At 45.6% G+C, this 144179-nt stretch overlaps 1 protein-coding gene and 1 long non-coding RNA gene across 4 annotated transcripts; both read right to left on the minus strand.

Moving 5' to 3' along the window:
* Positions 1–4042: 4042 nt before the first annotated feature.
* Positions 4043–16866, minus strand: NR2F2 (nuclear receptor subfamily 2 group F member 2). 3 transcript variants are annotated; one of them, XM_066240212.1, is made up of 4 exons: positions 10141–11496; positions 8690–8859; positions 7927–8454; positions 4043–5178 (listed from the first exon to the last, which is right to left on the minus strand). In XM_066240212.1, exons 3-4 carry the CDS (start codon positions 8435–8437, stop codon positions 4904–4906), a joined length of 786 nt encoding a protein of 261 aa, XP_066096309.1. In that variant the 5' UTR covers positions 8438–8454; positions 8690–8859; positions 10141–11496; the 3' UTR covers positions 4043–4903. The 3 variants fall into 3 exon arrangements, with proteins under 3 accessions (XP_066096309.1, XP_066096311.1, XP_066096310.1); XM_066240214.1 differs by lacking the exons at positions 8690–8859; positions 10141–11496 and adding an exon at positions 16423–16866; XM_066240213.1 differs by lacking the exon at positions 8690–8859 and having other exon boundaries at positions 10141–10728.
* A 25988-nt stretch (positions 16867–42854) lies between these two features.
* On the minus strand, positions 42855–105509 carry LOC136311060 (uncharacterized). The gene is made up of 5 exons (XR_010726677.1): positions 105171–105509; positions 104873–104957; positions 86535–86611; positions 43841–43943; positions 42855–43210 (listed from the first exon to the last, which is right to left on the minus strand). It is a non-coding gene; the product is annotated as an uncharacterized lncRNA (long non-coding RNA).
* Positions 105510–144179: the final 38670 nt, after the last annotated feature.

Below are 144179 nucleotides of genomic sequence, written 5' to 3' on the forward strand. Positions count from 1 at the left end.
ATCATCTGAAGCACGTTTTTAAAACCCAACTTCAATAAATCTTGACGAGGCCCGGAATTCAGGGAGTACCCTCGCTCCCCTCCCCAGGAGGCTTGAGAGGGTCTCCAGCTCCGGGCTGGGGCTGGAATTGGACAGAAGGGCCGACCTGTCCCATCCACTGAGAGCATGCGACCCCGGGCCTATCTACTGTCTCTGCAGAGGGCCTTGGAAGACCCTCTTTGGGAGGCCAGATCTGCCCCACGGCCGGCCTCGCCCGCTCTCAAAGCGATTACAGAAAGGGGGCCCTCGCTGCAGGCGCGCTCCTGCCAGGGGCGCTGTCCACGCGGGTCCACACATTTCTAAGGCCTGCGATCCCCCCCCCCCCAGCCCAGAACCGGTCCCTCACCTCCTGCACGCCCCCCGTCGGCTCTCCTCCGCGAAGCCACCTTTCCTATAACTTGGACCTGCAAGCAGCAAGTTCTGCCCACGTCCCGCGAGTTCCGCAGGCTGGCCCCCACCCTACCCCCCACCCCCAGCCCGGCCGGCTCAGAGCCCCGCGCAGCCTCGGCATTAATGAGCGCGATAACCGGCCGAGGTCTGCGCACACCCCTCCCCCCTATACCATTAAAACATTTAAAGATCGTTTGAGGATCCAGACTTTTGCTTCCCTTAAATTGATGCTCGAAAGGGAGGGGAGACATAAAATAAACTCTCCTGATGGCTGAGGCGGGGGGCGGCGTGGGGGGATGTGGAGGGCGAGAGGAGAAGGGGTCCTGCGTTACCAGCGTTACCACGATTTCCCCTTACGAATCCTGCTGCTTTAATTACAGATCATCGCGTACCGAGCGCACTCCCCGGCCAGGCAGAGTTGAAAAGAGGGTTTTCTGCCTGCAGATGGAATGGCCTTTGGCCGTCCCCCCCCCCCCCGCCACAACCGCCACTACCACCACCACCACCCCCTTTTGGGGTGGGGGGGGACCAATGTGTTTCCTATTACCCGGCCCTGCGGTGCCTGGCAGCCCGGCGCTCGCGGAGCCATGGGAGACGCCATGTTGGCTCAGCTCGGAGGACCAAGTCAAAAGCGATCTCGGAGGCAAGAGTTTCACACGCTCGGGGGTCCCCCCGCCCCCGCCCCACGCGCCCGCCCCCCCCCGCCCCCAGCCGCTCGGGGGCACGGCCACGGCGCGCAGCTCCGCTCGCCCGGCACCCGGGACGTTCCCGGGGGCGCGCGGGCGGAATTCCGCGGCGCGTAAGTGGGGGGCGGGGTGGGGGGCCGGCACTTCGCCGCGGCTGCTGCCAACTCCAGGCCCCGGATCCCCCGCCGCCGGGCCGGATGCTGCCCCTGCCGGCTCTGCGGACCGGCCCAGTCCCGGACGCCGCCCGCTAACTTGGAGCCCGCAGCCCCTGGCGTCCCGGAGACGAGCCCGGGGTGCAAGGCCGAGGCTGGCGACCGCGCGCCCTGCAATCTGGCCGGGACCCCCCCCCCCCTCCCCGGCCCCAGCTCAGTCTTCCCCCAGGTTTGTCTGCAAGTGGCGAGAAGCAACGATCGTCTCTCTCTCTCTCTCTCTCTCTCTCTCGCTCTCGCTCTCTTTCTCTCTCCCCCTCGGACTATTGTTGCATTTCGTCTAACTGGGTTCTCTCACACCCCCGAGCGCCGAGAGGAGGAGGGGGAACAGGGCTGGGAGAAGAAATAAAGCGAGCTCAGATCAGATGGAAAAAAAAACAAAAACCCAGCAAGGAAAAAGAGACACTTAAAGGGAAAGAGTCGCCATGTTTAGCAGCTTTTTTTTTTTTTTTTTAAAGATCTCGTCAATTTCACACAGAACGCACTCGCTGGGTCCCAGCCCTCGTCTTTTGTCCAATTCAGTCGCAGCAAAGATCTTTTGTTCTAACTCAGCGTGAAAAGAAAAACTTTCTTTAAATGCAATAAACTTAAACCAAGCTCAAGACTCTAAACAGATCCTCCTCCGGTCACTCTAAACATATACAAGAGGTTTTGTTTTAACCGTTTGGAAAATTTTGGGTCTTGGTTTCTTTTTCCCTTTTTTTTTTTTCCCCTCTGCCTGGCAGACCCCAAACTGGCTGCTGAAACTTAAGAGAGAATGAGTGAGATTCCCCAATGTCTAGAACACATGCTTGAAGCATAATAAAACAGGGACTGTCTTTTGCTTTGAAAATCATAAATTATAATTTAATGCCAATAATAATTTACAACAAATGGCTGTTTACAATAAACTAACACAAAACAAATAAGGAAAAGGGCCTGTGTTTTACTTATTAGGAAAACTTCACACACTCACATGGATAACACTTGCAAGAGGAGAAAATAAACAGCAACCTACAAAACCTGGATCTAAAGGTCAGCGATATTCTGCATAAGGACAGACACATTTATAAGTATGGGATATATCTACAGAAAGAAGCGGAGGCTCAGCTGGAGGGCTCTGCTCAAATGTACAAATCAGACAGATATTTCTGGTCTACACGGATGGACTGGAACTGGGTATCAAAATGACCCCTTTTCTTTCACCTCCCCTGCCCACCCATTTTAAAATAAAACCACAACATAGGAACCTGGAGGGGGGGGGGGCGGGCGTGATGCTGGAAACACTCTAGAAGAACTAAGTTGCAAGCTCTCACCAACTGAGCCTTCTCCAAACCAGGAAAAGAGGGGGGTGGGGGGTGGGAAGACTCCAAAACAATATTCCTACTTCCAAATCAGCACATCCTGTAAAGTTCCCTTCCTTCTTTCTCTCTCTCTCTCTTCTTTTTTTTTTTCTTAACTTGGTGTCCCAGGACAAAGGATCCCAAGAGCAGTGCAGATTGTATCTACACCATCTGAAATGTCAAAATGTCGATGTTTCTTTCTTTCTTTCTTTTTTATGTACATAACTCCAGTGCACAAAATTCCCTTGACCTGTGGTCATGCTCTCACAGAAAGAACATAAAGGGGGAGGGGACAGGCAGACCAACTGTAAGTTATCATATATACATTAAAAGCAGACCTCTCAGCACTACAAGCCGAGCCGTATCACTGAATCTGAAATCCTCAACAACCACGCCTGATGACAACCACAGAATATTATTTAAAAAAAAACACACACACACACCAAAAAAACCACACCTACTTCAGGACAAACTCATTGCAAACAACTGCTCTCTATTCACAACACTGTGATTCGCTTGCTTGAATGGCCCTCTGCAGAACTGTCAGAAATGTACAAAACACTACTTTTTTTTCCTGATCATAAAATAGATACTGATCTCAAGATTTCTAATACTTCTCACAATACCTTCCCTAAGCAGGCACTTAAGTGTGACAAATATAAGGGCCTTTTATTATTATTATTTTTTCTCCTGGAAAAGCTATTTTTAATTAAAAAGAGGATTAGGTGAATGGGGTGAATTGGGTTTACTATATCAGTATGGCACTTCCTAAACCATAGATAACCCATTAACTTCAGCTCCCCCCCAACACCCCCCCAAAGTTAAGCAGGCAAAATACACTAGTCCACTTTTGAACGAACTGAGGGGTGTAAACAATTGGATCTCCCAGCCCCACTCAGCCAGAGCTCACAAGGGCTCTTTTCGATGGAAGACAGTGAGTGGGGACAGCCAAACAGGTTTCAGATATCAAATAATATTTTAATTTCTGAATACTTTCAAATTTTCCTTGGAATATAACACACAAAGACTCGACCAAACAGTTCAGTTATTATAACTTTTACAGTATACAGAAATGTTGCACTTAAAAAAAAAAAAAACCTTCAGTTTTTTTTTAAAACACAAACTGTAAACTCTAAGATACTGAATCAATCACATTACCTATAAGTGCCAACAGCGTTATTTTGTCATGCTGATTTCAATGGTATTTTTTTAAAAAGGGGATATCAACAATTATAATACAAAGGGGTTTGCAAATATACAAACAGATAGAGGATTTTCATAACAATTCAAGAACTAAGCGGGACCCAATTCAAATTACAAAAGTTCATTTTTTTATTCAAAACCTCAGCATGTGTCTTGGACACATTCCTTGGCTACCAATAAATTCCACAGTTCATTCTCTTTCTTAAAATATTTTTAAAAAGCTAGGTTTGTCTTGGTGTCTTTTGGGTGGGGGGCTGGGTTGGGGAAGTTAAGTGTTGTATGTGGTTCCGGCAGTTCTCAAATTAGAGCTCACCTTTAGCTAAAATTTTTGGTCACCACCTATGATAAGTGCGTTTCCATGATCTTTGAGTTGCCTTTTAAAGTTTTATGTCTTCCTATGATATTTTCATGGACTCAGTTTTAATTCTTGCAGAACATATATTTTAAGGATACACAGTTTTTTAAGAAGCCAAGATTATATCAAAACTTATTATAGAACCACAGAATAAACTGGTTTGGAACCAGGAAAGTACAAAAAAAAAAAAAAAACCAGCTAGAGGTACATAGACACAGGACAATTAATAATTTGGAAAAAAAAAAGACTTACTTTCTCCATTCTGCTAATTTTCTCCCAATCTCCTTAAATGCACTTTTAGCAATAGTTTGCAAAAATTTACCAAAAAAAAAAAAAAAGAAAAGAAAAAGACTAATTTCCTTTTTATACAAAAAAAAAAAAAAAAAAAAAAAAAGATAAGTAGCAAGTTGTTCTGACCAACACAGGAGCTTTCTTTCTTTCTTTCTTTTAATGCATTCTGTAAAAGTTCTTTTGACAGTCTTTTTATTTTTTTTTTTTGGAAATTCACAGTCCATTAAATTCTTCCCCTCTCTTCTTTTAGCAAACTTGTAACATCCTTTTATATCCTTTCTTAACAGAAGGAATTTAAGCAAACAAACCAGTCTTTTTGCCTTTTCTTTCTCTCTGCTTTCACTCCCCCTTCTCATTAAAAAAAAAAAAAAAAAGAAAAGAAAAAGAAAAAAAAAATTTTTTTTTTTTTTATTGGATTGCCATATACGGCCAGTTAAAACTGCTGCCGGACAGTAACATATCCCGGATCAGGGTTTCGATGGGGGTTTTACCTACCAAACGGACGAAAAACAATTGCTCTATGACTGAGGAGGAGACGGTGCGCAGGGAAGGAAGCCGCAGCAAAAGCTTCCCGAATCGCGTGGGCTGGTTGGGGTACTGGCTCCGAACGTATTCTTCCAAAGCACACTGGGACTTTTCCTGTAGGCTTTCCACGTGGGCTACGTCAGAGAGACCACAGGCATCTGCAAGAAAGTTAAAAAGAAGAAGAAGAAGAAGAAGAATTCTGTCATCAGATTAACAGGTTAGAAATGGGTCACCGGAGGGGTGTGTGGGGACAGCTGTGTCAAACTGCCCCAACCAAGGAGTTGGGAGGAAATTGCCTTCTAGAACTGAAAACTTTGCAGGGAGGAGGGGGTGGGGGGAGGTGTCAGGATGAGGGGAGCTCGAAGGAGATGGTCCTGGGGTATTTGCTTCAAAATAAAACCCAGCTCGGTGACACTACAGGCTTCTCTCTCCCTGCCTCAGTCTGTGCTCAAGCTCCGTCCCTGGGAGGCCCAACCTGAAGTGCACTGGTTGAAATCTGGCTCGAGTCAGTCGACAGAAAGACAAACAGAAGAAAACCCAAAGTGCCCGGCTGCCCCCCCCCCCATAAAGAGTGAGGCTTAGAATGATCGAGTGGGAAGGGGCACAACCTGGCCCAGGACCCAGGAATGGCGCCCACGACCCAGCCTCAGATTGTCCCCAAAGAGGGCGACTCATTTTTCTCCAGTCTTTGAAACTGATTTAAGTGGCCCTTTAAAACTGATCTTGTCAGTTTAGCCTATTGAAAGGCAGCCATGCAAACTGTGATCTCTCTGTTCATTTGAGCTGTTTCTTTCCCCCCTTTCTTCTCTCTCCCCTTTTTCTCCTACCCGCCTTTATTTATATATTTATTTATTGACTAAAAAAATCAAAACAACAAAAACAAAAACCCCCCACCAAAACCCAGGACCCTCCAAAAAAAAAAAAAAAAAGACCCTCCCCTTCTTATCATCAGGAAAAACACTTTTCTCTTTCTGATATGTAAAAATACAATAAGCGCCTTTGAAAGGAGAGGCTTCTCAGAGAAGGCGGTGCAGGTTGTGACCTGACCTTTCGGGGGCTCCCCAGACAAGACTGAGGCGAACACATACACATTGTGAATCTTAAAACAGGTCTTGGAGAACAGCCACCACTACCTCCACGCCACCCCCACCCTCCCCAGAACCGGGACACATAGGCCATCCTCTCTTTTAGTCTCCAGAACTGTATGGATGTCTGTGGTCGGGCATGAAAAGATCTGTTTGTACTAGACTCCTTCCCTGAGCATCAGCCCTGCGTGCCTTCCTCTGAATCAGATAACAGGGGACCTCGATCCCTTTGTGGGGTGATCTGCAGCCCCCATCAGGCCTCCACATTTTCCAAATCATAATCCATTAGGCTGGGACGGACAGTGTCAGGGTGTTGCCTTCCCTTGCAAGACCAAGGGGAAGGCTAAGAGCTAACAATGATATTGAGAAATTAACAGCCGCCCCCTACGGTCAGGGAGCTCGGGGTGGGTGTACGGGAGTGGGGCAGTGTGGGGCTGTCCGACTTGCACGTTGGCATCAGGCAAACATTCCAGTTATGACAGGTTCCCCCAAGGAAAGTAATCCAGATTCCAGCCTCTGCATACAGCCCCTCCTTGCCCAGATGCTGCCCTTTAATTGATCACCTAAGGACTTTTGAGGGCACTGGTGAGGGGGTTTTATGATAAAAAGCAGCAACGTAGGAAAGACATAGAACCTGCAACAGAGTCAGCTCATGCCTGGAGTCCCCAAACAGCCTTCAAACAATAAGGAAGGGACTGTGGACCTTTGTGTCTGCCACAGGAACTACTCAGCTCTCTCCCAGTGTCCTGATTTCAAGCTGAAAATAAAACCCCAGTAGGTGACTAGGTTCCAAGCCCTCGTACCCACGTCCACATGGCTGGGAGGCTGAACTGGGAAACCCTTTTTCCCTCTCGGCCTTGACGAAGGGGTCAGCTGACAACTAAGAAAGAAGAGGGGGTTCCACCTGCCAGGGCCAGGCTGAGCTCAGCCTGGAGGCAGCCAGAACGCTCAGGCGTGGTCCCGAATGCCAAGCCAGGCACCTTCGAAAATCATTTGGCCTCCAGAGTTAATTAATATTAGATCTATTACTCACACAGGTTAAACTACACGCAAACTAATTAGGTTTCATAATGCAGTCAATGACGGTTTTATATCTCCGGCAACATTCATATCCAGCTCAAGTTGGCAGACACTTTGGGTTGTTTGAAAATTGCCTTAAGTGTTTGCCTAGGCAGGGGAAGCAGGAGCCCAGAGTCTTCCGACCTCTGCAGACACCCTGAAGAGTTATGATGGCCCCTTTCTGCCTCCTGTCCCTCCCTTCCGTGTGGCTCTCTCTCCCCTGTCTTGGCAGCCTGCATTGTTTTCAGTAAGAGTATGATTTTCCAAATGGGTGCCCTCCGGTTGGCTTGGCCTCGAGCTCCAACTCCTACTGAGTTTACAGGCAAACTTTCCCCTGCATCCTGACTCCAGGACAGCCCCAATGCCCAGGGGGCATCTTCCTAGAAGTTAAGGCAAGGGGACAGGGAGAAGTGTGGGGCAGACAAGATTCCACAGGCTCAGCTGGCCCAGAGGGCCAGGGCCACGGGAGGTGAGCAGAAGCTGCACACCCCAGCCTGGCTGAGGGCAACAGGCCCAACAGGCTTCCCTTTGGCCCCCTCTGAGAGTCTGTGTTTCGAAGCATCCTTCCTGCAACCCAGCCTTCCTCTGCACTCCGGGACCTGCCTGTGTGGCCCAGCAGCTATTCCAAGTTCCCATCCAAGTTGCACTCAACAGTTGGGCTTTTCAAGGGGGAAGGCTGGACCCTCGTCTGGGGATGCCTGAGGTGTCTGGGCCCTAACTCCAAGCTAGGAGCCCTTAGGAGAAGGCGAGGTTCCTTCCTACCTGAGGTGAACAGGACTATAGCCTTGAGGCAGCTGTACTCGGCGGAGTCAACGTGCAGGGCCTTGAGCTTCTCCACTTGTTCTTGGAAGATCCGTATGTGGTCCATAAAGGCGACCACCCGGTCGGCGGACATGGGCGAGGCGTGGAGGCCGGCGGCGGCCAGGAGTGGGGCGACGTGGAGGGGCATGGAGCACTGCGCTGCGTTCAGCACGAACAGCTCGCTCCAGGTGAGGCGAAGCAGGGCCACCTGGTCGGTGATCTGCAGGTCAGGGAAGAAGGGGATGTTCCGGGCCCACTCCACGGCGCTGAAGAGCATCCTCGCGGCCAGTTCGCAAATGTTCTCGATGCCCATGATGTTGTTGGGCTGCATGCACTGGCTGCCGAAGCGCGACGTGGGGTAGGGCTCCGCGCGCAGCAACAGAGAAATATATCCGGACAGGTACGAGTGGCAGTTGAGGGGGTCCCCGTTGGTCAGCGCGAACTGCCCGTGGGTCGGCTGGGTGGGCGGCATCCTGCCTCTCTGCACCGCTGTGGGGAGGAAAGAAGACACTCCTTGGTTAACGGACCAGCCTGGGTCCCCAGCGCCCCTGGCAGGGCCTGCCCCAGCGCGACCCCCGCCTGACCCAGACTCCCGCGCACGAACAGGCGGGCCTGCTCCTCCACCCAGGGCCCCTGGGCCAGAGTCCTGGGCGGCGCGGAGGCGGCAGCGATCCTCTCCAACCTCCACCCAGGCCGGCTCTGGAGGCCGCCGCGGCACACTTGCCTCCCAGGCCCGCTCGGGGCTGGGCCGCCGAGCACCCAGAATTGGCCACTTTGTCTCGGGGTCCCCGGCGCGGTGGGCGGGAGGTAGCATTCGGGGGGCATCTTTCTTCTTTACTGCTAAACAGCTGATATTTCTTATTGATTGGAGGAGAGGGAGCGGGAGGGGCGAGTCTAGGGGTGGGGTGGGGAGGGAAAGACGTTTTTTCAAAAAAAAGACACAAGGGCTCACCCAAGACGGCCTGTGGCCACCCCGGAACGACTCTCCCCCCCCACCCCACCCCCAAACTCAGCAGCCCCCAGCCCGGCGGGGCACTCCTGGTGAGAAACGAGCGGAGAGCTGAGATCCGGCGGCAGCCTGATCGCTGTGCTCGGAGGAGGAAGGGAGACAGAGAGCGAGAGGGCGGAGAGAGAGAGGCCGGTCGCACTGCGAGGAAGCCGGCGAGAGGCGGGGAGCAAGCGGCCGGCGCGGCCCCGCAGAGGGCCTGGGAGAGGGCCGGGGGGACCCGGCCAGGCTCGGGCTCGGGCTGTTATCTGACGCCTGACGGAGAGAGATCCGCTCTGCTAGAGACACAAAGAAACCCCGGGGACCGCTCGTCCCAGCCCGGAGCCCGCACCCGGCGCCCGGCGCGCCATTGGCCGAGCCTGGCTCCTCGGGGCTTGGCGAATTTTCTATCACAAAGACCCGACTCGCGCAGAGCGAAAGCAGCCGCCTAGGGCCCGAGCCCACCCTAACCCCGCTCCCTCTCACGCTCTCCTCCTTTCAAAAGTGAAAGGAAAAATGAAAAACCAGAGGAATTTTTTCTCCCCCCCCTTTTTTTTTTTTTTTTTAAAGCAGAATGTTAATCCACGTTGGGTCACAGGCGCGCAGCCCGGGCGGCAGCGTTAATACGGCGAAGTGCATAAAATTGCCATTTGTAATTTGAACCTCCTGTACAAAAAGTACAATCTCAGGTTGGTTTTTTTTTAAAGAGGGTGGGGGCTGGGGAGAGGTGGGGAGGAGGGACATATGTTGAACATGCAGGAGAAACTAGGCGAGAGGAGAGAGAGAAACTGAGAGGAAGGAGAGATGTAAACCGGACTTGAAAACAACAACAACAACAACAACGACAGCGGCAGCAGCAACACCGCCCCATCCTCTGCAGAAAGGCGCACTCGAATGAACTCGCAATCCACGCAAAGAACATGAAACCGGCCCAGAGAGAGAGAGAGAGAGAGAGAGAGAGAGAGAGAGAGAGGAGGAGATCAGGCGGCCAAAGCATGCGGACCAGGGGGCGGGGGCTCTGGGTTCCAGTGCAGAGCTGGCTTCTAGTATCAACCCCCTTTGAGCGGCAGTGGAAGAGCGCACAGAGCTTGGGGACTCCTGGGTCCTGGCCCAGAGCAGGCTAGCCAAACGCACCCCGGGCCCCGGGACCCCAGGCGGGGGGGGGGAGGGGAGAAATGAGAGGCCGATACCTTCCCGTCTCATGCCCACTTTGAGGCACTTTTTGAGGCGGCAGTACTGGCACTGGTTGCGGTGGTGCTGGTCGATGGGACAGTTCCGGTTGGCGCGGCACGTGTAGCTCAGATTCCTCCGCACGCTGCGCTTGAAGAAGCTCTTGCAGCCCTCGCACGTGAACTGGCCGTAGTGCTTGCCGCTCGACTTGTCCCCGCACACCACACACTCGATGTGCTGCTGCTGCTGCTGCTGCTTGTCGCCGCCGGGGCCGCCGGGGCCGCCCTGGCCGCCGGCCGCCGTCTGGGCCGGTGTGCTGGCTGGGCCCCCTTGTCCCGGCGTCTGCGGCGTGTGCGGGGCGCCCGGCGGCGGGCCGGGCACGGGCGGCGCCTGCGAGGCCTGGCTGCCCTGCGAGCCGGGCACCTCGTCCTGGGGGTCGCGCCACGTGCTGACTACCATTGCCATATCTATGGGGGCCGCGTCCGGACTTCCTGCTCCCCTGGCTGCGGGCGGCGGCGGCGGCGGCTCCCGGGTCGCGGGCTCCGGTGCGCCGCCTTTTGTGTGTGCGAGGGCGCGGGAGGGCGCCCCGGGTGGCTCGGGGGGCTGCTTGGTTGAGGTTGGTTAGTTTTTCCTTTTTTGTTTCTGCTTTTGCAAAGTTTTGTCGATGGCTTGTCTGGCCCGGTGTGTTTGTTTTTGTTTGTGTCCCTCGGCTCAGCTTTGTTGGTTTCGGGGGGCTTTCCGCCGGGAGGGGAGGGGTAAGGGCCGGGGGAGAGCGAGTAGGAGCCGAACTGGAGAGAGAGGGAGGGGAGGGAGCGCTGCAAGTCGATTGTCTGGCTTCAAGACAGAAGTAGGAGGCGAAGAAAATCTCTCCAAAGATCTCGCTCGCTCTCACTCTCTCCCTCCCTCTCTCGGTCACTCTCTCGCTCTCAGAGCTGGTGTGCCGAGGAGTTGGAGGAGGAGAAGGAAGAGGAGGAGGAAGAGAAGGAGGAGAGGCGACTGTCCGGGGGCCAAGTCCAGGGCAGCCCACAGTCAGCCATTCAGGAAAGCCATCGAAATCGGGAGGACTAGGAGAGCCGAGGCGCCGGTGGCGGGCGCGCCCAGAGAGCCGGGCAGGCCGGGGCGGAGGCCGGCGGCCCGCGGAGTGGCCGGAGCGCTGCCCGGGTCCGGGGGAATCAGCATGAAAGTGGTCCGCGTCGGGCGCTGCGCGGCGTCGTCCTGGCGCTGGGCCGCCGCCGCCGCCGCCGCCGCCTGCCCCGGGCGCCCGGCGCGCGCCTGGCTCGCTCCGGCCGCCGCCGCCCGCTTGCGCCGGATGGAGGCCGCTCGCCAATCCCTGCGGGTCGCCCGGGCCGCCGCCGCCGGAGCCGCCGCCGCCGAAGCCGCCGGGTCAGGCCCGGAGCCGCCGGGTCTAGCGCCGCCGCCGCCGCTGAAGCCGCTGCTGCCGCTGCTGCCGCCGCCGGAGCCGCTGCTGCTGCTGCTGCCGCCGCCGCCTCACACACATAGGGAAAGAGTCAACTCGCCGGCGGCGGGGGAGAAATGATAAAAGAGAGAGAGGAGGGCAGATCACCACCTAGAAGCACATCCTTCGTGCGCAGAGCGGGGAGAAAAAGACGGAGAGAAAGAATGAAAGAGGGGAAAAAAGGCAGCACGGCAGCCGGAGAGAGGAGGCAACTCGGGCAGAGGAGGAGGAGGAGGAGAAGAAAACACACACGCGCGCACGCACACACACACCGCGGAGAGAAAAGAACAGAGAATCAAAGTGATCAAATATGCTAAAAAGGGGGGCGCGGGAGGGAATGCGATTTATAGGCGCCGGGGCTGGCAGAAGTGCCTTCTCTGCGATCAGCTCACTGAGCTCTCTATATAGTGAACTTTGACACGACTGCTGCAACTTAGCGCACGTTGCCATGGCGACGGCGCGCCTTATAAGGCAGCAGCCGGGGTTGGCCTGGCCATGCGCGCGCGCGCCGCCCCCTCGCCGTCATTGGCCGGAGCGCGGCGGCCCCGCCACCGCGGCCGCGGGCTCAGCTCGGTCCTAGCGCGAGCGTCGTCGCGGCCGCGGCGCTGGGCGCCCGGTGGGGGGGGGGGGGGGGCCGGGGAGGGGGGCGGCTGCGTCCCCAAAGCCGCCGCCGAGCGGGGGATGGGCCCGGAGCAGCCCCGGGCGCGCGGCCCTGGCGCTCTGCGCCGCCCGCACCCCGCACCCGAGGTTTCCGCCCCAGCGGGGAGTGGAGCGCGGCGCGCACACGGAACGCTTCTTAAAGGCTCCGCGAGAGGCTTGGGATGGAATCGAGGACTTCACCGCTCGCAACTTGGCGATGCCGCGAAATCCGCCGCTCGCGCACCACCCGGGACTCCCGGCGCATCCTCGTGCAACACGATGGTCGGGAAGGAGAAAAGTTCCCCGGTTTCCTTGCAGAGGGGTAGCGGTTGGGGGTGGGAAGGTGTCGCGAACCAAGCTTGCGGGAAATTCACCAACGAAAGATTTGGCCAAATCCGGGTGATGGTAGACATCAACTCGGGTCACTTGTTTGGTTTGGTGGCTTTTTTTTTTTTTTTTTTTTTTTTAAGAAGAGAAAAAAGCCATTCAGGGTCTGTGTTTTCCTTGTAGGGTTAACATTTCACAGGTATGTGGCCTGACATTTTAATTGCTCACATAAAGCATCTCGGATGCTGAGAAGCAGAAATAGACTTCATCTCATTGTCATGACGCAATAAAAATAAATTTTCTTCAACTTTATCCTCTCTCGTTGGTTTTGGCTAACTCGCAAGCCAACATCCTGCCACACACCCAGCCATGGTAAGAGGGGAAAAGGGCGATCTGCCTGCTGATGGGCAGCTTCCCAGCCTCCCCTGTAAATAAATACCCCCTGCACGAACATGTAATCGCACATATATGAGGATGCGCATTTGTCAATGTACACAAAGACTTCAGCGACTATGCTTCTAGGTCATAGAACAGTTGAGTACCGACTTCATTGTTCCTCAAGTTTCCTTAAAGCACCCATAGAGGCATTGAAACACACCCAGAGACTCTGCGTCCAGTTGGGAATAATCCCAGTCCAATTCACAAGAACCACACTCCAGCCATAGTGTCTACCCCCAAGAAATACACTGAAGTAAGACCAACTTCAGGGTCTCTTCCATTCGGCTTCATGGGCTAAAATCATCCAGTCGTGTATCTAAATTCCAAGGGGCTGGGTTTTCAACACGAAACATCTAGAATTGCACCCCCCACCCCCACCCCCAGAACACACTATTCCAATGCAGTAACCTTTCTGTTTGATTAGGACAAGTTAATGGATTATGATTATTCCATACTCACAGAACACAATTGTGACTCTGTCATATACACTTTGCACCAAGGGAAAAGAAACTGTCAATTGGTAAGCCAACCAGGTTTATAAACAAAATATTTTTACACAAAACACGCCGAGCTTCAGGAGACATGAACGCGCATAAATAGTAATGAACGACCACAAGACAATATCCTTGATAGTAAAAAAAAAAAAAAAAAAAATCAAGATTTTTTTTTAAAGAAAAAGAAATCACACACAAAACTAGCATATGTAGATTGCATTTTTCATTCAATACCCTTTACACACACAGGCAGAATACAAGGTAGGGACTAAGCGAAGATCTAGGCAGATAGGGGCTAGGTTTTAGGAAAGAAAAAAATCCTTTTTGCTTCATTTGTGAAATTTTAGCTCCCACCCTTCCTGCGCTGAAATCACATATTTCACGAAAGCTGCAGGCGCTGGGATTATCTGAAAGTTGTGAGAAAAAAAAAAAAGACAGAAAAAACAACCTATAGTGGACACTGAACTATCATAAACCTGGTGTGTAATGAGCTTGCCACAGAGCGAAGCCAGGCTGAGAATTTCAGGTTGATCAGAGACACAATATAACTTTCTCCTGAAGAGAAAAAACAGGGAAGGATCCCCCCCCCCCTTTCCTTTCAACTTCTTATGATTTGGGAAATTGCCTCATGATACAAATGTCAGTAGATTAAGGGCCAACTCAGCAGAAGTGTGGCAGAGCTGGGGTTGACACAGGGAAGCTGATGGGCATTGCCATCTCAGTTTAATAGAAGAGAGAATAATTGATTGATAGAGAAATCTTAATCTTGCTTCTGGTACAGGCATTTCCATAGCGAGATCACCTTTGACAAACAGACAGTGGGGGAACATTTTGAGGAAGAAGAGCTTCCCCAGTCCAGTTGGAGATATTTGGTATTTGAAGTTCACTTGGATGACCTCAGATTTAAAATCAAGAATTCGTCAACCATCAGCAACAGCAATGGAGCCTGCTAGGCTCTGAAATCAGAAGTGTTTCACTCTATATTTTAAAGATTCATTCATAGTTACGCAGATGCTATTAAAAAGCAAAAAGTATTAATTTCTGTTAATTTTACTACAAAGGACTACAGTCCAAGAGGAAGAAAAAAAGTATTTTAAAATATCTTCTTTAGAGATGCTCATGTCCATGAACCAGCTCGAAGGCTAACTGATACATAACAATATTTTGTGACCATTAAAAAAAAAAAAAAAGAATCCAGTCTTTTATTGCAGATGTAAATTTATTTTAATGAGAGTGATGGTAAGCTTGAATTTGGCCAAAGAAAGTTGGGGGGGGGGGAATATTTGTCTCACTCTGGGAATCAAAAGAAAAAGAAAGCCACCAGGAATAGGATTTTATTCCAGAAAGGGCTGTAATTCTTCACAGATTAAATCAAGATATGGAGACAGACCCCAGCAAACGCCCGAGTTTAACTCTGAACTCAGTAGAAACCAGCCCTGTCCACCAGGACTCACTTGAATTCCTCCTTTCCCTCAATCTAGTGGGTGTATGTTTTTCTCATCTACCACACTGGAGCTCTATGAATAGGAAAAGGGGCTTCCATTGTGTCCCTCTGAACTTCCAAGTCAATGCAATTTTTAACCACTGGCTTGTGGTACTTTGAAAATCACCAGGGGCTGTCAGAGTTGGGTCCTCTGAAAAATTTACAGGGCTAAATCAGAGCATATGCTGGGAGGGGAAAAAAAAAAATTGCTTAACATTGGAGCAAGTACAGTATCGGTCTGCCCCCTAGTGTAAGAGTGCTCGCTGCCTAAAAATCCAACTTTAAAAGAAAGAAGCTCTTAAAGGGAAACGACTTGAGGCTCACGTAGGCATAGGAGCCCGAAACTTCTGTACATTTTAATCTGAATTAATTCCCCAGGATTTAAAATTAATTGGCTCTGGCTTTGGTTGGACTGGACCCGGATCTCGCCACCTCTCGCATTTCCCCGAGTCACTAGCGGAGAGGTGATGATTTTTTTTTTTTCCTTCCCCTCCTGAACTGGGTTTATGTGCGTCCCTCTCACCCCCTCCTCTCCTTTTCTTTCTCTGTCTCTGTCGTCTCTCTCGCTGGCTGTTTTGTGTTGTGTGTGTGTGTGTGTGTGTGTGTGTGTGTTTTAATGAGGACCCGTTCCCTTGAACGTTCTGGACAGAGCTCAGAATCGCTTCTTAAAAGTGTCAGCCCCGCCGCGTTTGCAATAGACAGCCAAAAGGTACACGTTTGCCTGAAACCCGCAGGCCAGCTCCACCACCCCGCCGGATGGTGAGTACCCTTCGTCGCGATTGTCCCCCTAGCTTAAAGCAGGCGCTCTCCTCGCCTTCCCCGGAGCCGCGGGCCGAGGCGCCTGTCGCAGCTCACTCAGCCTGTCTCCCTCCCTGCCTGGCTGCCTGTCAGTTGCACAAGGTTGCAAAATGCAGCCCGGCGGCCAATCGAACGGTAAATGCTGATACTTAGTGCGAGCCTGGCAAGCCTCTTTGCTAGAGAACCGAGTCATCTATTGCTTGGAGAAACACGCTCGGAGGACTGGTGTGCAGTTTGCTCCTACCGGAGGCAATGAGTGTGAGCAGAGACAGGACGAGGAGAGGGAGGCACCGCGGTCTTTACGCTTCGGTTTTAATCATAATTTGGCAGCTTCGCGATTGTATTTTCCCCCTCACCCCCCCCCCTCCGCCACACACATGTAATAAAATATGGCAATGCATTGAATAGACTGTTCCCCCCTTCCCCGGACCCCTTAAACCACAGACCTAGGCATTTCATACACGTTAGCAGTCCAATTTTTGGTAAGGAAAAAACAAACCCAAGTCATCCCCAAAGCCCACACAGCACAAGAAGAAAAGTGAGAAAGGAGAGAGAGAGAGAGAGAGAGAGAGAGAGAGAGAAAGAAAGAAGGAAAGAAAGAAAGAAAGGAAGGAAGGAAGGAAGGAAGAAAGGAAGGAAGAAAAAAAAATACTGGAAGCAAACATACCAAAACCATATTTGCCTGGTTCAAGGTCCCAAACCGCTTGCATCTTCCTTCTAAAACTGGAATAACTCTCCTTTAGTTTGGCGGGTGAAATAAGCGCTTTGTTGGACCCCTGAAAAGATGTGCCTTTGATAATTAAAGAGACTCTCTTCCTCCGTGTTTATCTAAGCGATTGTGCAAACTGATAAAGGAAAAAAAAAAAAAAAAAAGAAGTAGGCACTAGCCTGCAGGGAAAGGGAAGAAAGGTGAAAGGAGACAGCTCCCAGCTCTGGGAAGCGCCTTCCTCTGTACCAGGCGCCCTCAGCCTCGGTGAAGCTTGCACACTAACTTTAGACAGAGGAGGTTTCAGGGATCTTGTACATAGCTGCTGAGGAATGCAAGCCTCGCCTTTAAGAAAAAAAAAACTCCCCCCCAAACCGTAGGTAGGAGATGTCTGGAGTGATCCTTGTCTCTCATCTCATTCCTTAGAAGGAAGAGTGCGTTGTTACACCTTGTTTGGGGCTGGAAAGACGAGACTTTAAAAAACACCCGTCCAATTGGAGAGGGAAAAAAAAAAAATCTCCCAACTTAATGAGTTTTCGGAGGCTTGGAGCAAACGGCTGAGCCTCAGAGAAAACCGCCAACAGCTCCAGGCGACTGCGAGGCACGGCGACCCCGAGGCACAGCCAGATTCCACTATTTGGGGTTGACAGGGATGGAGGCTAATCTTGAAGCAAGTTGGGAGAAAAAAAAAAAAAACCCAGAGGTGGGAGAGGTGGGGTAGAAGCAGCAGCCTCAGGCTGGCAGCCTGGCTCCCCTCACCCCCAGACCAGAGATAGAACTTGAAATAGAAGGGCAGCGTTTTTTCCTAGGAATCCGTTGGAATCCTCATTTTTCTACTTGCAACTCAAGTTCCTTCAAGTGATTTTTCTCCCCCTTCTCCCCTATAGATTCACACCCTCCTCTCATTTCCAGTCCCCATTCTAGAACTTTCCTAAAGAGGAAACCTGTTCCTTTTTGAGGGGGGAGGGGTTCCTCATTTCCTGTCATCAGATAATGAACACTTCATTCACCCTCCTCCTTTACCCCACCTCCCCCCCCCCAAAAAAAATGAATAAAGGAAGCAGGAATACAGTAACTAAAAGAAAATGAGAATAAAGTGTGCTGCTCCCTCACGGTTTAATACAGTTTTTTAACTAGTGGATTGATTGTGTGTGTGTGTGTGTGTGTGTGTGTGTGTGTGTTGTTTTAAGAGAAGAAGAATGGGGAAACACGGATCTTTTATTTTAGGAATTTGTATGGTAAGATGTATGTCAGACTTGACAAATGGAACTAAGCTCTTCGGCTGCTTCTTGTCCTTGTCTTAAACAGGAATTAAGTTAAACACAGTGCTAACTGTTAATTACATGTTTACTGGCTAATGAAAATTACAAATGGTTTCGCCACCTCAAAACAATGATGAGAAACTCTGAAGACACTGTAATTATATACTTTGAGGGAAATAACTCAGAATATTGATCATAAGAAGTGTAAATCTTTTTTTAACTATTCATTAATACCATAAATATGGGCTACAGAAGTTTTGCATTGCGGTTTGTCTCATCAGTTACACGGAGAGGATGGACGGCGGACTCCTTTGGGAGGTGGTGAACTCATTCTCTCGGAGAAGGAGGCCACTTGTGTAACTGGGGGTGCCCCCTCCTCCCCGCCCCCGCCCCCTTCAACCCCAGCAGAAGATGGGGGTGGGGCGGGGAGTTGAACAGGGGGGAGGGGGCCGGGCTCAGGGCAGGTGAAGGTGATGGCAGCCCACCCTCTTCCCCTCTCCTCTTCCCCTCCTCTCTCCCCCCTCCTCCCTTTGGCCGCCAAGTCTGATCGATGACCACCTTCCCCAGCTCCGGCGCCTGTCCGGGGGATAGCCTGGCATTCGGGTTCCTAATGGAGGACAATTCACTGCAACCCAGCGACAGGACAAGCAGTCCTGACAACTTCAGTTCCCTCCTTCCGAGGTGGCCGGGGGCAGTTCGTTGCAAAAAAAAAAAAAAAAAAAAAAAAGGAAGAAGAAGAAGAAAATGAAGTTGGGTTGGGGGTGGAGGTGGTCACTAGGTAAGGTAGCTCAGGCGGCGGAACCAGAGCTGGTTTCCCTGGCTTTGGGAGTAGAGAAATATTTGGGGGCTTTGTTTTGTTTTTCATTTCGGTTCTACACCCTCTGGCAGCAATGCGATCCTGAGGGTCAAAGGTGAGGGCTGCACTAACCCTAAAATGCTGGTCTGGCCGGAAGGCTGAACGCAGAGAAGAGTAGGGGGGTTGCCAGCCACACAGCCCGGTGCTGCGGAGGGGGCGCCTGTGACACCCACCCTGGGGGCCACAGTACAGAGAGCAGTTTTTTTTTTTTAAAGTGCAATATTAAGGATTTTTTTTTTTTTAAAGTGCCCTAGGCTTGGAGGACTGGAGTCCTCTTTTTCCCCCGAGAATTCCCAAGGCGCTGGTCTTTGTCTTAGAAGGAATGGAGTTTCTGAATGGTGTGAAAGGGACAGAGAGGGTCGCTTCAAATCGATTTTACTTGTCTTTTCTGTCTTTTCGGATCAACGCCCTTCAATGGGCACAGAGGTGCTCTTTCAACCAAAAACTTGTGCTACATTTTCTGCCTGTATTGGTGCTAAGTACAATCAGCACTGGGCAGATTTTTTTTTTTTCTCTTTGCTCTCCAACGCAAGAAAGCACCCTAATTAAATTGTTTTATATGGACAGTCAAGACCGCCAATTAAGTATGCATTAGTATAAAGATATAGTGTGCAGATAAGGCGGTTTAGAAATTCATGTCTAAGACAAAGGAGAGGGCACCAGTGTCCGGGAGGGGTAGACGGATCCAGCAAGGTCGTTGGTCTTCTTCCCTGGGCCCCGAGGGAATCGCAGAGGCCCGGGCCTCAGGTGAGAGGGGAGCAGGCCCGCTAACAGGTGGGCGACGGTATCAGAGCCCCAGGCCTGCGCCTCTGGCCGAAGAAGAGCAGCAGTAACCCCTGTGTTAGTCTTGCTCATATCTTCGGGCTGGGACAAGGTAGCGGTCCCAGGTGGTGGGGCCCGGAGGAGGTGGCCAGTGCGCGCCGCGCCCCCCAGTCCGAGTCCGGCCCTTTGCTTGAGGTCTAGGTACAGGGCGCTGCCTCGTTATCAGGAAAGACTGTGCGCCCCGGAGGCCGGGAGGGCCAGAGAGGCATAGACCTGTCACTGTCGCAGCTGCAGCCCTCTGGAAACCAGGATCCGGGTAGGAGGCCCCCATCCAACACCTCCAAGCTAAGCGCTTTTTCGCTTCTAAGGAAACGGAAGGTTCTCTGCGAGGAAAGTAAAGTTCCCACTCGACGCCATCCCGCCAGAGGGGCCTCGAGGCCCAGACGCAGAAGTGGGGGTATGACCGAGGGCCGGAGAGGAGGTAGCGAGGAGAGGAGGGTAGCTCCGGCTTTGGCGAAGGTGGCTAGGGGCTTCTCCAACCCCTGTCCGTCCTCCGAGGTGTGGGCGGGTGGAATGCATCTGGCCCCAAGGCGATGACCCCCAGAGCAAGGGCCTGGGCCTCCGGGCGTCGCGGCTCAGGGCTGTGATAGGTGGTCCCCGGGCCACGGGGCGCGCAGCGCGCTGCTGCACCAAGGGTGCGCAGGGCGCACCAAATGCCCTAGGTCGGGGTCAGGCTGGGGGGAACAGGGACGAGGATTAGAGTCTGGGGAGGCAGCCGAATGTCAAAAGTAAAAAGGTTGAAAAGCCAGTTTTCCAGGCGCGCTTTTGCCCCCTCTTGGCTGGTTGCGGAGGCCGTAAATCAGCGGCCGGCGGCGAGGGCTGGAGAAGCCCCCTCGGCGGGCCCGGCGCGGCCCCGCCCGGACAGTGCGCACCTCCCGGTGGGCCCCGAATCGATCCGAAGCCTAGCTGAGGATGTCACCGCACTAAATATTTACTGATCACACACAAATAACCGGGGCTCGAACGATTTTCCTCTGTGCGGAGAGCGCAGAGAGCAGGGTAAATCATTTTATTAGTGTGGATAAAGCCCAGAGCACACTCTGGGCTGGAGTGTTTTAAGATGTGTCTTCAACGGGATGAAAAGAGTTAGGGAAATCGATACTGGGTGATTAGAAGCCCACGGGGTGATTGAGGGGGCTGAGGCTTTCTGGGATTTGGTGACGCTGAGAGGGGGGGAGTGAGCCTCGAAGGGGGCGGCCCGACCACCTCCGGAGAGCTCCCAGGCGCAGGCCCGTGTCCTTCCCTCTTCGACGGGTGACGCCAGGGCGCACAAGCTGCGGGGCGCACGCACCAACCCTCTGTGCCGGGCCGGAGAAGGGCTGCGCGGGCCGCGGGCTAGGGAGCCACCGGCTCCACGCCATGAGTGGCATGGCCAAGTGGCCGCGGGAGTGGATCGCAGGCCCGGCGCGGGGACACGAGGAGATGCCACCTCCGCGCGGTATCTCCCGGTGGCCTCCTGGAGTGAAGCTCTTGTCCCTTCCAACCCCCCGCCGACACGCGCAGCACTCGCGAACTTTCTTCCTGTTGATACATGCCTGTCCCTCACCTCCTTGAATATTTCTAGAGAGCGTGCAGCTGCCCAGCCTGGCTAGCTGCTTCTTCCTGCCGCCCACCCAGTGGCCAGAGCGGCGGCCAGCGGCCGCCGGGTGGCAGAACCCACTGGGGGGACCCGGGAATCGCAGGGCCAGTGGCTTCCAGGTCGGGGCCCCTGGACAGGTGGAAGGATGTTTCAGGCCGAGGAGGAAGGCGGGGGGGCAGGGTGACACACACCAGCGAAGAACCCAAGACGTCCTCCTCCTTTCCTGGAGGGGGATCTAGCTTTGGGGGCATCAAAGCCACCCTCCAGCGCTGACCTCAGTCCCTGGCCCCGAGACTGGATGCAGGAGCCCGAAGAGGCTGCAGGGTTGGCTGAAGTCAGCAAAGCCTGGGCAGGTGTCTGCTCCCCCAAACTCAAGCAGCGAGGTCCTGGCCTGAAACTGGCTTGGCATTTCTGGAAGCGGGAGTCTCACCAGCTACTGTGGACAAACCTTGAGGTTTAAAACAGGTTTAAAACAGCTGCAAAGAATCAAAAAGGCACTCATTTGAGGGGGGGGGGGGTGCAAGGGAGGGGCACCAAGTGAGAAAAGGAGATAGATACTCTTTCTCCTGCTTTCTTTTCCTGCTCTGGCTTTCTCCTAAAAATCTGCTCTTCCTGAGGAAATTGATAGCTTGATGCTCTATCTATCTATCTATCTATCTATCTATGTATCTATGTATCTATCTATCTATGTATCATCTATCTCCTCACGCCCCCAATGGCTCGATTTTCTGGGCAGCTGGAGGGGTGACTCAGTTCAGGCTTCCCTGCTTGGCCCCTCTGTGCAACAGGAAACAAGACTGCAGCTCCAATGAACTGTTTTCCAAAAGGGAGCATTTTTTTTTTTTGTTTTCTTTTTAAATTATGGATCCCAATGGGTCGGAGTGATATTGTCCAGGTGTGAGGTGACTGGTGCCCCGAGTTCCATCCTCGCTAACCTCATTCCTGTGAGGGAGCCTCCAGCATGGAGGGTCAGGCTGATCTGAAGGCTTGTCAGGAGCGGGTTCCATTAACCCTTCTTGGTCTTGGCCAGCGGAGGTTAACTACGCTAATATACCAGAGGGGCTGTAGGGGGGAAAAGGAAGGAAGGAAGGGAGGAAGGAAGGGAGGGAGGGAGGAAGGGAAGAAAGAAGGAAGGAAAAAAGGAAGGGAGGAAAACAGGGAAGAAGGGAGGGAAGGAGGGAGGAAGGAAGGAAGGAAGGAAGGAAAGAAGAAGGAAGGGAGGGAGGAAGAGAGGAAAAAAGGGAGGGAGGTTCACTCTAGTTGCAGGATTTTAGAGCCCCCCGCCCTTCCCTGGACCTCTCCCACCCCCCACCCTTCCTACGAAATGTTTCCTTTCAGAAAGACAGCTGAGTCCTCCATCAATGCAGCTCACTTCCTGGAGATGGATTTTGGGGAATAAGAACACATAATGTTATGAAACATTTTCTTCCATTTCACAACCGAATACCCTGTTCTCCTGAACAATATTTCTAACGTGTATACAACGACAGGTCATTGTAGGAGGGAGTTAGATACCTCCCAACCCAATATATGTTTTACCTTCTTTCATTGAAGCTGGTTTTGAATCTTGTCAGTAGCCCAATGAGAGCCATAAAAACCTGGGTGACATAAGGAAAATACATTCAGCTGAATTCAAATCTGGGGGCATTCTGATAGTTACATAATGTGGATGAAGGTGTGTGTGCGCACTTGGTGTTGGAAATTCCATGGTGGGTTAAAGGGTCATACACTCAAGCAGAAGACAGAGGCTGTCACTCGTGTGTACGTGCTGGAGGTCAGGCAGAATGCAGTGCAAAAAAAGGAATTTTGAATGAGCTCCTTGGAATCACTATTGTTGAATCCAAGCTGAAGCAACTTAGCAATACTATATAGCTCCTGGTGCCTTGCAGAGTCACAGAGAGACACTTCAAAGTAAAAACGTCCATTTTCCTTCTGGTAGCTCTGGCGAGGCGTTTAAACAGGTGAGCGGCTTTTGCCTTAGACATTGATTTCAAAATTCAACATCACACTGCTCTGTTTATTTATGTCCTTTTACTTTTCAGAGAATTAGGACGATAAAGAGAATAGGCTGTCGCTAAAGATGACAACAGAAAGGGCTTGTTGACTATTTCACCAAGTCTGGTGTGGGCTGTCCATGCTTTTGATATTATATTGCAAGGCAACTCCTGCTGAGCAAGTTCTAAAGACACCCAAATCCACGTGGACAGCAGTTCATAAGAGTGGACAGAGTGACGAAAGAGTGTCTGTTTCTATGTGTTTTCTCTCTCTCTCAAGAGCCTGGTAATGAAATCTTTTAAATGACAGTTCATTTTTGGTATGTTAAAAAAAAAAAAGCATTAATCAAACAGTTTCAGGTACCAGTCATTTAAATGGCAAGGTGTTCAGAAGGCCAATAGCCAGATCAATTAATATTGTTATTTAGCTCAGTCCAGTCCACTTAAAGGAAATGCAAACAGAACAGCCAAGGGGATTTACCTGATTTAATTTCCTTTAACTACAGACTCAAGGTGAATTTCAGGAGCAAAAGAATTTCAACACTATCCTATAAAGCCTATGATTAGGGAAGTAAGTAGATGGACAAAGACAGACCTGCTGCTGTAAGAGAAAAAACATTATATGAATTTAGAAAATGTAACTAATTATTTAATTACCAACCGCATGTCTCCTCTTAAAAGGCTAATTGCTTGAATGTTGAAGGTACAGGGTAAAAATAAAAAACTCCTATGACAAAGTAAGAGAAGGGTGTTTGAACATAATATTTAGCTCCTTGACCAAAGAAAGTATCTGTTTGAAAGTTTACAAAGTATAATGTTTAAATAACATTTGCAATATTTTTTTTAAAATTTCTTTTGAATACAAGATATAGAGAGGTACTTTTCCTCTTTGCCCATTATAATTTTAAAAAATTAATCAACCTCATGGAAGAGATTACATTGTGCTTGACCGAGGTAAATTGATTGAGATGATACCACTTAAAATAGTTCACAGCAAAACCAAGAATGTTAAAAGAAGGGAATTTTGACTTCAGTGAAAAAGGACACATTGGGTATTTCTTGACAGGGCCACAGCACGTCACAAATCAGGGAAAAAGAAGTTAAAAAAAAATTAGGCAACCTTACTTCTTTGCAGAATATATAGTCATAACTTATTTATTGACTCTCAAAGTTGGTTGCAAATTTGCACTGGGTGTATAGTTTTGTGGTGTTGTTACTGAGCAATTAGAAAGAGGTCTAGCATTGTGAGATCTAATGGAGGCTGCTTTAAAAATGTTTTTCTTCATCGGCTCCTCGGAGCGATAAGGACTTATGTTGATTTATTCATTGATTAAAGAAAAACAATTTTGGTTAATTTAATGTTTTTTTTTAAATAAACCTTTTTGCTGAAGTCTACATTGTTGTCAAATTGAAAACAAATTCAAAGGCATCAGATCTTGTTGAGAGAGTGTAACTGACTGCCCAGTTATTGAAAAGCTTCTATTTAAATATCCCAGGTTCTATTAAAAACAAATACACTCATAAACACCTAAACCTATTCTTCTTTTCTAACAACTCTTAAAATTGCAACTGGCGTGGCGGGGGTGGGGATGAATATTTTATATAAGAGCCTTTATCTCTCTTCCTACTTACCCTGGAAATACCTTTAATTTGTCTTTTACGCTTATGAACTTTCAAAGGCCTTGGTCAACATGTGAGAATTATTCACCCCCCCCTTAAAACAAAAAAAAACAACAACCAGTGAATAAAAAGTCTAATTATAGAAAAGAGGTGTGATGTTTACTCTAAAGTTACAGGAACATATAAAGTTTTCTTAATAAACTAGAAGAAACTCTATCCTGGGTAAACTTAAATAGGGCAACTGTTGAGTAAGGTTTGTATTCATGTCCCTTGCCCTCTTTACTTTGGTGTGGAGGTAGCTGGCTTTTAGTAGTCCCACACCGTCTATTGTTAACAGAGTGCATTTTTGAGATTACAAATTATTTTCAAATTGTTCTACCTCTAGAACATAGTGCTTTATTAAACTGAAATAGAATACTCATTTCTGTTTAAATGTCTATGTTGACTATAACAGGGAGGTGTGGTTCTCCACTCTGCCCACCTCTAGAAAAATAAAACCTAAAACAATATTATATATATATATATATATATATATATATGTTAAAGAGGGGAAATAAATAAACCTTAGGATTCAGTCTGTTACAAATACAGGCATGTGTTTCCACAGCAGAGCTCTTAATAAAGGTTTTGCTTTTTTTTTTTTTTTCCTCCATCTGAACTATCTACCAAGATGTGATGCTTCAGTTTTATGGAGAATTTTTGAATCTTTAAGCAACTGTTAACAATATAACCCCCACAGGCTTTTTGAGGTGAAGGAAAATCTGAAAAATAAAATAAGCCTGCAAAATACAAGACCCAGTAAAGCGACAAGGTAAAGATGGCATGCCTCAGGTTTTAAGAATGTTAGGCAAGTTTTTGTTTTAAAAATGACAGCGATATGCTTTCGCAGCGAGTCTAAAATGAGATGATTATAGGTGGGGGGGGAAAAAAAAAGGAAGGAAATGATGTGGTCTTGCGTTCCCTCACCAAAAACCCAAACAGCAAAACTTTCAAGCAAGCCCTGATCCTAAAAGTGCACCTTAGAATCCCCTTAGCACTTCGGGGAGGAAAAAGTTTCTGTGGAAGTTCTTGCCAGGGCTCTTAGATGGGTGTACTTTTCAAAGGCAGCAAACGTTAGTTAGACTCTGGGCAGCAACCTAGGAAGTCTGGAGAGAGATTTCCCAGAGCCCTGTGGCAGAGAACGCAACACTTTAAGAGCGAAAACCTTGAAAATCAACTGCTGGGGAGTCAGGCTCACCTCTCTCTCTCGTCTTCAAGGGAAGTGAGCAGAAAAGCAGGCCAGGGAGAGATGATCTGACCAATTTTGTTATTTTTCCAAAGGCAGCCCTAACTTGTACGGTTCATCCTGTCCTCCCTCCTTCCTTCACTATCTGTCTTTGTGCCTTCAGGACCAGCGACAGAGCAGGGCAGATTCTAGATTGCTTTCAGAGTTTGCCTTCTCTGATGATGGATTACCATGTCAATTTAAACGGCATAGGATTAATTTGTTTCAATGATTTCTCTTTAGGCTGAATGCCAGCCGTTTTTCTATCTCTCCCTTTGCTCTTCAGAACCACCACCACCACCACCACCACCACCACCACGAAAAATAAAGGAAGAAAATAAATAAATAAATACACAAATACATAAATAAATAAATAAAATGAAGCCTTCCTTCCATATTCTAAGTTAGGAGACAATAATAGAACTTGACAAGTTAAGTGTAATGTTGCAACTCAGTTATAGGTCTGAGTGGGGTTTTTTTTTTTTCCTTTTCTTTTTTCTTTTTTTTTTTTTTTATCTTTGCCTAGGAGGTTGGAACGTACAGTCAGTCACATTAAAATGAAATTGGACTCAACATTTATATAATAAATACTTGTCTTGTAGATAATCCAGTACCGAGTGCTTTTGACACATAAGGGCTTAATTTGTCTTGAATAACAAGTTATTAATATGGCACATTTAAAACCTGCCACCTACAGTCAGGTTATTGAATCTGTGACAAACTCAGACAATCGTTGCGGAGAATATTTGGGGAGGGAGGGGACATTTCGGGACTGTCTTTACTGCACCTATCCACACACACACACACACACACACACACACACACACACACACTAGTAACACATGTCTGTTTCACCTCACATGCGGACAAAAAAAAAAAAAGTTCAACAAAGTGAAAAAATGCCCCCTCATTAACCAGCTGTATCTAACCTTTCTCCCAAAACGAGAATGTGTCAAAGAGTCTTCTTGTCTTTGGAAATATTTCTAAAGCGCACGAGAAAAATAAAAAATGCTGCATAAATCCCACTGCTTTGAAAGACCAACGCTCGTTATGAGGTGGAAAATGGCATAAAAAAAAAACAACAACAACAAAAAAGCATACCTCTTTCTCTACATATTCCACCTGGAATAACCTGGCAGCCAGATAGAGCATGCTGCTTATAGAAGAGAGGCGATTTGAGTAATACAATCTATCCCTAAAGTGAGTATTGTATTTCCCTCTCTTAACGGGAAGACCTTCAGAAGTGCCTGTAGTTTCATCCTATGGACCCTAGAGGTAGAGCGCGTTTGGATATTTAAACACAGGCTTTTGTTTGGTTTTGTTTTGCTCATCGTTCTTTCTCCTAATGCCTCTTCCTTTCCCCAGCATCCTCACTGCCCCCCCTTTCCCACACTGAAATTAACATCCCAGTTGAAGATCATAAATTGCATTCTGAATATGAGCTCCAATGGATGTTACACCCTCCCCGGCCTCCTAAGCTCTCTAAATGCACAGGCGGGCTTTTTTATTTGAGCAGGTTTCGCCGTTGTCCTCGACAGACACACATATACCGCTCAGAGGGGCCAACGACTGTCAGAACCGGAATTGAAGCAATTTTAATTTGTAGAGAAGTTGTTGGTGGTTAACCTTTAGGGCTGGGGGTGGGGGGTAGTGGAGGGAGGAGATTGTGCATTTCTGAGAAACCAAATCTTTGAGCGCTCTCCCTTGGAAATAGTGTTACAGGTGAACAGAAAAATCCAGGCAAGAAAGGCTAATTGAATGAAGAGAGGGAATTAGGTTAAAAAATAGAGTACAATCTAGTATCACATTTTCCCTAGTGTAACTTGAAATGAAGGTGTCTCCGAGTCGCCGTTCATGCCAGAGTGTTTAGATGTTGGCCACAGATGGGAACACCTATTGAAATGTGTCTGAAGAAGATTAATCGGGCTTGTCACTGTTAGGAAAGCAGTGCTTTGCTGTAAATTTCTACCAGCACAAGATGAATTACCGATGAATGCTCACTTATCAACCCCATCACTATCGTTCGACACTAAATCAAATTGAGAAGTTATCTGCAATCAGAAAATTTCTTTTTAAAATAGACATACACCTTGAGGCCCCAACTCTTTAATAACCCTGCTTGGAAAACAATTCCCCATCCCACGATGCACCTTGCACTTAAACACAACAATCGCTTCATAATGAATATATATATATATATATATATTTTTTTTTTTTACATTCACACCCCTCGGTCAACAGCAAAGTTGGACAGTGTTTTAGCCAGGGTATGAAGGCTTTCTTGAAAGCCACCTTTTAATATTTCATAAAATGTGTTCCCTTTATCTTGTGATGTTTCTCTCCTTTACGAGGAGGCTAAGAAGAGAACGGGTTGGCATTTTCCTGTTCTAAAACCCTGTTCCTGTGACCTAAATGTTATCTAATTCCCTGGTAAGATAAGGAGTTGAGAGAACAGTCTGGTTTAGGTAGAGAACAGTAGAACAGGATTTAAATGAATGAAGATCGTTAAGGAAACGCATTACTGTACTTCTCTTATGATTCAATGGTATTGTGTATATCTCATTTCTAAGGTGGTTTGTTTGACCAATAAAACAGTGACGTGATCTCTTCTGCTGACTCCAAGCACTCAGAAGGAGGCTTTTCAGTGTAGTAAGAACAATGTGGTAATACACCACCAACCTTTGGATTTTTATAAGGCCCTACCTGCTGAAAGAGTTGTCACATGCTTAACTCGGTTGATTTTTACTGGAATCCTGTACGGGCAGATAATTCAACTGCACAGTTTGCTGATGAGTAAACTGAGGCTCAGGGGATTACCTAATGCCATGGAGGCAATTGGAATATAGTCAGAATTTGTACCTAGGTCTTAAAAGGTTCGTTTCAGGATCTTTATGCCAAGTCATTATGTAAACGAAGAAGAAGATGTTGACCTAACAGCAACTAATACCACATTTCCCCATGTATAAGACACATCATTTTCCCTAAAATTTTGGGTCTAAAAACTGGGTTGTCTTATACAGTGTTGTAGGCTATTTAAACTTGCATTTCCTGCTTTTTCGTGCTTGTCGAGGAGTTGTATAAATTTTATGATGAGTAAAACTTGAGTTCAATAACTTTATGTAATACATTTTTTTTTTTTTCAAATTTAAGGTGCGTCTTATACCTGGGGAAAGATGGTATTTACTATGGTATTTACTGTGTATCAGAACTATGGTAAACATATACATGACATGTTTCTTTATTTAATTTCTATACAACTCTCTGAAGTACTGTTATTATTTCTTTTTTAAAAGTTATTGATTTTAGAGAGAGAGAGAGAGAGAGAGAGAGAAACATTGATTTGTTGTTCCACTTATTTATGCATTTATTGGTTGATTCCTGTACGTGCCCTGACCTGGGATCGAACCTGCAACTTTGGCATATCGGGATGATGCTCTAACCAACTGAGCTACTCAGCCAGGCAATACTATTATTATTTCCATTATTCAAGAGAAAAAATATAAACATTATCGCTCAGGGCTTAGGTACTTGCCTGAAGCTGACACTGCTCCCAAGTCATGGACACGTTATTCAAATCCAGGAAGTCTGAATTATTAGCCACTGCCTTACCCTATGATTCTGTCTCCAATTGGACTGGGGGTGGGGGAGGGGAGGTCACAAGAAATCCCATTCCTTTTTGGAATATAAAAATCTGAGGCAGCATGTCATCGCAGAATAGACCCTGGTTTAAAGACCTGGGGTTTTAATTCTCGCTTTACCAGGAACTAAGTATGTGACACAACTTCTTTGTCCTTTATTCTCCTTTATCTCTGGAGGGGTTTTGTCACATGAAACCATGGACTTCTGCTTTGGGTACTTGGAGAAGGTGTGGTTTCCATCTCAGAGGCTGGAGTGGGGACACCCTTAGCATTGGGTGGATGACGGCTCTGTTTTCTTCTTCTGCCTCCAGAGCCCACTGAATACTCAGTAAGACAATGAATAAGTCGGTGATGAGTCTTTTCTTTTTATAATTTACGTATTGATTTCAGAGAGAGAGAGAGGAAAAGAGAGAGTGGGAGAGACAGAAACATCCATCTGTATCTGTATGTGCCCTGACCGGGGATTGAACCCTTAGCCTCTGCATATCGGGACACGACGTTCTAACCAACCGTGCTATCTGGCCAGAGCTCGGTGATGGTTCCGTCCCTCTCTTATTTTTCAGGTATAAAGCACAAGGAGAAACCTGAGGCCTGGAGAAGTTAGGTGACTTTCTTTAGGTCAGTTACCCAGCTGTTTGGGGACAGAGTTGAAACTAGATGCCTTTTCTCTTGGCCCCTAAACCCCAAAAATCCACCCTCAGTCCCCCAAACATCCCCCCTGCACACTGTTCCCCTTTCAGTCATCCGCTTATGTCCGAATTACAGCTGTTCCTCTATTTTATCATATGGTACCTTATTATTGGTTGTAATATAAAAAGGTTCTGAAATCTCTCTCACCATAATCTTTCCTGAAATCTATTAAGCTCACCAGCCAAAGAGTCAAAGTTGCCATGAAGAATCACCCAGTCATAAGCATATTCTGTAATCTCCATTAGGGTCACTCTCATATTCCAACCTGTATTTATTACAACCCTCTTCTGATGCCTACATAACCAAAATTGCTAGATTTATATTGTCTAATGGTTCCCCAATGGGAAAAATCTGTGTTTTTTATCTTCCTCTTCCTGCTCTAAATCACCCTTCTACATGCATTGCCCGCTATGGTAAAAACCCCCGTCTGGGTTTAATCAGAACTTGCAAGACAAAATGTGCATTATTAAGAAATATAAATATTTTCAGAAGCAATCAAAGGGATGAAAGATTGATTCAGCATGTAGATTGGACCTAATTCGAAGCAGCTTTTTTTTTTTCTAATGAGGGCTACTGCGGTACCAAGTCAGGACCTGGCGGGGGGGGGGGCACCAGTTGGAAATTCCAAATCGTGACAATAACATCAGGATTTCTCTCTCTCGGTAGGCGTGCCAAAATAATTTTCGCAAGGTGTATTTCTCCGGTCTCTGGGGTGAACCACCTTTCCTGCCACTCTTTGGGATTTGTTTGGGAGCTATCTTTGAGAAATTATGACTAATTCCTTCTCTTTAGAATTTAGATCAGCAAGTACCTCCCTTTTCACAACCCAGGAAGTTGGCTTAGCACTGACTTTCCTAAGAACACTGGCCCGGAGGCATTTGTATTACAACTTCTTTCTTGGCTTTAATAAAAGGTATCACATTATCTACCTGGTCAATCTCTATTGGCTTTCAAAATAGAGACATGGAAAAACCTAATAAGCCTCATTAGGATATCTGCTTAAAAAACAATGAAATCTGCCTCATTTAGTTTGTGGCTTTGAAGTGTCCCAGCAGAACTGGGTGGTCCCTGCTGGAATCTATAGGTATTGCTAATTTGGGATCTTTGTCAGTCTGGTAGCTCTAGGGAAAAAAAAAAAAAAAAAGCTTAATGTGTAGGTGGGATTTTAATACACAAGGGATCAAACCCTGATTGCTGTCTTTTGTTTTTATTTTCTTTCTTTCCCTTAGTCCCAGTTTTTTTTGGCCACATGGCCTTGTCCGCGCAATGGCTTGAATTTCTTGAGATGGTTCACCCACCCACAGCTGGGACTCCAAAGGGGGCTGAAAATGTCTTTAAAATCAACACCACTCCTGGAGCCTGAGAGAGTAAGTTCTCCTTTGTTGTAGGGTCTAGTATTATTTGCTGTAGATTTTTTTTTTTTATATATATATATACATTCTAAATTAGGCTGGCAACGGCCGGCTTCATGTTTAATTCATCATGCTCAGCTGAAAGAGATTAGCAATGTCTAGCACGCACCCCTCGAACGGTGCTGACCTCACCAAGTATGGTCTGAAATTAATTAGCCTCATTCATCCCAAATGGAAAAGGATAATGGAGCAACATTTTAGAGATGACCATCACAAATTATAGGCAGCATTTTTTTTTTAAAAGGGTCCCCATTTTCAAACAGTGTGTAGATTAAAATTCTTGCTGGGTTTTACAATATGGCAAGAGTTATCAAGCACCCTAGAGCCAAAAGCCTGGGCAGGCTGCGGGTGTCTTGTGTCTGGGTGTGCACATGCATTGTGAGCGGGTGTGCGCCCTAAGTGTGTGGGTTATAGGAGGGTTTTAGCGCTTGTGTGTTGACGGGTCCGTTATTAGCTGGCTTGCTGTCTAAGGTGACATCCGGGATACCTGACCAACAGAAACCGGAGACTAAGTGGACTTTTTTTGTTACTGTTAGCATAAAAAGTGAGCGTGCCAGCATAAACGACATATTTTTCTGGAAGACATTTTTCATCCTCTATATTAGAGGATGTTTAAATGAAACACTGGAAAGCCTCCTATGGACTTTGCTATTTTGCTCAATTTTTCTATTTTGAGATATTTTTAAACTTTCTATCTTTTTCCCTCAGTCCCTACTGTTTGATCATATTTTCAAACATGAGGGAGGACCAACTCGGACTACGGAATCAATTAAAATCACCATCTAAGATTAGCTGACTTTCCCCTTGTGGGACTGGCCGAGGGAGGCCAAATTGTTGAACAGCAGAACCTCTTTCTTTTCCAGCCAAAAAAAATCCCGAGCGGGGTTCTTTGAGGTTCTCAAAGATGTTGTAAAGTTTATTTTTGTGAGCAGTCACTTGGGGGACTACAGATTAGAGGAAGAAGAAAAGAAAGAAGAAAACCCTGACTTTTTGTGTTTTCGGATTTTAATGTTTTAACTAATACAAAATGTAGTTACTTTGTGAAAAGTTATCAGGATTGTTGGGGGGGTTATTTAGTGCACTTTAAAAAAAACCACTTTTTAAAATTTATGTTTTGCTTTCAGAGAGAGAGAGAGAGAGAGAGAGAGAGAGAGAGATGCCAATCTGTTTCTGTATATGCCCTGACCTGGGATTGAACTGGCAACCTCTGCGTTTTGGGACAATGCTGTAACCACACAAACTATCCTGCCAGGGCTAGTGCACATTTCTTAAGAATAAAAACAAACAAACAAACAAACAAAACCCACATAATTCCAGAATAACTTTGTTTAGTTAAATTGAAAAGTAGATATGCAAAGTAATATAAAAATGCATTTTTAGGCAAGGGATCTTTTTAGAGCTCATTGACATATTAATCTCCAAATGTAATTTATTTAAGATTATTTTGTCTTATAATTAAACTGGAAGCATGTTGCCCATTTTCTCCCCAAACGTAGGATTTAGGAATTTCTCTGCGTTCACTTTTGCCTAATCTTCTCATCCCAGAAGGCCCATTGATCTAATGGGCATAGATCACTTATAAGTACCAGATCATCAATCCCGAACTGTGAGCCTATCATTTTGACATAAAAAAACAAGCCTCAAATCTCCCCCAACCTCTAGCATATAATTTGAGAAAATTAGCTATAGATCTCTAACTGTTGACAGACATAAAGACTTTTTGTTACTTATCATTTGCTCAATTTGGAATGGCATGGCTAATCTACAAGGTATGAAATAAAGGGGAATGTCTGCAAAAAAAAAAAAAAAAAAAAAAAGAGTTTACCTCATTAATAAAGCACGAGTTACCAAAAGTATATTTTCCTTATTTACTTTTGAGACAAAAAATGTATACATTCCATAAAATGCTAAACAGCGAGTCCCAATTTTTATTAAAAAAAAATTTTTACCCCCTAAGGTGAAAATGGCAGAAAACCCATAAATATAAGGATTAAGGCTGCATGACATTGGAGTTCATTCAAATGATAAAGGCAACGGAAAATGCAGATGCACTTACCCGATTTTATTGGAGATCCACTCGAAGCGATAAATCCTTTCTGGGCACTCGAAAGAGTCGAAGAAGGTTCACCTAAAATTCAAACCAGGTTTCCCCATCCCTGACCCAGGCTCGCTACGTTCAGGGTAAACTAGAGTTGTGTTTGGGGTTCACAGTAAAACGTTCGTCCCAGCTTTAGCTAATAGATGGGTCAATCAATGGCGGGCTAGGGGTAGAGAGCTAGAATGTATTTTGGAATGGCTGTTTTCCCTACTTTATTTCATACTTTCTATAATATGCTGACGTATGGAAAGATGAACACATATGAGAGCTGAGAGGGGATGTCAACAGTTAAATACACCTAAGGCTTTCTTTAAAAAGGAGAGCCCAGCCCTGGCCGGGTAGCTCAGGTGGTTGGAGCATATAGTCCCGATATGTCAAGATTGTGGGTTCAATCCCCGGTCAGGGCAGATAAGGGAGTCAACCAACGGATGCATAAATGTGGAGAACAACACATTGATGTTTCTCTTTCTCTCTTTTTATCTCTCATTCTCTTCTAAAAAAAAAAAAATTAATACAATTTTTTTTTCTTCTTTTCCAAGTGAGAGGAGGGAAAGATAGAGAGACAGACTCCTGCATGCACTCTGACTGGGATCCACCTGGTAACCCCTATCTGGGGCCATGCTCACCACCGATCTATTTATAGTACCTGAGGCAGAGGCTCCACAGAGCCATCCTTAGTGCCGGGGCCCGATGTGCTCAAACCAACCAAGCCATGGCTGTGGGAAGAGAAGAGACAGAGAGAGAGAAAGAAGGGGGGGGGGGGGGAAGAAGCAGATGGTCATTTCTTCTGTGTGCCCTGACCAGACATCGAACCCAGGACTTCCACAGGACAGGCTGACACTCTACCACTGAGCCAACCCACCAGGACAATAAATTTTTTAAAGCTCTGTCTCAACTTAATTTAGTGGACCATAACAGTACCAGGCCAACACTGTTATTTCCATTTTGTGGATGAGAAAGACTAGGCCCCGGGAAGTTACACAACCTGTCCAAAGTTGTGCTGCTCGTCAAAGGAACCTGAACCCCAGGCATTCTTGTCCCTGGAATACAAAGCCGTGCCGCCTCCCAGAGGAAAGGCAGTTATGATGTTTGGAAAGCAAACTGCTACAGACTAAGAATGAAGGAGATATCCACCCCCCACCCTTTTTTTAAAAAAAAAAAAAACTCTTGAGAACATGAAGTAGTAAATGTAATGGGAAAAGCCAAAGAGGGGAAAGCTCGTTCCTGTCTGAGCTTTTTATCCCAGATGAACAGAGTCGACTTCCCAAATCTCCCATAAGCCTTTGCCTGGCTGCCTCTTGGGATGCTACATACGTCGGACAGGGCAGAGATACACTGAGGGGAACTCAAAGCAAAAAGTTGGAAATGACAGGGTGCAAGAGCGACTAGGGAGGAAGGGTCAAAGGCATGAACTGGGAAGAACTAAGAGAAGCAACAGTTAGGGTAAAACTCAATTTTATTCTAGAAACATTTAGAAAAACAAGGATGCTCAAAATGTCACCAGGGAGATGGAAAGGCATAAAGAGGAAGGTCTAAGAGAAAACAAATTAATGTAACTCCGATTTTTTGTCATGGGCTTCCAGGACCTGTAATACAGGCTATATTTTCCAGAACTTTCTCAGGAAAAAAAAAAATTTCTTCCTTGCCTTGTGTAGGTTGAATCAGAAAGATAGACCTAATATATATATATATATATATATATATATATATATATATATATATATATATGGTTTAAAAAATGCTTTAATCAGAATAAAATGGAATATCCTCACAACCTTTCCAGTTACTTTCTCGTTAAATCCTCCAACGAGTTTGCAAGGTATGTGTTAGTATGTCCACTTTGCAGATGTGAAAACTGAGGCTCAGGGAGGTTGTTACGTGCCCAGGATCACGCAGCCTAGAGTCCCTCTGAGTCTTCCCCAACCCTGGACCCCTCCCCGCATGCCACCCTGTGTTCACACACGCAATGTCCTCATGACTTTGCCCAGAAGATGATGTCACAAAACAACTGGTCTGCAGCCAAATTTCATTGTGATGCGTTGCCCGCAGGAAACATACAGATAAGAACACATTCCACCGGGATGAGACACAGACCCCGCTTCTGAAATCTGGCTGCCATCCTGGAAGAGGTGGCCCGGTCTGCCCAGCTCTTAAAGAAGCCGTACACCTTAAGAAAACATCCCACCGGCGGCTAGGAATGGATGGACACACACACACACACACACACACACACACACACTGAAATGAAATTCTCCCACCTAGGCCTCCCAGACCTCTGCGTTTATGGACCCCCCAAATCAAATCACCTGCTGTTTATAGGGGTTCTTAGTACTGATGAAAAGGATGAGTTATGCTCCAAACGTTTCCCCCTGCCAAAGGAGAGAAGTTCCAGGTTCTGGGAAGGTATGTAAAGCATCCGATCTGAAAAGTGGCAACAGCATTTGGGACCAATTACCCCAGATTAAGAGGCAACCGTGTTCCGTTTACAATGCGTAGCCGAGAGCTGTTTGGCCCGGGCTCACATTCTGCAGATTGTAAATTACAGATATTTTCAGCCTAACTCTGACTCCTCCTTTGACCTCTGTGCCCCAGTGTGGAGAAAAGCAGGTAGAGGGGCCCTGTCGTTACTTGCCCTGAAACTCCAGTGAATGGGGAACTGAACATGATCTCCCAAGTGAGACATTTAACACTCCGCTCCCCTGTCGCGAAAGCTTGGGTGTCTCACTGCGGGAAGAGTCTAATTGCGTGTGATGTGTCAGGATGTGTTTTTTTTGCTATTTTTTTTTTCTGTTTGATGCTCCTCAAAGATGATTTTTGCAAAAGAAGTTAGAAAATAAAGGCTTTCTGACTGACATCTTTTGCTTACTTGCTGTTGCCCTCCAATATAACTCTGTTTTCCAGTAGACCATGGATTGATTAATCAGTAAGAAATGAGAGAGAAGTGAAGTCAGCCCCAGAAGAGAGCTATACCGCTCAGGATGGTTAAGACATAGATAGCAACAGATGGTGGGCACTGTGGGCAACACCCCCCCCCCAAAATAAATTTGGCCCACCCCTGATGGCTAAGAGGGGTTTGAACCGTCTGGGGCCTGTGGCTTAGTTTTGCCCTTTTACAAAGGAAGACAGGTCCGGACTTTGTGCAAATTGCTGATCATTCCTGAAGCTTTGGGAAAACAGTCATCTTGGATCTCGGAACATAATCCTGAGGCGAAAGGGCTTGACCTTGCCGGGGAGAAGGAACCACAGAGGTCAAACAGCAAGGAGAAGAAATGGGGGATGTCCCTTCCTGAGTGACCGTCCTGCCAGGCGAAGCCGCTTGGGAAAGACAATGTGGAGACCATCGAACTGGAACCATCCGACCACAGAGACCGAGCTCTTCTTTTTCACGTCCTGTGGGTGGGACAGTCATTTAGATGACAACCAGATTTGTGGCTCTGATGGCAGAGCATTATGGGATCGTGCACTTGGAAAGTACGTTTATCCAAGGACCCAGGGCCCACTTAACAGAGAGAGGGCCGTCCTCCGAGGCGATGCCTGTTTGACATCCTTCCTGTCCGTTCCCATGGCAGCACCTTCTCCTGATATAAACACGGACCCAAAACTAACACTAAGCAACTCTGGTATTCTTTGACCCTGGTATATCTCCACCATTGACATTTTCTGCAATGTCAGAGTTTCCTGACATTGACAATTAACTCCCAAATTAACTTAGAGATGATAGTAAGCTCTCAGCTAAATGATCTAATGGCCACTGGGGACCAGGCCAATTTTCTAGAATAAGGTTAGGACTGAGTCACGCTTGTGACAACACTGAGGTGGGCCGGGGGAGAGGTAAGCTGTTCAGGGAAAGAAGGAATCTAGGTGTGAGAGGGGGAGATTGTTATCTGCCTTTCCTTCTGCCGGTTACTCAGCCCTCTGATATTTCTGCAGCCCCCAAAACAGGGATAACCGGTTTTGACACTGTTTTGGAATTCGAGCCGCCAAAATGAAATCATGAAGTCATGGCCTCTTCCCCTTGGAAGGAAGCTTCCCAGTGAATCCAGAGGTCGAGAGGTGGGCACATGGTGAGGCAGACACCGATCCAGAGATTGTCAGGAGTTGTCAATTCAAGGCAGGTAACATATATGTATGAAGAAGGCCACCAGAGTGGCCAGGGGCAGCCACCCAGGCAGAGGGGTGGCTGGGGCGGGGCTCTGTCTCCCCAGGGCTCATTCTTGGGGAGCTTCGCTTTAGAAGGTTTTGTTCCTTCGATGAAAGCAAAAAATCTATGTCTGTAGAGTGAATTTCCACTGGGTCGAAGTCCGTCCTCAGAAACAGAACATCTGAATCTCATTCCTTTATCCTAGGACAGACTTTCGAATGCTGGAAGATAGCTTTCACCCTTCCCCAGCTCCCAGTCCCTTATCAGATGTGGACACAGAGGGTCTGTTTTCCTGAGTCTCTCTGGTTTGCCAGGGTCTCTTAAAAAGTGTCCAGAAACAAATAAAATACTCAGAAGTTGAGTGGCCAGTGCTGTCCTCCATGTCACATGACTGGCTTTAGACAGAGAGCCCTGAGTCACGGAGGAGTCCCATTCTGTGGAGCCGGGACCCAGTCATCTAGGGTCTCCCACAAGGGGATTTATTACATTTAAGAACGTCTTGTGTTTATCCCCCATTAAATTGCATTTTGTTTTGGCTTTTTGGTAGCTTTTACAATCTGTCCTTCATCTTATTTTATTATTATTTTTAAACAAATCAACTGGCCTGTCTTCTACAGTTTGCCCAATCATTGATCTAAATATTGCAGAAGCCAAGCCCTCTGGGGTTTTAGGGTCTTGGATGTCACTAGTGATTATGTGAGAAATTGTTACGGGTTTATTTCTTCAGTTAGTTCATGAGCAATGGTTAACGGTAGGGTCTCTGGGTCTGGATTAAAACCTGGGTCTGCCAATATCCCAGGTGTGCGGCCTTGAACATGTTGATTTATTTGCCTCAGTTTCCTCATCTGTAAAATGGGGATCATAATGCAGCTATAACATATATAGTTGTTTTGATAATTAAATGAAATAAGAGTAAAGCACTTTGATTAGTGACATGCACAGCATACACACTATTTATTGTACAAAAAAAAAAAATTAAGACAAGATCCCTAAAGATAGTCTCCCTTATACTTATATCTCTAGAGACAAGCGCTGTGCCTAGAATATATTTGGGACTAAGTAATTGGGTATATGAGTTGAATGAGTTTCCATTCTAGACACTGGATGCAGTGAGATAATATAATCAATGCTGTAGTTTCTAATGCTAACTGATTTTCATTGTTATTATAAAAAAGGTCGTGACCAGGAAAAATTATGCATATTCAAGCTTGGACAATCATCATGGTGGTTATTTTGCTGCTAACTTTTCTGTGACTGGTCATCAGAGTTACTCTTGTTTTCATTGATGCTAATCTCTCTTTTTAAAAAATTTCCCATTGTTTTAAGGAGGGGAAAGAGGGAAGAGAGAGAGAGAAGCATCAACTCACTGTTCCACTCAGTTGTTCCATTTAGTTGCTTCTCGTACGAGTCCTGACTGGGGATCGAACCCGTGACCTAGGTATGCCAGATGATGCTTTTATCCACTAAGCCACCCATCCAGGGCTGATGCTCTGATGCTCATCTCTTAGGTCTCCATTTAGCATGCAAGACTGGAGAAGTCACCCACTTAAATCCACTCTGAAGGTGACAGGTGTCTGCCTAGTCAGCTTGCACCAATCTGAGAGGGGACACTGTCTATTTTTAGCAAGAAAAGGCGCACTTCACCAAAAAATGCTAGTCAGGACTCTGCGTTGCCTCAACTTCTGTTAATGTCCAGTCGTCAGCAGGCCCATTCAAAAAGACACACTGTAAAAAGTCAACGTTTTAAACATCATCCTTAGCATGGAACTTTCTGCATCTCCCTACTTTTCCGTTAACACCCAAAATGAAGTGTTGACATCCAGATGGGTCTTGACTTAAGTGCTTAGCAACCTAATGCTCCCTCGGGGGCCGCCCCAGCAGGTTGAGTCAAGTTCGCGTTGGGGTAAAAATCCAAATCTTTCTCAGGTACTTCTTACGTGGAATTCTCTTTCAACTTCTGTGCGTGCTCACTTAAACACGTTCCCTCTTTTCCTCCTTCTGTTCTTTATTTATTTATTTTGTATTTTTCTGGAGTTAGAAGCGGGGAGGCAGTCAGACAGACTCCAGCATGAGCCCAAACTGGATCCACCTAGTATGCCCACCAGTGGGAAATGCTCTGCCCATCTGGGGCGTTGCTCTGTTGCAACTGGAGCCATTCTAGCGCCTGAGACAGAGGCCATGGAGCCATCTTCAACATTCGGGCCAACTTTGCTCCATTGAAGCCTCGGCTGTGGGAGGGGAAGAGAGAGAGAGAGAAAGGAGAGAGAGGAAGGGCGGAGAAGCAGATGGGAGCTTCTCCTATGTGCCCTGGCCGGGTCTTCCACATGCCGGGCCGATGCTCTACCACTGAGCCAACGGACCAGGGCTCCTCCTTCTGTTATTAATGCAGGTGAGCTTTGAGGAGAACATTCACCAGTGTCTTGTCCTTTTTTGTGTGTTCAGTTACCCACCGGGAGACGCAGGAGGAGCCATTCTGTGAAGGCAGGGCCACCGGTAACGTGATCTGTGGCTGTTGAGTGTGTAAAGGGCTAGCACTGTTGACAGCAGGCATCCTAAAAGAGCTATAGGGAGTCAGGTGAAATTTGTACACAGGCGGCCCTAACCATGACGTATCGCCTGTAGCATACCCATAATCCCCCAGGGCAGAGATGCTGTTACACTCTGCGGGCCAAGGTCTGCCCCTGCTTATAGACACACAACTCCCACCAATTCCATGCCACTCAGACACTTCCACGGGGGGGGGGGGGTGTCGGTGGCATAAATCTAGCCCGGTATAGTCACAATCACAGCGAGTGCAGAGAAACAGAGTGTGTCATAAAGGCTGAAGAAGAACCAAAAAGCTTCCCGTTTTCATAAGAAATCTTATCCCTAAGGCATGCAGAATGGTACCCTGACACTCACCACACTGTCCTGGTCCTATAACCTGCTGATCCCGTGCTGGGGCCAGGAAGCAGCTAAAATAGATGGATTTGGAGAAACGGCAGTCTGGTATAGGGCATATAAAACTGTGCTTAGCATCTGACTCTTATAATGTGAGGAAAAAAAATTCCCCCTAGGTGGTCCTCAGAACATGTATTTATCAAAACTTAAAGGGATGGCTTGGGACCAATGATCCTCTTGAAATATAGAATGTGGAAAATGCCCAAAATAAGGGCACAAGGATGTCCAGCTTTTGAAAGTCTCCAGTCTATCCATTTTGAGTTGCAGCGTCACGGGTGCTATAACACATCGTATTGTATATTGTCGTGCAAATACGGGAAGGGGCGTGTTAGTCTTCCCGTGATGCCTTCTGCCATGTTAGCTAGTGTGGTTCTTTGCGAGGTCTTTCTCGGCCTTTCAGATATCCCCAAATCATATCTTGTAAGTGAGCAGGTATCACTGACCCCAAGCCCAGTCTGCAATAAACTCCAGGATTTTGACTCTCCTACGAGCCCTCACCGTTGCAACAACAACAACAACAACAAAATTATAAATAAATAAATAAAAAATCAAGTCTATTCATAATCATCAAAAGTGCTATCGTTTGGCCCTGGCCAGTGGTGCAGTGGCTAGAGCATTGAAGTCACCAGTTCGAGCCCTGGTCAGGGGACATATGAGAAGCAATCAGTAAGGGCACAACTAAGTGGGACAATGTGTTGTTGATGCTCCTCTCTCTCTCTCTCTCTCTCTGAAAAATATAACAATAATATAAAATAATAAAAGGTGCTGCAGTGTGGAGGGCAGAGCCCAAGTTCGAGTTCTGCCTCTGGTGTCTCCCATCTCGAAGCCCTGGGGTCCCCAGCTACATCCTGAGGGTAACAACATCTTTTTCACTGTGATACTGTACAGACCATACCAGAAAAGATGCGTGAAGCACTCCACACAACATACAAGTTCCGCTGAATGTTGTCCCGTGTGGGGTGTAGTGGGCATCCCGGCAAAGCTTTCTCCTCTGCTTCCCGACTATAGCTAATAAGCCAACACTTGTGGAAGCCTATGTATATTAAGAAAAACACTGCCTTTAAAGAAAGTAACTTCATTAAATATTTTCCCATGAATGACAAAACGACTACACACTTAACAGAACACATTTAAAGGTGCAGTCAGCCATTCCTGATGGTGGTTATAGAACAGATAAGAAGGAGCTTTTCAAAAAGAAAAGGGAAAAATAACGAGTAAGCAAGGAACCAAATTAGACATCCCATCAGGTCTTGATTAATGGCTAATTACAGGCAAGACTGTAGCTGAGTTTAGGGACCCTGCCTCTCTGATTGTCAATGTACAGCGAACAAGTGACCATTCTAACAAGTCAAATGTATAAAGCATCCCAAGTTCACAGAGATTTTTCTGTCTTAGTTTGGGAAAGACCAAAAGTTGGGTGTCATTCTGTAAATGTTATAAAACTATTATCTTTCATGATAACAAATGCAGATATAGAAAACTATCTTTCTCCTGAAGAGATTAAATTTCTTGTCATTTCTTTTCTTTTTTTTTTTTTTTTATTTCTTCAATTTGAGGGCTGTACCTCTAAGTAGAATTAATCCTGTGTTACAAAGTGACATCACTCTAAATGACTTCTACTCATTCTAAAAAAAGGTAGTCCGGGTCACATTTAAAAAATAATGTGTTCTTGAATAGGAAAAAAACTGCAGTAGGTTAATTTGAAAAGTATGAATAATTCAACAAAGAATCATGCATTTCTTTTTACATATTTTCCCATAGTGGAAAAAAAAATGTCACTTTATCATTGTGAAGTAAACTCCCTTTGGCACTTGTAAGTCCCCGAGAGCTCAGATGGAAGATGTAATTTTGTGCTTATTAGAGGACAGTGAGAACTGAAGTTTAATAAATTTGGAAAAAGGGCATGCATATTTATATGTGTGTGTGTGTGTGTGTGTGTGTGTGTGTAGGAACAGACTTTTCTTAGTTCACAAAGTAATCTTTGGTTTGAAATTGCAGTTAGACAATGTTAAAGTGAACAACCACGACAAAAAAAAAAAAAAAAAAAAACTGACCAGGATTTGCATAAAGTTCGGGGGCTTTGAAGAGCATGTGTGTAAGAATTTGAAAACGAGGGGGCCACTTCTATCTGTGTAATAAAATATCAGCAAAAGGACAAAACAAAGCAAAACAAAAACAAGATTTATTCTAAGTAGAAGTTTAGCAGTTAAGGAAGCCAAGCTCTAAATAGGAAATAAAATTCATATACACACATTCAAACATCCATGATCAAGTCTTCAAATCCTTTTCATCTTATCAAAGGCAATAGAAACATAGTAGGACTTCAAGCTGCCTCCTGATCGTAAACTTGCTCCCTGTAAACACAGGGCAGATCACAGTCGCCTCTCACGTCCGGCTCACTTTGCGGTCAGTGAATCTTGTTGAACAAAAATGCTTTAAAAAACAAACAAACAAACAAGGAAACAAGATACCTCCCCCCCCCTCCTTCCGCTTGTCCTTATTTTATCTCCATTTTTATTATTCCCTGCACCCTCCGGCGCATGTCAGATCCTAGTATCATATCAGCCTGCAGCGAATCGATTTAGGACACTGCGCATTAGTCCCCACATTTAAATTCCCCGTGAAAACCCGAACAGGACCAACGACAACAGGCGAACGGCATTGTGGGAAGAGGGCCAGAAGTCGAGCACCCGCGAAAGCAGGATTTTTTCTATCAAAGAAGAAAGGGAAGAGGGTCAGACAGAGCCAGAAACGAAAGGAAAAGCAGGGCAGGAGGAGAGACGGGACCTAAATTAGAACAAGAGGCTATGTTTATTAATAACCTTGCTGACCCACAGGCCCCTGACACAAAATACACCAAGTATTGTTGGGACATTCCGCTCTGTCACTCAAAAGGAGGAGCAAATAAAATGGTGTTGGAAGCTGCTGCAAAGTTTTTGAGAACAGGCTTTCCAAAAGCAAAAATAAATAAATAAATAAATAAATAAATAAATAAATAAAAGAAATAAAAAATAAAAGTTTGAAAAGAACAGAAAAAGCCAGAAGAAGAAGACACAGACTCACTGGTGTGAGCCACGCCGTGGGCCAGGTTCCTCTTTAGTCGACTTGATCTGCCTGGAACATTCTCTGTAGCCAGCCTCCTGGCTGCTTCTACGTATCCAGAAAACTAGGATTGAAAACACAGAACAAAATATTTTTTTGTGTGTGTGTGTAGTTGCAGAACGAATACATGTTTATGTAGAACATTTGGGGATTAATACAAAAGAATGAAAAGTCAGTGAGCCCTGGCCAGATAGCTCAGCTGGTTGGGGCATCATCCCAGTATGCAGGGGTTGCTGGGTCGATCCCCGGTCAGGGCACATACAGTTTGTTTCTCTCTCTCTCTCTCTCTCTCTCTCTCTCTCGCCCTCCCTCTCTCTTTCAAATCAACAAATTAAAAAAAAAAACCCCACAAAAAACAGAAGTCAATGAAAATGGCCTAGTGTCTCATTGCTTGAGTAGAATCTTTTCCTTCTGCTTTGCCCCATGCATATATTTGTGTATCTGAAGAGGACAGTGTAACCCACTGTTCTGTAAGTTGGTTCTCCTGACCGAGAAGACGTAAAAATATCTTCTCATGTTGTTGAAACTATTATAAAGCAAGGTTTGGATGTTGGGGTCATATTTTGTTACTGTAGGAATGAGCATTCATTTGACCCCTAGAGAGAGATATGTATGTTTGTAACTTTTTGTCTTTTATAAAAACTTCAAGTGTATCTGCATGTCCTCTGGAGATTTCGAGAAGTGAACTTGCTGGGTCAAAGGCATTAGAATATTTTTTAAAATTTATTTTTAATGGGAGAGAGAAGGAAGAGAGAGAGAGAGAGAAAAAAACAACAGCGATTTGTTGTTCCATTTATTATGTATTCATTGGTTGATTCTTGTATGTGCCCTGACTGGGGATCAAAAATCACCTTTAATGTATTTGGGACGATGCTCTAACTGACTCAACTACCCAGCCAGGGCTCAAAGGCATATTTTGAGGGGCTACCTTTTGCGGAGTTGCCCTCAAAAGTAGTAAGGCTAATTTGTATCCCCACTTGCAGGGAATGCAAATCACAGAATTCACAAACCAACCTACTCCTTCCAAACTAAAATAAGAAACTTAGATTCTTGTTAGGATTTGTATTCCTTTGGTTTTTTTGGTGATGCTAACTTGGCTACTTGTTTTGAGTGTGATTTGCCTGTTATTTTTATTTACTTAAACATTTAAAAATAAATTTTCTATTAAATTTTAAAAGTTCTTTACATAGTCAGCCCATTAACCCTTTTGCCACGATGCACTGCAGACATCTTCTTCATTTTATCCTTGGCTGTTTAGTTGTTAATGCATTTTGTAAATGTTTATAAATTTAAGTATATACATGTTTTTCTTTCTTCTTTCTTCCTCAGTGCTTTTTTATATTTTGTAAAAATTTATTGATCGATTTTAGAGAGAGAGGAAGGAAGGGAGAGAGGAAGAGAGAGAGAAACATAGATCTGTTTCTGTGTGTGCTTCGGGGATCGAACAGACAACCTCTGTGTATTGGGACAACACTAGCCAACGGAGCTATCTGGCCAGGATCTCTGCTTTTGGTTTTTAGAAAAGCCTTGTATATCCCAGAGTCAGATAAATATCAACCTATGTTTTCTGCTAGTCGCTTTTGTATTAACATTTCAATTCCTCATTTATTTGAAATTTATTCTGGTCCATGTGGTAAGAATCTATTTACTAAAAATCTTTTTTTCTTACTGATCTAAATATTGTATGTTATTGGGCTCATTTTCTTGTTTTTAAATTTTATTTCAATATATTTTTGTCTCCACCCCCCCAAACCCTCTCATTTTGTTATTATAATTTAAGAAGATGCTTCTGTATCTAGTAATATAAGTCCTTCCTCATTACAGTTAATTTTCTGGGTGATGCTCCCTATTTGTTAATCCATAAGAGATCATTAAGTTCAAAATGTAAGAGAGTACAATTTATACATGAATATGTGGAGATTTGAGGTCTTTTTTTTAATTTTATTTTTATTTATTCATTTTAGAAAGGAGGGAGAGAGAGACGGAGAGAGAGAGAGAGGAGAGAGAGAGAGAGAGAGGAGAGAGAGAGAGAGAGAGAGAAGGGGAGGAGGAGCAGGAAGCATCAACTCCCATATGTGCCTTGAGCAGGCAAGCCCAGGGTTTCGAACCGGCGACCTCAGCATTTCCAGGTTGACACTTTATCCACTGCGCCACTACAGGTCAGGCTTGAGGTCTTTTAATATTGAGTTTGCTTGTGTAGTAAGGAAGCATGCCTTTTCATTTATCTTCCCACAGAAACTGCTGTTAAGTTTAGTTTTGCCACGGAGTGTCTCAGTATAGTCTCAAATTTATTCTTTGCTATTGTGAACAGAATTTCTCTATTAAATTTTATAACTGCTTGCTAAAGAACCTTATTTAGTTAGGCATTTTTACTCTGTATTTGCCACTTTCCTACTTTCTTATTTAAATAGTTTGCCAGGCCCTTGCCAGGTGGCTCAGCGGGTAAAGAGTCAACCAAGTGCACCAGAGGTCGCAGGTTCGATCCCTGGTCAGGGCAGGAGCAAGAAGCAATCAATGAGTGCACAGCTAAGTGAATGAGTTGATGCTTCACTCTCTCTCTCTCTCTCTCAAATCAATGGGAAAATTTTAAAAATGAAAATAGTTTGATCCATACAAGTAAATATTGTCATGTAATGTTACATTTGTCCTCTTCCTCCAAATCATGTAATTTCTTCATTTTTAAAAATTAATTTATTTTAGAGAGACAGTGAAAGGAAGGGAGAGAGAAAGAGAAAGAGAAAGAAACATTCATTTGTTGTTCCACTTAGCTGTGCATTCACTGGCTGCTTTCCGTATGTGCCCTGGACCCAGGATCGAACCCACGACCTTGTCGTTTTGGGAAGATGCCCTAACAGACTGAGCTAACCTGCCAAGGTCCTTCATCTCCTCCCCCACCCCCACCCCTGTTTATTGCAAAAGATTAGAACTTGTACATTGCTTTAAAATATTCTGTATTTGGAATGTCGGCAGGATTTCACGACTCAGTATCATGGCCTGAGTACAGTGTATTTCTGAGCAGTTCTGGCTTTCAGTCAACCTTCCAGAATCTTCTGTTCACTGGCTCCCTGCATGCCCGCCCTTCTGCCCATACTGACAAATCTTACCCTTTTAATATATGAGTGTTCTATCTCTACCCAGATAACTGCATCACATACCGATGGCTGCTGCTTTCGTAGTCGAAACACCTACGTTTTACTATGGAAGGGCTCTCCTCCAATTCTCAGGCCAGCACATTACAAATCGGAATCATCATCGCTGTATGTGTACATCCGCTGAAACTACAAGGCTGTTTTCTGCCAAGTTAAAACTTAGATTTAAAAAAAATATATTTGCATGTTAAGAAAATGCTGAACTATTTTCTCACAGGAAAATTATCATTTCATTTGAATTTGCTGACTTTTGGCCAGCAAAGGGCAAAAATAACCGATGATTTCTGCCAATGTCGTGCAAACAGGATTGGTTCCGTGGGTTGGACTGTTTAACAATATGTGAGAATAGACTGAGGAACAAGAATCAAGGTGACAGTTAGCTATAGTTTAGTTCTGAGTTACCTATGGGGAGGTAGGAGGAGGCAGGCCCTTGCGGTGGGCAGGACCCAATCATGGGGGAACAGGGACACTTCCTGGTAGCACCTTGAGTCTCAGCTTTTCATCTCTAAGTGGCAGTCAATCATGTGCCGGTCTCGCAAGCGTAACGTAGGAATGAGAAAAGAGGAGTGTCAGTAATTCCTTAGGACGTACTCTCTTGGGTAGGTTTGAAGACAGGAATAAAATGGGTCATATTGTGGATAATAAAATGGAAAAAAAAAAAAAGCCTTCTCCTCTATCATAAATCTCTATGTAGAGTTAACCCCAAACATGCTCAAGAATTTTAGGATTTGGCCAATGGGCAATGCTACAGCTGGGGTGTATTTTTACAGGGCCACCTCCCACCCTGCCTCTGCCTTGGTTTGCCAAGTATCCGTGGACCCCACTTGCTGCTGTCACATCCTGATGGACCATGGCTTCATCTTCCTCTGAGGGGGGGGGGGGACCGGAAAGGCTCATTTCAATAACACAGTAAACTCGTCATTGCGGTCAGGCGCCTGGCGTTTAAAAACTTCCTTGTCAGCACGCCTTAATTCTTTTCCAATTTGTGAACCTCAGAAACACGCTTATTAGTATCACATTGAGGCCTTAACAAGGCAGAGTAAAAATTTTCTCCTGTCATTCCCAAAGTGAAGATTACAATTCTGAATTTTTTTCATGATTTTACTAGGGAGATTTCCATAGTGTTATTGTTTAAAATCAATTATTCTTTGCTCCAAATTCTTTTTCTGTTGTTTATTTTATCTGTCCTTCTGTCCCAGAGGGGCAGAACGAAGGCCCCCATTTGGTTTTTATTAGCGTAATCAGTTAATAGCGGTTCTATAATGCTTTACTTATTGTGTTAATTTTCTGTAGTTATGTCCAGAGGCAGAAAACCACATTTAAAAACAAAAAAATAAAAGATCTCACTTGTTTCCCACTGTAATGGGTCCGGTTACCATTTATAGTTTCAGCTAAGATTATTGAACACTATTGATTTACAAGGTCATGGAAAATATATATATACACTGCTGCTATTATTTTTAAATATCTCTATGGTAAGCTTAAAAATACCATTAGTGCGGCGAAAGTGCAGAAATGAACTTGAGCATCTCTGTTGACACGGGCTTGTCACCCCAGTTCTTCAGATTTACCCTGAATGTGTCAAAAACATAGGTATAGTCTATCCTAGATATACTCTGCCTGTCACTGTGGTTCTGTTGTATGGGTGACTAAACTCTGGGTCCCAGAGACCATTGTCCTGTTGGGAATTTTAATGGTAATGCACTTTATACTAGTTTTTTTTTCTTCTTCTTCTTAATTTTCTAATTTATTGACTGATTTTAGCAAAAGAGAAAAGAAGAGAGAGAGAGAGAGAAACATCGAGCTGTTCCTGCGTGTTCCCTGACCTAGATCGAATGGACAACCTCTGTGCTTCAGGACAATACTCTAACCAACCGAGGTATCTGGCCAGGGCTACACCAGTGCTTTTAAATCGCTGGTCCAGGGACCAGTGTGCCAGAAATTTCATGCAGATGGGCGAAAGCATTCACCACCTCGACAGTGTACGAAGATAATAGACCCAATGATCTTAGTGGAAGTCGCTGACGCCCTGGGTGATATCTGCCTTAGCGGTCCCCGTAATAATTCTCCTCTTTTCACCAGTCCCCACGTGTAAAAAGGTTGAAACCCACTGCCTGACATGAACTTCAGTATTCATGGGAGTGGTCCTCGAATTCCAATGCATCTTCGAAGCAGAGCATCCGGATAAAGGAACTCCCCCTAGAGGTGTAATGGATTGGGCCCCCAGGTCAGGCTGTTTGCGGAATTAGCTGCATGTACGGAAGTGAAGGGACCCCGACGGCAGGGCTCCGCCCCACGCGTTCTATAGTTCGGACCTGCCTCTGCGGTGCACTAGCTGGAAGGCCTCTGGGGACCTCAGTCCCCTCCTCTGGGAAGTGAGAAGCCCGGATGCATGTTCTCAGGCCCCGCCCCCAGCATGTGCACGCTGTGCAACGCCAGGTGCAGGTGACCACGCCTCCTTGCCCCTGTCCCTGAGCAGGAACCAACAAGGGGTAACTGAATCAGGACCAGAATGCTTCCCATTCATTGTAGAGTCTCGGGAGACGGGCACCGCACTCGGCCCCAGATAGGAGCCCATCGGTGCTTTTATAGTAAAATTTTATCACGCAGCCCAAGGGAAATTCTATTTTGAGGACTGTTGTTCATGCAGTATGACGACGCCCGTGTGTGGAAGTGAGGAGAGCACTAGGACTGACAGTCACAGAGTCTGAAGGTCACAAAGGCCAGCGCTGTGACCCTGGTCAAGTCCCTTTCCTCCCTCTGTCCTCTCTCCTTCATCTGTCAGATAAGGGGCTGGGCAAGACTTGCTGAAGTAGCTTCTAACTATATACAAAGTAGCTTCTAACTAAGGGAGCGGTTGGCCTTGTGAGAACTGCCTGCTTTGCGAAACACTGAAGGAGATTTAAATGTTCTCCTACGTCCAGTGCCCAGAGCTTCGGAGCTGGTGGCTGTGATGTAATGTTCACCCATCACTATGGGGATGGGATAGGAGGAGAGGACCGGCAGGAGGTCTGTAGCCAAGGGCCGGCTGGGAATTCTACGCAGAGAAGGGAATGAGGTCTCTTGTACTTGCCTGTTTTCAGAGCTGCAGGATATATCAAATGCTACATTTCAACCAGCGCAATGCCTGGTTCTTACACCAGGGACTCACGTTTTGTCCGTGTCTATATCCTGCTGGGGTGGAGATGTTTGGAGAACTTCCCGCTCACACAATGCCCTCACAAAGTCATAGTGTATTTGAAAGAAAGAGGGAAAAATAAAACCCATATACATTTCAACGGAAGTTTTTTGAAGGCATCACAGGGAGGAGTCTGAGAAATAATTACCATGCTTAAACAGAAAGAATCCTAACTTTTGATCCTATTTTCGTCTCTAAAGCAATTAGGGACATCATTTTTCGAGCTCTAAGCTGAAAATTCTCACGGCTAGACCCAAATGCATTCGTTTGCGTCCTGGGACTTCTATGACCCACCCCTTTCCTCCCTCCAAGAAAAGTTTGAAAAATTAGTAAAGTGATTTTCCAGAGAGATGAATGCATGAGTCATTTGCTGGTCAGCGCTCATAAAAACAACAGCATAGAACAGGTAGGTTTAAGTCATATTAGATCCAGTTAATTGAACTGAGTTAGAGATCTGGAAAGTTGATTTAATGGAGAAAAACTGTCAAGATGTGATTGGACTTCAGAATCCATGGGTGTGTCCTCAGATAAAAACAGACCTTCAAGTCTGCCCTGTGGTGGTGCAGTGGATAGAGCTTTGACCCAAAACACTGAGGTCGCTGGTTCGAAACCCCTGGGCTTGCCGGGTCAAGGCACATATAGGAGTTGATGCTTCCTGCTCCTCTCCCTTCCCTCTCTAAAATGAATAAATGAAGTCTTTAAAAACAGACCTTCAGAGAAGAACATAGGGGCAAATGAATTTACAGGAATAATTACAAAGGAGTTAGGATTCTTTCTGTTTAAGCATGGTAATTATTTCTCAGACTCCTCCCTGTGATGCCTTCAAAAAACTTCCATTGAAATGAATAATTTAATTTTAGTAATTAAATAATTACTAAAAAAAAATCAATGTGATAGACTGAGCCCCAATATTAGGCTGTGTTTGAAAACATTTTTTTAACCTGAAAAGGTTCATAGTTCATATATATCAATTGTCAGTTCCCCGATGGCAGAGAATGACTATTGTTTTTTTTATTATTTTGCATTCCCAATGCCTAGCACACGGTTCTCGGCATATAATAGATTTGCATTAAGTGTTTATGGAATAGAATAAAAATAGTGTGTTAATTAAAAAAAAAAGTTGTGGGATATCTTCTCATCAACAACTAGATCAACTGAACACTTGCGCCCGGCTAGAAAGCAGAGCAAAGGAGGCTTACACACTGAATTTGGCTGCTCTCTGTCTAACCCTTAAAATCAAGAAACTTCACCCTGGCTGGGCAACTCAGTTGATTAGAGCATCATCCCAATACCCCAAGGTTGCAGGTTTGAGCCCCAATCAGGACGCATACAAGAATCAACCAATGAAGGCATGAATGGGTGGAACAACAAATCAATGTTTCTTTCTCTTTCTCAAATCAATACATTAAAAAAAATTTTTTTTTAAATCAAGAAACTTTAACTTCACATAACAATCTGGATCTCTAGATTCTGTCAAAAAAAAATCTGAAAATGTGACGTCACTTGGTCCAGAGCTGCACACGGTGACAATCAGCAGGGACCCGGGAGCAGGCTGTCCCCATTAGACGGGCTCCTTTCCAGTCAACACTGTTCCCCAGTCCGTGCCTCTGGACTGATTTCACCTGCTTATTAACCAGCCTGGTCCGCGGGTAGGCCCTCAGGTGAGAAAAGATCTCATAACGTTTTATCAATGTTTGAGTTGGATGAGTTAAAGGTTGAAGGATGAGCCCCATGAAAAGAGAAGGTGAGACCCCGAGTCCTGGGTTTGGCAGAAATCGGACTGTGTGCCTTCTTCCAGCCAAACAGAACAGAATGAGAACTCTGACAAACCCTCATCACAGTGGGTGCGGGCTCACGACGAGAGCTGTTCAGGTTGGTCGGGGCATATTAAATAAATACAAGACATTCACCTCCTCAGAAGGGGTCTGTCAGTTCATCTGTCTATACATTCCTTTCTGAAATCAACTTTGTCCGGAGCCTTTTCAACATGACATCACCTACCCTTCCCCACCCCCCCTTCCCTCGGTGAATAAAAATGGGGCAAGGCTGGAGAACAGATCGGAATAATGCACGTTGGCAAAAAGTCCTATAATTGAAATCATTATTGCTCCAGACACCGTTGCCTTAATCAGCCTGATCATAAATCAATGCTTTTTCACAAGCGAGGGTTTAAAATAAAGTGCTGTTAAACAGATTGGGCATGATGCAATTGGGCGGCTCCTGAAAATGGAGATAAAAGTGGTTTCTGAATGGACGCAACCAGTTCTCGCATTTTCTCTTCCACTCAATTAAAAAAAAATATTACCTGGTCCCTTCTTAGAAATGGCAGGCTGGAGGTCTATAATGGCCAAGCCTTTAAAGCCATTAAAAGAATTTACTCCCAGGAATAGTTAATATTTGACGTCTAATTGCTTTTCCTGGTTGGAGAGGAAAATATGTTTCTTTCCTTCCTTTCTTGATTGACTTTTCAGAAATCACCTTGTGAGCTATAAAGACGGAGAGGATTTTCAGAAAGTCAAGCGCACGCGGATAGATCTACTTAGACACGTGCGTGCGCATGCGTGTGTGGGTTTGGGCAGGGGACACAGAAATCTCCCGTATACCAGTAGCTGATGCCTTGCTCAAGATAACTCTACAAGGCAGGCGGTGTCGTTATCCTTGTTTAAGAAGAAAGCTGCAGAGGCTTGGAGAGGTTCATTGCTTGCCTCAGGTCACATAGGGAGTACGCAATGGGAAACTGAGTCAACCACTTTGCCTGCCTGTAGCTGTACTCCATAACCACGTGTGTAAGAGAGCCGCGTGCCGGCACGAAATGCCAAATCATCGGTCCCCATGGTTGGAGTACCTAATCCTCTCGGTTTGTCTCGCCTGCACCACCAGCATCTGGAATTTGGCTGTAAGGCTACGCTACCCACAGATGTTGAAAGAGCCCAACTATGATTCGTGCCTCTGATGGGACTCATCCACTGTCACTGAGCCAGCAGAAACGGCTGACCCAGACTCGTAAGTGAAAGCCACTTAGAAGGGATTCCTCATCAGACAGTGTTAAGTGGATGAGTCGAGAGGTCAGAGGTTCTCTTTATTAGAACAACACCCGCACAGATTTCAAATAATTTTTCTGGGACTCTTCAGAACTTGTGTCAAGAGAAAGAAAGGACCAGCAGGACATCGGTGTAGAGAGGGTGGGGGAGGGAGCCTGTCTTCCGTCACCTACCGCTAGAAAATTTTCACTTCGACCTTGTCAACTCCTCACCTTTCACATGTAGTGCGTTCACCACCAAAGGCCGAGGTGTTCGCTTTCTTTTCTTTCCTTTTTTTTTTTTTTTCCTCTTCCCACAAAACCAGGTATTATTAAAGGTCTCTTGCAGAACTGCCCAAACCAACTGTTCCTCCTTATATTATCCCTGTCGGAGCTCAGGTGATAAGCCTCATTGGGTTACACCGTCTCTGTTTTGCGGTCAGTTGTGGGCTGTGTGTCATTTGACATTATTTCATCTTGCAAGAAAATATTTGGATATTAGCCTCCCTGGGCCCCATTTCCCCTGGGAATGGTCCCTTGTGCAATGGCGAGCAGCTGGATTGCCAGCCTTTCTGGGCACCGCTGGACATCTGGCAGAGAAGCAGGGGACCATTCTTTATCCTCTGTGACTTCACTCAGCCAGAAACTACAAAGGTGTTACAGCAGGTCAGGTTTCTGAGAGGTTGCGTACGACATTTTGAGGCGCTGTTTAGGAGGACAGGGGCTGATGTTGAGCGAATAGACATCTGCACCGTTCACAGAATTTTTTTTTTCTAGGTCTGGAAACACAAGAGCTTACTTGTATGCTGGCTTTTTGCTAGTTTTAATTTTCTTTCCCCTTTTTATTCTTGGTCAGTAGTAATTTCCATTGTTGATCAGGAAAGGGTGAAACAGATACTCTCTGATGGCTGTGATACAGTATATTGGCAACACCCTTTTGGAAATTCATTTCGGCGTGTGTATCAAGAGCCAGAACACTTTTAAAATAACCCTTGACCGAATAATTATATTCCTGGGGGGGGGGGCATCCGTTCTTGTACCAAAAAAAGATGATGTTCAGAGATGTTCATCAAACTATTGTTTTTTTTTTAATAAATTTTTATTAATGGTAATGGGATGACATTAATAAATCAGGGTAAATCAAACTATTGTTTATGACAGGACCTACATATAAATCTAACAATATGGAAAATGGAACTGTAAAAACTCTTGATGTTGATTGCTATGCGAATGATGTAATAATATGGAAATAGACTATATACTCTTTTTTTTTTTTTTTTGTATTTTTCTGAAGCTGGAAACGGGGAGAGACAGTCAGACAGACTCCCGCATGCGCCCGACCGGGATCCACCCAGCACGCCCACCAGGGGCGACGCTCCGCCCACCAAGGGGCGATGCTCTGCCCCTCCGGGGCGTCACTCGGTCGCCACCAGAGCCACTCTAGTGCCTGGGGCAGAGGCCAAGGAGCCATCCCCAGCGCCCGGGCCATCTTTGCTCCAATGGAGCCTTGGCTGCGGGAGGGGAAGAGAGAGACAGAGAGGAAGGGGGGGGGGGGGTGGAGAAGCAAATGGGCGCCTCTCCTATGTGCCCTGTCCGGGAATCGAAACCGGGTCCCCCGCACGCCAGGCCGACGCTCTACCGCTGAGCCAACCAGCCAGGGCCTAGACTATATACTCTTAATGGTTACAAATACATAGGCAAAAGCTTGTACCATCATAGTCATTGGTAACATTTATTATCTACGTCATCTCTGAGAGCCGACGCGTCAGATACTTTGTATTCATTGCCTCCTCTAATCTGCTCATAAGCCAGGTTTTATTATCTCCCCCTTTTACAGATGAGGAAAGAGGGTCACAATGCTAGTCTGAAATTCGAACCCCATCCTGATGGACCACAGAGCAGACACTCTTGTTAATTCCTCGGAATATGTCAACCAATAGCAACAACAACAACAACAAAATCCCAACCCTAAAACAACCCACCACCGACCAACAACAACCTGACAGGTTCTACTTTTAGGATAATCACAAGAAAAAGTCAGTAGGAAAGCTTAGACTGAGAGAACACAGTCCAACTCGAAAAGGCTTACCTTAGACCAGCTAATACAAAGACTGGTAGCTACTCGAAGCAACATGAATGTTTTAAGCTCTTTTCTCTCGGTGGGAATTTGATACTGGATGTATGAGCTTATACTAAGAGAATCTAATTCATATTATTATGCCAATTTAAAGGAGCCGATTTTACAAGCGAGCAAGTCTTACTGTTCCGAATGACTTGCAAGTTTTCTTGTGGGTTGAGCCCTAGATCAGTGGTTCTTAACTTTTTTGTGTGTGATTACATGTTTGAAAATATTAATAGCATCTGTGGTCTCTCCCTCTTTTTTGTTCTCTTTACCAAAATAAACACATCTATTAATATTTATACAAAATTTGGTGGTGTATCTATTTAATCTTATTCAAGAATCTTTGGAAATCTTTTAGGCAGACTGCTGGCTTGAAGTTGTAAATTCCATCTCCCTTGCTGTTTTTTTTTTTTTTTGTATTTTTCTGAAGCTGGAAACGGGGAGAGACAGTCAGACAGACTCCTGTATGCGCCTGACCGGGATCCACCCGGCATGCCCACCAGGGGGCAACGCTCTGCCCACCAGGGGGCGATGCTCTGCCCCTCTGGGGCGTTGCTCTGTCTCGACCAGAGCCACTCTAGCGCCTGGGGCAGAGGCCAAGGAGCCATCCCCAACACCCGGGCCATCTTTGCTCCAATGGAGCCTCGCTGAGGGAGGGGAAGAGAGAGACAGAGAGGAAGGAGAGGGGGAGGGTGGAGAAGCAGATGGGCGCTTCTCCTGAGTGCCCTGGCCGGGAATCGAACCTGGGACCTCTACACGCCAGGCCGACGCTCTACCGCTGAGCCAACCGGCCAGGGCCTCCCTTGCTGTTTTGGCTTGCAGAATGGTCTTTGTCCCACGGTTTGGGGGATGTGCTTTTGTCAACGGGTCCAACATGGACATGGTTTCTTCTTCAGAGCCCTTTCTACACCTGGGCCATGGAGGTTGTCAAAGAAATAAATCTGATGCATAATTTGGTTTCACTGTTTTCTTTAACACGATGGCGTGTAATTTTACACGCACTTGTGTTTGGATGCACGGCTCACCGTTGCCTGCTGGACTTTCTGTTTCAGGAGGGGAATAAAATGCCCACCATGCATCCCCCAGTGTCAAAGGCAGTGGAATCGACTCCATCACAAAGAGAAGAGCTTCGGAATGTAAGTGGACAGCATCATGCACAGTGTGTTCCTTACCACACGTGCAGAAACATACCCTCATTAAACACGTGCGACGTGCACATGCAGAATGGCCAAGTGTCAGATGGCCGTGAAAAAGGGTCGACAGTGCCCTTGTATGGGATTCTCCCAGGACCCCGGTGCTCTGAGTCTGGACAGTGCTCCTGGTACTATCAGCTGCGCTTCTGAGACCCTAGCGAGGGCACCGTTTCTGGCCATGAAAATTTCAACATCAGGAAGAAAGAAATTATTTTCACCCTTTCTAGTTTATTCCTTTCTTTTTTTTTTTATTAAGTGTGAAGTGGGGAAGCAGAGAGACAGGCTCCCGCATATACCCCAACTGGGATCTACCTGTCAAGCCCCCTACTGCTATGCCCATCTGGGGAATTGCTCTGTTGCTAAGCAACAGACCTATTTTAGCACCTGAGGTGAGGGTCAGAACCCAAGGCCAAGTTGATAGAACGTTGGAGCCATGGCTGCAGGAGGAGAAGAGAGAGAGAGAAAGAGAAAGAAGAGGGGGAAGGGTAAAGAGAGGGAGGGGTGGAATGGAACCCAGGATTTCCACAAGCCAGGGCGATGGTCTACTGCTAAGCCAACCAGCCATGGGTTCTGGTTTCTGATATTTAAAAAACGACTCTTTCTTTAGGTACGCATCCCAAAAGGCTTTATGTGCACTCCCCACCTTCTCTTCAGGATGGCGCAACAGGAAGACAGAAATACCAAATTAAAGTGCGCCTACTTGCAGGAACTTCCCCTGGGCAGTGGTTGCTGCCTCTGTTACCCAAGACGGCAGAAATACCAGCCATCACGCATCTGGCCAAATATGCAACGCTTTATCGCAAGGGGAAATTCCTTCCCTACCCCAGCTGGTGAACAGTTATGCCCTGGGGCCCGGGATGAACATGGCTTGTAACTTTTTAACCTAGTTAGTGGAGCTGCCAATATTATTCCTATTCATATAAATGTCTAATCCTTTCTTGCATCTTGCTAGACTGTTTGCCCCAGCGGTATGCCCTGCAGCAGTGAATTCCACAGGCAGATTATGCGCCATTTAAAAAAGCTATTCCTTTTTTTATTTGTTTTAAATTTGTTACCTTTTAACATCACAACATGGGCCTTGCTCTTGCATTAAGTGGCACAGAGTGCAGGCTTTTCAAACGGAGCTTTAATTTTTCTAAGCACTTTCTTGGCCGTTATCAAAACCTCATTTTCTCTGGGAATATTCTGTTTGGCATCTACAACCTTCACAAAATAAGACCATTAGTGAAAACACATAATCGGCACGGGGTGGGGGTGGGGGGCGGAGCTCTCCTTGATATTCTGTGTCCTTTCTTGGGCAAAGAGTTATGGAGTACCTATGGTGTGCAGGAACTGTTCTAAGTATTGGAAGGACGGCTTTGGGAAAGACCGGGTCCTTGCTCTAGAGAGAAGACGAGAAGTAAAGTAGTGAATACAAGATACCCATGACATAGTTTCAGGCGGTCTTCAAGATGATTGGAAACTGAGGTCAGGGCGGCTGGAAATGACAGCAGGGGCCACTGGCTTTCTGCAAAGGGGACAGTTGTGAGTGGCCATGAAGATGCCATCTGCTGCCATCTCCATGGAGGTGAACTCGACTAGGACATCACCCCGCACCAGTCGGGACACCATCTTTATTCGCCAAGCGAATGGATGAACCAAGGTTGAGAAAGACAGTCTTAGGTACAGAAATCACCGTCCCTAAGTGGTTTAGTGTATCAGTGGTTTAGCTCCGTTTGGAGTTGGATAAACAGGGGGCTTTTAGTTCATTAAACTTATATTGGACCTGCCTGTTTCTTTGACCTTGGACAGGTCACCTGACTGCTCATCCAAAGTGCTGTCATTCAGAGGGTTTGCAGGGTTGGAGGTAAAATGACAGGTAGTTCTTCTGAAGTTTCCAGATGGGAGTAGCAACGGCCATTTTTATCGGAACCAGTTCTCAGAAGCCACCACTCTCTTCTTGCTCTTCCCCTCTTTGCTGTCCCCTCTTTCGTTTTCTCTACTCCCTGTTTGACTCCTGCCTCTGTCGAAAACTGGCCAGTGGGACCCATGGTATTTCACCCGCTGCTCCAAGGTGGCTCCGGCAGAGGGGATGTACCTTCATGAACTTATTGTCTCTTGCTCTTAAGGTCTTTAAAAATGGTAGCAGATGGACTGTTCAGACAGTCAAATGGAGGTCTATTTCCAATGTGATTGCTTTTTAACCAAGTTTTTTTATTGATTGATTTTATAGAGAGTGAGAGAGAGATAGAGAGAGACAGAAATATCGATCTGTTCCTGTATGTTCCCTGACCGGGGATTGAACTGGCTACCTCTGGGTATGGGGACGATGCTCTAACCCCCTGGTCAGCAAACCGTGGCTTGCGAGCCACACGCGGCTCTTTGGCCCCTGGAGTGAGGCTCTCCCACAAAATACCACGTGCGGGCGCTACCTCGATAAGGAATGTACCTACCTATATAGTTTAACTTTAAAAAAATTTGGCTCTCAAAAGAAATGTCAATCGTTGTACTGTTGATACTTGGCTCTGTTGACTAATGAGTTTGCCGACCATTGCTCTAACCAACCGAGCTATCCGGCCAGGGCTACTCACTTTTCTTTTTTATGGATCTTCTGGGGTCCGGTCTACCGAACCTCTCTCTGTAGAGACAGAGGCCTCACCTGGACTTCTGAGGGAACTGTCAGATGGAGACAGGCTAGAGCACTCTGGTCACCTGCCTGCTGCCCGCGCACCCCAGCGTGGTGGGCAGACACCACTTCCTCACCTGTCCTCTCGCTGTTTTTCTTCTAACTGCCCCTCCATTTCTTATTCCCTCCCCACACACCAGCAATTTGAAGTCCAAGCATGCATGGTCCTGCCTCGTAATGTATTAGAAAGGCATTTCATGGAATAAATTATTAGAATTGTTGACACGCGTGGTTCAGATTTACTGGCAAATGGCTTGGGCCTCAGTTTTTGCCATGAAGCTGCCAGTTCAGTGTCGTTCTGGCTAAGAGTGAAACGGGAGACATGGCTCTTTGGTGTCCCTGGCCAGTACGTCCTTGGTCTCGTTCCTCTTCTTTCAACAACCCCCCTCCCGCCCCCATGGAACTAGGAGAAGCTGTCAGGGTTTTTTACACATTAATGGGAAGGCATGTCATGGGTCCCGCTCTGCCCCAGATCTGTCCCCCCGATGAAAAAGGGGTGTGCAATGGAATAACTCTTCAATGGTATAATTTTAGCCTCTGTGGCAACTGGGAAAGGTGGCTATTTTGGGCTATTTGGGGCTTTCTCCTTGACCCGAGATGGTATCACTGAGCCTGTCACAGGGGCACCGGCCAGCCCAGCATGGGGTCCCTCTGGTGGTGTGTTTGCCATTCCTGGGGCTGTGGCTCCGCGGCCGCGCTGGACGGTTCCTCGCTCTTCCCACGGGGAGTACGTTTGTGCTGGGGCGCGGCCGGCCAGCGTGCACCTGCCTGCGATGTCGCAGGGGGCGTCTTGAGGGACAGCAGGGGTGGGGGACACACTCCCGTCCACATATAGGGGGGTGGGGACATTTTCTGGGCTAGCTGGTCTGTCCCCCAGGCCCCCATCATCTATCTATCGGATGAGCTCAGGGTATCCTCACCGTGGTCCTGACCCCGCTGCTCACTGTCTTCCCATTCCAGGTCCTGATGCAGCCGAGGTTGATGGACCCTGAGCTGCTGGGCGGCCCTGCAGCTACAGGATTAGTCGATGGGGGCCGACACCACAGTGCTTCCAGGTGAGGGGGGAATCATAGCCAAGGTCACCACTGCGGAGAGTGTCTTGGTTTTGGATTTTACAACCTAAAAAAGTACACAGAAGCCTGACCAGGTGGTGGCACAGCGGATAGAGCATTGGACTGGTATGCGGAGGACCCAGGTTCAAAACCACGAGGTCAGCAGCTTGAGCCCAAGCTCACTGGCTAGAGCAAGGGGTCACTCGCTCTGCTGTAGCCCCCTCTTCTCATCTCTCTCCCTTTCTGTCTATCTGTCCCGATCTGTCCCTCTTTCTGTCTCTCTGCCTCTCTGCCTCTGTCACAAAAGAAAAATAAATAAAAATAAAAAAAGTATACAGAACACTCCAAGATCATTCAGGACAAAGGAATCAAGTCAGTAACACACAGGGAAATGGGAACACAGGCGTTTTTTTGTTTTGTTTTACAAAAGATTTTATTTAAGTTGTTTTACTCCAAAAGAGAGAGCCCTGGCTCTCTGGGTGGGAGGTCTGGCCGTTAAAAAAGTGGAGGCTGGAGGAGAGAGAGAAATGAAGAGGGTAAGGAGAGAGCTCAGGATATGGAGGATCTGACTATGGAACAGGGAACAACGGAAGGTAAGAGGAATGAAAGATCAAGAGACAAAGTTATCGTCCATGATCTGCCTTTGAATTAAACCGAACAGTTCTTTGCTGAGAGCCCCCGGTTCCGTTGGCCCGGTTACCTGCTTTGGCCTGACGGATGCCCCGAGCGTGGACCTGGCGCACACCGCACATGCCCTTCCTCCTCTGCCGTGGCTCTGCGTGTCCGCGGGGCCCGGGCCGCGGTTCTCACGCAGCCTCTCACGAGGACGAGATGTGGCCGAGGGTGGAGTCCCCAGAGGTGGCGGCTGACCCTGCGCCCTCGGTCGGTCACAGCGCCGGTCACTCCGCGAGCCCTCAGCCTCCTCCTCACTGAGCGCTCCCTTCCTGGCTGCTCGGGATGGCCGCTCCGGACTCCAGATATGAGTGTCCCGAGAGAACAAGGGAAAAGCGGACCCACTCTTTTTTTTTTTTTTGGCTGGCCGAGGACCATCCTGGCCCACTGTCGCTGAGCTCATCTCAGATACGAGGGGACAGCACAAACCTGCTAAAAATGTCCAGACACGACGCCAGCTGTCCCCAGCTTTCCCAACCCCAGGAGCTCCCTGGCTACTTAGAGCTGGGAAAACCAAGGAGTCAGCGTGAGTCATAAAATATCTGTTCTTCAGAAGAAGGTGATGGCGGGGTGTGCTCCCACGGGGGTCGAAGACGAGGATTTGCACAGACAGAGGCCAAAGGCAGAGTGTGGGTCAGAATGCCTGTGGCCACTCACTCGGAGAGATGGAAGGCAATAAGAGGACAGCGGTGGACATCCCCTCACTCTGGAATTCTGGGGAGCTTTATTCCAGCCCTAATGTTTGTCCTCTGTATCTTACCTACCTGTCACTTGTCTTCTCTCCCCCGGCCTTACCTTGCTTGGTTCTACCAACTATCATTTCTTTCAGCTGCATTATTCTCCTATTGCCCTAAAACTCGCTCCATCTTGTTATCCGCCTTGACCATCCCTTGATCCTTTCTGTGCGTGAAGAAAGCGCACCCCCCTCTCTTTCCTTCATTTGCCATTTGTCAGACCAAGGGTCCCTCCTCGCCCTTCCCTGCCCGCCGCTCACTCAGCGGCTTTGCAGACCTGTTTCCGTTTCGCTTTCCTCCTCTATGATTGTTGTCTCTTGCCTCCTGAAGCCGTATCTTACGTCCTGGGCAGTTCATGTCCTTCTTCTGCTCTGATGTGTCTCATGTTAGGCGCCGTTTGCCCAGCACAGTGTCACGGCGCGACGGGCCCTGGGGTAATGAACTGCCAGCGTCTCACATCAGATGTGGCTTGGACGTCTTCACGGTGGGGCCCGCCTCCACATCTGAAGACTTGATGGTGGGTTTGCAGTTCAGCTGCTGGTCTTCCTGTGGGAAGACTTCCCTGCCTTCCATCGTCACCCATGATAAGGCTTCTCTTCCTCTGGGCCTTTAGTCTCCAAACAGCACCCATTCTAGACATGGTCGTGCCCCTTCTCTCCACTTAACACAAGTGGGTATGTCTACTATAGAAAACCCAGAACACATAGAGAAGGGAAAATAAGGAAACAGACCCTGACTGGGAGGCCCCAGTGTATAAAGCATCTTCCCAGCATGCCGGAGATTGCAGGTTTGATTCCGGCCAGAGTACTGACAAAAAGCCACCGATGAGTGGACAACTAAATGGAACAATGAATTGATGCTTCTTTTTCTCTCTCGCTCTGTCTTCCTTCCTCTCTTTCTCTCTCAAATCGGTGAAAAAAAAGAAAAGAAAAGAAATGTTGTAGAAGTAAACACTGTTAATAGCTTGGTGTGGGTCCTTCCCATCTTTTCCCTCTATACTTGTGATTTTGATTTTTTTTAAAAATGGAATTACCACATAGATAGGCAGTGCTCTCCTCCAAGCTGTTTGCTCTTTTATAGAATCAGTAGTTACCGGCCCTGGTTGATTGGCCCAGTGGTAGTATTGGCCTGGTGTGTGGATGTCCCGGGTTTGATTCCCGGTCAGGGCACACAGGAGAAGTGACCATCTGCTTCTCTACCTCTCCTCCTCTCCTTTTTCTCTATTTCTCTCTTCCCCTCCTGCAGCCATGGCTCCATTGGTTTGAGCGCATTGGTGTAGGACACTGAAAATGGCTCCGTGGAGCCTCCGCCTCAGGCACTAAAAATAGCTCAGTTGTGAGCATGGCCCCAGATGGGGTTTGCCCGGTAGATCTCAGTCAGAGCATGTGCAGGAGTTTGTCTCCCTATTTTCCCTCCTCTCGCTTGGAGAAGAAAAAGAAGGAGAAGGAGAAGGAGGAGGAGGAGGAGAAGAAGAAGAAGAAGAAGAAGAAGAAGAAGAAGAAGAAGAAGAAGAAGAAGAAGAAGAAGAAGAAGAAAGGGGAAGAGGAGGAGGAGGAAGAGGAAGAGGAGGAGGAGGAAGAGGAAGAGGAGGAGGAGGAAGAGGAAGAGGAAGAGGAAGAGGAAGAGGAAGAGGAAGAAAAGAAGAAGAAAAAGAATTAGTAGTTACAGGAGTTAACAGCGTCTGGACCAGAGGTAGACATCAGATCTCAGCTGAGTCAACACCTGCTCTTTCTTTTCTCTTTCTTTTCTTTCTTTTTTTTTTTTTTTTAGGATTAAACCAGATGGTACTGGGGTCTGGAAGTAAAATAGCACATAGAGGTAGGATTAGAATTTTCACCTCAAAACCGAAAGCTTTTGTGGAAAAGCTGGCTTGCAAAATCTGAGTAGGGAAGACGGAGAGAGATGCAGGGACAGATGCAGCAGGGGGCATGGCTTCCATCTGGCACTGGTCCCCGGGGTGACTTCATTAGGACGGCTTTTCTCTCCTCCCTCCAATCCTTCTTCAGCTCTGGAGAGTGTCTCTGGAACTCTGCTACTTCCACCTAACCATACCTGAGCGGAGGACACTGTTTTTGTAACCTGCTTTATGTTGCTTAATAATACTTGGTATGTTTTGTTGTTCTGCACTGTCATATATTCTCCTGGATTATAATTATGGTGACCGCACCATGGCGACGGTGTATGTTCAAGTATTGATGGGTGAGTAGGATGTGCTGCTTGAGCTCTGGGGTGAAATAACAGAGCTCAAGTGTTGCCGTGACACTTGTTAGCTATGTGATGTGGGCCAATTATTTAACCACTTTATGTCTCATTTGTAAGATGGATATAACCACACAGTGAAGTGATATCATGAACCCAATGTTCCCAGCCCACAGCCTGTCATCTAAATAAGTGAGGGGTCAACAGATGTTGCCTATTGTTAGTAATATCATAATTAAGTCCTCTACTATTGCTCATTGAATAGCCCACTTATTTCTCAACCGTTATAAACATAGTTGCAATAGACATCTATACTGTGAAATCTTTATACATGATTATTTCTTAAGATAGTGCTTGGAATTTGCATCGTTGGATCAGATTAGGGACACTTAAATGTTTTCCAGAAATGTACGCTCACAACTTTTGCTGGATCTCTCCTCAGCTATGCCCGTCCCAGCCTTTACCCTTTCTCTTCTTGACACCAAGTTCAGAGACAACATGTCTTTCTCTGGGTCTGTAACTTGCTCTGGGCTCACCTTCCAACAAAATTAAGGTAATGTCACACACCCAGTGTTTATTTGCATTGGGTGTCTTTCAGGTAGCTTGAACTCACTTGTTCAGTCATGCACACCCACGGCAGGTGCAGACTAAGCCTGGAACTAGATTGATAGACCACGTTTGTATTTTTAAAGCTGACATCGGTGTTGCTAACCATGGGGTTAGGCTTTTGAGTGTTGTAGGCAGAGTTCCGGGCAGGTCAAAGGCAGTCAGAAATTGACCAAGGCATACATTATCTATAAAATCTTTCCTGTCTAGAAAGAGGGACATTTGTCCCTGGCCCATGGTTTGGTGGTAGAGTGTTGGCCCAGTGTATGGATGTCCCGGGTTTGATACCTGGTCAGGGCACACAGAAGAAGAGACCATCTGTTTCTGTTTTTCCTCCCCTCTCTTTTCTACTCCCCCTTCTTTCTCTCTCTCTCTTCCTCCTGCAGCCATGACTGGATTGGTTCAAGCAATCAGCCCCAGGTGCTGAGGATGACTCTGTGGCATCTCTACCTCAGGTGCTAAAAATAGCTTGGTTGTGAGCATGGCCCCAGATGGGCAGATCACCGGGCCCAGACGGGGTTACCAGGTGGATCCTATAAGGGTACATGTGGGAGTCTGTTTCTCTATCTCCCTTCCTCTCACTTAATTAAAAAAATAAAAAAGAAAGAGGGACATTTAAAATAGGAAAAATGCCATGGCCAGGCAAGAGAGAGATGGGCCTTGACCAGGGCAGTGTTGGTATGCTGCTGAGTTGGGGTTGGTGGGGGGCGAAGATCTTCATGGAACCTTCTTCCTCTGGATTCTCTCAGCACTCTGTGTCTTTCCCGGGGTTTGCTTTTGCCGTGTCCCAGGCAAAAGCTATGCACACCTTCTCTTATATATTTTTAATTCTTAAAAGGCAGGCAGAATTACACTTTATTTGCCTTAATACCCATTTTTCTTTTTCTTTCTTTCTTTTTTTTTTGCTTTGTTTTTTGTAAATGAACGAATTCCCAAATTATCCTTTTCAGCTGCTTTCTCCTTCTGTATGCCCTTCTAGAAAGACTCTGAGGCAAAGTCCCACACGTCCTCTTTCTGAGGCACGAGAAGAATCCCTGGACCCCATCCGCGGCGAACTATTTGCAACGACGAGGAACAAGGAAGACCAGGTAGCCGTTTAGCAGAGGCAGACCCTTTAAGAGTCCGTGTCACATTTATTGCTATGAAATATTTTTCTCTCTCTGCGAGACATCTGGTTCGCATTACGCACAGTATTGGGTACTTGAGTTCACCAGCCATTTTGCATACCAAGGCAGCGAACATGTGAAGCATGCCCGTGTGTGTTTTTACTGTGCAGTTTTTACTCTCTGGGCACTGACAGCAATTCCTTCACCACTTAATTCTTACCAATACTCTGTCGACGTTATTTTGTCCCAATGTATTTTAAGGACCACGTGTGCCTACGTCTGGGAAATGCAGACCTTCCAAACCGGGGAGGCTCCGCTCCCCTACCACCGTGAGGTCCGACTCTCTATAATCTGGCACCAAAGCCCACACAAAACATTGCAATTCGAAGTCTCTATTTCCTAGTCTCATGGACCCAGCAATGAGAAACACAATACGGAATGTTTGCTAATGAGTCATGAATTTCATTATAATTGCTTCCATATTCAGGACAGCTTCCTTAAACCACCTAATCTCGACATATCCTGCAACAATCCCATGTGTTGTAAATGATTTTGTTTTATTTTTTAGGTTATTGTTAAAGGCTTATTTTATGGTTCATTTCATTTTCTTAAAGTAAACCACACACGTATGTGTGAGCATGTGTGCACGTGCACACGCACACACACACATACACACACACAACCCACTGGACCTTTTAGCTCAATCTGAATTTTTTTTTTGGAAATAAAATAATTAAGAAACCAAAGGAGCCATCATCATTGGGTTTAGAAATAACAATAAACACATTTAGGAAGAAAGCTGAAATGCGGTTCACTCTGTAGGTTTTAATTCAGGTCTGAGAATTAAAAGCAGAATTGAGCAAATGTCTCAGTGAGCAGCGGTCTGTCCCTTTCTCTTCTCTGGACTTGAGAATCTATAACTGAATGGATGGATGCAACCAGCATTCGGTACAGTCATAATGGAGAATTAAATACGGAAAATTTAAAAACTGCTCACATTATCAAATGATCTATTAGCATTATACGACTTCAGCACTTAAAGTGACTGATTCTAATTGCATGATTTGGCCCATGGCAAGTGTTTAAAAGAGCTGCCGAATCTTGCAGGTATTTTATCTCTTTTGGGATATTTTAAAGTGGATTTTTTTTTTTTTTTTTTTTTTTTTTTTTGCAGGAGAGCTTTGTTCCTGCCACATGAGATTGTGCCGAAGGAATCCCTCGGTTCTGATAGGACCGGAGGTAATTATAGTATCTCCTTTGATTCATGAATCAATAAGCCAACTATTTAAAAAACAACATTCCTGCATTTCCCCTCCTTCTTTCTGAAGGGGAACTCTGCCTCTGTGCCTTGTGGGTATTTTGGTGCCGGAGTAAAGAGGGAAGCCACCCTCTAATGAGCTTTCCTGGCAATCAGAGAGAGAGAGAGAGAGAGAGAGAGAGAGGCATACATTCTTTCTCCGCACCTGCTGGTCACACTGCATCGTCCACAGCCGTCTCGGGACAAGCCCAGGGCTCGCCAAGATGCTGAGGCAGTGCCCTACCCCGCACCGAACTTAATTTAAACAAGTTCACACGAAGCCGGAGCTACAGGGACTTCTGGGCAGATGTTCTTCGGAGATGTCCCCACAGACGGGGACGCAGTTTTCATAAAAAGAGCAAAGACTGTAGGGATGATCGTGCGTGTTTTGTTTTGTTTTATTTTATTAATTTTTTATTTATTGATTTTAGAGAGAGGAAGGGAGAGCGCAAGACAGAGACGGGAACATCAATTTTCTCCTGTGTGTGCCCTGACTGGGGATTGAACCAGCAACCTCTGTGCTTCGGGATGATGCTCTAACCAAACAAGCTATCCGACCAGGGTGCTCATGCACAATTTGAATTCGACTTCAGGTTTATATTATCCACAGGCTTGTTCGTAATTGCATCATCTCGATTACAGGAAAGCTTCTCAGTTGAACAGTATTAGAAGTTGTAGCTTTTCAAAACAATGCTTTCATTTTTTTTTTTCTTAAAAAGATGCTGCAACTAAGAGTTGAGGCTTTTTTTTTTTAAGACTTTATTTATTCATTTTAGAGAGGAGAGAAGGCGGGGGGGGGGGAGAGAGAGAGAGAGAGAGAGAGAAGAGGGAATGAGCAGGAAGCATTAACTCCCATATGTGCCTTGACCAGGTAATCCCAGGGATTTGAACCGGCGACCTCAGCATTCCAGGTCCACACTTTATCCACTGCGCCACCACAGGTCAGGCAATGCTTTCATTTTATTTTACTACTTTTAAAAATGTTCCCATTGATTTGAGAGAGAGAGGAAGAGCGAGAGAAGTATTATTGCTCCACTTAGTTGTGCACTTGCTGATTCCTCTGGTAGGTGCCCTGACCTGGGATAGAGCCCGTGGCCTCGGCACGCTGGGATGGTGCTCTACTCACTGAACCACCCAGCCAGGGCAGGGTTGGCAGCTTCTTCTGCCGGAGTCTTTGTTGAACTCACATGTTTTAGTAATTTAAGCTACACTGAAATTTTAGCTTAATCTACCTGCATATGGACTTCTTGTTGGTGGTTTTCTAATCTCCCAATCGTAGAAAAATTGCCTGGTATGCTTTGGATTAAAAAAAATTATCGATTTGAGAGAGAGAGGAAGGGAGAGAGAGAGGGAAAGGGGGAGAGAGAGAGAGAGAGAGAGAGAGAAACATCGATTTGCTGTGTCACTTATTTATGCATTCATTGGTTGGTTTTTACATGTGCCCTGACTGGGGATTGAATCCACAACCTTGCCATATCACGATGATGCCGTTCTAACCAACTGAGCTACCCGGCCAGGGCTCTGCTTCCGATTTTTGACGTAACAACCTACGTTGCTCTCCATTTAACTGACAGTGTGGGCTTTTTCAGCACATAACTTAAAAACCCCAGTAACCCTGCCACGGAATAAACACCAACCTTATTTATTTAAAACACCTCTTTCTAAAACTGATACATATAGACATATTTTAAAGGACAGTGCTAAGAAGAAAGGCATTTAAAGGCACTCTGGCTCCTTTTGACTCTTACCCTAACAAGTCCTTTGTCACTGTATTTGCCCTTTCTCTTCCAAAACTTGGATTCAGCACAAGAGAGCAGAAATCCTTGTCACTGACCTGAATTAGGGTAGAAGGGAGAGAAGATAAGATCACAGCTGTGGGCGCCGTGCTTATGAGAACAACATTTCGAGGATATGCTGGAACCAGGCAGGAGCAGTGCCCTACCCACCGCTCCCAGCGTGTTTTACATGCAAACCTGGCTGGAGGGGAGAATGGTGCCCAGAATTAGGGCATTTCCTTCCCTGTTGGCCAGTGTGGCACACGATGCCATCTTGTACTCATTCCTCTTTTTACTTTCTAGAAAAATACTGTAAACTCTGTTCTAGAAATACACAGGAAAGTAAAAATCTATGAATATCAAAACAAAAAGTATATAAAGATGCATAAATAGAAGGACAGAAAAATCATTTTTTTTTGTTCTAAAAAATGTATTTTATTTTAAAACAGTTTCAAGAGGCACAGGAAGTTGCCAGAATAACACACACACACACACACACACACACACACACAGAGATCCCCTAATTCCCTTCACTCATTTTCCCCCCAAAATGAGCATCTCACATAGCCATGGTAGCATGTCAACATTTGGAAATTGAGTCAATACTATTAAGCCAGTTAGAGACCTTATTTGGACTTTAAGAGTTACATGTGTTTTCTTTTTGGGTGTATATAAATATGTAGGAATGCACTGACCACCATTGTAAACAGATCATCTCTCAGCAATGACTATTGGTGGCATGTAAGACTCTCAGGTCCTGTGGTTTCATACATCCTGTGTATGTAATGACTAAAGAGGAGAGAGAGTCAAATACTTTAATAAAGATCCTTTAGCTCTGGCCGGGTAGCTCAGTTGGTTAGAGTGTTGTTTTGATATTGCCAAGGTTGTAGGTTTGATCCCTGGTCAGGGCAGATACAAGAATCAACCAATAAATGCATAAATAAGTGGAACAACAAATTGATCTTTCACTCTCTCTCTTTCTCTTCCCCTCTCTCTAAAATCAATCAGTAAAATAAAGACTTTTTATAGAAATTGCTTTATCTACATATTAATTAACTAAAATCTCAATTAATCCTATGTTGGGTGCCACCTGAAGAGACAAAGATGGTGACATTGACTCTGATCTCAAAGAACTGACAGAAAGAGAAAAAAAAACCCCAACATTGACAACACAGCATGTTGTATAGCATAGTACACAGTAAAGAAACCAACATTCCTGAGCACCTACCAGTGCCAGGCACTGTGCGAGGCACTAGCAATAAAGAGGACTATAAAGACGTATGCCTATCCTGTGGATCCTACTGCTGAGGGGAGAGAGATAAGACCATTCATAGGTAATGCCAACAGAGTGTTCTAACAGAAGATGGGGGCTTCAGAGAAGGTAGGTCCTGTCCAAGTCAAGGGGGTAGGGAAGAGAGTCAAGAACATGTCATATAGCATTGGTCAGCATTTCAAGATGTCGAGAATGACTATTTATGGGGTCTTTGGACCAACTTCTGCTCCATTTCATTCAAGCCTACACAGCCTCTTCTAGCTCAGCTGGAGTACGTGAGCAGATGGTTTGCTGATGGATAAGAGCAGTCATTGTTTCTTAGAACTGGCTCTCGAGCTCTTTGATATTGTATCTGATATGCCAGATCCTTCCCACTCACCACCGGCAGGTCTGGTGCTGGCTCACGTAGGATACGGGCTGGAAGGGGCTCTGTTTTCTAGGAGTAAAGGGGAAGTCATTTCTTAGAGCACAGATGGTGGCCAGTGCTAAAAAAAAACAAGCTTGCATGCTTCCATATTAACAAATGGAGGTTCCTCATTCAAACTGTGACATCACTACTACTATCCGGCTTACTAAAAATAAGATCACGGGCCTTTTCTCCTTAGCTGCTCCGCATTGGACGTCAGGCAGCATCCAGACTTCTTGCTGTGGTCTACAAGGCCCTATGTGCTCTGGATGTCCCTGTGTGTACCCTCAGCCTCATCATGTTCCATCATACTTTCTGTTCCTAGTGGTCCCGCAATGCAGGCCTGTGTCATGGTCTTTGACTTGCTAAGCTGTGTTCTGCCTCAGGGCTTTTGCACGTTCTGCTTCCAGAAATGCTGTCCTTCTTTTTCTATATGTTCTTTTATAATCTCATTCTTTAGGCTTCTCTTATAAGGCTTCCATATGGAAGCACTTGTCTGTATCAAGTTCTCGCTGTGAGTCCCATTTTATACTTCCTTACAATTCCTGTGTGTATCATAGCACACAATCTTCTATGTAATGGTGTGATTAGGTATTAGTCTGTCCTATTAAGTTGTGAGTTTCCTGAGGGCCCCAGTGATGTTTATTTTTGTGAAGGTCTCAACGTTCAGTAAATATTTGTTGAATGAATTATCGAATAATAGATAAATGAATAAAATAATGACACATACCCTTATTTCTTTGATAAGTCTAGGTAATGTCCTCTCTGGGATTTGGACACATTTCTGCACTGTTTCTGGATTATTTGTTTTATCTGGTATAGCTTGTGATTGCAAGGTCACTCCAATAAGGGGCACACCATGGTCAGCTGCCTGTGCCTCATTGAAATGTTGGCCATTCCTTTGCAAAGAGTAACCCAGAGGTACTTTGATCACCTCAGGGCTCTCTGAGCATGGCTCTCTGGTGTGTTGGTGACCTTGGGAGAGGGAGGTGTTTCAGCAGACAGGTGTAATACTTCTTTGATAGAATTTGTATCTGCTGGATTCTAGATCCAAACCCTGTCTTCATCATCTTCAAGATGGGGAAGGCCATGACTGGGATGAAGTAGGCTCGTTTGTGGAGATCAAGACGGAAAGGTGTACAGAACATGGAGAGAGAGAGAGGTCAGGTGCCATCTCCAAGAAGAATCTTTGAGCTGATTCTAAATTGCTGGACAGGGCTGAGTTAGCTCTGTGGGAAAATGTAACACTGGCTAAGGGTCAGACAGAGGAGTAGCACGTACAGAGGTCTCGAAAAGACTCAGGAGCATCCCTGGAAAATGTGGATAGGAACTCAAGTCTCTTGAAAAGAGTGGTTCCCAACCTGTCCCTCCAATGTGAGTGAGCTGGATAATTGCTTCCATTCTGTGGTTACGTACCTACCCTCAGCCTATGTTTGTAATAAGTGTAGCCAGTTTCTTTTCAATTTGGGTGGGTAGGTAATGTTGCATGTGAATTTCATCTCTTCTTTGATTTTTATTTTTTCAAACTGAATTCATGGGGGTGGTATCGGTTAATAAAATGACATAGGTTTCAGGAGCACTGTTTCATAACACATCATCCGTGTAATGCACGATGCTCTCACCTCCCCAAGTCAAATCTCGCTCTATCTCTTGTAGAGTTTTTTTTTTTTTTTTTTTATCAAGGTGTCTTCGTGTGAGAGTCTTTACACTCATGTCAGTCTTGTCCAGGTATAAATAAAGATCACAAGACTTGTTTATAATAAGAGCTGTGGGCCTGAACGGGTGGTAGCACAGTGGATAAGAGCATTGGCCTGTGATGCTGAGGACCCAAGTTCGAAACCTCAAGGTTACCAGTTTGAGTGGGGGTCACTGGCTTGAGTGTGGGATCATAGACATGACCCCATGGTCGCTGGCTTGAGCCCAAAGGTTACTGGCTTGAAGCCCAATGTTGCTGGCTTGAGCAAGGGGTCACTGGCTCTGCTGGAGCCCCCCCCCCCATCAAGGCACAAATGAGAAAACAATCAATGTACAACTAAGGTGTCGCAGCAAGTTTATGCTTCTTATCTCTCTCCCTTCCTGTTTGTCCCTGCCTGTCCCTTTGTCTCTCTCTCTCTCTCTCTCTCTCTCTCTTTCTTCCTCTTGCTAACAACAACAAGGACAACAAAAAAAGAGCTGTGGGATTCTGGAGACCTCCTGCTCAGGGTGGACATGTCGAAAGTTATAACCCAGTATGTCCAGTCAGGGGAGCTCACATTTTGGAGTTGAAGTTCTGGGGACAGGTTGACCTTGGGCAAGTCACGTCACCTTCCCGAGCCTTCATTTTCTGTAACTTTAGGGTGACCATAAAATTATTTGCTTCATTTATATCTCAGAATGACTTGTGACATTATTTATACGAAAGAACTTCCAGAATTGCGAAGCCCTCCGCACTCGAGTTATAAAACAAATGCACTCCTCTCAAAGTGTGACAGATTGGTACTGCACACGTGGAGGGAGCGAGCTCAGTGTCACTTGAACATTTACAATTGCATATTTCAAATATGGTAGCAATGTGGCAGCCAGACATTCAAACATTTCTAAGAGCAATGGAAATGCACATTTATTATGTCGCAGATGTGTAATTTACACAGTGGTTCAATGTTGTAAAAATTAAAGAGGAAGTCGGCTCCCAGATAAAAACTGGTAAACGTTTTTGATTTTTTTTTAGTAAGAAAAGGCACCAAGTGGGTTTTCCTAAACTTCTGGATAACTCGTTTTGCATTATTTTCAGACATTGAATGCCCTTAGAATCGCTTTCCAGGATAGAGTAAGAAACTTTCTTCAAAGATTTTATTTAACCAGAAAAATGACCAGAGCAACCGGAAAGAAAGGCAAACACATTTGATACGTAGGAAAGGACCATCTCAAATGTTAACTTAAAATGTTAACATTTTAAGTAAAATGCACGTGCAATTCAGTATTAAGAAAATGGGGAAATCCTTTGATAAAGAAGTGGATTTTCTAGAAGTGGATTTTACTAAAGAGGGGAGGGCTGGATTTACTCAGACAAGCAAAGCCCAGGAAGGCTTTGGTGGGTGATACAACTGGATGATTGACAAGGTGCAGGAAACCGGACGGTAATTAACATCTGGAGAAATAACCATGGTGAACCACTGTAGACCAAGGTAGATTCTTGTTTGTTTTGTTTTCTTTTTTTCTTCTTTTTCTCTTTCTAGCTTTCCAATGAGGACTTTTCTTTGTCCTTCACTCTTGAGACCCCCCCCCCCCCATGAATGAAAACAAATGTTAAAATATTGCTGAAGAAAACAGTAACCCTTTGGAAATGTACCAAGTCCATACGACGGTATTTATTCATCGGCTGGCTGGTCACCACCTCCGTCAGCTGGTGCATGGAGGAAGCTAGAGAATGTCTTCTCATCAGCCCTTGAGATCAAAGTTTCGGTTCTTGAAAAGTTAGGGCATTTAGGAGGAGGATGCTACAATCCACTTAAAAAAAATGTCTGGCTGTGTGATCCACTGGGAAGGGTTGATGTCAACCGCCCAAGACTCGAGACTGAGTTGCTGCTGTGCCACAGTGGCATAGGGTCAGCTGGAGTCTTGCCAGCCACAAAGTCACCACGGTACACTGATCCTGAGTGCTGCTATTTGTCCTTTGTCACCTTATCCACCCCAGAGCCACCCGGCAGCTAAGACGGTTCTTGTATGTCAGAATCCTGCTCTCTGTGCTCCCTGGAAATTCATTCCGCCTGCCCTGTTAATAGAGAGTCCTTTGCTTGGAGGTTGACCCACGGGAAGGGCCGGCCGGACTCAAACCTCAGGACGCACACACGCTGCATCTTTAAGAAATAGTTTACTTGCGAATCAGTAAAACTGCACTAGACAGAACAGCCATTCCTTATGCATTCCTGCAAAGCCGGCAAGGTGAAAATAATGGAATAAACATCATATACTTCATTATGATATCGGTTTACACTTCCAGGGTACACAGAGAGGGGCCATTTCATCAAGCTAATTGCCTGAAAGTAAAAGAGAGGGAACTTTAGCTATTAGTCTATTATGGGGCTTTTTTCTTAATCACAAATAGGGGCCGTGTGTCCCTGGAGGGATTGTGTATTCTAATTTACAATTGAACTACGGATCAGGGCAATCAATCTTGGGCGGCACTTTTACAGTGTAATTGCGGCAACATAACAGATAGAGAGAGAGAGAGAGAGTCAGAGAGAGAGAGAGAGAGAGAAGAAGAAGAAGAAGAAGAAGAAGAAAAAGAAGAAGAAGAAGAAGAAAAAGAAGAAGAAGAAGAAGAAGGCAACCTAGGCTGAGCTACAGTTTGAGCTGGAAATATTTCTAGGCTCAAGTTCAAGGTGGGAGGGAGAACAGAAATGCCACAAACATGAATATGCAATAAGGGCTCATTAGCGGCCCAGTGTTGCCATGACGAATAGCATTATCCCCAGCCAGTGCTGCCTAAACATGAATTTTATAACGACCCATTTATCATGACTTGTCATGGGCTTCTGTACTGTACTTTCCTGACGCTCACACACCTTTCCCCATTATGACGCTGGGAATCTTTCCTCTTATTATTACGGCTCCCTTTTGTATTGATTTTCGGATCGTCCAAGCAAGTGTCCCCATAGATCAACATGCTAATGAGCGATGCGTGACTTTGGAAAGTTAAAGAACAAAAACTTGATTATTCATTCCATCTTCTTTATAACTCTTATAATTCAGGGGGAAAAAAAAGTCAGACTAAGCTCTTAAAGACATTTCTGAATGTCTTTAAAATCTGACACTGCAGATTATTTTTTTTAGTTTAAAGTTAAACTAGGTTGTCTTTCTTTTCATTCATCTTATTCCATATCTTAAGAATCTTTCTATATCTTAAAAATGGAATGCCAGACGTTTTGAGCTTTTTTTTTCTTCTCAAAAATCTTGGAGCTGTGTCAGAAAAAAAGAGTATAAAAATGAAAATGCTGGAATGATTTTTGATGTTAGCATTTAACAAGTGCAGGAGTTGATTTCTCTTACGACATGAGGAGGAAGGTTGGTCTGTTCTTTGACAGTGACTTCCCAAGGTGTACATTCTACTGACAGCAAACTGGGTGATGGGCACACCACGCAACCGATAGTTCAAATGCCACAGAGATGTTCACCTGACACCTATGTCCTCGTATTGATCAATGTCACCCCATTGAATTTCTAAATAAACAAACAAGCAAAAACCATGAAAGCAATCTCCCTTGACAGAAACCACAACATCCGTTTCAATATTTAGGAGCCACAAAATTACTGTATGTGAAGACTTGGGTCTTTACCACTGGCCAGGAGAGTGTGTGAGTTCATCAAAGCTAAGTCTACCGGTTGGCCAAAATGATGGGGCTAAATGGTCAAAAGTGCTTTATTGTAATAAAGACCCATCGATGGGCTCTATGATTAGTCTATTTAGTTACCGTAAAGAGAGCAGACTAAGATGATTTCTCCGTTCAGGGAGGCAAAGCGTAGAAGGGCATAGGAGTACAAGGGAGTGGTGGAGTCTGAAATTGTTTTGCACACCCAATAATTATAGTCACTCCCATGTCTAACTGGTAAATGGTATGTGGCCAGATCCTTTTTGAATGTGATTATCTCTGTTTTTGCGCCCCTGGATTCCACATGAGCACTAAGGATACTTTCACATGAATAGTTACATATTAATTATGCATAAAATTAACGGTATTGTATCTTTTAATGATGGTTTTTATATATTTGCAGCCTTTCGCCATTCCAAAGGTTTCTTTTCATCAGATTGTCAGGTTGACTGGTGGCAGGAACATTAGTCCCATTTTAAAGAAGCAAACGCTGAGGCTCAGAACTTAAGTGATTAGCTCAAGGTCACGCAGTTAGAAAACAGAAGTGCTGGCACCCAATATCTAGTCTTGAAATCCTCAGGTCAGTGGCTCTATGTAACCCAAAGTCACCAGAGCAGAAACTGTTACATAAAGGTGAAGTCATCTCTTGTGCCATTTAGTAATGAGTGAAGAAGCTGGGCAAAGACCCTTTTGGAAAGATGGCCCTGCTCTGGCCAGACAGCTCTGTTGGTTAGAGCATCGTTCCCTAGTGCAGAGGTTGCTGGTTCAATTCCCAGTCAGGGCATGTATAGAAACAGATCAGTGTTCCTGTCTCTGTCTTGCTTTCTCCCTGTTAAAAAAAAAAAAAAAAAAGATGGCCCTCATTGACACTCGAGAGCCTGTTATTCTTCAAAACTACTTACTGGACTGGAAATCAACACATGCATGTCAGTTAAAATTAAGTTGCCATTTCAACCCTACGTTGAATTATTTTTCGTTGTTTACAAACGCTGATAGGATGTGTTTACAATGTAAGAATGTGGGCACCATTTTGGCTGGTGCTTTTTTTTTTTTTCCTTTAGATTTTATTTATTGATTTTAGAGAGAAGAGGGAGGGAGGGAGAGGGAGAGGGAGATGGGGAGGAGAGAGAGAGAGAGCTTGCCTGGTGTTCTTGTGTTATGAGTCCACTGTGCATTATATTTTTTGTTTCTAAAAAAATATCAATTTGTCCCTCCCTGCATGAATTAAACAGGGGGTTTTAGAGATAATTTGGTGAAGAAGGGATTCAACTATTGGAAAATGACATTAAAGAACATTGCGATTATGACTGAACAGATTAAGACTGTGTTTATATGACACCAAACATCTGGAAGAAAATGGAAAAAATTAGTAAAAATCCTTGATGTTTTGTTTACTTGACACCATACATCTGGATCTTTGGAAACATCTGGAGTTTTGACTGTTTTTCTTCCAGGTTTTAGCTGGGTATTTGGCATCATGTACAGATAGGTAAAAAGTTAGAGAAAAGAAAATAAGATAAAATAAAATAAACCTTTAATAGCATTGTGATTGGATTAGATAAAATTATTGGATCTAATTAATCTACAGATATTAACTAATTATCCTAGTGAACGTAATATTTAATGAATGCATTTCTCCAGCAGGCAGAAGCGTACAGAAACAGAACGAGGTGATTTTAGAATAAAACTGGGCTTCAAGCGTATTTAAATCTTGGTCATAGTTGACTGACAGCAATTTCCTTGGGCAAAAAATATTTTTAGGTCTTCTGACAACCATATTCTCTCCCAGAGTGTAATTTTTCCTGGTGTTATGGGGAGTTCCGTTAACTCTGAATGTGTTTTGACAATAGTAAAATTTTGTAAATACTTAGTAACATGGGAAATACATCTAATAATAGACGTTTTCTTGGCCAAGTGAATTATGCAGCCGATAAGATCAGTGTGTAAACCCACTTTCTAAGCAGCTTTCCGACATGCCGGAGGCCGAACCCCCTCCCCCCCCAAAAGAGAGCAACCAAAATAGGACTTCAAAGAGTTCATTGCAATGAAAAGCACCTTATGTGACTGATTTTTTTTTTGAGATGTCATCTCAAAAAAAAAAAAGAAAGTTATAATCATCGAACATTTCCTCAGCTTAGGCTCAGTCCAATCAGTTATAATAAAAATAACTGGCCTTTTTTTTTCGCTATTCTCAAGTTTTTGAAATGATTAGCGCTTCCTTGAGATACCCAATTAATTGGACACACAGCCCAGATGAAAAGCCCGAACGAAACCCAGGAGTACACAAAAAAAATATAAGGTTTGTTGCAATTTAAGTGCCTTCGAAAAGATCTAATTTGATTTTTTAAAAGCAATTCTGCAGATGTGAAAATTAAAGGCAGACAGAAACAAGAGACGGTTTAATGAATGTGTAGGTGAAGAAATATTGAGAGGATTCATAGTCTTCCTCCAAAAAAAAATTTTTTTTTAACTTAGCTGTTAGGCTGAAAAGGTTGGGTCTTGCTGAATTTTATGGGCTGCCGTTTCCTGATCAAACCGCCTTGCATTTTCCTACCCAGTGTGTTTCTGAAGCAACTAGGAATTTTGTCGGCCGCGTTTTGGTGTCAGTCCTTGTCCATCAGATTTTAAATTCTAATAAAGGAAAGGAGCCTCTTCGCTTGGTTCATCTTAGCAGTTCTGTCAATGTGCCCACCCCCTCCCAACCGGGAGCAAATTGTATATACTTATTCCCACTTAAAAAGAAAAAAAAAAATGAAAAAAAAGAACACCCAAAAAACAAAAAACCCTTCTCAGGGCTGTAATGACATCTTCAGTCATTAATGAGTTAATAAAAATCTCAAAGTCATCTGGGGCTCGATAAGAAGGAAGAAAGAAAAGTATTGTGCTGTAATGACCGGCTCCCTGGCTGCCCTCTGCGATGTCATGGGTCAGTCATGTTAAGAATGTGTGTGTCCAATGATCTGCTGATTTTTATCAGCTGGCCCCGGAGCAGAAACTGACAAGGGCCAGTTTGGGAGTCACAATGAATAAACAATGACTTTTTGGCTTGTTGGGGGCTGTGTAATAGAGTGAGGGGTTTATATATACTCAAACATGATGACATTAACAATCAATATAACAATTACCGGACAAGTTATTGGATGGGGCCTTCACGGGTCTTCAGCCGTCTTGCCCTCCAGTCAGCTGACACCCCCTGCTCAGAGGCCGCCGGGGGGACCCAGGACCCGGGCTCTGATCTACGAGGCAAGCCCTGCATCTCTGGCTGAAGTCGTCCAGACCTGGACATTCCCAATCACTTGGAAAGTTTATTAAAAATACCGATTCCTGAGTCTCCTTTCTAGAGATGCTCTCTCAGGGGTGTGGGCCAGGGCTCTCGCTTGGTGCTGGTTACAAAGGCTGCAGGTAAGTTTGCCCTGGCAGGGCAGGGAGCTGGTGTACAGCTGTGGGACCCCAGGTTGGGAGGCTGAGCAGCAGCTCATTAGGAATGCAGATTCCCAGGCGCTGTAATCAGACCTGTTGAACCAGACACTTTGGGAGGCGAGACTTGGAGGTCTGCTTTTTAACAGCCTCCAGGTGGGTCTGACGTGCCTCGGGGTTTGGGGACCACGGGTCCTCACAGCAAAGATCTTTGTCAAAGGGTTGCAGCTCAGAGCTACCATTCATCCCCTCAGAGGCTACTCATGGGTAATCTGTTACTCGTACTAGGGAGGAGGCTGAAGTATCCAAATGATGCGCTTAAAACTCTAAACGAGGGTAGAGCCAAGCTTAGCTCCATAGTCATGGCACTCTTGTGTTCACGTACACCGGCAGGCTCTCCTGAGCCATCTGGAGCCCTGAGTGGCTTTGCTTACAGAAAGGGGGGAATAAACATGGCTTTTGTCTGTATTTAAAATAAAAAAAGAGGAACATGGCTTTGTTAGTCATCTTACAAGACAAAAGAGATGCTGCAAGAAAAATCAATGTGTGGGAGGAATTTACTTACTAATAACTTTAACTGTACTATTCATCTGGGCATTCAATGCCCATAGGCTCTTGCATTGATTAGTGAGGTTGACTTGAAAATACAAAAAAAAACAAAAAACAAACCCCAAACCACAGAACGTGCATGTGGCCCAATGAGGAGAGGACACGTGCATGGCCCAGGGCTGGCATGTCACAGGAAGAGGGATGGCCAAGTCCTTCTTCCACTGCAGTGAGGGACTTCTCTTATCTGGCCGAGAATCTTGCCAAGGGGACAGCCCAGAGCTTGCCAGAGTTTCAAAAGAGGCGGACGAGTCAGCCAGATGTGCAGTAGGTGTGAATCCGTGTTCCTCAGAGTAAGTGTCAAAGGACAATTCCAAGGTTCTAAGCCTCCATCATAATGAAAGAAGTGTCTGGGTCAAGTGAGAAACTCTAGGTTAAACGGAGTGAAATCAGGTGGTTTGAAGCAATGGCTTCTCACGCAAGACTATCCACCAGGAGAAGGTTGTCCATTTCCTCAGTAAAACCCTTTTATAAAGAATCATCTACCTTGTAGCCCTGTCTGGGTTGCTCAGTGGGTAGCACGCTGTCCTGGCATGCCGAGGTCACAGGGTTGTTCCCTGGTCAGGTTACATACCAGAAACAACCAATGAGTACACAACTAAGCGGAACAAGGAGTTGATGCTTCTCTCTCTCTCTCTCTCTCTCTCTCTCTTCCTTTCCTCTCCCCTCCCCCCCCCCCACTCAAATCAATGGAAAACAATTAAAAAAAAATGAAAGAGTAATCGTGTAGAATTAGGGTTCTGAGGCATTCAAACCTTTTCAGATGGCACATACCAGCGGGGAAAAGCTAGATATTCTGTGTGTTGTATAATAAGGAACGTCTTTCTTTGTTATAATTTATGAAACGCTCTGTGTCTGGCGTCAACATTCATTACGCGGTGGCTTGAAGCCATCAAGAAGGTTCGTGTAACAGCACCAAAGAGTTAAATAAGTTGTCCAGCTGTTGATGGTCTGGTTAAATCATCCCTGAATGGTTGGCACAACTCCCAGAACAGGTATTCATTAAAAACAAAAAAACAAAAAACCAAACCAAACAAACAAACAAAAACCTACCCTGTATGGCACTAGTGAGATTACAGTGTATTTTCACAAACGAGAGATCATTCCATGGCGACTCCTGCACCCGGACCCAGAAACTTCCTACAGAAACAGAAGTGCACCCAGGCTGAGGGTGGAACTGCATCTGCCCCCCGCCCCCCCCCCCCCCGTGAGGACAAGATTGTCCTGGTCATGGGCACCTCGCCAGGTTCCACAGGGCAGGGGCTGTGGTGGCACCCTGGCTCCCACACTGGCGATTCCTGAAGGGGACAGGAGGTTGGGGTGGGGGGGTGCCACGGAGGTCTGGCCCGTGGGGTCTCAGGCACACTTCTCTTCAAGTGTCTGCCATAGCTGCGTGTTCACGCCAAATGTTACTTCTTGCTGGGGACATGATGTCTTATAAATGTTCTGAAAGAATATCATTTTTCCTGTAGCAGGGAAGGCACTTTTAAAGCCATGTTAAGAAAGGGATTAGTTTCCCCAGGAACATCTGTAGGTCACATGTTTGCCTATAAATCGCTTCTTTGCTAAGATCCCCCACTCCCCCCCCGCCCCCCCCCCCCCCAGTCGTTGCTCAAGGCCTGGAAGGAATTCTCACATGGAAGAGAGAAGAGATCTTAGCTGAAAGACAGGCCGAGAATAAAAATAAACAAACAGAAACTTCCTAAAAATAAAACAATCCCACCCCCTCGTTGCTAATGCTTGTCATCATTTTTCTACAACGGTCCCGCAAGTCTGCCCAAGATTCAGAACGCCATCAGGAGGGGTCTCCAGACTAAAAATATGACGGCAGACCCCGACTTTGGGAGGTCTCAAAGCCCTTTTTTTCTCGTCTCCTCTGTCAATATGTCCCCAATGGCATCACGTGTGCTTTGGAGACACAAGGCGAGGGCAGGAGAGGACTCCACGCCTTCCGGAAGGGCCAGGCCAGTCGAGTTCCCTGTGGTCTTCCCACCACTCATCTGGCTGGTGATGGGGTTGAATATTTCTCCCCTTTCTAGACTCCGAAATGTTTCTAATTAAAATAGCTTACTCAAGGTCACTGGAGGCATATGGTCCTGCTCAAAACTTTAAACAAAACATTAGTTTTTACAACCTTTTGTAATTTGGTATTGTATACAACATGGTTCTATGCAGCATTTCTGTAATCTTTTCAGTGGGTGACAGAAATATGAGAAGCGAATTTATAAGCCATTTAGTGAAGCATTTAATCAATTTCATGCATAGGAAATAACTCCGATGGTTTTGCTTTATCAATCTTTCTCTCCTGGAGAGAACTCCAGTCAACGCCATCTCCAAACAGCGGCTGAGGGTGGGGGTGGGGGTGGGGGAGGTGGAGATGGTGGGGGTGGGGGGCGTGTGAGAGCCTGCACTTGACAGGTCAGGGACTTTGACATCCGCCCCTGACGGGGACACCAGCATCTCTGAGCCTTCTGGAGGCTGTTAATGTATTTCAGAAAGAAAAGGCTCGGACTTTAGTGTTTGGAGGAAGTTTCCAAGGCCGTTTCTACTGCAAAGTTATTCATTAAACACCCTTTTCCTAGCTGACCCTCACGTGCTCGGCTAGCCAGACTAGATCCAACCGCAGACTCACAAGACGACAGAGATATTTTTAAAACCCCGTCGCCAGGGGTTTACTTACTTTGGAAACGCACGAAGCATACGACAGCTTACATGAAAACTTACTTATGAATCCAGGAGTCGCAGCAGTATGACCCAAAGAACTAAAAGTCCACCAGAGTGACCCGTTCCACGTAAGATGTATGTGAGCGAGCCCTTTTCAGACTCTCTGACCTGTCTGTCACCTATGGTCAGTGTTTTCCAGGCTCTTTGGAATTGCTTAAAAGATTTGGAATTGCTGGACTACATGGTGGGTTAATGTTTTCTTTTCTGTCATGTGCTGGAGTTCATCTGGTAACACAGCACCCCAAACGCCGTCAAGGTCATAACTGAAAAAGTCTGAAGGGGACAAAAGCGGACCTTACTCTAATCACCATCTGCTACATTATATTTTCTTTTTTTTTTTTCCTTTTTTTCTTTTTGTATTTTTCTGAAGCTAGAAACGGGGAGAGACAGTCAGACAGACTCCCGCATGCGCCCGACCGGGATCCACCCTCCACGCCCACCAGGGGCGACGCTCTGCCGCAACCAGAGCCACTCTAGCGCCTGGGGCAGAGGCCAAGGAGCCATCCCCAGCGCCCGGGCCATCTTTGCTCCAATGGAGCCTTGGCTGCGGGAGGGGAAGAGAGAGACAGAGAGGAAGGAGAGGGGGAGGGGTGGAGAAGCAGATGGGCGCCTCTCCTGTGTGCCCTGGCCGGGAATCAAACCCGGGACTTCTGCACGCCAGGCCGATGCTCTACCACTGAGCCAATCGGCCAGGGCCTCTGCTACACTATATTAAAATTACATTAGTGCTAACTTGTCTTCTAATATTGGACCTGATACCAAGGCCCTGTAGACATAGTCTCCAATTTATAGAAATTAATTTGCTTTCACTTATTTCCGAACCTAGAAAAAAGTTATTTCCGGGAATCAATTCCAATCGAGATGATCAATTTTTTTTTAATTTTAAATCAAGGATTTCATCTCAGGCAGAAAGGATGTTTCATGCTTCCTGTTATTTTACTTTATTTGTTATTGCATTTATAGGGGTGGCACTGGTTAACATAATTGTACAGGTGTCAGTGACCTAGTGCTACAGCACCTCTCTGTGTACTTTCTGTACCATCACACTTCCTTTTAAGTAATGACGTGCGAAGCGGTGTTCTTGCCTTGGCAATACAGTGAGATGCCATTTTGTATTTATTCTTCCGCATTTTTAAGCTGCAGGGAGTGCACAGTTATAATGAGCAAAATTGCCTGGCAATCCTGCAGAAAATTGGTAGCTCTAATTGAGGTTAGCCAATGGGAGGTCTATCTATCTATCTATCTATCTATCATCTATCCATCCAACCATCCATCCATCCATCCATCCATCCATCTGCCTATATCTACCTACCTACCTATCTATATCAACCATTAACTCCTGGATTAACCAGTGCCTCTCTGACTTAAAAAATTATTTTAGAGGAAAGCTGTCTTTGATACAAGACACGATCTTTGAAAAAGCCATTCCTTAGGACCAAGGAATTTAAAACTTTTGACTACATGTTACAACCCACTAGAAATGACCGTGCACTTCCCCTCCTTGTGAATACAGAAGATAAGGCTGACGTCCTCCCGGCCACCCCCACTGTCCTTCCACCTTCCTTGCTATGACCCACGTTAGCACAGGCGAGCATCTTTTTTCTAGCTGAACAAACCTTTACCACGTGTGTTCCATTAAACGTATAATTGTGCATTCGTTATTTTCACTCATCAGTGTGCGGAGGGAGGGCTCACCTTGTTTGTAGAGAAAGATGCATATCATTCTTTCTAACTACTTCAAGAATTTCACACTGGACGGGTGTACCAGTGCTCACTGAGTTATTTTCAAGAAGAATTAAGACTTTCTTATGCACCCAAATATTTCTCATACATTCATACGCCCAATAGTCATACTACTCGTACGCAATGAGTATTTTTCTAGTATGGGTCTTCAAGGGAAATTGCTGGGTATGCACATTTTATGTTTTAATCGTTACTGCCAATTTAGCTTGCAATGTGAAGTGAAAGTCTTACCAGAATTTTTTTTAATCTATTGAGTTGACACAGTTTGCCACACCATACAGGTTTCAAGTGTACAGCTCAATATAACGCCGTCTACACACCATGTCACACCCTCCCACTGCCGCAAGCAAATCCTCTCTCCTCCCCTTTGCCTTCCTCCCCCTACCTCCTACCAGAATTTCTTGTTTTTTATTTTTAATTCTTTTATTTTTTACTAAGTGAGAGGCAGGGAGGCAGACAGACTTGTACATGAACCCCAACCGGGATCCACCCGGCAAGGCCCTTGTGGGTCAATGCTCTGCCCATCTGGGGATGCTGCTCTGTTGCTCGGCAATCGAGCTATTTTTATCATCTGAGGTGAGGCTGTGCAGCCATCCTCAATGTCCAGGGCCAACTTCCTCAAACATGTCGAGCCATGGCTATGGGAGGAGAAGAAAGAGAGAGAGAGATGGAGAGAGAGATAAAGGGAGAGAGAGAGAGAGAAGTGGGAGGGATGGAGAAGCAGATAGTCACTTCTCCTGTGTGCTCTGACCAGGAATTGAACCCGGAACTTCCATGTGCCAGGCTTATACTTTACTGCTGAGCCAACTGGCCAGGGCTTCTTTCAGAATTTCTGACACAACTTTCCTCAACACGACTCAAACCTACACACCACTCCACCACTCTTATTCTTTGTCACAAACTTTGCCTTGTTTTTTTCTCTAGGAAGATAGAGACCATCCAAAGTACCTTTCCCAAAGAAGGAAAACTCATTATTTGCAGGTGACATGATACTGCATACAGAAAACCTTAAAGATTCCACCAGAAAACTACTAGAACTGGTAAAAGAATTTAGTAAAAAGTAGCAGGATACATAGTTAATATTCAGACATTAGTTACACCAATAATAAACCAGCAGAAAGTCAAACTAAAAAACAATCTAATTTACAACTGAATCAAAAAATAGAAAATATCTATCATATATTTAACCAAGGCAGTTAATGACCTGTGTTGGGAAAACTATAAGCCACAAAGAAAGAAATTGAAAATGATATAAATAAATGGAAGCATATACTATGCTCCTGGACAGGAAGAATTAACATCATTAAAATGTCCTCTATATCCATAGCAATCTATAGATTCAAAGCAGTTTCTGTCAAAATACCAATGATATTTTTCACAAAATTAGAACAAATAATCCAACAGTTTATATGGAACCACAAAATACCTCAAATAGCCACGGCAATCTTGAGAAAGAAGAACAAAGTTGGAGATATCACATTACCTGATATCAAACTATACTACAAGGCTATAGTCATCAGAACAGCATGTACTGGTTTAAAAATATACAAATAAATCAATGGAATGAAATAATAGATTGCCCAGAAATAAACCCACACATATATGGTCAATTATTATTTGACAAAAGAGACAAGGACATACAATAGGATAAAGATAATCTATTCAATAAATGGTCTTGTGAAAATTATACAGATACATGTAAAAAATAAGCTAGACCACCTTCTTACACCATATACAAGAATAGACTCAAAATGGATTAAAGACTTAAATGTAAGACTCACAACAGTAAGACAGCTAGAAGAAAACATAGGCAGTAGGATCTCTGACATTTCTCATAGCTGTATTTTTTCTGATACATCTCCTTGGGCAAGGGAAACAAACAAAATATAAACAAATGGGGCTACATCACACTAAAAAGTTTTTGCACAGCAAAGGAATCCATCAACAAAGTGAAAACACCTATATAATGGGCCAGCTTTTTCCTTTCCTTTAAGAATACCTGTCAAATATTGGAATTTAATCTCAAAAGTTGGTTTTGAGAATTTATTCCTAATAATGAGTAATTGGAAGCCAATTATGTGTCTTAAGAGTAGACTGTCTGCATACACATAGCATGGCAATATGGCACTATTACGTGGGCATTAAAATGTAATGATGTCTGTAGCAAAATTAAACAACTGTTTATGATAGACAGATAAGGAAAGCAAAAAGGTGAAACCATCTGCAAACTTAATCTTATATGTGTACGGAACATGAACTTGTCAGGATGGTAGACTTGCGGGTAATTTTATTTCCTTTAAATTTCTTTGACTGTTACAATAATGAAACGGAGATTATAATGCAAGTGGTCCACCAACTGGATTGCTCCTACCTGGGCAGTGAGAGCTGGACTGGTGGAGTGACATTCCTCCTTCCTTTATCCCAAGATGCCAGCGGGAGGGGTTTCCCCTAAATGAGAAAGAGCACACATTGTATTTACAAACAGGGAGACTTGGTCTTGGCTGGTTGGCTCAGTGGTAGAGCATCAGCCTGGTGTGTGGATGCCCTGGGTTCAATTCCTGGTCAGGGCATACAGGAGAAGCACCCATCTGCTTCTCCACCCCTCCCCCTCTCGCTTCTATCTCCTTCTGTAGCCATGGCTCGATTGGAGCGAGTTGGCGCCAGGTGCTGAGGATGACTCAATGGCCTCTGCCTCAGGCACTAAGAAGAGCTCAGTTGCTGATCAATGGAGCAATGCCACACATGGGCTGAGCATCACCCCCTAGTAGGTTTGCCAGGTGGGTCCCGGTGGAGGTGCATGCAGGAGTCTGTTTCTGCCTCCTCTCCTCTCACTGAATTAAAAAAAATACACCCCCCCCCAAAAAAAAACCAGGGAGACGCCATCAGGATTCCCCTCAAGGAGCCTGGTTTAAACAAACACTGGTTTGAGGCTTCAGCACAAGGCAGAACTCCTTGCACTTTCCCAGTTCCTGGGAACACACCTGATTCTCCTGACCTCCAATGGGTCAAGTACCTTCTGTGGGGCAAAGGAAACTAGCCGATGGGCTGGCCAAGGTGTTTGGACAAAATTCCTGGACATTTAGAGGCGTGCAAAATGGTGATTTACTTTCCAAGGGATTTTTAAGGTGCATTTTGGAGAGGCTCTGAGACACGCGATGGTCCATGAATCCCATGTTGAGTTTCAATGAAATTTAACTGGATGTTCTGCGATCTTTTGTCAGAGGGTGGTCAAAATCCAGGACAATCGGCTAGGAGGGAAGTTGGGGATGGAAGCAGAGCTTCCTTACATGCCTCATGGGATCAGTAAGAACGGTCTATGTCATGCTTACCTTTTTTTTTGAGAGAGAGAGAGAAGGGAGAGAGAGAGAGAAGCATCCACAACCCGTTGTTCCATTTAAGTTGTGCCACTGATTGCTGACCGAGGCTTCAACTGGTGACCTGGGAGTGAAGCCGGTGACCCTGGGATTGGTGACCCCAAGCTCCTCCATGTGACAACCTCAGTGCTCTGGGATGTTGCTGTATCCACTGCGCTACTGGCCAGGGCTGTTTCTTTGTTCTGTTGTTGTTGTTAATGAGTATATGAATATACAGCAGGAGAGGGAAGCTGTAGACCAGGGCTCTTCAAACCGTTCTGAAATCACCCGGGGGCTGTTCTGATTAAGCGTGCACGCCTGGGTGGGATGAGATTCCTCACCGCCCGGGGGCTTCCGGGTGATGCTGCTGGAACAACACTTTGAGTCCCAAGGTTTGAGACGATGAGCTCCAAATATGGCTCGTTCCAAAGCCAGGTTCCCACGCTCCGTGTCTGCAGTCTGTGATTCGGTCGGAAAGCACAAGACTGTGTTGTCGGGCTTCCTAGGCAATGCTGTTGTGCAATCCTGTAAGCGGGCAGCGTGCGACACCACCGAAGCAGTCACAGCGTCACTCGAGGTTTGACTGCAGCACGGACAGGTGTCCTTGGACCTGCGTGGTCCTAGGTGAAACGGATTACCTCCAGCTCGTTCGCTGCGTCGGATTCTACTCCATCTTCTGTTCTCACGGAGCTGAGCTTCTGTGCCCCGGGGCCCAGCCTCGGACTCTGGGTCCTCGGTGACTTCCTTTTGAACTGAACTGAGCCTCACTCCGTGTCCTGGCACTAACCTCACGACCCGTGTCAGTGCTTTTCAACCGCAGGTCTCCACAGACCAGTGCCGGCCTGCCAGAAAATCTTTGCCGGTCTCCCCCAAAAGTGAAGCGCCCTGAAGCAGTGTGAAGGTGACAGAGTCTCTGACCTTTGAGTCTATAATCTCTATACAACATCAGGGTGGCTCACCCTTCAGCCCACCGGCCGGAGAAAACACTGCTCTAGGTGGTCAACGGATATAATAAGATCATCTCTAGCAACTCCGATGAGGATCAAACAGGAAAGAGCCTGAAAAAGTGTCCGGACCCTGGAAACCTAGGTTTGAGGCTGTTCTCTGTCCTCTGATGTGACCTCTGGACAGGTCACCGGAGGTCTCTGACCCCCCTCCCTTTTCAGAAATAGCCAAAAAGTTTTAAAACTTAGGAAATGCTACATCAACTTGGAAGAGTTTTATTATCCCTGGTAGAAAAATACATTGTTATTTTTTTTTTAATTGGGCCAAATTCACTTGTAATATTAACAGGCAGAGTTTAACTAAGATGTTGTTACATTTTACATGAAGTCTCCCCATTCGCAGGCATTTCTTAGGAATATCGGAGAGAGTGGCCTGCTAAGTATTGCTCACTGGTACTGCTCTCCACCTGATACGTGTCCTAAATTTCCATAGCTCTAGTTGGGGACCATATTTGCCCAGCTATAGGTGCCACCGAGGAAGGTGACAATGATGTCCTTCCATGTTGCGCACATGGTGACCCCAGAGAACCACCAGCCCTCAGCATTTGGGCCTCGCTAGGTTAGAGTTTTGAAGATCTGCTTGGCATTGGCCAGAGATAGAAGCCGATGACTTCATGTTGATTTTGCCCATTGCCCCAGAGTCACCTTTTCCCTCTGGGCTGTGACATCAGCGTTCCTGTGACACTTATCTCGTCTGTCCCATTCTTTGCCTGAACTTTCTTTCAATAGTGAATTTTACAGACGAGATCCAGGCAATGATTTTTTTTTTTCTATTTTTTTAGGGTTGCTCTGCCAAACTGAAGACTTCTAGTGAAAAAAGTCCAGTTAACTACATTTAAGTAGATTAAGGACCAAATTAATAGGCTACTGAACTAGGAAAGGGTGAGTTGGAAATAGTAAAAACATGCAAGAGATGGTGGGTTAAGAATAGGTTTCTGGTGGCCTGAGATAATTTTTTTTCTTCTTCTTTTTCAAGTTAGAGGAGGGGAGATAGAGAGACAGACTCCTGCATGTGCTCTGACTGGGATCCACTCAGGGACCCCCATCTGGGGCCAATGCTCTGCCCATCTGGGACCATCCTTGCAACAGAGCTATTTTTAGCACCTGAGGCAGAGACTCCACGGAGCCATTCTCGGAACCCAGGGCCATTGTGGTCAAACCAATTGAGCCATGACTACGGGAGATAGAGAGAGAGAGAGGGGGGGGGGGAGAAGGGAAAGGAGTAGAGAAGCAGATAGTCACTTCTCCTGTGTGCTCTGACTGGGAATTGAACCTGGGACTTCCACATGCCAGGCTGATGCTCTACCACTGAGCCAACCAGCCAGAGCTGGCCTGAGATCTTATTCGGGTTTTCCCACCATCTCACTAGGTGACCTTAGGTATGTTAACTCACCTCTCTGAGCAATAGCTTCTCTCTCTATGCAAAGATGATTAAAGGAGGCAATCAATTCTATTTGAATCTCTCCTGGTAGGAGCAGAGATCTTTGCTGTGTTCCCCAGCATACTTCAGATACCCATGAAAGTTCCCTGACTATAGTAGGTGCTCAGTTAATAGTTGTTGAAGGGACAGCTTCTTTCCAGAGGGACAGAAAATGTGTGTCTTTAAGTTTCCTGAAAATGTTTCTCTACATTCTTTGACAGCAGGCCTTCAGAGGGATGGTCTGTTCTGTTGGTGCTTTGACAGTTCACTGACCCAGGCTTTTGTGTACCATGCCAGACAAAAACTGGTGGCACACTTAAAAGTCTGAACATCTGTGGATTTTCTTTCTTTTTTTCATAAAGTGAGAGGCAGAAAGTCAAAGAGACAGACTCCTGCATGTGTCCCAACTGGGATCCACCCAGCGAGGTCCCTATGGGGCAATGCTCCGCCCATCTGGGGCCACTGTTCTGTTACTTGGGCCACCAAGCTATTTTAGTACTGGAGGCAAGGCCATGGAGCCATTCTCAGCATCTGGAGCCAACTTGCTTGAACCATTTGAGCCATGGCTGTGGGAGGAGAAGAGAGAAAAAGAGAGAGAAGGGGGAGTTGGAGGGGTGGAGAAGTAGATGGTTGCTTCTTCTGTGTGCCCTGACCAGGGATCGAAACCGGGACTTCTACACGCCAGGCCAATGCTCTACCACGGAGCCAACAGGCCAGGGCCTCTGTGGATTTTCATATCATCTAAAGCATTTACTGACTTGAGTGAGATAGATGCAGTGATTTGAAGCTTTAACCAAGTTTAATGTTTTTATTTTTAATTTTACTCTTTCTAAAACAAGATGTTTTATAGATGTGATGTACACATCGAAGAGAAGAGGGCTATTCCCAATATTATCTTTAAGACATAAATAGCAAACGATGCCAGTAATCAAAATTTACTACGATTGTAATAGATGCTGGCAGAGTGTCTGTAGTATGGACGATGCTAATATCTCGCAGACTCCCAAGAAGAGAGGTGAGGATTGCTAGTTTGGCTTTGTTAAATGGAAAAAAAAAAAAATCCATTACTGTATTTGTAGTTTTTACTACATTTGGGAGATTAATTCTCATAAATAAAATTGCTTAGACCGACTTCCAATCAGAAAGTTGAAATGATCTGTGGCAATGTTACCACTGAAAACTTGTGTATACTATGAAAATATTTCAATAATTAATGCATGCTCCATCTAGAGTAATTGACAGGAGGTCATAAACCTAATGGGCCAGCTGTGTTTGATTTGTACATGAAAATGCTTAAAGGGCTAGGCAGGTAATTCAACCTCCTCCAGCAAGAAAGATTGGTTCCTACGTCTCTAGGTAGCAGAGCCATTTACTAGAATTTTGTTTCTTTTTTTCTTAAAGTCTTTTCCAGATTTCCCTGTGAGCTATGCATGTCTCTCTGCTTCTCATTCTAATCCAACAATCCCTTTTTAGAGTTTTGGTTGTAGGCATGGAACCCAGCCATCCTCGACAATTATACTTGGCTCTCCCAACCATTTCAATGACAACTTGAAAGCACCTAATTAAAAAAAAACCCCAAAAAACCCCCAAAACCTGAGACTCACTTCAGTGCGATGACTTTTTATCATTCATTCTGCTCAATGTGGCCACTTCAAAAATTTATTTTGCATTTTCTCCTCTCCTGTCAGTAAACAATGGTGAGTAATAAAAGTATCAGGACCATTTAGGAGTCTTGGTAAGATTTTTGTAGTCCCAGTTATTTATGCATTCCATTGGTTGATTCCTGTCTGTGCCCTGACCAGGGATCGAACCTGAAACCTTGGCTTTAGTGGGATAGTGGAAATTGAGCTACCCGACCAGGGCCATTAACTTTTCATATCTAAAGTGTACTTGCAGAGTGATAAGGATGAGAACATTGAAAATTGCCAATGAATGTGGTTGCTGTAGGCATGAGAAGCAAAGGGTGTTTAAGAAACCCTGGCTGTCGCAGGAAGAAAACACAAGGCAGCGAAGGTTGTTTTAGACACACCTGAGGACACTCAGAAGGCCACGTCTGTAAGAGACTGCTGAAAGGGGATAGAGGACGGTGACACGGGTCAACCTTTGTTTCTTGTCAGCCAAGCATATGAGGTTGACTTGGCCTTCAGCACACAGGAATGGTCATCCTTACTTCATCCTTCTGAGCAGAAGAAGTTTCCCGTATTTTTATGCATATTCAGTCACTAAGAACCCAATATGAGATAGCTACAGTCTTTGCCACCTGGAGGTGTCGAGTTCAAAGCAAATAACAATACGAGAGGCTAGAGGCGACTAAATCACCTATCAAAGAAGACCCAGCCTGGTGTGATAGCAGATGAAAAGGCTTTGCTGAGATAGTTTCAGCTGGTGGACGTAAGTGCCCAGCTGCGTTTTCCATCACCACGAACTTTCTTCTCTTGTTTGTTTTAATACATAAAAGCAATGTATTCTCGTTACAGAGAAATATTAGAATCACAAAGAGCAAAAGTAAGAATACCTCCAAAAATGAATTTTGCCTTTCCCTGGTATATATTCTCACACACAAATAAAATCCTTTTTTTTTGTTTTCATTACGTGAGAGGTGGGAAGGCAGACAGAATCCCTCATGTGCCCTGACCTGGATCCACCCAACAAGCCCACTAGGAGGTGATCCTTTGCCCATCTGGGGCATTGCTCTGTTACTTAGCAACCGAGCTCTTCTTAGCACCTGAGGCAGAGGCCATGGAGCCATTTTCAGTGCCCAGGGCCAACTTGCACCAATTGAGCCATGGCTGTGAGAGGAGAAGAGAAACAGAGAGAGAGAGAGAAGCAAGAGGGGGAGGGGTGTAGAAGCAGATGGTTGCTTCTCCCATGTGCCCTGACTGGGAATCAAACCTGGGACATCCATATGCTGGGCTGATGCTGTACCACTGAGCCAACTGGCCAGGGCCTACATATCCATTTGTAACCAGCTTTCCCATCATAAGAATCAGCCAGGATCTTGTTTTCACCAGACGTATTTATTTAATATCATTTTTTCTGGCTTCAAATGAGTCCATTGTCTGGATTTACCAATGTGTATTTCAACAATTCACGTTTGTTAAAATTTTGGATTGTTTCTCACTCTTCTCTATCGTGAGAGATTGTTTTAAAATATGTCTAATAAGACATCTTGATTGGTATAATCATCAGAAAAGGTGTACGTGCTTGAATTAGAAACTATTGTTTGTCAAGAAAGACATTACATGGAGAACACAGTTCCTATGTTATCTTTAACATTTTTATTTAATTTTTAATTTATTTTTTAATAGCTTGGAGATTGTAGGAGTGAAGTAAGGTACATATTTGGGGGGAAAGTGAGAGCATTTAACTACAGGCAAACACATTACTTATTCGTGCTTGTTTATTTAATTTGTAAGATATATAGATTGAAGGAAGGAGTAATAAATAAGGAACAAATGAATCTGTGAAAAATATCTAGCATGTTCCAAATCCTGGGCTAGGTACTTGACATCCAGTGTCACTTAATGGTTTGATCAGGTCAGGGTTAATATATAGAGCCCACAGGTCCCCATTCACATCAGCAGAACGTCTTCTAGAAACATTCTTTAACTAAGAAACAGAAGCCAAAAACCATTTTTTAGAAAAGTTACATAGGGGAGGGGCTTAGCCATAGAACGCTACTCTTGAAAATGGCCACCCACAAACCAGGTCAAATACTTGGTTTTATTGACAGATGTCATTCAAGAAGCAGGAAAGATGGCAATTTTAACTGACCCGCGAGTCCGGAACCCTGACATGGCTTTCTAAGAAGCCCATTGGGATGGTTTTGCTGGTTGTACCACAGAGGCACTAACTACTGCCGCCCGAAGACGTATCTGCTCACCCTGTTTGTCCCAGGCTGTCCTGAGAGGGCCGGTGTGCTGGCTGTGCCTCCCCTGAGTGGAGAGTCTCAGATGCTCATTTTCCAACCCAGCACACAGCTGCGGCCTCCTGGGGATCCTGGGGAGGTGGGCAGACCCCAACAGGATGGAGACCTTTGGACCTATTTTTGTCACAAAGCAGTTTCCTCGTCCATCCTTTTGAGGATGGCTTTTGTTTCATTTGTCTTTAATATGTCCTGGAAGCTGCATTAAAAAACAAACAAACGTTTTTTGGCCCTGGCCGGAGTGTCAGCCTGGCGTGTGGGGGACCCGGGTTCGATTCCCGGCCAGGGCACACAGGAGAAGCGCCCATTTGCTTCTCCACCCCTCCACCTCTCCTTCCTCTCTGTCTCTCTCTTCCCCTCCCGCAGCCAAGGCTCCATTGGAGCAAAGATGGTCTGGGCGCTGGGGATGGCTCCTTGGCCTCTGCCCCAGGCGCTAGAGTGGCTCTGGTCGCGGCAGAGCATCGCCCCCTGGTGGGCGTGCCGGGTGGATCCCGGTCGGGCGCATGCGGGAGTCTGACTGTCTCTCCCTGTTTCCAGCTTCAGAAAAACAAACAAACAAACAAAAAAGCAAACGTTTTAAAAATGTATTGATATTTTGAGAGAGAGCGAGAGAGAGGAAGAGAAGGTGGGGAGCGAGCGAGCAAGTGAGAAACATTGATTTGTTGTCCCACTTCTTTAGGCATTCACTGGTTGATTCTTGCATGTGCCCTGACCGGGGGCTCGAATCTGCAAACTTGGTGTACTGGAGCAATGTTCTAACCAACTGAGCTACCCAGCCAGGGTAGAGGGCTGCTTGTAGGTTCCTCCTTCTGTTGCCTTGAGATAGAAGAGTCTGAGCTATAGTTACCCACCCTTGCAGACCCGGTGCCTTCCTACGGGATAGGAATCCATTCTCATGGCACAGAAACGCAGTCAAGCAAGGCTCTGGCTGAAAGATCCGCTAAGAAAACTTCAAACAAAGCCAACCACGGATACCTCCGATGCAGAATTTGTAATGTAACAACCCGGAGCAGTAACTATCAGGTCAGTGACTGGAAGTCTATCCTATAAACAAGGATTATAAGATTTAAACAGGGCTTTGCCTCATAACAATGATGTCAGCAGCCACTGGTGATGGCGGAGAGCCTCCCCAGGTTGCTGCTCCCTCACTTAAAGTGACAGCGTACAGCATTGCGCTGCATCTATTATAGAGACACATGGATTTCCTCTCTGCAGAAACAAATTTTTCTTTTCTCTCACGGAAAAGATAGATCTGACAGATTTTAATCGAATGTCGTTGTTCAGAACTACAGGAATGCGTTCCGTGCCACGTAAGGAAACATGCAAAAAAAAAAAAAAAAAAATACACCAGTTACTAAGGAAAGAGTTGTGTGGCCAAGTTTATTTGGAGAAAACACTTCAATAAAAACATACACACAGCCTGACCAGGCGGCGGCATAGTGGATAGAGCGTCGGACTGGGACCCAGGTTCGAAACCCCGAGTTTGCCAGCTTGAGCGCGGGCTCATCTGGTTTGAGCAAGGTTCACCAGCTTGAAACCAAGGTCGCTGGCTCGAGCAAGGGGTCACTCGGTCTGCTGTTACCCCCCCCCCCCCATCAAGGCACATATGAGAAAGCAATCAATGAACAACTAAGGTGCCACAACGAAGAATTGATGCTTCTCATCTCTCTCCTTCCTGTCTGTCCCTATCTGTTTCTCTTTCTGTCTCTCTCTGTCTCTGTCACACACAGACACAAAAAAGATACACACTCACACAGCTGTCAGGTCTGTGAATTGGTCAATATTTTTCAAGCTAGTGTGTTATGGATAGTGATATCAGGAATTATTGGTCTCCATTAAAATTTCCGCTAAAACTATTCTGTGCAGTTTCTCTGTTTAACTCTAAGATGCTGGAATATTGGGACTTGGTATTTTATTTATTTATTTATTTATTTTTAATTAAAAAATATTTTAGCAACTTGATTTTCTTTATATTGATTTTTTCTTTGAAAGAGAAACATTAATTTGTTGTCCTTCCCATCCACACATGCACTGGTCAATTCCTGTACGCGCCCTGACTAGGGATTGAACCCACAACCTTGGTGTACAGGACAATGTTCTAACCAACTGAGCCGCCTGGCCAGGGTGAGGACTTGGTCTTCAAAATGAAGTGTTTCCCAAAATGAATCCTGGCTTTTAGGAAAAGCAGCATTTGAGATATATAGAAAAATGAGGAATCTTTGTGTTTCTTATCCAACAGGCTCTCACAATTATACTTTTGCTCAGCAGTTGGCTATGTCTGAGGCAATTACATTATTCTATAAATTTATATATTGAGGAGCTCTTATTTTTTTTTCAGCGTGTCTATAGAGAGTCACATTGTTTATATATGTGGGTTTTTTGTTTCCTAAATTTACACAGACATTTAAACAGATCTTTCTTACAATTTTTTGATATTAATAAAAGTGGTGCAGGCCCAGTAGCTGAGTTGGATAGAGCATTGTTCTGATGCTCCAAGGTTATGGGTTTGATCCCCGGTCAGGGTACATACAGGAATGGACCAATGAATGCACGGATGGGTGGAACAACAAATTAACATCTCTTTCAAATCGATAAACAAAAATTTAAGAAAAAAATCTTTGGAAAAGAGACATCTTCATTGACTAGTTCAGGCTTTCTCACTATGGGCTGAGCTAATTTGTAATGATACTTTTCTAAATATTTGAGTCTTTGCAAGTTTTGTCTTTTTTTCTCAGTATGTCTCGTGTTCACACCTCGTGGCAATTTCCTGCCCAGATATTTTGGCATAATATATTTTATTTCAGCTAATTATCAGTGGTGAAAAAAAAAAAAGAACTCCCATCATGAGTAGAAGCGTGGAGATAAAGTTTTAATTGACCATCAATCCAGTCCTGCCTTAAATGGTGCATCTTTTGAACAAAGTTTTTATCATTCTATCCTCATAATTTCAACGTTATATTAGGATGCAGAATGCCAGAAGAATTGTATATATTTGGAAAGAAAAGTATTGTAAGAAAGCTATTTTAACAATCCTACATAGTGATTCCTAGAGAATTGATTGTGTTTCAATGGGCAGAAATAGAGAATTAATTCACTTTTAAAATGTGAGCTCAAAAAATTTCCCTCTTGTGTTCTTCCATTGGCATTTCTAAATTCCTAAATGTTACGAAACTTTGTTATTTATATGAGAACATGCCGTATAAGAGGATTGCCCTGCAATGCCTTATTGGGTTAACTTTGACAATGGCCGGGTTTAAGAATGATCTCACAGCAGTGATATGTGTCCTTGATGTGTCATTAAGATATGTTGTTGTTTTTTTTTCTGAAAAGCATAAGGTGATATGAAAAAGAGGGGAGCGGCCAAGGCAGAAGTTACCTTGCAAGAATAATATCAGATATTGTCGGTATGTACCATATTTCCTTGTGTATAAGACGCACCCTTTTTCAAAAAATTTGGGGTCTAAAAACGGCGTGCATCTTACACAGTGGTTGTAGATCTTTTTACTTGCATTTCCGGCTTTTTTTGCGCTTGTTTTTGCACTCATTGTTGAAGACAGTGATTCGTCATCAGACACAGATGAGGACCAGCTCATGGATGGGAGTTTTGATTGTGATGAGGAGTGGTATGAATTTTATGATGAATAAAACTTGAGTTAAATAACTTTATGTAATATGTTTTTTTTCTTCAAATTTCAGGCCCCCAAATTAAGGTGCGTCTTATACATGGGAGCGTCTTGTACATGGGGAAATACGGTAAACTGTAAGAGGCATACACTAACTTTTTGAAGGAATAAGAAAGGGAAGCCAGAAGAGAGGGGGAAACTCATTCACTTGAAAACAATGGTGTCCCTGGTAAGTAAGCTTCAGCCAAGTGGCTAAAAGTTTAACTAAAAATAAAAGCAGATCGGATTTCTTTCTGAAAAAACATATTTGCGGGACCCCAAACTACCAACAGTAGAAGACGGTAAAGGCCAGCAGACAATAGTTCCTGGGCCCTGATTTACACGCGCAGAACAGACAACGGCCCTGCCCGCTCTGCCCCCCCCCCCCCCAGACAGTGCTAGCTACCAGCTCACCGCACCTCCAGCACGGTATTTCGAAGCACTTTTCCCCCAAGTTTTTTCTTATTTACAAAAGAAGCAATTCATTTTGTAGGACGTTTCAAATTGGCCAATGGCCAACCACGATCTTGACCGAAGGCTGGGAGCAAAAGGTGTTGCAAAACACAAAGAGAGAGGATATTTTGGAACGATGGGAACAAAAAAGGAAGATTCGTCATCTTCCATATGGCTTTTTCAAACTGGTTATAATTATGGACTGTTTCTGGGAGTTTCTATAATTTTTTTTTTTTTTTATCCATTGAGAAGGCAGAAGACTAAATAAGTTTGTGAATGCATCGTGGGAGAAAGAGAGGAAATTCAGAGGGAACAATGGAATTCTGCTGATTGATGATGACACTGTTAACCTGGAGAATGGAGAACGTTCTCTCATTTGTTTTTCCCAAGAAGGGATTTCAGGGACCTCACCGAACATTAAAGTCCCGCTAATAGGATGAATCATACGCATTACTAGCTGCACCACATCAACTGTGCATCCGATTGAGAAGGTACATTTATCAGAAATCTTCAAGCTGGTTGCTGTTTATCTACCTGGTATTCATGGAAATGCATTTCAAGAAAAATGAGAGCCTGACCAGGCAGTGGCGCAGTGGATAGAGTGTCGAACTGGGATGCGGAGGACCTAGGTTCAAGACCCCGAGGTCGCCAGTTTGAGCGCGGGCTTATCTGGTTTGAGCAAAGCTCACCAGCTTGGACCCAAGGTCACTGGCTTGAGCAAGGGGTTACTCAGTCTGGTGTAGCCCCCTGGTCAAGGCACATATGAGAAAGCAATCAATGAACAACTATGGTGTCGCAACGAAAAACTGATGATTGATGTTTCTAATCTCTCTTTGTTCCTGCCTGTCTGTCCCTATCTGTCCCTCTCTCTAACTCTCTCTCTGTCTATGAAAAAAAAAAAAAAAAGAAGAAAAGAAAAGAAAAAGGAGAAAATGTAGGGCTTTTTTTTTTGTATTTTTCTGAAGTTGGAAACGGGGAGGCAGTCAGACAGACTCCCACATATGCCCGACAGGGATCCACCCGGCATGCCCACCAGGGGGTGATGCTCTGCCCATCTGGGGTGTTGCTCTGTTGCAACCAGAGCCATTCTAGTGCCTGAGGCAGAGGCCATAGAGCCATCCTCAGTGCCCAGGCCAACTTTGCTCCATTGGAGCCTCGGCTGTGGGAGGGGAAGAGAAAGACAGAGAGGAAGGAGAGGGGGAGGGGTGGAGAAGCAGATGGGCGCCTCTCCGGGAATTGTGTACCCTGGCCGGGAATTGAACCTGGGACTTCTGCATGCCAGGCTGACGCTCTACCACTGAGCCAACCAGCCAGGGGGCCAATGTAGGCTTTTTAAACATGTGGTCAGATAACTTGAGATAATATGCCATTTAAATCGGTTGGCATAGTACTAATTCAGGCCCTTGGCCTCCCATGATCCAACTCTAAGAAGATTTCTAGACATTTTGGATCTAAATAGGATTCTTAGACGATTCAAAACCCACTCCACAGTTGCCATGTAGACTTTCTTAGAAAATGCCAGCTACGTTGTAAGACATTTTAGTTGGCAAGTTATTTGCAGAGATTTGTAAACAACCCCATTGCCTCCAACACACACCGACCTTGTGTTTTCAAGGTGAAAAGTGAAGGCATCCCTGTCGGGGTTGGATTTCCATGTACTTTGAGAATAATCTTTGGGACCTTCCTCAATTCTCTGCAGCTCCCTCACATTAGGAAGTCAAGGGATGGCATTTCATTGACATTGGACTCACTCGAGCTAGAGGCACAGTCTGGCCGGAGTCTAGCCGCTTGGGACCTTGAGAGAAGCTACTAACGTTTTGAAGTCTTTATTTACTCATATGGAACATGGGAACCACAATGCCAAACTCATAGAAGCTATGTGCATTCGCGTCACTGAGGAACTGAAAATTACTACAGAGAAGAACGTCTCACATAAGAGCGAGCTGTGGATGAAACTCAAAAGAAAGAGGGAGATGGTGATTAGTGGCTTTGAGACTTTCCGCTGTCATCCCTAATCTTTCGTTTCTGCTGCTCTGATCAGCAATGCTCTCTCTCTCTCTATGGATGCTTGCAGATTCTTGTGACATATTCTTGCTCGTCTTGTTACAGACTACTCAGTTTAGAACCTCAGAACTCCAAGAAATGAAATGTTCTCTGGAAAGGAGTGACTTCTAACAGAGGAAGTCCCTCCCACCGTTCCTTAGTAAAACGGGTCCATCACAGTGAACTTCCAGCCCGGAGGCTGGAAGCGTGAGTCTTCTGTCCAAATGTCCCAGCCTTCCCCGGATTAGTTACATGGCTGCCTCACTGCGCAGCTGGTAATTGCAGAGATAATCACGTTGCCAAGATGCCATTTCATCTGTGTTTGGCACACGTCAAGGTTTCATCTTCGTAACAGAGCCACCAAAGTTTCGTGGGGCCTGACTGCTGTTGGACGCAAGAGTGATTCATGCAAAGGGTGGTGGGGGGGGACTTGCCGTTTGCCTGGGGGACCCGGCTCGCAAGATGGCAGCTGTCAATCCTTATGCACTGGAGGTACAAGGGGGGTTCCACGCACTTGGTCCCTGGCCAATGGCGCTGTCCCTCACCTCTGATGCCACACCCCCTGCCCACCCCAGGCTACGGATCCTGGGCCTCTGGGGCAGATTGAGCTCTCCACGCCCTGTAGGTTGGGGGAATGAATGTCTGGTGAAGGGAAGGGATAGTTTTTCTGGCCTTCTGTATCCCTGACACTTCTAACATAGGCTATGGAACCTAGAGACCCCTGTGGAAGGCAGTGTGGTACAGTGGAAGGTTGCAAACTCGGGAGTCAGAGAAATCTAAGCATGGAATCCTGACTCGACCACTTAACCAGCCACATGGAATGAGGCTTCCTTCCATCTCTTTAAGCCTCAGTTTCTCTCACGACCTGGACAGTGTCACCTAGGGAGTCTAGCCCGGAGGTGGAGCCAGGTGGAGATCAATCCTAGAGTCTCATGACCTGGTTGTCCTGAGCCGAGGGAGCTCTCTTACAGGTCTCTGAGTGGCTGGATGAGGCTGTCCCTCAACGCTGTCATTTGTGTTAGAGAGGACAGCGGGGACTAAGAGGTCATCACTGGTCACATAGAGAGAATAAGACATCAAGAGGGTCACCGTGCAGTGGCATACAGAAATTGAAGTAGTGTAGATAAATATTAAAAATGTCTGGGTGGAGAAAAAGAAGAATGAAACAGAACAGTTTGTAGACATCACTTGTATAAATCAAAGACACAGACACACAGAACAAGAATATACTCCTTGTCTTATGAGGATATATACAAATTCAATGAAACCACAAAACCTAATTGTGCTGTTGCTTAGGGGTTGGGACAGAAAACGGGAGGAGGTAAATTAGAAGGTAATAGAGCGAAGGGTCTGGTTACAAAGTTACGAGTAGAGGAGGTATGACTTAATCAACTTCCTGCCCCTGATCCAAAAAGATTTAAGGAACCCTGGCCTGGTAACTCAGTTGGTCAGAGCAACTTCCGATATGCAAAGGTTGCCAGTTCGATCCCTGCTCAGGGCACATACAGGCATCAACTAATGAATGCATGAATAAGTGGAACCACAAATCAGTGTTTCTGTGCCTCTCTTCTTCCGTTCTTCTCTCTATAAAATCAGTTTTAAAACAAAAGATTTAAGAGAAAAAAGGAAAAGTTAAGGACAAGGTCATGGCCTCATTAAAAAGAAGTCATGGGAAGGGATTTAGGATCAAGGCAGGAAAAAAGGTCTCTGGGTTGGTTCTCTCTCTCTCTCTCTCTCTCTCTCTCTCCCTCCGTTTCCCTCAGAAGTCAAGAATCCTTAGGAAAAATGTGACACCAGTGAGCCTCCTGACACACCTAGTTGCTGTTATCTGAACTCTTTATCTCTACATACTGCAGCTGCCCCGGGCACTTCCCTCATTTTTCCCAACTCTCATTTTTTGGAGACTTACTCACTGGAGGGCAGTTGAGAAGGTGTGGTGCCCATTCTTGTCAGACGAGTTGAGAATTTCTGGGATCCCCAACCCTTTGGCCCCCTGCACATCAGCATAGCTGATCTTCCCATCAATGAGATCTTTGTGTGCGACAGGTCAGAGGGGTGTTACTATGTGAGAAAAGGCCACAGGGAAACTCCCATCATTTTCCTAGAGTCTGAGAAAAAAAAAAAAAAAATATATATATATATATATATATATATATATAAACGGGGCTGGCTTTGTAGTTTCCTTTTGTGGACTGGTGAATGGAAAAATGACTGGATTTATTGGGTTGGTATAACAGTCACTGTTGTATGGGACTGTGATTGTCACCAAGTATATTGACGAAGGAAAAGAAGCCATTGCCCTCCCCAATGGGGTCATTCATGTAAGCCTTGCCTGCTTCAAAGCTGGGTCTGTTCCCCCAATAAATCAATACAATAAATAATCTAAAAAGGAGGATGGAGTGATCTGTAATCTGCTCCCTTTCTTGGAAGCTCAATTTTTGAGATAACATGAAGATAAAATTATCAAGGCACCTCTGGGCTCAGAAAGGCTACTACTCTCTGATGGCACATTGATTGATTGCCATATCTGTCTCCAAATCCTCCTCTCCCTCTGCTCTCTTTCTCTGCCTCCCGCTTCTTGATTGGCCAATCAGGTGTCTTATCCCTCTGAAGGCAGTGATTAGTTCCAAGGATGGGTGCATGATCCAGGCTGAGCCAGTCCAAGGCTTCTCTGGGACCTTGGTTAGTGATATAAAGAAAGAAATGCTCTCCTTTCTAGTATAGCCGTGGATAATCCAATAACTGTCAGTTGACGACAGCCTGACTGAGAAGGATGCTAGTGACAGAAACACAGAGCAGAGCAGAGGAAAAGCAATAGTGAGGTTAAGGAGATGCCAACACATGAGTGCTTGCATGCAGCCATGATGGAAGTTAGAACTTTCTGGACCCTTCACTTATATTAACTAATCAATTACTCTCTCTTAAAAAAATTTTTTTTCTCTACTGAGAGAGAGAGAGGGGAAGAGAGAGAGGGGAAGAGAGAGGGAAAGGGGGGCAGAGAGATAGAGGAAAGGAGAGAGAAAGGGGGGAGGGAGAGAGAAGAATGAATCAACTCGTTGTTCCATTGAGTTGTACGCTCACTGGTTGCTTCTCAAAGGTGCCTCAACTGGGAAATCAAATCTGCAACCTCTGTGCCCTGGGACGATGCCTTATAGCCACGGAGCCACCCTGTCAGGTTCTGATCAATTCCTCTTTTGATTCTAGATAGTTTGAGTTGACTTTTTGTCATTTGTGTTAGAAGATGGTTTGAATCTAGAGTGATGGCTGGGCCTCAAAGGGTAAATAGACCCAGAAGTTTTACAAGGAGCTGCTTTTGTGTTTTTTCTGCCTAGGACTGTATTGGACTCTTAAGAAATTTACTATTAATAGCCCTGGCCGGTTGGCTCAGCGGTAGAGCGTCGGCCTAGCGTGCGGAGGACCCGGGTTCGATTCCCGGCCAGGGCACACAGGAGAAGCGCCCATTTGCTTCTCCACCCCTCCGCCGCGCTTTCCTCTCTGTCTCTCTCTTCCCCTCCCGCAGCCAAGGCTCCATTGGAGCAAAGGTGGCCCGGGCGCTGGGGATGGCTCTGTGGCCTCTGCCCCAGGCGCTAGAGTGGCTCTGGTTGCAACATGGCGACGCCCAGGATGGGCAGATTATCGCCCCCCGGTGGGCAGAGCGTCGCCCCTGGTGGGCGTGCCGGGTGGATCCCGGTCGGGCGCATGCGGGAGTCTGTCTGACTGTCTCTCCCCATTTCCAGCTTCAGAAAAAAAAATGAAAAAAAAAAAAAAAGAAATTTACTATTAATAGATGATGCTCGTGGATACAGAGACCATCCCAGAAAGTGCGTAAGAACTGCAAGAGACGTCCGCGTGATGTTTGTATAGAGGACTTGCAAAAGGTTGTTTCTTTTCCGCTTTCATATTTACTTTGTGCTAAGGTTATAAGGATCTCACTGGCAATGTTGCTGATGTTATTTTTGTCAACTCTGACTCCGTTCAAAAGCAGCAGAATGGAAATTCTGAGCTGCAGCAACAATAAATATATTTTATGTCCCCTGGAACATTCAAGCTGCAGTATGTCAGAGAGTCGGGGAAGGTTGCTTTTTGCCTTGAACTTTGAAGCAACACAAAGAAACAGCCAAACTTTATTTGTTTGTAAGTCTCAGAGATTTTTGTCTTTGCACTTAGTCAAAGCTAGATCAAATTTTTGATAGATCTACAAAGTCAAATGTAGATCTAATCCATGTTAAGTACTTTTGGCAAAATATCAAATATGCCTGTTTTGGGGATGAGGGAAGAGAACAAGTTCTCATCAGCTGTGTGACAGCGACTTCCGTCAGTCAGACTGTGACCTTGTGGGCTTATGGATCCTATAAAAGAAGTCAGGGGCAGATATGGCTGGGTAGCTCAGTTGATTAGAACATCGTCCTGATACACCAAGGTTGTGGGTTTGATCCCCAGTCGGGGCACATATAAGGATCAACCAATGAGTGCATAAACAAGTGGAACAACTAATCAACATGTTCCTTTCTCTTTAAAAAAAGAAAAAAAAAATCAATAAAAAAAATTTAAAGAAAAAGAGGCAGATATGTAATCTGGGACATCTTTCTGGTCCATTTTAGTTTGGTCTGACTCTGAATTAATTTCTATAGAATTTCACAAAAAGGAGCCCATTTATATATATTTTTATTCCTCTCTTCTGAAAGGGAAATTTTCATATCCTTGTTTGAGTGACATGGTCTGACGGTATTCAAAATCAAAGAAAGATGATTGTATTTGTGTTTCAGCATGTTCGGTATTGGGTTCCTTTACAGAGATATATGGTATCAGGACAATTGTGTATGTGTGTATAAATTTTGTTTGAACTCACCACGTTGAGATGCGTGTATAGACTCTAAGTGTCTCGAAGGGCAGAGCGGGGGGTTGTATTGTTCATTTTGTTAACCCTGCAACACCTAGTGGGAGATTCACAAAAAAATAAAATGCCAGTGTACAATTGTGTGGACTTTCCATTCCCGAAGATGTCTGACTGTGAGTGTGGTGGTTCTTGAAACCATCTGGTGAGCTGAGCCGGGCAAGGGCTTACCGTTGTTAACTTCACAGACGATGAGTGTGAGCCTCAGAGAAAAGGGAGGGGTCTGAGATGCCACCCTGTGTCTCTCACTCACCCATTTGTTGCGATCCACAGCTGGACTCCTTATGTCGAGTGGGAGGAGTGTTACCACTCAGGGAGTCGTGAGGAAGGTTGCTGCCGGCGAATGGCGTGTTTGAGTTCACGTGTCGGGTTAGTGACAGTTGATAAAAGCCATCCTATAGAGAGCCACAGGACTTGTCCATCATCACGGGCACCTTATCTCCCCGACTGGAGGGAGTATCAAACTACATTCACAACAGCCCTGAGCAAACCTCTGCATGACGGACAATGAGGTTTCCACATGGATGGCGGGGGAACTGCCTCTCTGGCTTGCAAAGTGATCCCTGGGGCGCCTACCAGGTTTTCCCTTAAAGCTGCAAGTTCGGCTGGAACGGCTTTTCCTAACTTGTACCCGGTGGCTTTGGTGGGAGGCAGAGTTATCGCTTAGACGGACAGGAAATCACATTGCAAGCGGGTCAGCCATGACTCACCGGGCACATGCCACGTTGTTATCTTCCGGGTACAAATATTTACAAAACAAAATGTTCTTATCTCTCAGAGTCGTAGTGAGAGGATTCACGTTTAACTAAAGTCCTGCATGTAATTTTGGGATGAGCGATAGAAGAATGTGGCTGGTCCCTTAGCATTGCATCATGTGCTGGAACACATGTTGGACCCATGGTTTACTGAGCACGTACTACACACCAGGTGATAGTGCTCGTGATGGGGCTATGGTGAAAATGAGATATACACAGCACACCTGCTTTCATGGGACATATAAACCAGTGGGGACAGCCTGGCCTGTGGTGGCGCAGCAGATAAAGCATTGATCTAGAATGCCGAGGTTGCTAGTTCGAAACCCTGGACTTGCCCAGTCAAGGCACATAGGAGAGATGATGCTTCCTGCTCCTCTCCCCTTCTTTCTCTCTCCTTTTTGAAATGAATAAATAAAATCTTTTAAAAAAAGAGAAAATCGATTAAAAAACAAACAGTAGGGACAGATGAGAAGGAAGGAGCCCATAGCTGGGTCAGTCTGATGAAAGAACAGTCTTAGGAGATGGGAATAGCTTTTTCAGGCGGTTCAGCATGCTGCAGCTTTCTGTTTATCTCAGAGTCTCCTGTCTTCACAGGCTGGCGCTGGTCCTAGTAGCTACAAATTGTTTGGGAAGTGTCATGACCTCTTGGAACCATAGTTTTGTCATCTCTGAAACATGAGACTTAAACTGTATACCCTTAAAGTTCTTTCTGGAGAAACAGTGGAAGTTTTCCCTCTTATGTCAAGAACAAAACAGCAGTACTCACTGTTACTACGCCTATTCAAATAGTTCTGTTGTCCTAGCCAAAGCAATTAGGCAAAAATGAATGAATGAATGAATGAATACATAAACATAAAATAAAAGATAACCAACTTGGAAAAAAAAAAAGTAAAATTGTCTCTGTTTACAAATGATATAATCTCATATACAGAAATTCCTAAACACTCCACCACAAACCTCTTAGAATTAATAAAGAAATTCAGCGAAGTTTCAGAATATAAAGTCAACATACACAAATCACTTGTGGTTCTATACACTATAACAACAAAATATTTAAAAAGGAAAAAAATTAAAAATTTCATTTATAATAGCACCAAAAACAATAAAATACTTAGGAATAAATTTAACCAGAGAGGTGAAAAATCTCTATCTGGAAAACTATTAAAGATGACAAATAAGTGGAAAGCTTTCCCATACTCATAACATTGTAAAAATGCACGCACTAACCAAAAGCTACTTAGAGATTCAACGCAATACCTAGCTACGTTCCAAGGGCACTGTCACAGCTACATATAAAATAACATTCTAAAGTTCATATAGAGCAGTGGTTCTCAACCTTTCTAATGCCGTGACCCCGCAATCCAGTTCCTCATGTTGCGGGGACCCCAAACCAAAAAATAATTTTGGTGGCTACTTCATAACTGTAACTTCGCTACAGTTGTGATTCGGAATGTAAATACCTGATGTGCATTATGTATTTTCCGATGGCTTTAGGCGACCCCGCCGGGGTCGCGACCCACAGGTTGAGAACCGCTGATGTAGAACCACAAAGACCCCAAATAGACAGAGCAACTTGAAGAGAAAACAACAAGGCTGGAGACATCACACTCAATCACACACATCAAATTATACGACAAAGCTGTAGTAATTAAAACAGTATGGTGCTGGCACAAAGACAGACGGAACACAATTCAGAGCCCAGAAATAAATCCACACATATATAACTGTAGTTAATAATACTGTATTCTATACTTGAAACTTGCTAAGAATAGTCTTAAATGTTCTACACACACACACACACACACACACATACACACACACACAGCTTATGTGAAGTGATGGTAATCATTTGGCAATATATATGTATATCGAATCATCACATTGTCCACCTTAAACTTATGCAATGTTGTCTGCCTATTATAAATCAATAAAGGTGTAGGGGGGGAGCCTTTCCCCTTGACCCAGAGGACAAAACTGTGGTGTGAGATTGGCTTGGCCAGGACTTGGTCCCACACTGCCAGCTGTGTGATCCTGGCCAGTCACATACCCGCTCTAAGCCTCAGTTACCTCACCTAAATGGCAGGGCTAAAAATATCCACCTTGAATGGATGCTGGAACCAATGGAGATTATTCATTGCAAATCTGTACAGGGCCCAGCAAAGAGAATGTGACGTTGCTCCTGTTCATCAAACCATCAGAACACTCTTGGGTAGTAACGATCATTTCCGCTTTTCTGCTTACAAAGCACCAGTTCTAATCAAGGTTTAACTCCTTACCTCAAAGCCCTGCCTGATTTGATTCCTGCTCATGTTGCCAGCCTGTCTTGGCCATTTTCCCTGTTACTCATTCTTTTGTTGCTCAAAGAGCCCTAGCCTCACTCTTCTACCCCAGGCTCTTTGCACATGCTGTGCCCTTGGCTGGAAATACTCTTTCATCTAGCTATTATGCCACTACTCTTTCTTGTCTTAGAAGTCTCAGCTTCAATGTCACTCTCTCAAGACTTCTGTGAATCCCAGAAACCCCAGACCCCCTTTTATATATTCCCAGAGCTTTTTCTTATTTGAGATATTTCTCCCCATCGTAATTAAGAATGAACTCATCACTAATTATTTAACGTCTGTCCTGTCACTACAATGTAACCTCCAGGGGTGCATCGGTCATGTCCATGCTCTGTCGCTACTTCCTGAAATGGGGTCTGACTCATAGCTGGTGCTTGATGAAGTCCTCACTGAATAAATGAAAAAAATAAATAAAATAAATGAGTTGATAAGTAAAGGATTGCCTTATTTCAAAAATTCCCCTAGACACTTCCTGACCTGGTTTCTATTAAAAGAAGACCATGGCATATGAGCCATGGAGACTTTGATCAAAGTCACGGGTGTTCGCCCAAAGTCGTGTCCTCTTTGCCCCTGAGGAGAGAGCAAGACTTCCTAGGGGAACGTGTGCTACCCGTGGCCTGGCCGGCAGCCTGGCCATCTCAGTGGGCTGCATCCCCTCTGGCCAGAGTGATAACGCTGGCTGGTGGAAAGGTACCACCTCCCACCTCTCTGAAATGGAGAAGCCAAATCCTGCAGCTGCAGGTGGGCGGGCCTGGGCTCTGTGGAGAAATCATCTGAGCCTCCTTGGGGAGGTGGACTCAATCTGTGTTTAATCGGCCAGAGGCCGAAGAAATGGCTTCAGTTCAGCCCAACAGAAGCCCTATCACCAGAGAAAGATGGGTAGCCGACGCGGTCCGTTGTCCTGAGCACCCTCTTCATTTGCAGCAACGGTCCGGCACCCACGTGAATCACGGAAGGAACGAGCGGTCTGGCCGGCGTGGAGGGCCAAGTTTAACCCTCGGTGCATCCTTAAAAAAAGTTCTCATTTGTTTTCTTAATTACTATTTTAAAGAAAGCGAGAGAGAACTATGAAACACATGACTTGACCACGTAAGAAGTTCCCTGGCTTGCCCTGGTTGGGTAGCTCAGTTGGTTTAGAGCATCATCCCAATACTACACCAAAGTCACGGGTTCAATCCCTGGTCAGTGTACATACAAGAATCAACCAGTGAATGTATAAATAAGTGGAACAACAAATCAATGTTTCTCTCGCTCCCTAATCAATCAATCGATCAATCAATCAATAATAATAATAATACTAATAATATAAGAAAGGAGTTCCCTGGCTAAGAATTCAACATGCTTAAAGAAGAACTTTCCTATTTGAAACGTCTGAATCTCTTACTAGAAAAACATATTGCAGCCTGACCTGTGGTGGCACAGTGGATAAAGCGTCGACCTGGAAATGCTGAGGTTGCCGGTTCAGAGCCCTGGGCTTGCCTGGTCAAGACACATATGGGAGTTGATGCTTCCTGCTCATCCCCCCCTCCTCTCTATATCTCTCTCCTCTCTCTCTCTCTCTCTCTCCCTCTCTCTCTCCTTTCTAAAATGAATAAAAACAAACAAACAAAAAAACATATTGCAGCCAACGAAAGAAACCTCCGAAGGAACACAGCCATTCCTCCAGCTGCTTTTTATGCATGGCCATGTTGGCGGTTCATCTGGACACAGCCGCATGTGGTAACTACATCACATGTGTGTATGTGGATACCTGCTCATCACCCACAGGCTCTTGCTGTCAGTGGCTTGTCCTCTGCCTGCCTTGGGTCCCCCAGAACCTGCCTGATGACTCACAGAAAACAGACACACTGGTCAGCCACACTTCGCATCTTGATGGCTTACAAATGCCAGAAAAGGGATGTGAAGTTTGGGCGGGGCAAAACGCATTATCTAAACTCAGTGTTCTAGCCACCCCCCCCCCTTCTCTGCAGTGAAAGGAAGTAATGAGTAGCTTGGGTATAGACACACAAGTGGCTGTGGCAGAATCGTCCGGGATACAGTACATCCATGCTTTCCTTACGTCCTCTCCCCACACCAACGACCATTTTCCCGGTGCTCTCAAAGGACACTGAGTGACCCAATGTACCCTGTGAAGTTTATAAAGATGCACTTCGGGAGAGACCGGCTGAGCAAGGCTGAGTAGTCGCTCAGTAGCTTAGCCCTGGATAATCCCCCATGAACGTGCTATCAAATCTTACTTCACCTGGGGCACACCGAGGATGCTTTTCAGCCAACGATACGCTAAACACCCCGAAAGTGAAGAAGAAACTTAAGAGGCTTAACAATGGATGCAGAAAATATTATCATCCGCGATCAGCAGCCCTGGCACGAGATTTAGGCTGTGGTCGGACGAGGACAAGCCCAGGAGAAGTGTGTGGTCTGTTTTAAATGTCAGCGAGTCAAGGGGAAGGGAGTTGCTTTAACACAAAACCGGCCCGCGCAGATCGTCTGCTTTTTGTGCTGAATAGGATGCAAAACACATCGTAATTACAAAGGACGATAGCATCCCAAGAGGCAAGGTTTGTTGCAGGTCTTTACGGGGGAAGCAATTACCAGTGCAGCAGGGGAGGCCAGCCTTTGTAGACAGGAAGTCTAGTCTACGGCCATACTACCCTGAACACGCCCGATCTCGTCTGATCTCGGAAGCTAAGCAGGGTCAGGCCTGGTTAGTACCTGGATGGGAGACAGGAAGTCTACAGCAAATACCAGAGCAATTCCTGGGATCACAACCCAGTTCTGTGTCTCCATAGGGAAGGTGAGCCGTTTCTCAGGGAAGAAAAAATATGTTGCCTTATATTCAAGTCTTATAAAAAGAGTTACTGACCCTGGATCAGTTGGATCAACGGATAGAGCATCTATTGGCCCAATGTGCGGACATCCCAGGTTCAATCCCTGGTCAGGGCACACATGAGAAGCAACCATCTGTTTCCCCTTCCCCCACCTCTCCCCCTTTTCTCCTTCTTTCCCTCCTGCAGCCAGTGGCTTGACTGGTTCGAGCGTCAGCCCCAGGTGCTGAAGATAGCGCAGTTGGTCCAAGTGTCGGCCTCAGGCACTTGAAAGTGGCTCAGTTGATTCATGCATAGGCCCCAGACTGGGGGTGGGGGGTTGCCAGATAGATCCCGGTCAGGGTGCATGTGGGAGTCTGTCTCTCTATCTCCCCTCCTCTCACTGAAAAGAAAAAAAAAAAAAAGAGCCACATGGGCATCAGGCAATATGTCAAAATCTAGCAAAAAGGTGGGTTGATTCTTCCACACAGCACACCTGCCCTGTTTAGACAACATTCAGGAGAATAGGTTCCCCTCCAACTCCCAAAGTAAGCCATGTGCCAAATGCCCTGATGTGAAAAGTACTTAATGTTCTCTGGTGTGTCACTCACCCTGCGGTTGCCAGGGCAAACTGAACAACCTTCCTGGCATGATTTCCGTTATCACTGGCACCAACTTCACTGCTGCCATCCTGATGCAGTCCTGCGCACACACAGGCACAGGACACTGGGCAGGCGGGGGAAGCCCTGACACCTTGCAGATCTCAGAACGCCGGCCTGGTGGCCTGCTACTTAGCAACCCTTTACCGAGCAGACCCTGAAGTGTTGCAACATGCCACCAACTTACGGGTGATGGTCCTTTCGCTGAGTTTGGAAATTGATGCCTCTTTTTCGATTGAAAGGCTTAGAAGTCTTGGCCACTAACGAACACGTTTGTCCATCTCAAACCCACGTTTGTCTAGCTCGAACTATTTCTCATTCCAACTTCCACGGTCACCTGGGTGGCCCCTGAGGACCAGACGAATGCCTCCTCGCTTGCAAAGCTGGTGCCCTGGACCAGTAAAGAATGATCGTTTTGAGACCATTGTCGTGGCTAGCTGGTGCTTTTTCTGGATTCCTGCAACTTGATGGGTTCGGCGTTAGAAACATGAGTTCCAGGACCTTTATCTCAACAACCTTAACTGGCAGTGTTGTTCTTGGTCATCAAATTAGCCGCTTCCTCTCACTTTAAATCCACTGACAGTCAGAGGCGGTTTCAGTTGAGTGGTTTGGACAAGGGGAAATAGGCGATTTCCTCTGGCTCTTGGAGAGTTAATCTCACACCCAGATACTTCCAAAGCATCTCTGTCAACAGCCGTCTTTATTCCCGCCTTTGCGGCAGAACCACAGAGAACAAGTTTCTTCTAAACAACGCTCCAGCTCAGAGTCCACATGATAGATGGTTTCCTGGTCCCGAAGAAGATACTTAAACACTTACATTTCTTTCAACAATTTATCCCAGCGCAAAGGAGAGAGTCTCTCAGTCTGTGTGCCAACAATAACGCCTGGCACCTTTTCAAGAGCTGGGTGAGAAGAAGGACCTAGAAAGAAATGTTGCCAGCCAGAAATATTATTTTCTTACACCCACCGTTTGCTATTTGGGGGGCTTCCCTTCTGTCCGCATACATTTTCTCTGCTCTTACAAGCCCCATGTTGGTCTGCTGAGAGAACAGACCTTCTTACTATGGATTTTTGGGTGTATGTTTAGTCCTTTCCAGTGGCTTCAACCAGGGACACTTCTGGGTCTTAATCTTCCCATTCCTTTTGTTAGACACCCATCAACTCCCCTCCCTAAGCACCTGTCCCCTGGCTGCCCTCCAAATAGCCATCCAGTGCTCAAACTGGCCCAGAATCGAGGACATGTCCACAGCTTTGCTCTGGTCACATCTTTCCTTCTCCCAAGAGTAAAACGTTTGTTTCAAGCAACGCATTTTGTTCAGGACATCTCAACTGCCGAAACGCCACTCCTGTGGCCAGCTGACCAGAAGGAAACATTTGCAAACATTTTCCGAGAGGAGCCCTCCTTCTAGAGCCTGACAAAAGTACAGCTAAAACCGGCGCGCATCTCTTTAAAATCCATTTTCCCTTTCGAAAAGGCATCCGTTTTCGGCAGGAAGAGGTGTATCTGCGCCACGATTCTCTACCCAAGGGTAGACACATTATATATTTTGCCATATGGACTTGGCCCACAGAGGCTCAAAGGGGCCATAACATCTTGGAGCATAGTAACGACGTTAATAATCTTGTGACAGGCTTTTTTCCAACTGGCAGGTCTTTGGGGACCGGAGTCCTGCTTCTTTCATGGGTGCCTCTCCGGGGAGCACTTACCATCAGGAGTGATTGGTGCTTCTCTCCTGTATTTGCAGAGGGCTGAATTCTCTCCCCGACATTGAACCTTCCTGGAAGGCTGAGCCATCCCAAGACGAAACAGGAATGCCCGTCACTCAGAAGCCTGTCAACTTCCTTCGGCGGCGTGTGACCGCGAGACCCATCTCAGAACAACACTGAGAAAGTTCATGCCTCATCACAGAGAAACATCTGCGGCTGCCGCAGTCCCCAGCTTTGGAAAGACACTAAGGAAAGGGATTCATTTCAAGCCAGTTACTTTGGCTAAACCTTCCCCCCCCCTTCGAGGTTTTAATACATTCATGTCCCCCGCTGGTCCCCTAAGTGTCACCTCGTTTGTCTGATGAGAGAGAGGGGGAAACCGGGACCCGTAATTTATGGCTCTTATTAAGAGGGTTGGCTGGACGTGTGGACAACATGTCAATAATTGTTTCTGGGGGGCCCCCTAACAGCCGAGGAAGGGCCTCCGTCCAGTGGCTTATTTTAACTGAAGACAGATATGCCTGACCTGGGTTTTATGACAGATGTCAAGTATGTTGAAGTGTGTTGTGAAGCAAATCGCCTTATTGGCAAAGAAATGAAAGACCTCCAGGAAGATGAATGGGACCCTTTCCGCCAGGGTTTTCCTGCCTCTCCGAGTCGGCTCGGCGGTGAGCCCGAAGCCGGCCGAAGGGCTGACGAGAGTTCAGACTCAGCAGGCAGTTCCGACTTCTGCCTGCCTGTGGGACTTGGAGAAAAAGTCCCCAAAGCCTGGAGGGTTGATGGGAGAGTGGGGAGCAGGCTGGGGACTGGGGTGATGTGTGTGAGCACCCTGAGAGCCAGGGACTCCCCCAAGGTGCTGCCTGGAGCTGCTGAAAGAATGGGGGTTCTTTTTTTTTTTTTTTTTTGTATTTTTCCGAAGCTGGAAATGGGGAGAGACAGTCAGACAGACTCCCACATGCGCCGGACTGGGATCCACCTGGCACGCCCACCAGGGGGCGATGCTCTGCCCCTCCGGGGCGTCGCTCTGTCGCGACCAGAGCCACTCTAGCGCCTGGGGCAGAAGCCAAGGAGCCATCCCCAGCGCCCGGGCCATCTTTGCTCCAATGGAGCCTCGCTGCGGGAGGGGAAGAGAGAGAGACAGAGAGGAAGGAGAGGGGGAGGGGTGGAGAAGCAGATGGGCGCTTCTCCTGTGTGCCCTGGCCGGGAATTGAACCTGGGACCCCTTGCATGCCAGGCCGACGCTCTACCACTGAGCCAACCAGCCAGGGCAAGAATGGGGGTTCTTTAGCTTTCCTTCTTGAGTTTGGTTCTAGGAATACTTCCCATGGGTCCCCCAGGGGCCGAGCGCTGTGTGGGCATCAGAGGTCATTGCTGAATGCCACCGGGGTCCTGCTCTGACCCTTGCTCTGGTCGTCTACCTCTCCATCTTCCTTCTCCTGGGCCCTTGTACTGTGGAGGGGGGCAGGGGGACTCGGGGTCCGTGACTAGCTGCTGGGCCACCTGTGATAAGTGTGTCCACTTCTCTGAGGCGGCTTTTCCTCAGTTAGAAAAAGGGGACTCCGACTCCAGCCTTATGGAGTTGAGATGGCTGAACAGAACAACACTGGTACGTTTGCCCAAACGACTAGAATGGGAACTGCCAAGGGGGACGTAAAGGCCATCCACCGTTGACCCTTTATCCCATAAAGACTGCCGTGGAGCCTGACCGGGCGGTGGCGCAGTGGATAGAGCACTGGACTGGGATGTGGAGGACCCAGGTTCGAAAGCTAGAGGTCGCCAGCTTGAGCGCGGGCTCATCTGGTTTGAGCAAGGCTTGCCAGCTTGAGCCTCAGGTCGCTGGCTCGAGCAAGGGGTCACTCGGTCTGCTGTAGCCCCCCCCCCCCCAAGTCAAGGCACATATGAGAAAGCAATCAGAGAACAACTAAGGTGCTACAACGAAGAATTGATGCTTCTCATCTCTCTCTCTGTTCCTGTCTGTCTCTATCTGACTCTCTCTCTGTCTCTGTTACAAAAAAAAAAAAAAAAAAGACTGCTGTTCAGGTCACTTATGACCTCGTCCACTGAAAGGATTTTCCATTAGGTTATAAGCTCCCTGTATCCCTGTGCTGTGAACTCCTTATGTCAAACAGTTATCAGGGAACGACCCTGTGGGCTAGATGAGCTACAGAGGGCCACCGCCACCCTTCTTCCAGGTGGGCGTGGCCAGCACTGTGTGTGGAGTCCAACTGCCTCTTCCGCTGGGCACCGTTTTGCTGGGTCCGACCTCCGCTATCCGTGGTGGCCCTGCTCGACTTCACACTGTGCTGGGTCCAATGTACACACTAAGGAAATGTTTTATTTTCTTTAATGTATTGATTTGAGAGAAAGAGAGAGAGAGGAACACTGAGCCGCTCCAGTACATGCCCTGACCGGGGATCGAACCGACAACCTCTGCACTGCGGGACAATGCTCTAACCAATGGAGCTATCTGGCCAGGGTGGAGATGGTTTCAATTTAGTACAGTCACTCTTAGGCCCAGAATGATGGCATTAGATTTTCAGCGCTTACTTTAGTCCTTGGAAACACTTCATGGAAAAAAATGTAGAAAGTTACCACAACAGGATTCTTTTGTCCGCTTAAAATATTTCTTCCTCTGAGTTCATCATAAAAAAGAATACAGTATTTCATTCCTTCTGAGGTTACTGAACATAAACCATGAAGGTGTTTTCTTTTTTGAGGGGGGGGGGTTAAGGTTTTGTTTTATTTTTATTTTTGGTGACCAAAGAATCCATGGACTACAGGTAATCAATGACACAAATTATTAAAGATTACATGTGCCTTTATACATATGAGACTCCTAAACTTAGGTAAGGGGGAGGAAATAGAAAAATCGAGAACAATTTGCAGGGGAAAGTGACCTAGAGTATTAGTTGGTCTGCTTTTCCTTTTGATGGTGTAGAGGCTAAAATGAAATTCTTAATAGATAGAAGAGTTGTCCTGTTGACGTTTTTTATTTTGTCCCATGTTGAGAAGAGAAACATTAAGAATACAGCTCTTGCTCATTTTCTATCCCCTACCCCTTGATCTACTGGGCTTTGATCTTGACACCCCCCACAAAGGGAGTCCGTGTTGGGATGTGAACTTGTCTCCTCGGCTTTTCCCTCCAAGTCACCTGCCAAGGTCACCTGCCAAGGTGACTCCGTGCTTGCTTACTCTGCACAGGAGAAAATGCAAGTCTCCCTAGAACAGCGGTTCTCAACCTGTGGGTCGCGACCCCGGCGGGGGTCGCCTATAATAGCCATCGGAAAATACATAATGCATCTCAGGTATTTACATTCCGAATCATAACTGTAGCAAAATTACAGTTATGAAGTAGCCACCAAAATTATTTTTTGGTTTGGGGTCACCGCCACATGAGGAACTGTATTGCGGGGTCGCGGCATTAGAAAGGTTGAGAACCACTGCCCTTGAAGGAAAAACACAAAATCTCGCTTTTTAATTTTTTTTTTTTTTTTGGTAAAAGACAGACAAAGGGGTAAAAACGGAACCAAATGAAGGCATTGCTCTCTATGTGGGACAGCTGTCTTGGTGACAGCCCAAGGATGAAAGGGAGTCGCTTGTGGATCCCTCCTTCCTGGGCAGGCTGGAAGTATCAAAGGAGAAACGAGTTTTTTTTTTTTTGTTTTTTTTTAGTTTTGAAACTAGAAAGTGGAGACTCTGTCACTGGGCTGAAGTGGGAACAAATGGGTTTTCAGCCACAGGAGTATTCCCCAAATTCATACTCTGTTTTTTTTTTATTATTAATTCGGATTTTCTTCTTGGTCGCCCTGTTCCTTTATTTCCCTTTGAATTTGTATTAAATTTGTTATGTGCTCTTGAGGGAGAGAGGTTCTCAGGGGTTTAATCAAGGTTGGAAGATGGCAGGAATAAAAAAACGGGGGTGATCTAGGAATTCGCTGTGGCCTCGTTGAACTAAACTGTGGCTCATTGCAATATATACCTTTCTTCGCCGGGACGTTCCTTACGTCTCCAAGGCCTTCGGGAACTTGATCTTTGGGAATAGTGTTTTAATTTTTTCCCATAATCATCATGCAAATTGATCACGGTAATCTCTGGAAAGGAAAATAAGTGAACTGATGGCCTCATTAACTCCGATGCCAGGGAGACCTGTGTTCCTGAGAGCTGGTGCCCTGTCCCCACAGCGGCCCCCGGGACTTCTTTGTGTGTGACTCGACCGAGTCCCCGACGGGAACCGTGGCTTGTTCCTGGCCTGGCCTGTGGAAATTGCCTCATGCATTTTACTCCCTTACAAAGTAATGGGAATAATTCGAAAGGTCTCAACTTTACGAAGGAAGCATTTGCGTTTGGTTAGGTATCCATCGGGGTCCTGAAGTTTCCTACGGAAGAACCAAATAGTATATCACGCCACATGCACTATACGAACTTTACTTAACAGACATCGAGGTCTCAAACTGCTCAACTCCGGATGATTAATTGAGTCAGCATTACAGACAGACAGCTCGGGATACCTCATTTTGAATATGGTTTTGTTGTGAATGAGGGGTGCTTTGAAAAGTGTGTGTTTTAATTTTAATTTAATGGAGGGAACGGCAGAGACAAATAGACCTGTCCAATATACAGGAGGGTAAACAGATTTCTGAAGTAGTTATTAATTTCATGTAAGTGGCTTCTCTTTTTATTTTTATAAACCGTAAAATTCAAGAGAAAGTGGAATCCAATGGAATACATGTCTACTGATTCCCGGCTGCGTGCCCAGCAAGGTGTTAAATGTTTTTAGGAGCTGCCTCATTAATCCTCAGCTCGCAGATGAGGGAAAGGGGGTGGAAAGAGGCGATATAGCTGGTCCAGCCTGGAAGTGGCAGAGTGATTGACAGATCTGCCTCATTGTTAGAAAAAGGTTTGCACCCTGGCTGGTTGGCTCAGTGGTAGAGCATCAGCCTAGCATGTGGATGTTCAGGGTTCGATTCCTGGTCAGGGCACACAGGAAAAAGGCCCATCTGCTTCTCCACCCTCCCCCTCCCCTTCTCTATTTCTCTTCCCCCTCCTGCAGCCATGGCTCAATTGGTTAGAGAGCACCGGCCCCTGGCAATGAGGATGGCTCTGTGGAGACTCTGCTTCAGGCGCTAAAAATAGCTCGGGCATGAGCATGGTCCCAGATGGGCAGAGCATCGGCCCCTGATGGGGGATGCCAGTGAATCCTGGTTGGAGTGCATGCGGGAGTCTGTTGCCCATCCCCTCACTTGGAAAAGAAGGAAAAAAAAAAGATAAGTCAGGGAAAATACATTCTACTGTGAAGAAACTTCATGTTTAACTTGACCAAACAAAAGTACATCATTGTCTTGGCCTTCACTGTAAATATGGTGCAGTTAGTTTAGGAAGGTGATGGTGAATGAAGAAGAATTGGCACTATAGTTAATTTATCTAGAAGGACGGTATTTTCTCAAATTATGCCTTCAAAGAACAGTCGTTCCCTGAGCTGTTAGCTGGTATTGTCAGCGAAAATGTGGCTTCAAGGAGAAATAAAACGTGGGAAACAGGGTGTTGGGCTGTTACCTGGAATTCTTTCTTGCGGGAGTTCTCGGAGCCTGTAATAGACCCCTCTGTGTTGTCAGTTTCCAAGAGCTTTCCCTAAACCCATTTGTCTTTCCCTTTTCACAGTTCTTACAGGGTCTCCGCATCTCCCTGTGGACAAGACCACGCTGGGGCAGACGCAGCTGTCAGCAGCTTTTAAGAAGGGAATGGTTTCTGTTTCAGAAAGAAACTTTGGGACAGCTGGGAGACAGAAAGCCAGTGGTCAGAGACCGGACTCGGGGCAACCTGTAGCCAGGTGGTGAAACTCCTCTGGGCAAAAGAAAAAAAAAAGATCTGAATGGAGACACTGAACGTATAAGGAGGGTGGGTGGAGTCAGAAAGTACTTAGCAGGTAGAACGGGTGCTCGAGGACCTTACGGAGGATGAGTGAGGAAAAAGATTTGAGGGTGATTTCCTGGTTTCTAGTTGGGAAACTTAAACAGTGAAGAGAAATGTCGGGTGATGAGGACACTGAATTAATTTGGGACATGACATAATCGAGGCTGCCCATAAGACGTAGAGATAGAGTTGGAGATATATTGTTTTAACAGTGTGTGTGTGTGTGTGTGTGTGTGTGTGTGTGTGTGTTTTCCTAGCAGTGTCTGGGGGTCGTTGCAATTATTACTAAGTACTGCTTAACCATAGATGTACAAAATCTCAGGTTATAGAGAGCTTTGCTTAATAGAAAGTTGAAAACAATCTGTTCACTATGTTTATTGAGATACTAATACGTGCCTAGCACAGCAACAGTGGAGAAGGAAAAACCAAGCAAAAAATATATAAATGAATATACAAACAACAACAACAAAAAAGAAAAAGATACAACCCTAACCAAAGGAGATTATCTGAAGACTCCAAAGATATTGCAAGTGGTCATATTACCGAGGTTAGGATTCTGGAACTTTCCCTTGCTAGGTGACCTTGGGCAAACTATATAATTTTTTAAAGCCTGGACTTTCTTATTTGGAAAAATATCATTGGTAGAATAGCACCTCTTTAAGAAACTGTGGGAATTTGCCAGGGTTAAACAGAAATGCACTTTACTGTACTTTGAATGTATAAAGATAAAATTCTTTAGGAAATAATGTCTGCATTGTGATCTGCTTAATAAATTGTACCATTCCTTTATTTGATTTCCAGTTAATATAAAATAATAACCTGCCTTTTGGAATTTCAAAAATCAAGCTGGTTCAAATTTTAAAAAGTGTGAAACGAGTCTTCAGTTTGGCAAAAGACACCTAACACTTTCATCAATTAAAAATAGGTAGAACGTGTTAAAAAATAATGAAAAGTTCATACTGTAATTGAACTGGCTTTTTCACAAGCTTATAATTTTATGAAGCTTAATGAAAGAAAAACTGAAATGACCCATGATGAAATCTGTGTTAATTGTTATTATGCCCATAAAGGTCATGTGATCACAGAAAGTTTTGCGCTGATGTCGGCTAGAAGCGTACAGTGCCCGCCTCTCGTGTTTTGTGCGTTTATTTTTGGTAATAAAGCCCGCTAGTCACCTTGGCAAACAGAGCCTTTGCTAAATGAAAAACTTCCTTCAAGCACACCAGAAACTTTTGACCTAAGAGCTGCAAAAATTGCTGCGTGTTTTTGTCGGTTGGACAAAACTTTCTTTGTTCTTCCTGGTTTCTATCCAGAGTAAGACTGTTTCTCCAGTGACTGTGACTCCAATACTATCATAATCTTAAATATCGTGGTGCTAGGAGGCATTGCAATATTAATTAAAAATATAGTCTAATTATTTACCCTGGTTGGTTCCTACAAATCTCTACAGTATAATCATCGGACTCCCTGAGGGCTTTCGTGGTATTTTGGAGTGAAAGAAGGAGGCTTGTTCCTGACTGAATCCAGGCTCACGAGTGTAATTAAGTATAACCTACAATTCACCTTGAGGTCACTAGATCAAATATAATTTATCTGGGCAACGTCCAAAGGTATGTTGACTGACTGCTGTTGGGCGCTATGTACATAAATGAGTGGAACTTTTAATTTACCTCCAGGCACCTCAGAGAACATTCTGGGTGTTTGTGGAGACAGAAGGAAAGCAGAGGAAGACCAAATTGGTCATTTGTTTGTTTATTTATTGGTTTGAGAGAGAGAGAGAGAGAAACATTGATCTGTTCCTGGATGTGCCCTGACCGGGGATCGAACCCACAACCTTTTGCGCATGGGGATGGTGCTCTATAACCGACCGACTTATCTGGCCAGAGCAGTCATTCATTTTAGACAGTTCTCACAAGAGCACCATAAACCAGACCCAGAAGGGCTTTAGCTGATGGAAGGTGACCTGTGACAACCTCTTCCCACTTCTGGCCTCAAGGCTGGCCTGATGGCAGAGAAATAAACATTTGCCAGCTGTGGGAAGTGTGGTGTGAAGATTCCTGGGTGTGCCCAGGGCTGAGTTGCCAGGGAACAGTTGCCTCAGGAAGCAGAGCAGAGACGGTCTCCATAGCCAGCCAGGGCAGATCCTTGTATCTTTGGGATTACCTGGTACTTTTTAATAACAAAGAGATTTCTCCCAGGAGACTCAGGAGGACCTGTGGTCTCTTCCATAAACAGAGTGGCAGTAACAACACTGACTTCAGAGCCTAAAGTGTCCAGATGTCACCTGACTCGCACCCCTTACAATTTTCTTCAGAGTCTACGAGCCTTACGCAGTTTGAAACATCCAATTGGCCGGACTGGGGAAGAACCAAACAGCAAGAAACAAAGAAATGGTAAAAAACAAACAAACAAAAAAACAACTTTGGGCAATGGGAAACAGTAGTAAAAATGAGATACCCCTGGCTGGTTAGCTCAGTTAGTTAGACTAGAGCAGGGGTCCCCAAACTTTTTACATAGGGGGCCAGTTCTCTGTCCCCCAGACAGTTGGAGGGCCGGAGTATAAAAAAAACTATGAACAAATCCCTATTATGCACACTGCACATATCTTATTTTTAAGTAAAAAAACAAAACGGGAACAAATACAATATTTAAAATAAAGAACAAGTAAATTTAAATCAACAAACTGACCAGTATTTCAATGGGAACTATGCTCCTCTCACTGACCACCAATGAAACAGGTGCCCCTTCCAGAAGTGCGGTAGGGGCCGGATAAATGGCCTCAGGGGGCCGCATGTGGCCCGCGGGCCGTAGTTTGGGGACCCCTGGACTAGAGTGTCATACAGAACCACCAAGGTTGTGGGTTCGATCCCTGGTTAGGGCACATATGGGAAGCGATCAACTGTACACAACCAAGTAGAACAACAAGTGAATGCTTTTCTCTCTCTCTCTTCCTCTCTCTCCCTCTCTCTGTCTTTCTAAAGTCCATCAGTAAATTCAAAAAAGAGTTTTAAATAAAATAATATTCGATGCTAGATACTGAAACTCGTTAGAGCTCAGGACGGCTGACCTGTGTATTCACTTAGAGACACGGTGGAAGACATGCAGGAAAAGGTCGTGTGGGCTAGATGTGAAAGGCTCTGAACTCTGCACATCCTCCTTGGAGAGGAAGGGAAAAAACGGCGTAGGTTAACCTCACAAGTGACTCAGGGGGTCAGAGTTCCTCCGGAGTCACAAGTGGGGGCCAAGTATTTACTGTGACTGCTGTGACCGAATTCAACCTGCAATTCTGGCCAAGGAAAGTTAACGAATTCAGAGTAGAAAAGGGCTAACTTGGTTTCTTTCTTTTATTTTAAGTTTAATTTTGTTTCTTATTTATTGATTGATTTTAGAGAGAGGACGGGGGGGGGGGGCGGGGGGGAGAAAGAGAGAGATGTTACCGCACTGATCTACGCATTCATCGGTTGCTTCTTGCAGGTGCCTTGACCAGGGATCAAACCTGCAACTTGGCGTATCGGGATGATGCTCTAACCGACTGAGCTACCTGGCCGGTACCTGGCTTTCTGTTTTTGAAAGGTCCTTCTGGCACCCTGGCCGGTTGGCTCAGTGGTAGAGCGTCGGCCTGGCGTGCGGGGGACCTGGGTTTGATTCCCGGCCAGGGCACACAGGAGAAGCACCCATTTGCTTCTTTACCCCCCCCCTTCTTCTCTGTCTCTCTCTTCCCCTCCCGCAGCCAAGGCTCCATTGGAGCAAAGATGGCCCGGGCGCTGGGGATGGCTCCTTGGCCTCTGCCCCAGGCGCTAGAGTGGCTCTGGTCGCGACAGAGCAACGCCCCGGAGGGGCAGAGCATTGCCCCCTGGTGGGCATGCCGGGTGGATCCTGCATGCGGGAGTCTGTCTGACTGTATCTCCCCGTTTCCAGCTTCAGAAAAAAGAAAAAGAAAGAAAGAAAAAAAAAAAGAAAGGTCCTTCTGGCCATGTGGAGCGGAGAATGGATTGAAGAGACTACAATGGTTACGGAGAGATGAGTTGGGGACTCAGAGGTGACACTAACTTGGACTAGACCAGGGCTTCTCAGGCTCGGCACTTGTGACATTTTGGGCTATATAATTTTTTGTTCTTGGGGGCTGCCCTGGGCAGCGTAAGACGTTTAACAATCTCTCTGGTCTCTACCAACTGGGGGCCAGGAGTACCTCCTCCCCACGTTTGTGACAAGTCCAGACAAATGTCCCCTGGGAGGTAAAGCTGCCTCGTTTTTAAAATCAGTAGGTTGTGTTGTTGGTCAGCAAGGAAGGGAGAGGCCAGATTTGAGAGATCTTGGGAGGCAGAGTCAGCAAGAGGGGGTGCGAATGAAGTGACAAGGAAGGAAGCAAACAGGAGGACTGGGGAGCCTGGGAGACTGGCCTCGACAGAGGCTGGACAAGAGGCAGGCTTGCTGCAGGGGACGGACGTGCCGAGTGGGGGCAGCCCCGAGACACCCCTTCCCCAAGTGCCGATGGGAGAAGCAGGTTGGCCTTCCAGGCATGAAATCCAGGAGCAAAACCTGGATGCAGAGAGGGATATTTAAGTTAGTGGCTGGTGGCCGGGGATTTGGGGTCATCGTGGCTGTGGAAGGGAACAATTATGGAGCTACTTAGAGGAAGGAAGAAGAGAACAGAGCTGAGGACAGAGCTGTAGGAGGACCCAGAGAACCAGAGACTCACGGAGGAGCCGCGGAGAGGCCAGACAACTCCCCAGAGACTGCAGTCGCGTGGAGGCTTCCCGGGAAATAACGTTGTGATCAAGATGAGGACTCTATAGAGTCCAACCGACCTGCCTTGGGAGTCCTGATTCCGCCACTTAAACTTAGGTGACCTTAACGCATACGACTAAGCTTCACGGTATTATTGGAAGGAATTGGATGCCATGCTACGTTTAAAATCTTCAGACAGCGGCTGGCTTTAGGAGTAAGGGGGGAATGTGGGAAGGTATGGAGCGTCACTAAGCTGCAGAAGGCACATAACAGATGGAGATAGAGAGGGTGGGATATCGTCTGGAGACGTTCAACTTGAAGCCTAGGCAGCTTTCACAGGAGCAGCGAGCGAGCGAGCGGGCTCAGCTGGCCAGCCTGCACAGGCTCCGCTGTAACCCGACACAGCCCAGAGCCCATGTGCCCCGGGGGGCAACGTAATGCAACAGTGTGTTCCTCCCTTCAGGCCTGGGGCTCCACTGATACAATTTAGGGTCTCAAATTCCAGGGTGTAATTGTTTGTTCGGCAGACAAGTTAGCCCGGTTCAGAACACCTGCGGACTAAGTTCTTTTGATGCACAAAAGCCTGTCTTTTATTAAGCTCTTTGCGAGCAGTCAAAATAAGACCAAATGTCCCTGTGTCGCGTCAGGCGCACGTGGGCGTGCAATAAGCCGGCGTGAGTGCCGCCCGGGCGAAGTGCTCAAAATAACAAGTGCCATGGCAGGGCTCTGGAGAATTATGTGATTTGTGCAACCAGCCTTAGATATAAAATAAAATTAAATATTTTATATACGTATGTAGAAACTTGCCTACACCCACATAAAAATCCCGTTAGCTGTACGCGGGCTTGAGCCGTGTTGAATCGATTAAAAAAATGATTTAGAAGGGATGGTTTTCAGCAGCTGGTTGTGCCCCCTCGCCCTCCCCCTAGTCTCCCATAAAGAAGTGAAAATTAATTTTAATATGTTGATGGTGCTTATTGATGATAATATTCCTAATAAATATCCGCTGGCAAAGAAGCCTGCTGGCTCGCCCGCGCGACGGGGAGGTCAAGGATGTTAATGACAATCACACGACCAAATTCAATCCAGTCAATTACCTTAATTAAATCTAAAACTAGTTTATGTCTTCTCATTTATATCGTAAACGGACGGCGGGGAGGAGGGCAGCGTCTTTGATTGGGTTCGTTGGAGAGTCCAAAGATGCGGTCTCCGATTGTGTGTGGACACTTGTAGCTCTTCCGTTGTGTGGAACATTTTTAAGGTAACGATGGGTCTTTACAAGAAATGCCACTGCTTGTCTAAGGGGCATGAAGAAAGTAGAGATTCCCTCTCAAATTTAGTTTCATAGAGAGGAACTTCTCCTTCGCAAAGACACGAATCTCCTATTTAGACTGGGTTGCATTGGACAGGGCCAACATACATTCCAGGGTAAAGGGTAGAGACGTCTCCACTTCATTCAGTCCTTGTCAGCGATCTTGTCTGCAACCCGACGGAAAAGAACGCAGCTGTCTGAAGTTCTCGGAGCCGCCCAAGTTTGGGTGCTTCCAACTCAGTCACTCACACAATACAAAATGTTTTTTTTTTTTTTGTTTTTTTTTTTAAAGTTAATTCGGGCATCAGACAAAACTCTGTGTCCCTTAAGCGTTCATGTTGTTCAACTTGGAGAACAGAAAGGTGTTCTGTATTTTTTTAAACGAGTCAATCAACTGATGAACATTTGGTCTTTCAACAAATAGCTATTTTAGTTCCAAGTAGTGCTGGGGGTATATCCAACTAGCGCTGTAAATCGCACAGACAAAATCCTGTACTTACATGTAAGGGGGTTTCCATTTTAGTTCAAAATAAGTGAGGAAACAAACGAGTCAATTAAATTATATAAGGCAGTAGCAAAGCCTATGAAAGCCAAAGAACAAAGCAGGGGGATGACAAGGTGTCTAATTTTTCCAAGTTTTCCCAGCACTGCCCTGGTTTTAGCACACACACACACACACACACACACAAATCCTGCATCCCAGGAAATGCTCTGTTCCAGGCACGCGGGGGTGATGGGTGACTCTAGTAATGAGAATGAGAGGCTAAGAAGGGGTTTCTTTTGGATGGGTAGTCAGGGAAGTCCCCCTTGGGGAGGTGACATTCCGTAAGTCTTTTCTGTTTTTTAATTTCTATATATTTAAAATATTTTTATTGATTGATTTTAGTGAGAGAGAAAGGTAGAGAGAGAGAGAGAGACAGAGACAGGAACACCAATCTGTTTCTGTATGTGCCCTGACCGGGGAGAGACCCAGCAACCTCTGCACTTTGGGATGATGCTCTAACTAACCAACCGAGCTACCTGGCCAGGGCTTCTTAAGTCTTCGCAGAGAAGACTTTGCATATTTATATTTTTGGATTCTCCACTGCAACTAGCGTTGGTCAGTGCATGTCGTATAAAAGCCATACATGTTTGTTGACATTCGACTACTCGGAGGGTGGCCGCTGGCCTCCTAATGAAGCTCAGACTATCATTCTCAGTGATTTTTCTACAAGAGAGTTTCTGAGCGGCTCCCTTTTGGGTTTGACTGACAACTATCAGGGACCTCAAATGGAACAATATCCCTTGCTGTAGTTATATTTTAATGCAACTTATGCCATGATGAAAAACTTTGAAGATATCAATGTATTTAGATTAAAATACAATCCTGTGAGAAAGTAATTCTGGAATGGTAGAGTGAGGGTGTAAGAAAAATCCACTCCTTGGCCTACCAGTGGTGGTGGTAGAACATCACTCCGGAGAGCTGACACTGCTGGTTTGAAACCCAGCTGCTGATCACCAGCTCGAGCCTGGGGGTCCCTGGCTTGATCCCCCATGAAGGCACATATGAGAAGCAATCAATGGATGCACAACTAAAGTGGAGCAATGAGTTGATGCTTCTCTCTCTTAAAAAAAATCCACTCCTCCATATAAATAATAAGAATACTGGCAAAAATTAACAACGAAGACTTTTTCAAAGCTCTAGAAATTAGTCAAAGCCTTGAAAAAAATCTAAAGAATATTTATTCAGGAAAGATGGCTACATCAGGTTTATACCAGTAAGCATTGTACCATCTGAACTCACACTACTTGATCCTACTCTCCCCAGTCCTGTAGGTGTCTCGAAAACCAACAGCAAGGTAGTGCAGACCAAGCATCCAAGCAAGCACTGAATGGAGAAAAATGGGTTGGAAGTTTCCCCAAATCTCCACTCCCAGAAAACTGCCACAGGTTGAACTGTCTCAAAGATTATTTTTATTTGACTAGACTCAGAACCCACCCTGTACAAATAGCCTTTTTTTTTTTCTAGGTTGTTTGTTAAAAACTATTAATGGCAATTGTTTAATGTAGCAGCTGTCTGATGCGGTAATAAGAGTTGGAGCTACCAAGAGGCAAAGCAAAACATTAACAAGGAATAAACTGGGTAATGGACTGGTCTATCGAGGGCTTTGAAAAGTTCCAGCATATTCCTGGGAGTCTAGAAACGGACAGGAAAGTGCAGGGCTATGTCCATGCCCAGGAAAGACCTGAGGTGGCTCTAATCTCTCCCCTCCGGCTGACCTTGAGGCTCTGCATAAGCAGGAAGTGAAGGCTAAAGTACAGTTCTCAACTACATGGCTGAGCATTGAATTGAAAATGGAAAAAAACTCACCCTTTTCAGAGCTCCTTGGCAAAGGCAGGGAGATTTATTGATCAAATAATTTAAAGTGACCCCTCTCTAATTATTAGCTGACCACTAAGTATCTTCATTGGCTGTACATGAAAAAGATGATACTCTGCACAAAGTTAGTCCAAAAAAGTCACTAAACAAACAAGCAGTAGCAACAATGAAAAAGTTTAACAACGAGGGTATCTTTGTATGTGTGTTTTCAAATCTTATTTCCATAGTAGCAACATTAGCCACACTATATATATATTTTTTAAATGTCCAGTTTCCAAAAGAAAAAGGAAAGGATGGCCCACATCCATGGAAAAACAAAAGGCAGTGAATAGAAACTGTCCCTGAAGTAGTGCAAGTTAGACTTACTAGGCAAAGACTAAATTGACTGCTATCACTAAGTTCAAAGGATGCAAGAGAAGTCTGAGAATAATGTTTCACCAAATGGAGAATACCAACACGGAGATATATATATATATTATAAAAAAGAACCAAATAGGAATTTTGGAGTTGAAAAATACAAAAATTTAAATGAAAAATTTGCAGATTTGAATTGACAGAGTCAAGAATCAGCAAAACTTCAGATAGTTAAATTGAGATTGTCTCGTCTGAGAAACAGAACAAAAAAGGATGAATAAAAATGAACAGAGCCTCCAAGGCCTATGGGACACTATTCAGTATACAGAATGTGCATAATGAGAGGCAACAGAAGAAGAGTAGAGACCCTGGCCGGTTGGTTCAGTGGTAGAGTGTCAGCCTGGCATGTGGATGTCTTGGGTTTGATTCCTGGTCAGGGCACATAGAAGAAGCAACCATCTGCTTCTTTTCTCTTCCCTCTCCACCTTCTCTCTCTCTCTCTCTCTCTCTCTCTCTCTCTCTCTCTCCTTCTCTCTCTCTCTTCCCCTCCAGCAACCAAGGCTTAATTGGTTCAAGCACATCAGCCCCAGGTGCTGAGGATGGCTCCATGGAACCCCACCTCAGGTGCTAAAAATAGCTCAGTTGTAAGCATGGCCCCAGATGGGCAGAGCATTGGCCCCAGGTGGGGGTTGCCAGGTGGATCCTGGTTGGGGTGCATATATATAGGAGTCTGTCTCACTATCTTCCCTGCTCTCACTTAAAAAAAAAAAAGAAGAGAGACAGAAAGGGGCTAAAAGAATGTATGAAGAAATAATGGCTAAAATCTTTTCCAATTTGATGAAACACATTCATCTGCACAATCCAAAATCTCAACAAACCTCAAATAGGATCAGCTTAAAGAAAACTATACCTAACTACATTATAGAATGATTCCTAGGTAAACAAAACCTGAGAGATCGTGGCTAGCAGACCTGCTCTACCAGAAACGAGGAAGGGAATTTCTCAGGTTGAAGTAAAATAATACTGGACAGCAACTGGTAAATGTAATTACACAGGTAAATATAAAAGACAGTATAAATGTATTTTTCCTTGTAAATATTCTCTTCTATTTAAAAGTCCACTTCATGAAGCAAACATGAAACTATGTTGATGGGCTCATAATGTGTAAAGATATAAGTTGTAGGACAATAATTGTGTGTGTTGGGAAATGGACCTTATGGGAACAAAGTTTTTAAATACTATTGAAAAGAAGTTGGTATTAATACAAATGAGGTTGTTATAAGTTAGGATGTTGATCATATTACTCAGGATGACTACTAAAAAGGTAACAAAAAGTTGTAAAGCAAACTCAAAGACATAAAAACATTGTACTACAAAATATCTAACAAACACAAGAGAAGGCAGTTATGGGTAAATAGTGGGAAAAAATAAGATAGATAGAAAACAAAATGGCAGATATTTTTACCTTACTAAATAATTACTTAACAAAAATGAACTAATTGCTTTAATTGAAGGCAGAATTTGGATAGAACAGCCAGACAGGAGATCAACAAAGAAACAGAGACCTCCAACAACAATATAAACCAAGTAGACATAACAGACAGCTATACAGAACATTTTACCCAACAACTGCAGAATACAGACTTCTGTCAAGTGCGTGTGGAAGAATCTCCAGGCAAGACCATGTTAGGTTATTTTTTAAAAAACTGGCCCTGTCCTTAGTGGTAGAATATTGGCCAGGACATGTGGATGTCCCAGGTTCAATTTGTGGTCAGGGCACACAGGAGAAGTGACCATCTGCTTCTCCACCTCTCCCCTGCCCTCCACTCTCTGCTCCCACAGCCATGGCTCAATCGGTTCAAGCGCATTAGCCGTAGGTGCTGAGGATGGCTCTGTGGAGCCTCCATCTCAGGTGCTAAAAATAGCTTGGTTTCGAGCATGGCCCCAGATGGGGCAGAGCATCGGCCCCAGACAGGGGTTGCTGGGTGGATCCCAGTCAGGCGCATGCAGGAGTCTGTCTCTATCTTTCACTTGGAAAGAAAGAAAGAAAGAAAAAAAAACCTTAATAAATTTTAAAGGATTAAAATAACACAAAGTATATAAGAAGGGCTGAAGGAAGACCAAGAAGTTGGGGTGAGCACTTGTTAGAAAAACTTTTTAAAAGTGGGTGATGGTAACAGGATTTCTCATCTCATTTTATATCTTCTTATATCCTATAATGTGTTTTTGTATCTTGATAACATGTAATTATTTTCAAAAACTTTTTCTTTTGAAACAGTCTTAAGACGTACAGAAGAATTCAGAGGTAGTACAGAGAATTCCTGTACACCCCTCACTTAGATCACCTTCATGTTAACATCTTACCTAACCCTGGTGCTGAGAAACTTACTAAGCATTAATGCATATAATTTATATATAAATAATACTATTAAACTAAACTCCATACTTTATCTGATTTCATTAGTTTTTTTCCTTCAAGCGCTTATTTCTGTCGTTCTAATCCAGCGTCCAAAATCACATTTGGCCTTTCCACTTGGAAATGCTCAAATTTAGCATTTCCAAGTGGAAAGATTTAGGTTAAAAAAAAAAAGGATACTCACAGACTCTCTCTCTCTCCAGTCCAAGATGAAGTCAAGAAAACCAGAATGGGAACTAACAAGTGTCTGAGGCCTGGATCGTCCTCAGGGAAACCCTAGACTTGTCAAGTGCATGGTGGTGGGGACCCAGCCTGAGAGCCCCGTAAAAATTACAACTGCACTATCATCTGGCGTGGTCATTCATTCATTCATCAAACAACATAGGTGATGCTCATTCGTTGCTTTTTGGCATTTCTGGTCTTGAAAGTCTGATCATTAAGTATTTAATGAATGCCTACCATGGGGCCCTCGGATAACAGTTATGAACTTTCCATGAACACCTCCTTTAAAGGCCTGAAAGAGTTCATGTACTTGTGCCTGGAGGAGTCCAGCCCCACCTTGACGGGGCTGTTTGATGCATTAGGCTTCCAAGTTTGTATTTTCTTCCCTGCTCTGTTTATGTCTCTTGTCTTTCACAAAATCCGCTCAATGGCAACCCGTATCTCCCCAAGTTCTCCCAACAATGCTATCAATTGCATTAAGAAGATGAAGCCCGATGGGGCAATTAACTCCCAAAGTGGGACGGAGCAGAGAGCGCACAGGGGAGGCCCGACCTGTGGCGCTCACCCCGGAGCCCCGCCCCCCGGAATGGAGATAAAGCCCTATCAGCCCCCGGGGTTGTGTTTAATGTCTGCTGCCGCGTCCACACCGCCTGTGACAACCTAGCGGTCACCATGTTAACACTCCCCAATATCTATTACAATTAGTTTTTGATTAAGAGGCCTAACGTGGCTTTTGAAGCCTTTTTATGTTGTGTCAAACGGCCAGTGATCGAGTGAGACACGCAGACACCTCCCAGTAACAAAGCATCTTGTAAAAGGTTTCAAGTGAACTATTTTATCATCCTAATGGAAACCAGATGACTCGAACCGCCTCCTCCCCCCCCCCCCCCCCAACCCTCTCTTCATTTCAACTATTTACTGAAGGGTACTTGTTTGGAATTACTTAAAGATTTATTCTTGAGTGACCACCTCATGCATTAAGAATCGTTAATAACGGGGCCCCTTGGAATTTGGGGAAGCTTTTTTAAAACGACAGGGGCGGTTTTCACAGCGGGCTGATTTTCTTTATTTCTTTTCGATTTTTAAACAGAGCAAAGGCCTGGGCCCTTCCCTAGTATTTAATTATTATTTTAATTATGGTTTAGGAGCCCTGCTTTCTCTGCTGGGGTTTTGGGTCCATAGTCTTGGCTCATTTTGTAAGAGAGAGATCATTGGTTATTTCGTGAGGGAATAAAAAAAACAACAACTGTTTTGTTATGTCAGATTTAGTCTGAGGGAATGGAAAATACGTGTCATTTTTATAAAGGTATGTTCGATTGCATAAAGAAGAATTGTTTCGAAACTTCAATGCACTCTAAAACGTACCAGTAAATTTAATGAAAATTGTATATAAATATAATTTGTGAATGTGAATGTCCTCACTTTCTAAACTGTCTTTTTTTTTTTCTTTTTCTTTTTGCCATCTTTTTCACTGTCTCTGTGGCTGTGGCCACATGCTCTCCTTCAAATGTCGGTGTCTTCATCTATGACCTGGGGGTTGGGCTGAATGTCCATTCACCTCCGGAAGTCATTGGTTCTGTGATATCTGATTATGTGGGGGACCATTAGCCCCTTGTAGCAAAGGTTGCATATTGGGGCGGGGGACAGCGTTGTTCCCTAGTGTGATCTCCACTCCTTGGGGACCCAGATTTCCTCTCTGTAAAATAAGGACAATGTTATCTACTTCGCAGGGTCACAATTAATAAAATCAGGCACACGGTGTTGAGTAAAATGGTAGGAGCCTCTGAGTAACTTCTACTTCTTGTTTTTCCTTTTATATTCTGTCCTGGTTACTGTGGCCTGGCACACCTGAATAAATGGAAATGACCTCACTGGGTTTTGTGGACATTGCTATATATTATAAACATGGAGCGGGCACTTGCTAAGTGCCGAGTGTCCAGTGAGGTCCAGGGCCTCTGAGACGAGAGGCAGAAGAATTCTTGATCATACATAGATCGGGTCATAGGCAGTTGGCAGAGAATCTGAAGAGATTCAGGCAGAGAGAGGTGAGTGGAAGAGGGTCGACGACCCAGTCCAGAGTGCCGGTGCAGGGGCCGGGGGAAGGGCCATTCCTGTTGGAAGGGTGACTCTTCACATAGGGTCGCATGTGTCATTTTAGGCTGTCTTCTCGATACCCCCCACCCCCAACGCCAAGTCTCCACTTTATAGATAAGGAAGCTAAAGACCGGAATTGTTGGATCTTTCGTTATCGTGATTCATACAGTTCCCGAGACCTTTCAAAATAAAACTGGCTACCACAAGTGTCACCGCAGCATCCCCGTGCCAAGAGTTTGACCAACATGAAAAGCTACGGCAGAGCCATTCATTAATATTTTACTCATCTGAGTCTCCTTCCTAAGTGCTATTGCTTGGAGGTCGCTTTATTTCATTCATTGATCCTGTCACTCAACACGGAGGGACTGGTCTCCTAGCACGGGGTTCAGGCAGTCGAGGTTCAGAGGTGGAAAGCGAGCCCTGGCCTTCAACAGGGAGAAGGATGCGCGCCCTGCAGCAGCCGTGACTGTAGACGGGGGAGGGAGGGGGATCAGACAGAGGTGCCCCAGGGAGTACAAAAGAGAGACGCCTTGATCACCTGGAAAGGGGTTAGGTGAGACTTGAAGGAAGAGGAGACACTTGAATGTGGCTGAATTTTATAGGACAAGAAAGGAATCACCCAGGCCAAAAGTGAGGGTGATGTGGAGGAGGCTTTAGGCTCACAGAGGCTAGGGGAGATGACAGCACATAGTTGACTGTCCATGGTGAGAAGGAACCATGGCGTGGGGACATGGCTTTGGAGGAGGACAGAGGGACCAGATGATGAGACCATTAGAGACCAACACTTACCTTTCCATAACAGGTTCAGAAACAAGTCCCTATACGCACCGCTGCCGTTGATGGATCCTAAAGCCTAGCCCACATTTAACCAGGCAACAAACCCTCCACCTGAGTTTCTCTCTCCCTCCTTGTCTGCTGCCTTTGACTGGTCTGGTTTGATAGTCCACCCTAGCAGTTGGTTAGAGGCTGTTATTAGTATAACCAACCTTAAATCATCTGATTTTCGGGTCGGGTACATCACAAAATCTCCCGTGCTCTGGAGAGTCAAACTACACATTAGCTGCGTATAAGACGCACCCTTTTCCAAAAAAATTTGGGATCTAAAAACTGGGTGCGATTTATGCAGTGGTTGTAGATTTTTTTTTTTTTACTTGCATTTCCTGCTTTTTCACACTCGTTTTTGCGCTCACTGTTGAAGACAGTGATTCGTCATCAGACACAGATGAGGACAAGCTAATGGAAGGGAGTTTTGACAGTGATGAGGAGTTGTATGAATTTTATGATGAATAAAACTTGAGTTCAATAACTTTGCGTAATACTTTTTTTTTTTCAAATTTCGGGCCCCAAAATTAAGGTGCATGTTATACATGGGAGCGTCTTATATATGGGGGAATGTGGTACTTCAACACTGGTTTCTTCATACTGTATTTGAAAGCCATGCTAATCACTCCTCTGTGAACCATTAGGCCACAATATGCAAAAGTATCTTGTCTGACTTGCATTCACGTTGTTCTGAGAAGAAGGTTAAGGTCCTCACAGATCTTCCAATTCTTAAGTCAATTGGTTATTTTATTCATTTTCTCTCTTTTTTTTAAAAAAAAATATATATTCCTACAGGGAACTATGCATTTAAAGGAGGAGAGAGACTGTATCATAAAGTTTAAGGATACACTCACCTTTTCTTCCTCTCGGCAAATGTTCAGGGTTTTTTGTTTATTTATTTAATTAATTAATTGATTTTTGAGAGAGAGGAAGGAAGAGAGAGAGAGAAACATCGATTTTGTTGTTCTACTTACTTATGCTTTTATTGGTTGCTTCCTGTATGTGCCGTGACTGAACGTATCAGGATGATGCTCTAAACAACTGAGCTACCCGGCCAGGTATTTTTTAATTTAGATCAAAAATTTAAACTGGGCCGATGAGGCCTTCGGTAAATGCATATTGTTTGGCCCAAGCATGGTTTCAATAGTTGTTAGCATTTAAAAGTCTAGAAGTCTATAGAGATTTCATATAAAATTTGACTCCTTTAAAAAAAATCAGAAGACGTGATATTATGGGCTCAGAGGACAATTCCCTGTAGGGCTCGGTCACCTTTACTCTCTGTTCCCCAAGGTCTAGAGGGGCATCTCACTCACTGAGCTTCCCTGTCTGTCCCTCCCCTTCCCGTCCCTTTGCCTTTATAACTGTAGATCTGGCTACATTGATTTTTCGCAATAAAAACACCTGCACGTGGATATGCATGGACAGCTTAAACATAATTGCCCAAACCTCCAAGCAACCAAAGTTGCCCATCAGCAGGGGAATGGATAAACAAACTGTGGCACGTTTAACATTTTATTATCTTCTTCGGCGCTGAAGAGTGAATGAGCTCTCAAGCCACGGGAAGACACGGAGGAACCCGAAATGCTTATGAGGAAGTCAAAAAAACCAACCTAGAAGACGTCCTGGAAAAGGCAAAACCGTGGAGACAGTAAAAAGGTCAGTGGTTGCCAGGAGTTGGGGGCAGGGTAGGCACAAGTAGCTGGAGCACAGAGGATATTTAGGGCAGTAAAAACACTCCACATGATTCTTTAAGGATGGACACATGTCATCCTACAGTTATCCAAACCTGTAGAATACACCACGCCAAGAGTGAACCCTAATGTCAACTGTAGGCTGGGGGAGATGTCAATGTAGACCCATCAGTTGTAGCGAATGTACCACTCTGGTGGGAAATGTCGTAATGGGGGAAGCTCTGTGTGTGTGTGTGTGTGGGGGGGGAGGCAGGGAGCCAGAGGGTGTATGAAAATCTCCATACCGTCCTCTCAATTTTGCTTTGAACCTAAAACTGCTCTAAAAGAAAAATCAAGTCTCCAAAAAGCAACAATAATGCAACCATCTCAAACTGGTTTCGGGTGACAATATACGAAATACAGAAAAGGAACAGGAGTGCTCACTCCCTAACAATCTGAAAGCATCACAGGGTTTTTCTCATCCTTTTGTGGGTGGGTGGGTAGGTGAGGTGTTCCCTTCACACTTCCTTTCCCGAGCTTGGTTGAAAGTGTTAACTTTTTCCTGATGTTAATTATTAATGTGACCTGTTTATGTACCAGCTATCCGGCTAACCATTAATACCTGTTTACTCATTGATGACCTTTGCAATTTCATACCTCTCTCCTGGCTGTAAATGTCAACCTTTCTTTTCTGTTCTTTCCTTTCTTCTTTTTTTTTTTCTTTTCTTTTCATATATGCACAAAGTTTTCTTCATACCTACGGGCGTTCTGAAGCGACTCCTTCACAAAGCAAAATAACACTGAGCCAGACAAAAGCGATCTTTATATGGACTTAGAAAGGAAGACGAGCGCTGATGGGAAAGAGGGTTAAGACACACAGCTTTCTGTGTCGCAACGAGCGAGACACGGATGCCCACAGCCAACGGGAGGATCCTTGGGGGAGGGGGACAAGAACTGATCGGAAGAAAATAAAGTTCTTTTGCTTCTGTGTGTGGAAATCAAACCAAGGGAACTGGTCCTTCGGGAAGGGGATCCGATCTCCCCCTCCCTTTTTTTTTTTTTTCCAAAAAATGTCAGTGTTAAGCACTTGCACTCGGGCAAGCCTGCCGCGTTTATCTCTAGTTACATGAACCCCACTCAGTCTACATGAACCCCAACGCTAGCCAGACGATACCATTCCAGGCGCTTGTAATGGCTAAAACTGAGATTAAGCAATGCAGGTGGATTAGGGCTGCAACCGATGACCTTAATTTTACCTCACCCACCACTGGAGGCTCTGTAGATCTGACTCGTCTTAATTGCATTTACCTAATCGAAACAGACAATGATGGCCCAAGACATTATTTCCCCCACTTCCAAATAATCAGAAAAGAAAAGAAAAAAAAAAGATGCTATTTTTTAGACATTTATCACAAAGACAGTCTCACCATGGCAGCTGTTCAGATAACAAAATCGGCCCCTTTAACATACCCTTGCTCCGTGAACACACCAGCATAGGAAGGATCCTTTGAAACGTTATTATATTTACATAATAGTACATTTTAACATCTCGGGGGTGGGGTGGGGCACGCCTTTATTGGAGGGATTGCAAATATTAATACTACCCTGGTCATAAATAACCATGACGGCGTTCAAAGAGATTAAAGTTCCGAGTGATGCGCTAGGTGTACAGTCACATTTTCTTGTTCATTGAGTCTTAACTTCAGTCAAATGAGTTTTGTTTTGTTTTTTTTTTTAAATTTTTTTTTCAAAATACGGCCCTGAATGCTTGCTGGGACTGTCACTTCGTGTTGAATTTATCATGCAGAGTCTGAGGCAGAAGGCCAGGGAGCGATCTGTCACAAACATCGTATTTGTAAGCTTGGAGGGTTGGGACGGGGGCTGGGAGCAAATAAGCGTGCAAGAGCCCCGCTTCATAGTGGGGACCCTTTATCTGGACCCAGTCCCCCAGCCCTGTGAGGGGGGTTTGTGTAGACGGTGTAATGCCTTCCGGGCAAGCCTTTCTCTGCATCTGGGTGGCTTTGCTGCTCTGCCCGCCAAGCCCAGCAGCACCTCTCCGGTTCTCTCCGCTGATAATTCGCCTTGTCTCTCCCAGTGAGTTCCGTAATAAATAGACACATGGGCTAGACTCGGGGTGTCCTGACTTGGTTAGATCCTCCGGCATCCTAGAATAGAAAGGGAACCCGTCCCTGCGCGGGCAACACGAGCCCGAGACTTCCCAAGGCGAGGCAGCATGCCTGGCTTTGATGCTACCTTCGTAATGACAGGTCTAAGGCACAACTCAGAGGCAAGCTCGGGATCGCAGCTCCGAGTATCCAGGGAAAGTTCTGGCCCGAAAAGTGCCTCATTTTCTTTGAAAACCGAAGGCCCATCAGGGACCGCATGAAATGACAAGTTAAGTACAGCCATTGGGCTGGTTGGAGATCTCATCGGCTGCGCGATGTGTTTGCCCTGGGAACGAAGGAGAGGATTTTCCCAAGCCTGCTTCTCAGGGCTGCGCGTGTCTCTCCCTCGGATGTGCCAGGCCTGCGTCTTCTCCCAAACCTCCGCCTTTTTGGACAGCGAGCGCTCTTCATCACTTGCAGATCTGTATCTGGGCCTCGGAATGAAGAGGCTTTGAACTTCGCCAATCAGAACCCCGCATAAACATTTCCTCTTTATGTCACGTGGTCAACAGGCTTCGCCAACACATGGAGAATTTCCTTTCCACGTCGTCTTATTCCGGGCAACCCTGGAAATCTGGGTTTACGGAATGTGCCAGCAGCTCTGAGCTGTCTTGGCTTTGCCACCGTGGGCTTGGTCCGGGGCCCAGTGTGACGCAAGCTATGCATTTGTTTCCAACTCTCAAATGAACTCTGCTGGCGCCATAGCAGGAGTGTGCGTGCGTGCGTGTGTGCGTGGGCCCAGGAGGTGCGGGGCGGGGGTTGAGGCTCCTTGCTCACTTTCCACTGTGAAGCTCCGGCTCATGTTCTGTGTCAGGACCGGGGCCATGAACTTCTGCAGGAAACCTGCTCTCTTTCCCAGTCGGCCGTCTTCTGAGGCCAGAGCCCCGGGGCCCCGGGGAATGCCGGGATTATCCCATTTGTAACGCTTACCATTGAACTATCCCCTGGGACCCCCCCTCCCCCCACCTCCAGCGAGACCATGATGTCTCCTCAGCACCCGGCGCCATGGTGTCTGACGTACAGCGTCAATAAAAGCAGCCAGGCCCTTGGGGTGCTGAGAAGTTCCAGCTGTCCATCATCCTGGTCTCCTGGGAGAAGAGTCCAGGGAGAAGGACAAATGTGGGGACTAAGAACCGGTGGTGGGGAGGATGACAAGCATGATGATAATGCCAATAATAATTCCTAATTATCGAATGGTCACTCGAAGATGCCAACGGTGATGCTGGCCGATGTCTTTGTCTGGGTCTGACAGGGGACAGACACAGGCTGGCGAGGTCAGGTCATGAGCACAGGGTAAGCCGGGGAGGACGAGAGGGAAAACACTGGGGCACCAGGCTGCCACTGATGACCCTCCATAGTCTACTTTACCTGCATAAAGACGTTTCCATCGTCAAAATACAGTTCCCGAGGGGGCGCAGGTCTGGGGAGGGCCGCAGAGAGGCGCCTCGACGGAACAGAAGCGTTCTTGCTGACCCAGGCCTCGCCACTGTCCCCTCCTGGTGGCACGCAGAGGGCCTTGTGGCTTCAGTTTCAGAGTTGTAACATTTTTTTTTTTTTTTTGGCCCACGCAGCATGACATTCCTCATGCTGCATGACACCTTGGTGACCGCTTTCACCATTTTGACCTGCATGGGAGTTGTGGCTTGGCCGTGTTCTGGCTGTGTGACCCTGGACAAGCTGCCTGACTTCTCTGGGCCTTGGTTTCCTTGTCTGTGTTTGTGGGGATAGAAGGTTATTCTTGGGGAGCAGCTGTTCTAATACTTGTAAAGCCCCCCAAGAACAGCGCTTGGGCATAGAGTCTCCACGGGCAGCAGATGCTGGGCATTAGGGGCGATTGTGTTCCGCTGACCCTGTGTCCCTGGTTGTCGGCGTCGTGACATCTGTGTCCGTGCTGCCCACGGGCACACCGGGGGCCATGCTGAAGTGTCTGCTGAGCCTGGTGATGGGGTCTAGTTATTGAAATGGGCCTTCCAGCCTCCTGTTTGCGGCTTGGCCACAAACAGAGGCCGAAGCCTTGCTAGTAGCCGGGTCCTCTGACTTGCAACCCCTTCCCATCTACTAAAACCCCTCCCTCCTCTTCCCCTCCCCTCGGACCCCCACCCCGACTCTTTGCTCTTAGAGGCCCCCCCCTTCCTTCTCCTCCTCCCAGCAGCACAAACCCCTCCCAGAGCTGAGGCTTTGGGGAAACAAAAGCCAGGTGTCTGGGTTTTGGCCTCTTAACACACAAACTTCCCTCGAGGCAGGGGGCCCAGAGAGGGGGCCAAGGCAGAGATAAAAACACAAATTAATATATCAGTGGCTTATCTTGCAATGCCCGAGTACTCTCTAATCAGGAAGGGAGTGAGAACAGGGGTGGGGGCGTGGGTGTGTCGGACTATAGCGGGGTGGGGGGTGGTGGGTAGGACTATAGCTAAGATGTGGAGGAGAGAAGGGAGCCCCAGAGGCAGGAGCTGGGGGGAGAGTGGACAGCAGGAGGCTTCAAAGCCTGAACTTTCCCCCTGAGATGTCCCTGGGTGTGACAGAAGGAAACAGCAGGAGGAACCTATGACACAAGAGGCAGGGTTAGCAAGTCACAATGGCTAATGGAGGGGCAGATATTTTTGCGAACATACCATATGCCCCAGCATAGCTTGCTTGCGCTCACCCTGCCAAATCATCACAACATCCTTCAGGACGGGACACGCTCACCACCACCCCATTTTACAGATGGAAAAACTGAGGGGAGAAAGTCTGAGTGGACATTCCCGATGTCCCGCAGCCAGGAAGTGGTGGAGGCAGGCAGGTTTCCGGGCACAGGATTTGGGGCTGCCCTGAACCCTGTTCCTTTGTGTCCCCACTCCCCGGTCCACGCTCTGATCACACGGTGGAACCAGAAACGAATGTATTCTCCGCCGGGGAGTTTGGTGGCGCGGTGTGGAGAATGAGTGAAGGCCTGTTAGCACGAGACGGGGTTAAGAATATAAAAGAGAATGAAGGACTTCAGTGGGAATGAAGGTGTCAGAGCAAAGGCTGTTGCATCGTACATCCGAGAAAGAGCTCGTGCAAACACGGCCTCCCTGGCCCCATCCCTCTAGGATAGACCAGACTCAGGGTACCACGCCATTTCACAGATGTGGAAACTGAGGCTTGGAAGCATTAAATTGCTGGGCCAAGTGTCTAAGAGGCAGAGTTCAACAGCAAGCATACATCTATTGGCTCAAAACCCAATGCTGACAAGATGGTGGATGTGATCGGTCAAGGTGGCCCCAGCACCACACTCGGGGATTAGCCCGGTCAGGGGCAGGAGTAAAGCAGGAGCCTGTGATCCCATGTGGCTTGGAGGGCTTACTCAGAAAACATGCTTGCTGAAGGTCAAGTGCGGGAGGGTTGTATCAATGGGAAGGGAATGAGTAGGGGGTGGTGTCTCAGCTTAAGCATTAGATTTGGCCCAAGAGGAAAGAGAGCTGAGATTCAAGATATGATCCTTGAGCAGAAAAATAGTGCCCAGTTATAAGAAGGGGAAAGGCAGGAAGGATGTATAAGTGATGTCCCAGAACAGAACGCCGGCCGCGTGATTTGGAAAGGAAAAAGATGGGGGGGAAAACGGTAGGAAACGAAAGGGGAGGGAAGTGGACGAGAAAACGAACACATGGACCATTTGGACGTTATCCTCAGAAACTAGCAATGCTGCCTGGAATTCGCACAAAACAGATGGCCGGGTAAAGGGAATAGAAAATCAAGGAAACATCTGTAGAGGGAAGGGTGTGGGGACAGGCCAGAGCCACACCTCGACCAGGAGACGCAAGCTTGACCTATGGACGTCATTAGGATGAGAAAAGACCATGGATACATTTCAGCCAACATAGAGAGAGAGAGAGAGAGAGAGAGAGAACGGGAAAGGGAAGAACCAAGAACCAGTGTTGTTTGGAGAAGTTGCTAGGAACACAGTAAAAATGTTGAAGCATGAATTCTTCCACCGGTATTTCCTGAACATGTCTGATAACAGTCTCTCTCTCTCTCTTTTTTTTAGGGACCATCTTGAATATCTTGTGGAACTATCATTTTATTTATGGCCTGAAGGTGGGTCCTTTTGGCCCCTAAATTCTACCCTTTCAAATGATAGTATGTTTTGAGTTTTGAATGGTGGATAAGAATTCTTCCCCACGGCTGCCTGGGTGCAATTGTGCTGAAATCTGAACTTGGAAACCCAGGCTTGTTCGAATTTCCCCGATGCGAGTATCACAGGGTTTTGAATATCAGCTTGCAAGACTTCCAGGAGCAAAGATATGAGCTGAGACTCTCCAGTATTCTGAGCAACCCTGAGATTTTTCTGGCTTACGTCCTTGGTTCTTAGCTTCCATTCAGAAAGCAGAATTTTTCCAGCTCATTGACTTCCAAATAGTGGAAGCCTGTGTTATTGCTACTAATATTGGCTGTGCCTAAAACCAACAGAATCAGCCTGCAAAATTATACACAGTGAATCCAGAGGTTAGGCGGCCTATTTTGAGGACTTCTCCAAACCTTGATCGCGTGCGCACACACGCTCATCTGATGTTTCTAACACTGGTGGGACATACCGTTTGCCAAATGATAGTGAACCATCGTATGAGAAATACATGATCGATCATCTACTGGTGAGGTTGGAAAAGCCAGGAGTTGAGCCATGATCCAACACACTTCTCTTGTTCCTAACAACTCTACAACGTAAGAGTGTAAACTCATGGTGGAATTTCCACTCTTTTTCACAAGTGAGTGTGACGGAGGCATTTCAGGGGAGGATGTCTCTGTCCCTTTCAAGCATTTTTTTTTTTTTTTAAAATAACAAACCACAGACCCAGAATTTAAACAGTGTAGAGATTAAAGCTGGCCTCTTGCCATGAAGTTAGCTTTTATCACCAAATAACATCCTTATCTCTAGACCTGCCGGTGATACCCAAGATGTCTCTTGGGGAAAGTTTAGGAGAGAGCACTTCAGGGTCCAAACACGTGCATTGAAGGAAAATAAAAGTGAACACTCTATGGTTTCTAGGCGAAGAGAAATGACAGTCCCAGTTTGTGATACATTCAGAGCAGTTTGTGTCCTACTGGGCATTATGTTTTTCCCACCCCTTCCCTTTTTATTATGACAATTCTATTTTGAAAAATAAAGTTTACTATGAAAAAAAATTTAAACATGGCAGTTGAAAGAGTTAGACAGTGAACACCCATGTACCTATGTACGGACTCCACAATGAACGTGCTACTCTTTTTTGCTCAATCCTACATCTTTTTTTTAATGTTTATTTTTTTTAATTGATCTTAGAGAGAGGAAGGGAGAGAGAGAGAGACAGGAGCATGGATCTGTTCCTGAATGTGTCCCAACTGGGGATTGAACCAGCAACCTCTGTGCTTTTAGATGATGCTCTAACCAACTGAGCTATCCGGCCAGGGCTTGATCTTATATCTTATCATCCATCTCTCTATCCAATCATTCAAGCATGTTGTTCTTTTGAGGCATCCTAAAATAACCTGCAAACATTGACCCCTAAACACTTCAGCATGTGGATCATTAAATAATGTTCCCTCTTTGTTCACCAGAGTTTTTTTTTTGGATGCAGATTCATTGTCATGCATAAGTTGCAAGTATACCTTTTGATTTATTGTGGCGAATGCATGCAACTATATATAAGCCAAGTGATTGCCAAGATCTGGACTATTCCCATCTTCCCAGAGAGCCGTCCTCACATCCATCCCAGCCAATCCTCACCCCATTCTCCCACACACAATCATTGTATCGATGTTTTTTTCCCCACCATCCATTAGTTTGGCCTTTTTAGATTATCCTATAAGTACATCATATCATAAAAAGTGTGTTGAGCAAGGCTTTTTCACTCAGCATAATGGTTTGGAGATTCATCCACGTGTTTGCGTGCCTGGATAGTTTGTTCCTTTTCATTGCTGTGTACTATTCCATCATATTGCAATATCCATGGGCACTGTTTTAAGAGGCACAGAATATGTGGTGTCAAAGTAATTCTAGAGAAGAGTTTCTAGGATGATGAGAAATTGGCAGAGGGAGGAGACTTAAGATATTTATATGGAAAAAAAAGCACATTTTGGCCCTGGCCAGGTAGCTCAGTAGGTTGGAGCATCGTCTCGATACACCAAGGTTGCAGGTTTTGATCCCCAGTCAGGGCACATACAGGACTCAACCAATGAATGCGTAAGTAAGTGAAACAACAAATTGTTCCATCCATCTCAAAACAATAAATTAATTAAAAAAAAAATTAGGGAAAGACAGGAGAACGACTTTTAAATATTTACAGTAGGGGTTAGCAAACATTTTAGGAATTTTAGGCTTTGCTGGGCTAAACAGTCTGTGTCACAACTATTTAATTCTGACCTTGCAGTAGAGCGGCGATTTTCAGCCTGTGCGCCGCAAGAGTTTTCAAAACCTGCAAAATCTGACTAGTTAGTCAGCGGCATGATCTCTATCCCTTCTATTGTCAAATAAAAAAAGCGACAACAGCCAACATAACAACAGCCATCAGATGTGAATGAGTCCAAATTATAGCTTTTTTTTTTTTTTTTTTTGGTCAGATTGGCAAAAGATATATTTTTCGGTGTACCGCCGAATTTTAGTCCTTGGATTACGTGTACCATGAGACGGAAAAGGCTGGGAGCCACCGCAGTGGAGGAAGGAAGAGGTAAATGACATAAAAAGTGCTCGTGTTCCAATAACACTTTATTGATGGACACTTGCAATTTGAGTTTCATGTGCTTTTTATTTGTCACAAAATATTATTCCACCTTTTTTTTTTTTTTTTTTTTTTTTTCTTTTAGGCTTCTGAAAACTGGCAAGTCATTCTTAGCTCATGACCCAGGCAAACATGGGCCGCAGTTTGCCAACTTCTGATCTACAGAAGTTTCAAATTGGAGGAGGGATAGTTATACTTCTGTTTAAGGGGAGTGGCTCATCGGTTTTGTG

Source organism: Saccopteryx bilineata, chromosome 7, assembly GCF_036850765.1.
Source record: "Saccopteryx bilineata isolate mSacBil1 chromosome 7, mSacBil1_pri_phased_curated, whole genome shotgun sequence".
NCBI classification, from domain to species: domain Eukaryota; kingdom Metazoa; phylum Chordata; class Mammalia; order Chiroptera; family Emballonuridae; genus Saccopteryx; species Saccopteryx bilineata.

Coding starts and splice junctions, on each gene's coding strand:
- NR2F2 (XM_066240213.1), bottom strand. CDS start 10,585: ATGGCAATGGTAGTCAGCACGTGGCGCGACCCCCAGGACGAGGTGCCC. Junction 8,455..10,140: donor AGTGGGCATGAGACGGGAAG/GTATCGGCCTCT, acceptor TCCTCCCCACAG/CGGTGCAGAGAGGCAGGATG. Junction 5,179..7,926: donor TATAGTCCTGTTCACCTCAG/GTAGGAAGGAAC, acceptor ACTTTCTTGCAG/ATGCCTGTGGTCTCTCTGAC.